At 42.3% G+C, this 103,156-nt stretch overlaps 9 protein-coding genes across 12 annotated transcripts; 4 read left to right on the forward strand and 5 right to left on the reverse strand.

Annotated features, from left to right (window-relative positions):
- Positions 1–258: 258 nt before the first annotated feature.
- vps9d1 (VPS9 domain containing 1) lies at positions 259–37,234 on the forward strand. The gene is made up of 17 exons (XM_085280882.1): positions 259–422; positions 2,319–2,391; positions 4,198–4,395; positions 4,560–4,731; positions 4,943–5,054; positions 15,856–15,918; positions 17,155–17,207; positions 17,876–17,963; positions 18,337–18,419; positions 19,361–19,509; positions 19,725–20,093; positions 20,196–20,325; positions 22,390–22,595; positions 23,712–23,796; positions 27,415–27,519; positions 29,480–29,596; positions 35,439–37,234. The coding sequence occupies exons 1-16, from the start codon at positions 330–332 to the stop codon at positions 29,589–29,591; spliced, it is 2,091 nt and encodes a 696-aa protein (XP_085137008.1). The 5' UTR covers positions 259–329; the 3' UTR covers positions 29,592–29,596; positions 35,439–37,234.
- LOC146571617 (uncharacterized) lies at positions 8,599–13,513 on the reverse strand. The gene is made up of 2 exons (XM_085281322.1): positions 12,591–13,513; positions 8,599–8,739 (listed from the first exon to the last, which is right to left on the reverse strand). Exons 1-2 carry the CDS (start codon positions 13,511–13,513, stop codon positions 8,709–8,711), a joined length of 954 nt encoding a protein of 317 aa, XP_085137448.1. The 3' UTR covers positions 8,599–8,708.
- A 6,074-nt stretch (positions 37,235–43,308) lies between the features above and the next one.
- Positions 43,309–50,339, reverse strand: LOC146571618 (peroxisomal trans-2-enoyl-CoA reductase). The gene is made up of 6 exons (XM_085280883.1): positions 50,145–50,339; positions 48,885–48,992; positions 46,792–46,931; positions 46,566–46,662; positions 45,849–45,973; positions 43,309–44,969 (listed from the first exon to the last, which is right to left on the reverse strand). The coding sequence occupies exons 1-6, from the start codon at positions 50,227–50,229 to the stop codon at positions 44,793–44,795; spliced, it is 732 nt and encodes a 243-aa protein (XP_085137009.1). The 5' UTR covers positions 50,230–50,339; the 3' UTR covers positions 43,309–44,792.
- A 1,038-nt stretch (positions 50,340–51,377) lies between these two features.
- spata2l (spermatogenesis associated 2-like) lies at positions 51,378–56,437 on the forward strand. Of its 4 annotated transcripts, none has more exons than XM_085280886.1 (4): positions 51,378–51,608; positions 52,772–53,121; positions 53,204–53,497; positions 53,803–56,437. In XM_085280886.1, exons 2-4 carry the CDS (start codon positions 52,774–52,776, stop codon positions 54,697–54,699), a joined length of 1,539 nt encoding a protein of 512 aa, XP_085137012.1. In that variant the 5' UTR covers positions 51,378–51,608; positions 52,772–52,773; the 3' UTR covers positions 54,700–56,437. The 4 variants fall into 4 exon arrangements, with proteins under 4 accessions (XP_085137012.1, XP_085137014.1, XP_085137013.1 ...); XM_085280888.1 differs by lacking the exon at positions 51,378–51,608 and adding an exon at positions 51,629–52,082; XM_085280887.1 differs by lacking the exon at positions 51,378–51,608 and adding an exon at positions 51,629–52,077.
- Positions 56,438–56,647: 210 nt separating this feature from the next.
- pdf (peptide deformylase, mitochondrial) lies at positions 56,648–58,710 on the reverse strand. The gene is made up of 3 exons (XM_085280890.1): positions 58,606–58,710; positions 57,215–57,825; positions 56,648–57,114 (listed from the first exon to the last, which is right to left on the reverse strand). The coding sequence occupies exons 2-3, from the start codon at positions 57,816–57,818 to the stop codon at positions 56,957–56,959; spliced, it is 762 nt and encodes a 253-aa protein (XP_085137016.1). The 5' UTR covers positions 57,819–57,825; positions 58,606–58,710; the 3' UTR covers positions 56,648–56,956.
- LOC146571621 (uncharacterized) lies at positions 57,962–65,428 on the forward strand. The gene is made up of 8 exons (XM_085280885.1): positions 57,962–58,194; positions 60,005–60,126; positions 60,343–60,566; positions 60,670–60,771; positions 61,990–62,091; positions 62,824–62,937; positions 63,162–63,270; positions 63,538–65,428. Exons 2-8 carry the CDS (start codon positions 60,021–60,023, stop codon positions 65,052–65,054), a joined length of 2,274 nt encoding a protein of 757 aa, XP_085137011.1. The 5' UTR covers positions 57,962–58,194; positions 60,005–60,020; the 3' UTR covers positions 65,055–65,428.
- Positions 65,429–74,685: 9,257 nt separating this feature from the next.
- On the forward strand, positions 74,686–84,709 carry tat (tyrosine aminotransferase). The gene is made up of 12 exons (XM_085280895.1): positions 74,686–74,844; positions 76,442–76,746; positions 76,849–76,953; positions 77,089–77,156; positions 77,338–77,496; positions 77,936–78,074; positions 78,165–78,217; positions 81,954–82,106; positions 82,245–82,373; positions 82,575–82,658; positions 83,773–83,871; positions 83,962–84,709. Exons 1-12 carry the CDS (start codon positions 74,840–74,842, stop codon positions 84,100–84,102), a joined length of 1,440 nt encoding a protein of 479 aa, XP_085137021.1. The 5' UTR covers positions 74,686–74,839; the 3' UTR covers positions 84,103–84,709.
- Positions 84,710–86,786: 2,077 nt separating this feature from the next.
- On the reverse strand, positions 86,787–87,285 carry LOC146571623 (phosphatidylinositol N-acetylglucosaminyltransferase subunit Y-like). Its single transcript, XM_085280892.1, has one exon. The coding sequence runs from the start codon at positions 87,276–87,278 to the stop codon at positions 87,066–87,068; it is 213 nt and encodes a 70-aa protein (XP_085137018.1). The 5' UTR covers positions 87,279–87,285; the 3' UTR covers positions 86,787–87,065.
- A 176-nt stretch (positions 87,286–87,461) lies between these two features.
- On the reverse strand, positions 87,462–90,527 carry pyurf (PIGY upstream open reading frame). The gene is made up of 2 exons (XM_085280891.1): positions 90,210–90,527; positions 87,462–87,597 (listed from the first exon to the last, which is right to left on the reverse strand). Exons 1-2 carry the CDS (start codon positions 90,410–90,412, stop codon positions 87,462–87,464), a joined length of 339 nt encoding a protein of 112 aa, XP_085137017.1. The 5' UTR covers positions 90,413–90,527.
- Positions 90,528–103,156: the final 12,629 nt, after the last annotated feature.

Below are 103,156 nucleotides of genomic sequence, written 5' to 3' on the forward strand. Positions count from 1 at the left end.
TAGTGAAGGTGAACATGCAGAGGGCTGGTGTGACAGAGGAGGATGCTGGGGTGAGATGAAAGCAGATGATGCACTGTGGCGACCCCTAAAGGGAGCCGGAAGAAGAAGAAAACTGCGTCCTTCTGCAGACTGTTTGTCTGATGCAGAAGGACACATTCGTCCATAGCCTTGAACACCAGGAACTATGTCCTGGTCTCACTAGATAACACTAACACTGAACTGTGCCTAAACAGTCTGAAGCGGTAGAGGGCGCTGTGTGGCCTACCCAGTAAAAACGAGGAAGAAGAGGCGGAACCAACGTAAAACGAAGAAGGGGCACTAGGGTAACCATGGCTAAAGTTGACAGCGGAGCGAAACCACTACAAAATGCCATGAAAATGGCCAAAGTGGCAATACAGCTGGACGGAGGGAACAGACACAAGGTCAGTGAGCCCCGGGGGCCGACAGCACGGACACAGCAGCGGGAAGCGGACAGGAAGCGGCGGGTGGGGATGTAAACAGAGGGAGGGGGCGGAGGCTGTCAGTGGTTAGCCACATAACGTTAACCTGCTCGTTAATCTATACATGCAAAACTACCTTTAATTAATAATGATATTTATTCACTGCCATCCCGAGACTCACCTCAGTGTTTTGTCCTATGAAAGCGCCTTTTTGCTGCATTGTCATCAAGTTTATTGTACACGCATAACACCAGTGTTTACGATGCGTTATAATAAAGAATATTTGCGTCTAAAAACAGAGACAAACCTGGCATTTTCACTCATGTTATTCAAAACACGTCGAGCTAAAATATGCAGAGGAAACAAACACTCTTCTGTGGATTGTGGTTTCTTTTTCGTTTTCCCATCACACTGTGACCACCTGCGTGTGGCCCCCTGACCCGTCGAGTAGACCCTGAAGCTGGTCTGCACTCTGGTGTCTGCACCAAGATGTTTACAACAGATCTTTTAAGTCCTGTAAGCTCTTCGGTGGGACCTCCGTGGATCAGCCTTGTTTGTTCACATTCCACAGATGCTCCCATCTCAAGTCAACACTTTAAACTCGTGGTTTTGCTCCAAATCATTGCTGAACAGTTTCTGCTTTGTGACAGGGCGCATTGTCCTGCTGAAAGAAGCTCCAGCCATCAGAGAGTCTGTAGGGCAGGGGAGTCCAACTCCAGGCCTCAAGGGCCGGTGTCCTGCAGGTTTTAGATCTCACCCTGGGTCAACACACCTGAATCAAATGATTAGTTCATTACCAGGCCTCTGGAAAACCTCAAGACATGTTGAGGAGGTCATTTAGCCATTTGAATCAGCTGTGTTGGATCAAGGACACATCTAAAACCTGCAGGACACCGCCCTCGAGGCCTGGCATTCCCCATCCCTGGTCTACATGATCTGCAACTGTGCTCATGTAGGCAGTACCTGTCAAAGTAACATCCATGTGGATGGCAGGATCCAAGGTTTCCCAGCAGAACAGGCCAGCTGTCACTCACGCATGCATCAGTGAGCCTTGGCCACCCATCACCCTGTCGCTGTTCCTTCCTTGGACCACTTTGATAGATACTGTCCCCCCGATCCCTGCAGACCAGGAACACCCCACAACAGCTTATTTGTTTTTAAATTTAAAAAATCAGAGAGCTGCTCTGGGTCACAATTTGGCCCTTCGCTCAAATCTTCACATTTGCCCATTTTTCCTGCTTCTAACGTCACCTTTAAGGACGAAATGTTCACTTGCTCTGTAATATATCCCACCCACTAACACGTTCTTTGATGAAGAGATAATTATTCACTTCACCTGTCGGTGTTTATAAAGTTGTGATTGATCAGCGTATATATTTTCCTCTATGGTGATGTTCTCAAACTCGGGTCCTTTACAGGAAGCCTGCGAGTTTGAGGGCTCTGCGCAGTATCTAATATGTTCCTTGGAGTCTGTTTGTGTGCATGTGATATATTTTTCTATTGGCAGAACAAAATAAACGCTGTTGTTTATAAGTTTTGATTGGTTGGGTTGAGGTGACCCCTGACCATAGCTGGCAGTGACCTAATCTGTAGGCACTGTCACCTGTCTGTCTCTGTCCTGGTGAATTTAGACCCAGGGCATCCTTTGTACTGGTTAAAGTGCAACTATGTTTCCTCTAAAAACAGATTATCCTCAGCACCACATGTAACCAGTCCAAAGCTGAACTGCTTTCCTGAGTTACAAAACTCTTTCTTTATCAAAGTTGGAGGGACTAAAAACTGCAACTAATGTGTTAATGCGATGCATGCCAGTGTGTGAGGTTATCAGCAGCCTGTGTACTTATAACAACTGATGGCCTGTTTGTGGTCTCTCTGCAGGAAGCTTACTGTGAATACCTCCGGACCATCCACTACATATCACATGCACTTTTGGAGGAAGCTGTTTCACAGAGTAAGAGCTGAAGGAAATGTGTGACTGATGATGAAGGAGCATAATGGTATAAGGTCTCTGCTCAGTTTACCTGTTAGTGTGCGAACAGTCCAGTGCTTGTTAAAGCAGACACTGAACACGGAACATGAACCAGTTTACAAGCAGAACTACCCTCCTGACCGTTTCCTCTGTTCCTTTAATACCTTACGAGAAGCAACCTCTGACAATACAGACGTACCGAAAGTTCCTGGAGCAGTGCTTCCTCGAGTGAGTCAGGCCCACAACTTCAGAGCAGGAAAAAGCATTGCTCACTTCCTGATCCAAAAATCAGTGCTGTTTGTTATTATCAAAGAATTCCCGCAGTCCCGCACTTCAGAACTCTTTAAAATGTTTGTATAGCAGTGGACTCATAAGGTGCACAACATGTGAAAGTGGCAGCTCATTCAGAGTATGAAATGTAACTGCATTAATGTTTCTTAAAGGTACTACATCTTTGATGCTCAAAAATGGAACAAAAATGTTTCAGCATTTGTTATTCATGGATACATCCGAGCAGTTTCATCGCTGTGCGATAGTCCAGATTTAATAGGGGACTATAGGGCTACAGCCCAAAAATGTACAACATGAAAATGGCCAATAATTGAATCTTTTATATGGAGTCTGTTGGTAAATCATATCCTGTGGCCGCCACAGTTACCAAAGCTCTACTCGGTTTAACATCTGTGGGTTTAAAGCTGATTGTTTTTATGAGGCAGATAGGCTCATCTGTTCATCATCTCAGGCTACGTCCACATGAAAACGGCGTTTTCGATCACTGAAAACGGAGATTTTTAAAAACTCCTGCCAGGGTAGAGATTCTCAAAAAACTCTGTTTTTGTGTTTACATGTGGACGCAGAAAACGGAGATTTACTCACGCAAGCTCAAAGGTGTGCACCTTGTTTGACGTGACGCTGTGCGCCATGTTATTGTTTACATGAGATGAATTTCTACAATGAGACAAAAAACTGTTGCTGTTACTCTGTGTGCAGTTTTTACACGCTTACACATGCAGTTACTGTCCATCCATTCAGAAAGGCAGAGGCGTCGTCAGTTTTGAATAAATTAACAAAAAATGTAATTAAAATTTATGCATGCTGTATGCATTTAGTTCATTCCCAAGTTGTGAGTCTACACCAGCCGAAATCCTGTTTCTGGTTATTAACATTTGAAATGATGAAGGTACTTGAAAAGTAACACAAAATTAGCTGCCTTTCCAGAAAAACACAAAGCTTTTGTCCTGAAGGTTTGCATAAAACCCTGTTTACTCTTTCCCTCCCAGGCTTCTAGACTGGCCAACATTTCTGCACGGCTAGGATTTGGCACGTTCTTGACAACGTTTGACTGCGTTTTTGGCGTTTACATGTGGACGGAGATATTTTTCCAAACTGCACGTGTGGACGGGATTTTTAAAAAGAAAGAAAATGGAAAATCTCCGTTTTCAAAAACACCCGTGTACGTGCGGATGTAGCCTCAGTGTACCAGCAATCATGGCACCATGACCTGTTTGTGTGGCTGCTTTGATCAATCAAAAAGCAGTGTTATCTGCAAGCCATAAGGGTACCACCTGAATGTGAGCGTGTTGGACTCGATGGATTTGTGACCCGGACCAATCAAGGGTTGCTACTCAGTAATCCTCTTGTTCCAACACTGTTAATCATTCCGATCAAGGCTTGAACTAATCAACCATTTGTGAAATTCAATCAGCTTTCTCATGCCATGTGATGACCTGTGTATAGTAGAGAGATTAATCCCATCTCATGGCGTGATATGTGTCTTTCTGGCCTCAGTGGAAAAGGAGATGGTGTCAGTGGAAGTGGCTCGGATGTTGACCCTAGCTGAGCAGTGTCTGGAGCGAGCCAAGTCATTTGTAGGGAAGAGCACCGAGCCCCCCGACCTGTCAGCTTCTGCTTTCTCTTCGGGTTCACCTGGCCTACCAGAGCCCCATCAGACTGCGGTCGTCCCTGCCTCTCACACTGCAGACACTGGTGAGTACATTCTCCTCCAATCAGAAGCATCTCTTCTGTAAACACACTGGTCAGTCACTGCTAAGTTGGAGCCAGGAGTCACAAGTGAGATGTCACCTGCTGCACAGTGTTACGTCATCTCATTGTGTCTTTAGCCTGAGCTCTTGGTCTCTGTTTGACTGCAGTCACAGTACCTGTGGGTGGTGCTCCTGTGGCCACAGACCATAAATCCTCGAGTCCCAGAGTGAGCGGTCGCAGCAGGCTGTTGTCAGACGAAGCCGAGGAGCCCTCACCTTTCCTGCCTCCCGAAGTCTTCCACAAACTACAAGCAGAAGCGTCGCAGGACACGGGCAAAAAGTAAAGACTGGTTTTCATCAAGGAGAGGAAATATTGCTCCAGTGATAGAAGCTGGACAAACAAAGAAGAACAGACTTAGTAGTTGCTCTGGATTCCTGTAAAAGCACAGTGTTTTCAAGTGAAACAGCAAACGTGTTGCAGTCGATTTGTTATCTAAATTGACGCGCGCCGTGAGTCATGTATTGTTTGTTTATGCGTTTGTGCGCTGCAGGGAGCTGACACCCATCGAAGAAGCCTCACGTTTGAACCAGAAGCTGAAAGCTAATTACGAAGCTCGCCTGGCGAGACTCACACCTGGTCAAGCCTACCAGAAGACATCTTTGGTAAGTTTGGGAAATGAACTCGTCTCAGTCTGTTGTCACATACGCTACTTTGTTGTCCTTGTTTGAGCACAAGTTTATTTAAAAATGTAAAGACGTGACAACTTCTGTTAAAACGATTTCCAAAAATGTTACATTTTTTTATTTTAGTGATATATAAAAATTTGTTTAACAGTATTTTTTGTTTGCACCTTTATTTTGCATGTGGAATATAACAGGTAGATGATTTTTCTTAGCCAGAGGACAAACTTCCTGAGGAAGAGTCGGTCCAAACATCCCACTGGTTTTTAGAGTTTCACCTGAAAGAAGGGATTCAATTATTGATATTATTCCTTCCAGTTTTGCAGCATGTGTATACATATTTGGTCCGATTTGGCTGGATATTCAATCACACTTAATCTTTTTTCCCCCTCTAAAGCCACGAGGCTGCCGTGATGTCATCTGACAGAGTTATCATAGACATAACTTAATGATAATGGTCGCGCTCTGATTGCTACTTTCTGTCTCCCGTACTCGCTGAAGTTTGTTGTTCCCTGTCACTAAATGACCACAGCACACTCAATTTGCATGTGTGTGGCACAAATGAAACAAAGGGGGGCTTTTTTTGGAAAAGGGTCTAAAAATTGGTAGGTAAAGTTTATTGAAAACACTTCAATAAACTGTTTTAGATGGATTAGCTCTTGGTAAGTGCATTGCTCACACTTGTCTATAGTGTGCATCAATGAGAGAAGAGCCAAAGTTTCCATAATGAACCAGAAGAAGGCAGGCCTGAGGAGGCAGTACAGGGCTCAGTGTAAATCTCAGAAATTCACCTTCATGTTGATGCTACTTCAATATATTCCCGCTTACTAAACTCCTCCACCTTAATGTAACGCCCTCATCAGCAATGGGCTCTTCAGCAGGGTGCTGCACCCTAACAGAGATGTGAGGAGCATGCCAAAGAACAGGTCAGAGCTGATGGCAAGCAGCATTAGAGTGGTGCTTTTTAAGTATTTAACATTAACATATGAGCATGCTGTGAATGTACATTCAAAGGTAATTTAAAGATAAGAACACACATATTCACATTTTACGTTTGTGTTTGATTTGATTTTGTTACCTGTAAATGAGGCAAAGAAAGAATTTATCAAAATAAAAGTTTAATGTTGCACAAAAATAGTGTTTATTTCGGTTATGCGAACTAAACGCAGCTAGCCGAGTCAAGTTTCATCGCAATGCCAGACTCACTCACCATCTCATTGTTTTCCCAGCATTACTCTTCACATTCATAATGCTCCATTACATCATGTATTTCATCAGCTCCAAACAAAAGCTCAGGCAGCAGCCAAAATGTAAATCCTTAAATGACGTGTATTAGTGAGTGTGGGAACGGTTGTGGGAAAACAGTGTTTATGTGATTGCTCTTTCTTTTTTGTCTCTGCTCAGCCTAAACAGAAATTTGACACACTTTTTCCCTGACTGTGGTCGCTCACCCTGTCAGTAAAATGTTTTTCTGCCTTTGCATTTGTAAATTAAACTTTCTTTGACTGCCTGGTAGACATTAGTCTCATGCACTTTGAATCTTCTTTAAAAGGACCTGTTATTCTCATTTGTTTTGTCTAAAACTTAGATTTAGCTAATTTCTTTTTAAGGCTTTCTTCTGATTGGCTGCCCCTTGCAGACAGAAGTTTTCACCAGCTGGTGGGTGAATGTACAGGTGGATGTATTACTACCAATAGTTTTTACATTTTGGTGACCATTGAAATTAAAGTTAATGCTTCAAATAAGTTGGTAAATAGAAATATGAATTACATAGGGGTGTAGATACTTAATCAAAGCCTCTCTGTGCTGCACCACCTGGTTTGTGGATACTGACATCTACAAGTGGTTTATATTAATCTAAGATCTAGGGACATTTATCATACAAATGCAAATAATGCAATTCTACTACAGAGATGTGGTAAACATTGATTAAGTGCTTGTAGTGGCAATTCCTTTACTTTTGTATGATCAAACGTCCCACAACTTAAAGTCCACAAGCCACTGCTGCACTGAGGTAATATTTCGTACGCAGGCAAAAGAAGTCCATTGTCCAAACCTTTTAGTTGAGGGTTTTGGTTTATTTATCCATTTGGCAAGCAATAACAAGATCCTTCCTACTGCTTCTCCTGCTCTGGTAAAAAACCATAGGCCCACCCCAATGCATGCTGGTCCTATACCAGTCTCTTTATTTATAGAAACAAAATGGCCCTACAGCTCTTACTGACTAATTTAACAAAATAACAACAAACAAAACAAATCATTTAAAACAAAATATTAACCGACAAATAAACCCCAAAATATAAGTAAACTAACAACAAACTTTAACTAATTTCAAAAATAAGAACAAAAACAAAAATAAAGAACAAATAGCTCCAACACTCCGGCCCCTAATTGTGCATACAATCACAATTACTTTAAAGTCCCAAAAGGAGGAGCTATTCCCTTAAACAAATCCTTAATTTTCATTGAGGATTTTCTTCACGATGAGGCTTCCAGTAGCAAAATAAGTTTTGTCACTGGCCTTTCCAAAACACTGGTCCTTGTTTGTAGTCTCACAGAACGCACCAAGCCTTTTGCATCCTGGTTTACATTTAAGACTTTCGCCATCATCCATGATCCTCTTGGAGCTGTAGCGTCTGTTTCCACCTTTTCCTGACATGCAAATCACTTGGATGAAACAGTCCTGGTGGAAAAACTGGTTTATTTTTCAGCAACAAGAAGTGATTGGGTGTCAGTGCTTCAAGATCATTTGAGTCATCTGAAACTTTAGTAATGGGTCTGTCGTTCATTATAGCTTCAACCTCACAGAAGACTGTGTGGAGCCCTTCATCATCCAGAACTTGCTCCTTAAGAACTGAGGCTAAAATATTCTTTACTGAACGAATGAGACGCTCCCACACACCACCCTGGTGAGAAGCTGCTGGGATGTTGAAGTTCCATTTCATGCCATCCTGAACAAAAGCCTTTTGAATTTTGGCATGGTCCAGCTCAGTCAAACTTTCTTTCAACTCTCGATTCGCCCCAACAAAATTTGTAGCATTATCAGATCTGATGGTCGAAACTGGGCCTCGTCTACAGATGAACCTCCTCACAGCATTTATACAAGAGTCTGTATCAAGTGTACATGCAATCTCCAGATGTACTGCACGACTGGTGAAACAAGTAAAAAGAACTCCATACCTTTTAAGGAGACTTCGTCCTCTTTTAACACTTATAGGTCCAAAATAGTCCACTCCAACATTTGTGAATGGGGCTATGTCTGGCAGGACTCTCTCTTCAGGCAGATCCGCCATCTTTTGTTCAACAAACTTTCCTCTGTTGCGTCTACACGTGACACAACGAGAGATGATTTTCCTGGCAGCAGAATTTGCATTTAGTATCCAGTAATTTTGTCTTAGTTTTGACAGCATGTGTGCTCTTCCTGCATGTCCCAACCTTTGATGGATATGGCGTAAAATCAGTGTTGACACATGCATATCTTTTGTCAAAATTACAGGATGCTTTAATTCCATAGGCATGGCTGCTTTATTCAATCGGCCACCCACTCTGAGGATTCCTGCATCCAACACTGGATCAAGTTTATAGAGACAATTTCCCTTAGAGACTCCTTTGAGGCCATTGCGGATTAAAGCCATTTCAGTCGTAAATTTCTGTTGTTGTGCATATTGAAGAATAGCTTGTTCTGCCTTTGCCAAGTCTTCTGGAGTGAGATTTCCTTTCTTCAAAGTGGTCTTAAATCTTTCCATTCTTATCTCCACTTCTTTCTGACCTTCCGGATCATTCTTATTCAAACCTGCAGCAAGCAACTCTTTCCTCTTCTGTGCCAACAACACCAAGACCTCTTTCATCTTTAAAAGCCAGGCTACAGAGATTTTAAGTTTTGCCCAAGACGAGAAGTAGAGGATAAAATAGCTGGTAGGATTTTGTAATTCTCTCACAATGGCATTCATTGTCAGGTCCCTTTTGACCTCTGGGTCATCTGCAGAAATTACACTGTACTCCACATCCAGTTTAGGCCATTCCTTTTCTGACTCATAGAGAAATTCTGGCCCTTTTATCCATCTCCTACATTTGAGGAGATCCCCAGCTCTCATACCTCTGGATGCGTCATCTGCAGGATTCTCCTTAGAAGAAACGTATCTCCACTGATTCACATCTGTTGCTTCCCGAATAACAGCAATTCTGTTTGCAACAAAAGTATTGAATCTTCTGGTTTCATTGGAGATGTATTTCAGTACTGTTGTGCTATCAGTCCAAAAAACTGATTTTTCCAACCTGACTTGCAGCTCCTTTTGCAGAAGCCTGTCCCCCCGAACTGCAAGAACTGCAGCCGTCAATTCCAACCTGGGAATTGTAGTTTGCTTCAGAGGAGCAACTCTAGCCTTTCCCAGGATAAAAGCAACATGCGTGACGTTATTCTTTTCCAACTTTAAATATGACACTGTTCCATACCCATCTTGACTTGCATCAGAAAAATGATGAAGTTGTGCCCTATCTGGTCTTCCAAAGCAATTTGGTTTAATGCAACGTTCCACTTTAAACTTTGAAATCAGCTGGAGATCCTCCAGCCAATCACGCCACCGCTGGGAAAGAGAGTGGGGAATAACTTCATCCCACTTCAAATTTTGTCGGCAAAGCTCTTGTAGCAACAATTTAGCTGGCATACTGAAGGGAGACAAGATTCCCAAAGGATCATACAGTGAGCTGACCACAGACAAAATTCCCCTTCTGGTTGTTGGACGGTCCTGCAGGGAGGTTCTGAACTGGAACTTGTCTGTTGCTATGCACCACTGTAAACCCAGTGCTCTCTCAACTGGAAGTTGATCTGTGTCCAAATCCAGATCCTTAATTTCCTTTGCTCTTCTTTCCTCTGGGATTGACATGAGCACTGTGCGACTGTTGCTGATCCATTTTGAAAGCTTAAATCCTCCTTTAGCGCAGATATCTGTCAGCCTCTTCACCATGTGCACTGCCTCCTCTTCTGAAGCAACAGATTTCAAACAATCATCCACATAAAAGTTTCTTTTGACTGTATCAACCACTTCAGCTGGAAACTGTTGTGCATTATCATCTGCAGTTCTCTGTAGAGCATAATTTGCACAACTTGGCGAAGATACAGCTCCAAACAAATGCACTTTCATCCTGCATTCCTGTGCAGATCTTGAAGTGTCACCATGTTGCCACCACAGGAAACGGAGAAAGTTGACATGTTTTTCTGAGACGTGAACTTGGTGAAACATGGAATCAATGTCCGCCATTAATGCAACAGGCTCTTGTCTAAATCTGATCAGAACCCCAACCAGCGAGTTTGTGAGATCAGGTCCCTGTAGAAGCTGACTGTTCAATGATGCTCCTTTATAAGTTGTTCCACAGTCAAATACAACTCTTAATTTGCCCTTTGTGGGATGATACACTCCATGATGAGGGATGTACCACACCTTTCCATCATCTTTGTGCAACTCATCTACAGGCACAAACTCGGCATATCCTCGTTCAAGCATGTTGTTTACACATTTAGTGTATTCATCCTTATAATGAGTATCCTTTTCAAATCTCCGTCTGAGACTCTGGAGACGCTGCTCCGCGACACAGAGGTTATTTGGCAAACTGGAACCTTCTCTCCTGAAAGGCAAATCAATGTGATAATGATTTCCAATAAGCTTTATTGAACTACTAACAATATCCATGAAACACAGATCCTCTCTAGACATTTCAGTCTGCTCCGCTGATGATCTTTCATTAAAATCATGATTGTACTGTTTAATCAACATGTCTTCAAGACGCTCAACAGAAATCCTATTGGCTGTTACAGCAGTGCAGTTGGTTTTATTTCCACTGTTACTTCCAGTGCGCAGGGGACCATTTATGACCCAGCCAACTTTTGTTTTTACAGCATAAGGTCCACCCCCCCACACTGTTTATCACCTTCCATGGCTCCAAAACATTGGAAGCATCAGTGCCTATCAGTAGCTCCACATCTGCATTAACGTTGTACAGTTTAACAGGTTTAAGATGAGGCCACTGATCGATGTCGCTTTGCTGGGGAATATTAACTGTAGAAACTGGCATAGTCTTTTGAGTCAAAACATCTGGCAATGGCATGAAATCATTTGCTTCCAAACCAGACACTTCCAAACCAGACAGAACTTGTGTACTAACAATCTTATCTTGACTCATTGTTCTCAAAAAGATATTGGTCTTTTTACCTTTTACATTCAGCCTTTTTGCCAAAGTTTCTGTACAGAATGTACCTGAACTTCCAGGATCCAAAAACGCATAGGTTTGCACAATTTTATTACTCTTTTGGCTCTTAACTTGAACTTGAACTGGAACTATAGAAAAAAATTGCATCAACTTCATGACCAGCCCCAATATACCCACATGTCTGAGTGGTTGCAGTTGAAAAGTTGACATTAGAGTTTGTCCTCTGTTGAGTTTGTTCCGAAGACGCACCTGGATCCTTTCGCTCTATATGAAGAACCCCTGGGTGCCTTTGGTGACACACGTCGCAATCCAAACGACTCCTACAGTCTTTGCTTGTGTGACCAACTTTTAAACAACCAAAACAAATTCCCCTTTCCTTGATAAAAGTCAACTTATCCTGATGCGTTTTAGCTTTAAACTGCTTACAATTCTCTAGTAAATGGTTGCTGTGTGAACAAAACAAACAACTATGCAGAACGGCGGAAGTTGTTCTGCTTCCAGTTGATTGAGTTTTGATTCCTGGCACTGTACTGACATTAGTGGCAAAACTACTTCCCTTTTTTCTTTGCTTGGTAGAACTTGAAGCTTTAAAGCTGCTTCCAGATTGTGAGTCTTGTAGGTTGCCAAACACTGGATCTGATGCTACTTTTACCTGTTTTATTATAAAGGTAACCAGATCAGTGAATACTGCTCTGTAACCATTTTGTTCCTGCAGTTCATAGGCAACAACTCTCCATTTTTCCCTCAATTTGTATGGAAGTTTCATAACAACCATTCTCATATTTGAGGGCAAATCCAATTCCTTCATATAAACAACTTGCTGCATTAGATTCGAACATCCTTGAAGAAAAAGAGAGAATGACTGTAGACCTTTCACATCCTCACTTTTAATAGGTACCCAACTCACAATCCTCTCCATATATGCAGAGGCAATTTTATTTTCGTTCCCAAAATGTTCTTCAAGAAGATCTTTGGCTGTGGAATAGCCCTGCTCAGGTGGTAAGTGCTGACAACTATGCACCAAATCCCTAGGCTGCCCCCTAGTGAACTGCTCTAAAAAAATGCAAACAGTCGCTCCAGTTATCAGTTTTAGCTTCCACTCCATTTTCAAAGGCATTCATAAATGATCTGTACTGTAAAGGGTCGCCATCAAACACAGGGATGTTTCTGGCGGGGAGGACAGAAGATAAGTTTTGTTTTACAAGCAAAGTAGTGATGTCATTTTGTTTTTGCATAATATTTACAATCTCCTTCGTGCAATTCCCAGTCAAAGTAGGAGACTGAGGCTGTGTTTGCTGCGTCACTTGAGCTGAATCATCAACCTGATGTTGGGTTTGACTTTGTCTAGGTACGATTACTTGTGATTCAGATGCAGAATTTATACCAGAGTAATCTCTTGATGTTGGAACAAATGTATCGGCACAAGGATTTAAACTAGGCGCTTCTTGTACGTGCCCCCTTTCAAAATAAGAGTTCATTCCATCAGAATGCTCAGAGCTACAAACTGAATTTATTTTTAAGACACAAAGCTTTGCATTAGTGGCTGCCAGCTCTGTTTCCAAGGATAATGTCTCCTTTTCTTTTCTCAGTTTCTCCTTTTCTTTTCTCAGTTTTTCCTCTTGCGCTTCGATAGAATGTTTTTTCTTTAATGCAGCGAGTCGCTCCATGAGCGCTGCCTTGTCAGCCGCAGCTTTAATGCGTGCGGAAGATGTTGATGAAATTCGACTTTGCTGTGACAAGGTTTTTGAAGGTGGTTTTACACTTGAGATATTAGAGACACTGTCTTCAGGTTTTATTTCATCCAAACTTTCAACAGCTTTATCATTGCGAACAGTATTGTTTTGTTCAGTATACGGCTCGCCCGCCTCCTGCAACCAAACCTTTACTTTGTCCATAAAAACAGAGAATGCTGTCACCTTCGACTGAAAATGTGCAACTTGCCTTTTCACTTCATCTTCTGGCAGTGGCAAACTTAAAAAGGATTCTTGCAAAGCGTTTGCATCTTGATAGCATTTAATAAACTTCCCAAATTCAGAAGACACTTCCTTAACGTTTTCATGTGAGGTCATTAAAGCGGAAATTTTCCCCATGTACTTAGATGCTTGCTTACACATTGAACTGCGCTTTTCTTGGCATGTCTTTATATACAAATCCAAACCTTTTGGCGTAAATTTAACGCTTCTTTTCTCTGCTTGCATCTCAGTGTCATCCTCTCGTTTACTCTTAATATCCGACATTTTTATTGTCCTCTTGGATTATTTCAAACTTTATAAAGATGCACAGCACACTGAGAGTCTATAGCCTAAAGTACAAACATGACATCCATTTACCTGCCTTTTGCAGCGGACAAACATTTCCACAGAGGGCGTTGGCATGTTTCAATTAGCGATCCAATTATGCACCAATTTAGTACGTCAAAACTCAGTTCATCAGTCTTTGTAGTGAAATAATGTCTTTAAACTCCAATAGCTTCACCGTTTTCCTTTACGGCTTAAACAATATTATCACTCACCAGCTTTGACGAACGAGTGACATGTTGATCCAGGCTTCAACATCAAATCCGTCTGGATTACTCACCAGACGATCCAATAACTTTTATTCGAGTTCGACGGTGATCCTTGAAATCCTTATATCCATTAATGAAGGATTATTCCTTTGTCCACGGGAAGGTTTTTTACTTTGTGTAGTGGCAATTCCTTTACTTTTGTATGATCAAACGTCCCACAACTTAAAGTCCACAAGCCACTGCTGCACTGAGGTAATATTTCGTACGCAGGCAAAAGAAGTCCATTGTCCAAACCTTTTAGTTGAGAGTTTTGGTTTTGGTTTATTTATCCATTTGGCAAGCAATAACAAGATCCTTCCTACTGCTTCTCCTGCTCTGGTAAAAAACCATAGGCCCACCCCAATGCATGCTGGTCCTATACCAGTCTCTTTATTTATAGAAACAAAATGGCCCTACAGCTCTTACTGACTAATTTAACAAAATAACAACAAACAAAACAAATCATTTAAAACAAAATATTAACCGACAAATAAACCCCAAAATATAAGTAAACTAACAACAAACTTTAACTAATTTCAAAAATAAGAACAAAAACAAAAATAAAGAACAAATAGCTCCAACAGTGCTATTGATTTAGAATAAAATATCCTCAGTTTCTTCTGTTATTCGCCTAATAGTTGTATTTAATATGTATTTAATGTCACAAACTTTGACCTCAGTTTAAGTACTGAATCATTTTCTGCGATGGTAATCAAAAATAATGGAAACTCTGGTGGATTAAAGCGCGCTACCTGTGCTTTTATTTTGTATTCTGGTCTTCCGGTTCGCGGTTCCGCTGCTGTTAATGGTGAGTGTGACGGGCGGAGGGAGCAGGCTACCTGAGAGCGTTTTATTTTAGCCGGGTAACGTGTGAGCTACAAAGCAGAACTTTCTCTCGTCGTTTTTTATAATTTTAGTGGGAAACTCGCTACATTAAAAATATATAATAAATAATGGTAAGCAAAATGCCGCCAAGTTTAGCTTACATCTGGTTAGCTCGCTATTTTCTTAATTGGCTCGGTTGTAGGCTAACACTTCTTTTTCTGTAGAGATCTTTTTTATTTTGAGCTGTAGGTTTTTAAAGTAACGTTAACTTGTCAGTTAGGTGCGGAATATGTTTCGACAGTCTGCGGAGCCTCGTGTTTTCTGGAGGAAACTGAAGGCGTTTGTAAAGGTAAAGTCATAATGGCTAATTTTGTTAGCCAATTAACGCCACTGACGCGTCCCCCCCACAAGCTTTTAATGACACTACCGTGGCAAATAATTAGGGCATTGTGTTTTAAAATACACAGTATAATAATTAAGTCAATATAAATAAACTGAAAATGCTCTGTGGTTTATGGAAAAAGGTGAAGTATTTTCAAGGTTTGCACTTTAAATTGCACATCAGGGATTCCCAGTATATTTAACGTTTATTTACAGAATGGTATTAAAACTACGTGGGGCGTCTTAAATAGTTTTTAATGTAACTGCTATTACAAAACATGTAAACCAGGAGATATCCTCTTAATACAGAACCACAACATGATATAGTTGTAAAGTAAAGTAAGAGTTTTGTGGCTGCACACTTGGAGTGGAGGGAACTAGTTTGTGTTGGTATCACCAACAAATACTTTACTTTCATGTTGTGTGGAACTTGGATGATGCATCCTGTAGTTTTTTAAGTGGTGGTTGGCAGTGTCATTGACATTTCTGGTGTGGATTTTGTCCCCTGTTGGCCCATATGTGCCTCCACATTTCTGAGTCGATGCAGGAAAAACCTTTATTTTTCTAGTACTTAGAAATCTGAGTTTAAGGTATGTGTGAGTCGCGGTTGTTTTATTTACAGAAAGATTCATCAATGGTTGCTATCTTTTTTTTTTTTTTTCTCAAATAGAGGAAAGGCCGCATTAAGGCCCAGGGGAATATTTTGAACTTCGATTTATGTTAAGCTTTTTTAGTAGAGTCCAAGATTAGATCTCATTTTATTGAACAGATGCATACAGTGAAGTAAAGTAATAAGTAAATAGCCTTCTCTCCATTTTCCCCATTCAGACACTCTCTCTCCAGCGGCAGATGATGGAGAATCTCATCATAGCCAAAGCCAGGCAGGATGCTGTATCCTTTGAATATGGTAAACAGTTGGATTTACTGCATGGGGCTTTAAGGTTTGTAGCAATCCAAATGCAAAAAAACAAAGATGTGTATTAATTTTGAGCAACAATCCCCGCCTTGATGCTTGCATTATGTTCAAATGCCAATGAAGTAGGTGGTGCATTGCTGGGAATTGGGCCAGGAGAAGAGAGAATGGTTAAAGCGGAAAAGGACATTAAACTTCGGATTTCTGATTTAGGAATGTTGATTTTTGCTTCTTTTTTTTTTACGTTCATCCTTTAGCTGAATAAGCTTTGCTTTTGTTGTTTGATGTATCCTAAATTTTATGCTCTCTGAGTTAAGCGGTCCTTTTTGGATCGCCTTGTTTAAATTGCAGAGTTAGTTGTGGAAACAACACACTAAGAAAGAAATCACTCTTTGCAGAATCACCCACTCCACTGGCATAAACAGTACTTTTAGATTCCAGCCACGGTGTGGCTTCAGTGCTGTGGATAGTTTGGATCCACACTAACACTGCAAAACACCAAAATCACACAATAGCAAACTAACTTGCTGAGCCAAACTCTGTGTTGTGTAAGGTGATTTGAGTGTTTTTTGTCAGTGGAGGCTGGTGGAGTGTAGTGGCTTCACTTTCCCAGTGAAGTTCACTTTCCTCAGTCAGTGATGCTGACCCACAATCGTTGTTGTTATTATTGTTAGATATTAAATATGCTTTGACAAAGTTTATTGAAAGTTCTGAGTAACCAGCTGCTTTTAAATGACTTGTAAAGTTGACCTGTTGCTACAGCAGAAAATGCAAAGATGTGCATTTTACATTCAGACTAAAAACCAACAGATTTTTGATCCATATTACTCAAATGAGACTTCCCAGTGTGTTGGAAATCTCTCTGGTTAAACGGTCGTACAAATGTAAAACGTGGTGACACTGATAATGCAGCTCACCTGTGTTTCATCAGCTGATCTGTAGGTCGTACAGCTTTTTGTAAAGCTCTTTTACATTTGCTTGAAAAATGACTGAAGCTTTTAATCAGTTACTGATTGCTGATTAAGTTTATACTTGTAATACTAAAAAGTTGTTACAAGCTTCTTATCAAAGAAAAATCCATTGGTTTGGACATTAGTGGCAACATGTGAGTAGTATAACTCTCTAAAGCTTTAATGAACTTTATAAGATTTCCCAGGATATACTCACGTCTTATCCACGCAATGGTTTGGAGATTTCCTTAATGTTGACATTAGCTACAGCGGAAGATGGAGGACAGAAGACTGAGGCTGCAGGAAGAGGCCAACAGGTACAGTGAGCTTTTCATTAACACAGTGAATTAAACTAAAGCATCTTTGTTTTGGTCACCTTAAATGTAAATGTATAAGAGCTGTGCACTCCTCTTTGTGCTCATGCCTGATGCAAGCTGGGACAGGAAGTTATATTTCTAGGGAGGTGTTATATGATGACCGATAGGTTTGCACTGTGAATTTCATACAGAAGTATAAAGTCCCTGCAATAAATCACAGATGTCAGGAAAACTGGACACACTTTTGAAAATTATTTTTTAAAAGTTCTGTAAATAACTTATTTTTTTTAATGCACAGATTGAACTCTGTAGCTATAAATAGGTTTCCATAATATTTCTCATTTCTTTTCTTCACACCTGCATGTAATTAATTCCTTCTTCTATTTGCACATTTGGTTAACCAGACATGACAGTGATCCTGTATTAAGTATAACGTCTGTGCTGTTATTTATAGCATTTATTGACCAAATTACAGTGTTTATAAACTGTGTAAATAACCTACTGCATAATAAACCAGAGATTGCAGGTTTCTTGCTGGGGTTTTGCAGTCAGGACAAAAACATAGTGGCTGTTGGAACCTCAACAAGGGGATCTGCTTCCAAAATTAGCGATCACTGGCAGGCATACAATTTCAGTAACCTCTCCTGTGTGTGCGTTCGTCATTCCAGGAGATTTGCAGCGTCTGGGGCAATGACTCCAGAGGAGCGAGAGCAGCGTATTCTCTACACCAATGTTCTGGAATATGAACAGGACCATGTAAGTTTAAATGCTATTAAAAAGTGTTGGCAGGTGTAAATGAAGATTAGAAGACTTTGCATAGCAGCAAATAATTCAAGTACAGTAAACAAGATGGCAAACTCTGGACCTACATATTTATTTCCTCTTCAAATCTCCAGTTTCCAGCAAAGTATCTTAGTTTGTTCCAAATCACACAGAGTTGCATGTTGTTGTTTTTCTACTGATGCAGTGTCGATGCACAGCAAGTTACAGGCAGCCCACGTTTCAGCAGTCCCCTCTGTTTTCTTTCACAAGTTCTCAAGTATTGAGTTTTATGTTGGTTAATTAATGACTAATCACTTAATAGACCTTTATATATGTGTTTATGACGTTTTTGTTTTGGCCTCTTTAGGATTGGCCCAAACAGTGGAAAGCCAAAATGAAGAAGACTCCTGATGTCTCGTTAGTGTCAAATCTGGTCTCCTACCTGCTCAGGTAACTGACAACAAGGTGGAAAACGGTTTATTTTTCTTGTGTGGAGAAATACCTGTGCTATTTATTTGTGCTTTTTTTTTTTTTTTTTTAACACAACAAGACACAGTCAAAGCATTCAAATGTTGTGACTGCTCAGGATTGTCCTTTCTGGGTTTTATTCAAGTATTGGGGTGTTTAAGTGGTGTTTTGTCAATCAGAAGGGTAGTTTGGCTTGAGTGTCTGGAGAATTGCAAAGAGACGAAACCAGGCAGTAAGCCGAAACTAAAGTAACGAATAGGGAAATATGCATAAAGGCAAAAAACTGTCTGCCACGACTTCAACAACACCAGAGAAATTGAGCTGAATTCGAGGATTGATTTGGCTTTCTCTTTGTCCTTTGGTTTGACATGTAGTTAATAAAAGTTTCACTTATTATTATCAAATTTACAGTAAAGTTAAACACAATAATAAATCATATACAGCACAGATTTTATAGAATATGCATAAACGGTTGTGTATTTGCTTCAGATGGTTTAACTGTGCTACAGAATTAGGCAGTCCTAATCCTGCATGTACTTGTTTCACTGAGAGTAGTTTGGACTTCTGGTAGAGGAGCTCATATGCGTGTACACACACAGCACCGCGCGATGACAAAGCAAACACGTTTGTCAGAGTTTAGAACGAATGCAGTCTGAAGAGAGCTGCATGCCTTTAATGAAGAAACACTCAGCTCTAATCCATTTTAAGACAAGTGAAACACAATGTAGTGCAGAGTATTTACAGATGAATGATAATGAACCTTCTAAAAGATGTTCAGTCATTTAATGATCTTTAATGATTTCTGGAGCACAGTTTGTTATTAATCTGTGGACTTGGAAAGTTTTTAAATTGTGTTATCCCACAGCCGTTTCTGATTTTGCATCGTCAGTGGATTCTGTTATCGCTCTTAACTGTGTCCTCAGCCGGTCCGACCACCCAGTTGTGAAGCTGCTGAGGAAACATCAGTACCGAGTTTACAACCGGCTGTACCCCATCGTTAGTAAAGGTCTCCCTAAGAGTCCCGCCATGCCACTGAGACCACGTCACAGCATTCACAACCCACTTCATCCAGGTAAGGGGTTGGTTTGGAAGACAGTGGGTTCATATTTATGTTCTCTTGGCTTCTTTTTTGTGCAAACTAGTTTAAATTTTTGTTAATGAGGATTTGAGACAGAACACTGGATTCAGCTCTACTCTGTATGGGCAGCATTTAGAGGTTCTGGACTCGTGATGCTGTTAATTGGAGTGAACCAAGTTACGTTAATGTTAATGTTCTGAATCACACAGAGACTCCGAAGAGACCAGTCAGGACAGCATGTAGTACCCAAAGTGTAAAGAGCTTCAGCACAGACTCCTTGATTTCTCCCTCGCGCTCCCACAACCTCATCCCTAAATATGAGGAGGAAGAGGCGGAGGAGCCCAGCGAGCAGGGGACAATGGACCGGGAGAACTCATTTGAAGATCTGGAGCAGTTTGTGACTCAGATGGATTGGGTTCAACCCCCCAGCAGCACAGACGACACTGCCTCGGATTCAGATTCGGTCTGCGATTTTTCTGTGCCGCTGGAGCAGGATGAGAGCCACGTCCAGGAGCTGGAGAAGAGAGCGCTTAAAGAACACCTGAAAGCTGTCGTCAAGGACGTTCATATTGCAATCGGTGAGCACAGCTTGTTGTTTTGGAACAGCAAACTCTTCTCTTGTCACGACATTTGCATTCATTGATGGGAGTTAAATGATACGGCTGTGTTCTGTCTTTCAGATCAGCTTCTGTCTTTGTGTTTGCTGTCCTTTGAGTGCCTAAACACTGCCAGCTTTAAGGACCTGTGTCTCGCCAGCATTGAGGAAGCCTTCTTCACACCTCTGTGGAGCGCCCTAGTGGCTCTTTTCAGGTAGTGCACCTGTAATCCTCAGTTCTGTGCCAGAGGCACAAAGGTGCCGAAACACCAATAATCAAAGAGCTGTTTAGATGATAGAGATCTTATAATCGACTATGGCCAAATGTAACCAAATTCTTGAGAAATATAGTGCATAGAAACTGCTTTCCTATTAAATATTAAATTATACGTACTATTAAGTAACTGCCTTACTGCTTCTAATAGATTATTCATCCAGATTTGAACACCCAAATTTAAGCTTGGCTTCCTGCAGGTCGTTAAAAGTCTGAGTTCCCATAAAACAGATATTTTTAAGGTTGTGAAGAAAAAATAAGATAAAACAAGTTAACATGTTTCTAACATTGTTGTCCCTTTATCACCCATATTTATTAAATTTAAGTTTTAGTGTGGGACGAAACACTAGGAGGCATTAATTAGTGTTGGTGACATCTTTAAATCCCCAACAAAATTCAAAGAGTCATTTATTGTCACGTAAAAGAAATGTGACAAATACTGTATAGTAATGACTTCACTGTTGAGCAGTCATGCAAACTGCTACTTAGTGCAAATAATAATACACAATTTTAGCTTTTTACAGCCTTAATTAAACTCGCTAACTTACTGTTAGCAAAATGTTCTTCTGTCACAGAGTGTAGGGTGTGAGACGGTGCTCTTAGGAAAACACAGGTGCAGTGCACGTGCCGGTTCAGATCTAGAGGTAATTTGTGAAAACGTTTACCTGAATTTAAAAGGTTGCTGCAGAGTAGAGAAATGGATCAAAACAGGCTGCATGCAGAGAGAAATGAGTCTTAGACGTATGTTATGCTGTCTGCTTAAACTGGATGGAAAAGGCTGCTACAAATGTAGCTTTCAGACTGTGTAAAAACACTTAAAAAGTTCATTTAACCAGTGGGTCAAGGTCCCTGACCAGCATGGGGCAGTGCTGCTCTTGTTTTTGCTCAGCTTCCCTCATCTGCTGTTCTCTGGTTGGGTTCTCAACTTGTTTGTGTTGCAGATTTCGCTGTAGTTGACTGTGATGGTACTTCTAACATTATTGTGGTTTATATTTGATTCCCAGTTGTGTGCTGTGCCATTAATTTTCCGCATTTCCTATACTCAACCTTTAGTTTAGCTGGATTCAAACAAATTCAGTGGTAGTTGGTGTCGTGGCACTGAAGTGAGCTGGGTGATTTAGATAATTAAGATAAATATAAAAAATATGTTTAAAATAAAATTTAAAGCTCTTGCAAGAAGCCAGAAAATTAGAGTTTAAAGATTTTATGTTGGAAACAGCTTGAAAGAAATTTGAGATCCGATCTTCAGCAGTATCCCTGTGTTTGTCGGTCAGACCCGCCCTGCGCTGATGCATGATTTCAAAACACGAACGCTCAGCTGGAGACTTCAGAAAGGTGACATCACCTGCATCACCATGGCTGTGTTCATCCTTTATATACAGTCCACTGTTACCACATGGAAGCTGTATCGTTTCTTGAATGACGGAGGAGAATTTTAAGTTTTATTGATACTAATAATTATGCATCAACTTGCCATACTTTTTACTTTATTGCAGAAATAAGAAGTGGAATAGCAAGAATTCTGCTCTGCAGTGTCTCGTGGTGATGTGCCCTAATTTTAGCTAGAAGCTAAAGTGGAACTATTTTTGTTGAGTTTTATGTTAAGCAGGTATGAGGGTGTCAGACAATGATCCTGTGGAAGAGCGATGTGTTGTGCTCATGTTCTAAATATTAACAACCACGTCAAGAAATAAGAAAAGCTTCTTGATTCTGGGGTTTTTATTCCACTTTAGGGTATGTTTTTAATCAATTAGACAGCAGGAGCTCAGTCTGTGACAGTTATCCAGCTTAGTTTCCAGGAAAGCTTTAAAAAATTATTCCTCATTCTGCCATCGACTAGGAATAACCTGGAGTTTAAATATCCAAAATGTACCCCCTACACAACCACTACCAAGTTTTCATGTGACGCTTCCTAGACTTGTATCATTCTTTGCTCCGTTTCCATCATTTAGTTATTTGTCCGTTTGTTGGATTTCGCTCTGGAGCCATATGTCTTTGATTTCAGGAAGGTGTATGTAGAAAGGGAGGAGGCCTACGAGACCAGTGTGAAGCTGTACAGCGATGTTTCACCTAGAGATATCGGCATTCCCTTGAAACTGTTTCCCCAAAATACCGGTTCCCCACAAGGTTCCTACCCCTACGGGTCTGCTATCCAGGAGCTCAAACTTCTCATTCATGACCGATGTCCACAGAGGAAACTGGAATGCATTGGTGAGTCAGATTGTGTTGTTTTTATTCTCGTTTACACAAAGGCAGAGTTTTGGGATGGAAAGCTGCTCTTAAGAGAGGATTAATTCCAATTGAAAGAAGAAATACACCCTTTTCTGGCAGAAAACCATGGTCTGAGGCTTGGTACTGCTCTGCCTCTAACCTCCTCACGCTAATTTTTATTTTAGTATTTGCAGGTTTTGAAAGGTACAAAAAACATTTAATTTTGCTTCGTTAGAAGGGTTTCATGTTTGTTCGAAACTCTTTGGTGACTGGTGACGTGTCCTTTTGAATTTTAAATTCAGTCTGTTTTTAATCATAAGACCTCACATTTATAGAAAACTAAGTGTTATTATTCATCAGCATTAAACTTTACTAAAAGCTCTCTGCATCTGTAAAGTGTGAGGGCAGCCAGCCGTTAGGTGCACGTCCTCAGAGTGAAGAAGGCATAAGTCAATTCTTCTTGTGAGCTTTAAAGATAAACAGTTCTTGGCCAGATGGTCTCTGATGTCACTCTAAACCAGCATTTATGTATTTGCACTAAACCCAGAAAAAAACATTTTGTTCAGTAAATGATTGAAATAATAATTTTGTACCTTAAACTTTGCTTTGAGTCCATTTTTGTCAGTCTCAGACCTTTGACAGTCGGTCTGTTCTCACAGCAGCTGAAATCTAATGACTGTGTGGGCTGACTCATTATAAACAGAATATCAGCCTACTGCCTGCTCCTGTCACACAGTCTGCTTTAGGTCATTGTCCTGCTGTAGGGGGAAATAGCCTGCGAGGTCTATGGCCGTTCCCTCCACTGCAGCGCCCGAGGCGTTCACACCTGCTCCATGTAACATGTCAGATATTTCCGAGCACGTTCTTTCTCATCAGAACACCTCAAACTCCAAATAAGATTCATCTGTCTGTAACACTTTGTCCCAACGCATCTGTTTAATGTCCCAATGCGCCCTTTGTTTTTTTCTTTCCTCTCAACTTTGCATCCAAACCTGTTTCTCTGGCTGCTATCTCTAATTACTGGGTCAATACTTCGATATCTTATATTATATTTGAAGCATTCAGTCTGTATTGCAGTGCTCCATGAGTTTTATCGTTTCTTGTGTTTTGTTCCAGTGAGGACGTTACGCCTGATCTGTGCCTGTGCCGAGGATTACAGGTGTCTTCATGAAGGGGACGCGACTCCCAAAACAGCGGCCATGTGAGTAAATGATCAGCTCCAGTAAGTATCTGGGCCTTTACTGTGGTACTGCACTGACCAATCTTTCTTTTTCACTAACACACAAAAATGACAAATGTAACTGAGAAACAATGCAACAGTTATACAACACAGTGGTGTATTGTTCTTTTAGTTGAATTGCTATAAAGTACACCTCATTAAACTTAAATGAAAGCCCTTTCCTCATTGCATATTCCTCCTAATAGGAAGGGAAAGACTCTTCCGAGATCCGCTCATAAGTACCCAAACATCATTTAAGGGGTCCCTGCCTTGGTAGCTGCCCTGTCAGCTCTCATCACTGCTCATTTAGGTCTGGCACAGCAGGCGCTGTCTTGGGTCTGTTACCCTCCTGTAGAGCGCCTCTTCCTGACCAGGCCCAAAAGTGGGTCGTCCTGGCTGAGCCTGGAACACACCATGGTCCAGTGAGGAGGTTTGGGGAATAAATGAAAAGGGATGGAGTTTTGTGGACTGAACAGTGATACCCAGAGACAAATGCTCAGTAGGTTGTAGCATGCATAGGGTTCAGCAAATTAAACGCGTTCTTTGTTGACAGAGTTGGACCAAAACTTTGTAAAATAAATGGCAGCCGAGCTCTGCATATTTCTCATCGTGGCTTCGTATTATCGCTGAACTGTATCCGCTAGAGAACGTGTTAAAATCAGCATGAGTTTGGGCTTCATCTGTAATTTGGGCTGACAGTATTTTGGCATTATTATTTATGCAAACAGAGACTGAGACTTCTAGTGACCGCAAGTAAACAATGGGTGGGGATCATAGTCCTAGAATAAGAGCATTTATGAGGCTGTTAAAAGGACCACACTTAAGTTAAGGTTAGACGTTTTATAATAGGACTCGTAACAGTCGACTCAAAACCTAGGGGGGATATGTCAGCAGCTTTTAAATGGGTTTTATGTGTGATTAATGCTTGTAAAAATCCTGTTTGCTCCAAGAGTCAAGGGGGAAAACATCTTCCTCCTCCAGAAAGCTCTTGGATACGTTTTCTTCTTTGTACACTCCAGTTGTTGTTGTTGTTGAGCGGCTGAGGCAGTGTCTCCTGCTCCATATCTGTCTCTTTGCATCGGAGCGCTTGTGACGTGATGAGACACGGCAGTGGAAGAGTTGATTGGGCGCAGCACTTCTCAAAGCTTTTGATCCAGAAAAGTTGTGACGTTGAGGGATTTTGATGTGTACCCTCACGACGCTAAAAGAAACAACTGGGCAACAAATGTCTCTCCAAGAAATGCAAACCTAATCACGCTGCACTTGTTATGTGGAAACATGAATCACGCTGTGTCCTGCCACAGCAGACATTTCAATCGGTGACTATTTTAGATTTCACAGAGCTTTGTTACCATCTTGTAGTAAAGATGAAATCTCCAGGTTGGACTGGACTTTGGCCCCAGACTGCCAGCGCTGGCATGTTTTTCTTTGCTGATTGCAGCTCAGTGCAGGGCCATATGTGACTGCTTTTCTTAGTCCCTTTTAAATACAGGTTGCCTTTGTGGATGCCACTGTGACTCACAGAGTGGGTGTTTTTAATCCAAGGCCTGACTCAGATTGGAAAGTCGTTTTTTAAAAATCTAATCAAGATGTTTCACAGAGAGAGTGTGTGTGTATGTGTTAATATTTATGTTTATATTGCATATTTATCTCTCCTTGTGTATATCGAGTACACCAGTGCAACAACACTGAAGCGCACTATTTATTGTTCGCTGCGTGTTTCCGTATGGATTGATCTGCTGCAGCGTTTCGGTGCCTGACTGGTCCCCCAGCTTTGTCTTCCAAAGATGCATCTGGTCAGGATTTGTGTGCTTTGGCTTTAGCTGGTGTTTCGTTGTTCAGTATATAGAAAATTTGTTTAAGAAAAATACAGCGACAAAATGTAATTTAAACTTCACATCACGGCGCTTCCTGCTTTACCTTAAAAATTAAGATTTTTATATCATAGCCATTTTGTCCTATTTCACCCAGACTCGCACTGGGATTAGGGTTGGGACTGTTTCCCATTTCCAGTGTGATAAAGGCGAAGGTGTGCTATACCAACAGAGTCTCGCTCACATATAATAAAGGATCTAGCCTAACAGTTTAAGTGCTAGTACCTCGCAACATTTTCCAGGCTCTTCTCTACTTTTGGTCCACAGTTACCTGAAGTGATTCAGTCTGATTTTACTGTGTATTTGTAAAATTGCTCACCTGCCTCTCTGATTTTTCACCATACCCACCCCTTGCACACAGTGGAATCTCTCACCAGTAAATCTTGGACAAACCAGTGTCTCTGCAAGTGAGGAGGCCCGTTAAGCCCTACTTTAAAATCAAAGCAGACAAACATCCTCATTCTGTTCTTCTTGCTTTAGTTTTGAGATGCTGATGATGGACTAATGTAGCTGCTACCCACACATGGATTAATTTCAAATGGTGCCGTGTGCGCATATTGGCTCACGTCTCCTTCACTTATATTACCAGACACGACCTGAAATGTTAGTGTGGCAGATATATTTAAAAAATGATTCTGGCTGTGATTCAGGATGATCGTTAACAGGCTGTTGGAGATCCCTCCGAATGTTGTTGGTCTTTTCATTGATCATTGACCCAACAACACTAGTTCAATTAAATATTCCCTCAGAATTTAGACGGGTTTCCTTTGGGGTATTTTTTGCTTTCACTGTAAAATAAATTCTTTGTATAACCAAATTAGAATTATTTTTCCTGGCCTTTACCCTTACTCTTTAGAATCTAGTTTTAGTTGGTGGTTTGTTGTTTTGTTTTTTGTACTAGTTGTCGTCTTTTTATTCTGTGAAAAGCCATCTAGTCCTTTTTTTTCCCTTCCTCTTCTATTGTGATCCTCTGTATTCCCTCTACATCCATTTAATCGGGAAATTTTCTGTCTTTCTGCTTCTGCCGTTTGCATTTTTAAACTTTTTGTCCACTAAAGAGCCCTGCAAAGCCATAATGTGGCCTAATCTTCCCTGAGAGATCAGTACTTGTGCATGTGGCTGGACTGCATTGTATCCTTGGAATGCAGAGACACCAGTTTTCGTGTGAGCGATCGATGTGTATGTTTACAGTAGTGAACTCTGAAGATTAGAGTTCAGGGCTTGCGATTGTGTGAGTATGTGAGGTCCGGCTCCCAGCGGTTACATGAGCTCGTCCACACCTTCCAGAACCCGCAGGAGGAGAGTATCCAGTTGCATGTGCACCGGGTCAGTGGAGGGCCAGCAACCTGCCTTCTCACGCAAACTAGCAAACGAGCAGTTAGCCCTGCGTGTGAGTCCTGATAAACAAATGGTCACTGTCTGCACACAGGGAAAATGCTATCAAGCTGTCATCATCTCCCAGGCTGCAATTTGTCCTCCCAACAGATCTCAGAAAGGGAGCAAAGAGGGAAGGAGGGGGGAGGAAAAAAAGCTTTATCATTTCCATCCCCGAACAGGCATCCCGTTAAGAGCTACGTTTGATTTAGTTTCCTTTCAGTCCCCTGGAGAGTGCATGCAGTCATACTCTGTGAATGTCACTCTTTTTTTCCCTTCATCTTTATTTATTTGCTTTTGTTTTTCCCTCTTACTTGAACTTACCGCCTCCTTCCTTCCTTTCCTCTGACAGCGGTGCAGACGACCTGTTACCCATCCTGTCCTACGTGGCTCTGCGGTGTCAGTGTCCTCAGCTGGTGTCTGAATGCGCTGCTTTGGAGGAGTTCATTCATGAAGGGTGAGTCATCCGCATGGAAAGTGATGATGTCCCTGGGAGCAGATAAACTTACAGTTTGGTGCATAAATACATAAAATAACAGTAAAACGTGAGTATTTTGTTAACATGCTGCCGCTCAGTAAAATCTTATTTATTCCCAAGTTTAAAATTAAGAAACTTTTTGTCTGAAAGGCTGTAATGAGACCTTCCTCAGCTCTCTTAGTTGCCTCTTGTAGTGATTCTATATGAAGGACAAAACTAAAGCTTTGCTTTGCGTCGCGCTTCCATCCAACAGTGAGCAACAATGGCTAAAGGTAGATCAGAGTCAGCCAATCAGTGACGACAACCAGCACACCACCGCAAAAGGACAAGAAAACACTGTGGCTTCAGGTGGTGCCAGTGACAGCGTTAGTGAGCAAACAAACAGGGGCTGATAGTTGGCTGTAGCGTTTCAGGCCCTCGGGTGAAGACTGCAGTCGGCATCGGCTGTATATTCTTTATGTGGAGGGAGAGTCTGGATTTTGGAATCAAATCTAAACCAAATTTCTTTCTTCTAGCTAATGATACTGAAGACTAGCTAGCCTGCTAGTTCATTCAGACTCATCTGAGAAGTTGCTGATGGTTATTTTAAACTGGGCAGCTAACGTTGGCCCTGTTTGTGCAGAGTAGCTAAATTAGAGCTAGCTGGCTAAAAATATCCTTACTTGAGAACATTATTGTTATCGAAGTCACAAAAATTTCATCAAATAAAACGGAATTCAGAATTATGTTGATTAGAATCTGACTGCTCGATGTCTGCTGGAGACACAAACGTGACAATAAATAGCAAACACACTGACCATGAGAAATGATGCTGACACTGGGTCTTCTGTGCAGATCTAAATAAACACAAAGCAACAGCAGTGCTTCCAGTTTTCATCTTTGTCAGGGTTAAAAATCCAAATCAAATGTTTTTCAGGCTGAAGTTTTGTTCTTTTCTGATGATGATCGGTGCAGAGCACGCTCATGTCACCAGAAGCAGCTAAGTGCTGTTCTGCTTGAGCCATACGTCTTTGGCAGAGTAGCATGTGAGTTTACACACCACACCCAAAAGGTCTCGTCATATCTCCAAAAAGAGTGGATTGTAAAAGCCGGTTGGTTAGACTGGCATTGGCTGAGGAATGTCAGGATATTTGGGATTTGGTTTTCTTCTCTATAAAAGTGCAAATAAAGTCCTTGAGTTTAGATCATTCATGTTAGAGGAGAGACTCCCGTTCTCACAGAAATGCGTTGAAGTAAAAGCTGCATGAAAAGTATAGAAAGATGGGTTTTTAAAAGAATAACTGACCTCGAATCACAACGTACACTTAACTCAAATCAGAGCAGTAAAAAGAAGTTTGACTTTAAACTCAGCCACAAATGTCTCTGATATTTTCATCTGAGGTAAAAAAAAGCTGACTGTAAATTCCTTAATTAAGGAGTTAACTTAGTTTTTAGTCTGCAGTGTGAAGGATTAAACGCTGTGTTCACTGATAACATGAAAGTGCAACTGTTTGTGCGCCGCTACCCTGATCAGTTTGTCTATGATTGTGACTTGGATAAAGATCGGAGCGCATTTTATGAGTAATTGATGCAGAAATCCCGCTAACTGTAGTGGCTTCACAAAATGTTTCTTCTCCTTTTTTCCTTCAAATGCACGTTTTGTTCAGAATTTCCAGATAACAGCTGAGCGATAAGCATCTTATCGCTTTCCTCTTTCTGTCCCCTCTCGTGTCTCGATCCTCTTAGCCCCGGACTCAGAGTTGAGTCCTGGCCTCGTCTGCATCTCGTCTGCTGTCTCTAAAAACCTCCTTGGTTATGACTTGATCTTTTCATATAGCATCCATGACTTTCTTTTGCTCAGCCTGCTCACCGTGTAATGTGTTCATAACTCCAAAAGTGGAGAAAAATTGTTAGTGTAAAACTATAAAACCTTTTACTATCATCCACTTCTCTGTTTCAGCTATTTGATAGGAGAGGAGGGATACTGCCTCACCTCCATGCAGAGTGCTTTGGCCTATGTTGAGTCTCTGCAGCCCGGCGTAGCTCAGCTTCCTGCGGGAAAGCTTATATGAAACAGGTAAGGGGATATCCATACATAACATGGATGCTTTGAAGATGAGCTTTTCTGTAAAGGTTATTGTGACATTCGTGTTATTGCACAGTGACTTAAACATCCTGCAGAGAATAAGCTTTTCATTACCATCTACCTGAGGGATGCATCAGTGAGATTAATGGGTCAGTGAGGTAACCTGTGAACGCAACCTGGTCAGCTGCAAGTAAAACATCAGAGCCTGACGTGCCTCTGACAGTCAGACGTGTTTGGGCTCGTCTCATTGTTGTGTGCATTAGGGAACATAAACACATAGTGTTGGTATAGCAACTTATTAAAATCATGTAAAAATTTATCTTGGTGTTATCACATATGTACTGTTGAGCCATGCCTGACTGATGCGGCCAAATGAAGCCCAGCTGTAAAGTTACAGCAGTGCAAAGTGTCACTGGAATTTGCCTCCATTCAGATGGTGACGCTAAAACAGTTCGCTGACACTGAATCTGACACTTCTGCTGTGGCAGCTACAAGAATACAGATTAAAACACACAGTCTGGTGCAGAGTCGGCGCCGAACATACTGAGTAACCTTTAATGTTGAACTGCGTGCAGTTTATTTGCAGCTGTCACTGTAAAATAAATATATTTGCCCCCTTTTATGTGAGTGCACGCAGAGCCTGAACCAGAACACCTGGGTTAACAAAAAGTTAATAACCACGTTATACCTGTGACCTCTGACCGGTGTTTAGAGTTTGAAAAACAACTGGTTTCTCTGATTAGTTTAATCACAAAGTTGAACTCAAATGCAACCTTGGATAGCTAGCCAAGTTACAACTAACTGCCTCCAGCTTGCATAGCTCGTACTGCAGGAAGTTGTCAGCCTGGCAAATTTACAAGGCTGATCAAACTTGTGAGTTTGGATGAATTAGCTCAAGTCATCCAGTCGTGACAGAAGTTTTCTGCTTTAGATAGCTAGCACTTCATCTGCATTAGAAGCCATGCAAACACTGAAAGAAGAAAAGTGGATTTATGGAGTGCCATGTCTGTGTCTATTATGGCTCATCCTCAGCGTCGTGGCTTTACCAGGGAGTCAGCCTTTACTGCTAGCCCCTCTGCAGCCCTCTGTGAGAAGTCCTTTCTGCCTCACTTAGCCTTCACGTCCCAAAACTGAGTAAAACCTGAGTCTGTAGCAGGAGGCCCTGCAACCACTCGGATGAACAAATTGACTCCAGTCTGTTTATTTTTTGTTTTTCTTCAACCAAATCTCCTTTGTGCCGTTTGTCTCCTGCTTACCGTGTGCTCTCAGGGACTGCGTGTCAGCCACCAGCAGAAGTCTGGTTTGTAAACAGTTTTTAAAAAATTATACACAAACATTAGAGAAGTCTGCTCTGACAGAATTCAGTGCTGTTGGTCATGGAAAAATGAGAACGCCGCCAATTTCACAGCAAAATGCTGCAGCACGACCCGTCTGAGTTGACTGACACTGGAAGTGCCGCACACGTGCAGATCCTGAAATATATGATGCAGTTTCATCTGAACGAGCAGACCGATGGATACTTCTTGTTGTGTTTTGATCTGCTGTTAAACGAGCGAACACATTTCCAGTTTTGGCATCGTTCTGAAAAGCTCATCTGGAGGAAGGTTTGAAGTGTGGATGCAGTTGTGAAAAGAGGTCGTTGAGATGGAGCGATAGCCGGAGGCAAGGCAAGTTTATTTGTACAGCACAATTCAACAACAAGGTGATTCAAAGTGCTTTACAGAGACATTAGAAACAAGAACAAATAAAAAGCATGATTTAAAATTGATTAAAACAAGCAAATAAACTAACTAATTAACTAACAAACAAACAAACAAACAAAACAGTAGATAAAATCAAAACAGATAAAATCAGAACAGTAGATAAAATCAGTAGTTAAATGTAAGTTTTGAAATTTAAGCTTAAAGTGTGGATTTGGTGCTTTATTCAAATGCAGCTGAGAACAGGTGAGTCTTCAACCTGGGTTTAAATAAACTGAGTGTTTCAGCTGATCTGAGGCTTTCTGGGAGTTTGTTCCAGATATAAGGAGCATAAAAGCTGAATGCAGCTTCTCCGTGTCTGGTTCTGACTCTGGGAACTGATAAAAGACCGGATCCAGATGACCTGAGGGATCTGGATGGTTCATACTGGGTCAGGAGGTCACTGATGTATTTTGGTCCTAAACCATTCAGAGCTTTATAGACCAGCATCAGAACTTTAAAGTCTATCCTCTGACGGACAGGCAGCCAGTGTAAGGACCTCAGAGCTGGACTGATGTGGTCCACTTTTTTGGTCTTAGTGAGGACTCGAGCAGCAGAGTTCTGAATGAGCTGTAGTTGTCTGACTGATTTTTTTAGGTAGACCTGTAAAGATGCTGTTACAGTAATCAAGCCTACTAAAGATGAATGCATGGACTAGTTTTTCCAGGTCCTGTTGAGACATCAGATCTTTTATCCTTGATATATTCTTGAGGTGATAGTAAGCTGACTTTGTTATTGTCTTAATGTGTTTTTCTAAGTTTAGGTCTGCATCCATCACTACACCCAAATTTCTCGCCTGGTTTGTGGTTTTTAGATGTATAGATTGAAGTTCTCTGGTGACCTGTAATCGTTTTTCTTTGGCGCCAAAGACTATTACCTCAGTTTTGTTTTTGTTTAGCTGGAGAAAATTGTGGCACAACCAGTCATTGATTTCCTCAATGCATTTACCAAGAGCCTGTACAGGGCCTCGGTCTCCTGGTGACATTGTGATATATATTTGTGTGTCATCTGCATAGCTGTGATAGTTTATTTTGTTGTTGTTTATAATCTGTGCCAGTGGGAGCATGTAGATGTTAAACAGAAGGGGTCCCAAGATGGAACCTTGGGGAACTCCACATGTGATACTTGTCTGCTCAGATGTGAAGTTACCTATTGATACAAAGTATTTCCTGTTTTCTAAGTATGTTTTGAACCAGTTTAGTACAGTTCCTGAAAGACCTGTCCAGTTCTCCAGTCGTTTGAGTAATATGTTGTGGTCAACTGTATCAAATGCTGCACTGAGATCCAGTAAAACTAGGACTGACATTTTTCCACTGTCTGTATTCAGACATATGTCATTAAACACTTTGGTCAGAGCGGTTTCAGTGCTGTGGTTCTGTCTAAAACCTGACTGGAAGGCATCGTAGCAATTATTCTGTTTTAAGAAGTAACTGAGCTGTTGAGAAACTGCTTTTTCAATGATCTTACTTAAAAACGGGAGATTTGAGATCGGCCTGTAGTTGTTCATTTGTGTCTTGTCAAGATTGTCCTTTTTCAGTATAGGTTTGATTACAGCAGTTTTTAGTGATTCTGGAAACACACCTGATAATAAAGAAAAGTTGACGATCTGTAACAGGTCTGACTCTAAAGTCTTTGAGACCTTTTTGAAAAAACTTGTTGGCAGGACATCTAAACAGCAGGAGGAGGAGTTCAGTTGACCTAAGATGTCCTCCAGGTCTTTGCTGTTAATAGGTTGAAACTGTTTCATGGTGTTTAAACAGTTTTTTGGTGGACACAGTACATATCCTGGATCTGCTGTTGATGTACCAATTGCTTGTCTAATTTTTTGGATTTTTTCAGTGAAGAATTTGGCAAAGTCATTGCAGGCCATGGTCGAATGAAGTTCAGCTGCCACTGACACAGGAGTGAAGTAGACTGAGACTGATGCATTACACCGAGGGATGAGAGTGTCACTGAATGGCCTGTCTGGCACCCAAGGTGCTGCTCTGCAGGATGGGGCGTGATGACACTGCACGTTACAAAATGTGACATTTCTCAACTGGCGTCTCCCAAAACTCCCAGTGACACAATGATTCCACTACAGCCAAGTATTGAACTCTGCAGACTGCTGCGCTGCACAGAGCTGTCAGCAACCGCAATCAGCTCTGTGCCGGAGAAGCAGATTTAGGTTGAATGTCTGGTTATATATGCTGTGTAGATGCTTTTCCGTGGCTTTGGCTTTAAAGATGATCAAAGTTCAGATTGGTATTTGAATGCTTCTTTTTAATAATGTACCATAGAAATCCCAGACCGCCTCTGAAGTAAGAAACGGTCATCAAACACGAGTCGACATGCGTTATGTCTGACTGTCAGCAGTTATTCTTACTGCGCATTTAATCCTAGTCACTGAAAGTTACCAACACTGACAGTGGAGCAGAGACACGACCACGAAGCAGACTTACAAGTCATCAATCTGCAGCAAAATGCTGAAAAGGTCAAATGCCCGTCTCTCTCTGTACTCAGATATGACCTTCAAAACATCAAGTGCAGGTCAGAGGAAACTGGAGGACTTATCGTTAATGTGCAGCGAGTTTAGGCGACTGTTGCAAGAAGCCTAACAAATTACAATGTTGGCTTACCAAAAAGCAGCTGTTTGACACATTACTGTAGCTGGGCATGCCACGATGTGTTAGTGGGTACCAGTACATTCATGGTTGTCAATACCTAATAGTTTGATTATGACAGTTTTAAAAAATTGTTAAATACTTGTTTAATTTGCTCACACGGCAACGGCAGACGGTTGATTTAAAATGGTAACGTCATGTTTTTGACCCGGACTGAAATGTTAGCGTGGCTGCAGAGTAGCTTACTCATGTTACTGCAACATTACAAACATTTTATCCTGTGCAGCAAAGTGAATTTCACACGGCAGCCGTCTCAAAAATCTGTAACGTGCATTTCAAAATAACAATGCAGAGTTCCTTCATCCCCGAGTCTTACTGCTCCTCCTATCGACCAATCACTGCAGAGCTTCAAGTCGCAATCTTCCTGCATTTGCAGGCATCACCCAAGAGCAGCTGTACCACCTGTGATTGTTTCCACCAAGCTGGTAAAACCATCAGCAACACAAATTGGCTCAAAGAAACTTCCATAACAAATAAGCTTTGATATATTTGTGAGTACTGTGCACGTAGTTCTACCCGCAGCTAATATGCAGACCTTGTCCTTGGTTAGGCTGAATAACCAATCAGTACCAATATGAGATCAAACAGTTGGAAACGGCAGCAAAATGTCTGAAGACGCAAGCATCAAATGAACAGTGTGTTCCAGATCTGTGGACTTCAACAGACGACCGAACCAACGCTTTTTACATCGTGATGACTTGCAGTCTGCATTGACAGCTCCCCTTGTGGTTACAGCTTTACGCCTGAATTATCTGACTGAATTTAAACGTCAACTTAAAATAAAAGACTGCTTGTAGTTACTTGCAGTACTTTTTCCCTTCAACCATAAAAGGCCGATGGGGTATTGTAGTCGCTCCTTTTCTGGATTATCGAGGATGCGTAACGACGTGATGGCTCTACTTGTTGCCGCTGTCTGCTCTGAGGCGCTCAGAGTAATGAAGAGTCCTTTTGGCCTTTCCTCACCTGGTTGTTTCCAGTCACTGTGTTTGGAGCAGTCGGCCCCTGATGAAAGCAACAAAACAAGTTTCGTTTATTAGCTCATCAGTGTGAAAGATGAATCTGTGTTCATCAGAAGACGTCTGCTGGTCCTCTAGTGACCCGTTTCATGTTAGGCACACACTTAACTACTAGTTTGTTTCCTTGTGTTTTTTAATGTGTATATTTAAGCTTTGTAGCTTTGTGTTTTGTATTTTAATCTAACCCTACCCTGAAAGTACTCACCGCTGACCTGGTTGGTGTTCAGAGGGTGTATTATGAATTTTGGTAATACCCACCACCACCCAAACCCCCTGCAAGATGGGATACTTGTTTCCTTGATCCTCTTCAATAAGATCCGGGAGGATACAGAAATGGCCTCATGCAGCTCATGCAGTGTAGATATTATATTATAAATGTATTGCCAGTAAAATCTTTCCCCATTGTGTGTTGTAGGCTGCTGCACATCCTTCCGTTCACCCCGTGACCCCTGCTGCAGTACATAAAGGCTCCAGCTGAACCTGCAGCTCCCTGAAACTGCATATGCATATTTTCTTGCACACATACAGACGTACGTTACATTTAACCAACCAGAGGGACTAAACTGGTGCCGGTGAGCCTTTTTGACCCCATCAGCGCCTGCTTTGGGACCTGTTGTGTTTTCAGACTGGTTGAAGTTGGACTTATCCAAGGATTGCTGTGTTTGCTGTCCAGACTTCTTCTGACATGCCTTTCTCTGCAGAAAGGATTGAACTACTACTTCTCTCCATCTCAAATGTTTTTGACCTTTTTGTGTCCGCGACCTGAGCGCGGCACGATGACCGCTTCCCTGCAGGGACTGACAGGCTCCTCCAACTATGTCTGAGGCAAATGCTGTAACAGAAGGCAAATATTCATGTGTTAACATGTTACTGAGAATAATTAGCGTGGGCTTCATTTACTCTCTCCAGCTGATGAAAGAAAACAGCGTTGCTAATGCTGATTTCCACCTTTATTGGCACCAGTTGGACTAATTGTTGCTCTATTTCAAGTATGTAGTTATTAAAATGCATTTTAATAAGAGCAGTTGCTGTTTGTAGCTCACATTCCAGTTATGCATGAATGACTTTAACTTCAGATTTCCTAAACTCATCGACTTACAAGTCCCCAGCACAGCTGCACGTTGGTGTTTCAGCTTCCTCTGCTTCCAGAGGGGAGGGGCTGAGCATTTATCCACAGGAGGCTTGGAGTGAAGTGATGTTTACGTACAGTAAGACGAATAAAACTGTCGCATCGGCATCAAAGAAAAGCAGTGTGAATGGGGCTTTAATGAGGAAAAGGGATAATGTGTCAAAACTTAATCATCTGATTCAGGAAACGATTAAAATGTGAAGGAGTTTGATTTGAAAAGCACTACTGAAGTTTACAGTGTGGGGTGTGCGTGCTTGGACTAGATTTGGAAAGTCATCTGTTCTAGGGAAACTCTTTTTAAAGAAATGACGCACATTTATAATTTTTGAATGCTTGTGTGTGTTTTTGAGGCATTCAGAGGTGAGGTTGTGTTGGATGTTCAGACGGACTCGGTGATTGGTGGAGATGTAGTGGAGGAGGAGCTCTGCAGTGTTTAGGTTGGGTTTTACTAACTGCAGGCACTCGGGTTGCTTTTCTCCTCATGTGGATGTTTTCCTGCACACTCACATTATCCAGGTTATTTCATAGCTTTTTTTTGTATCTTAGAGTTTTAAACCTTATTTTGACTCCTTCCTCCCCTCACATCTACACATATTAGATACTTGTCTTTTCTCTGGAAGCTGAGTCTTCAGTGCTGGGATGAGAATCAGTTGGGTCCACTTTCTTTTCTTCTTTAGATTAATTTCCTGCATATTTGGTGGAAACCAGTAGCTCTTTAAATCCCAGAAATCCTCAGTGCAGGTCAAATAACGTGAGCTACACTTCAGCTGTTTGAATCATTTACACTTCAGTTTACTGGATGTATCTTTTTTCCCTTTTTTGTATCCTCCCAAAACAGTGACATTTTTGGGGAGAATTTACTACTGCCTACAATTTCTGACAATTACATAAAGACTTGCCTCTGTAACGTTTACACAGTTAATAAAAATGTCAGAATGTGTTTTGTAAAGACGACTAAGGCGTCGATTTAATGTAAATGATTTATTGTCCACTGAGTCACGGTTTTATTGAACTGCTGTACTGTGAAACTTTAAAAATGATGAATGTGTTGGACAAATTAGACAATAAAGAGAAGAAATGTTGATTTGTTTTGTTTCCTTTTCTTTTTTGTTCCTGTAGAGGGAAAAATACATTTCAAATGAAATGGTCAAAATGCGTTTGACTTTGAGTCATGATACCCCGAGCCTAGCAACGATGTCAGACTTTTATCTTAAGTGTGCCAGACGAGTGAAACTTCCCTTTCTGTCCGTGTAAAGATGTTTGACTGTGTATGAATACAACATGTTGAAATTGTTGAAGTAAAACTTCAAAAGATCTGAAATGTATAAAATTTCAGGAGAAGCTGTAAAACTTGCAGTTCCTCTGATGACCACTGGAAGCAAGTTGGTTTCACATGTTCAAGTATCCAAGTTTACAACATTAATAAGTACATTTGCAGTCTGATAGAAAAGAACCTCTCTGGAGTTCACGCGTTTGTACGAACCCCCCTCTCCCTGACCTTAATCCAATAAAACACCTCTGGGACGTTATCAGTCAGGTTGCACCTCAGCTCAGTGATCCCCCAGGATACCATCAGTCTCCTAACTAGGAGCCACGCCCTGGCATGCATGCAAGCATGGCAGAGCTATTTTGAGTTGCTGCAATTGCGTGTTGGCAAAACGGACTAGCCTACCTACCGCATCCTTTTTTTTTCTCTTTTTTTTTTTAACTTTGAATTCTGGGCCCTCTGTAGGTTGATAATTTTCATTTCCATCAAGTGATGTGCCATCTGCTCATCCCTAACACATCGAGTCCATATCAGTAAAGATGGCCAGCATGATTTATTTTTTCATCTCCTAAAATGTTCCTTTAACTTCTTTAAGCAGTGTGCATGAGCTCAGATGATTATCACAGCAGGTTCAAAGTGTAGCTGAAAGATCAGTGTGTTTTCATACATCTGGTCTATTGATTATCGTGCAGGAGAGTTTCCTGCTTTTGCAATTTAAAAAAGAAGCCATATGGAGGTTGGTAACCTCTAATTAGTGATCCGTTAATCAGTGATACATCCTGGAAGATGTCTGGTCTTTATTAACAGAGGGAAACAAAAGTCACTGATGTGTTTTTCCTAGTTTGGTTTTTAAGTCGCTCGGTTGTTCGGGTGTCTGTGTGAGGATGAACCCTGGATCGAGCAGGAGGATGTGATGGGCACATGGCTGAATAACAGCAGAAGCCTGTAAACTCGAGGAAAACATGCCACTCCGAATCAGAGGCCGCTGCAGCACCCAGCATGCCCTCCATCCTCGCTCCGTGTCTTTTGTCCCTTTTCCAATTCATTTACAGAGTTGACCCAGGACAAGTGGCTCATCACTGACGCTGCTGCGTGAACCTGAGCGCATGCACTCGCTTTAAGTTTTCTCTCTTGCCGGTGTTCTGCTGTTTTCGCTCTCACTCAAGGTGTGGAGAACATTAAGATCAGAGCAGCGTTTATAAGAACAGCAGTGTTACACACGTCGTGTCTGAAAAAGTTTGAACCTTTTGGGGATTTTGTTCCCATGAAGAGCAAACAAACACGACTGTCAGCATAAATGTAGCTGAAGCTAAAAGGGAGACGTTAGTGCTTTTCCTTTTTCTGCACCCTTCCCTGGTTAACTAACATTGTTGGTGGTGGAATAACTAAAGCATGTGTGAGAGAAAACAAAGTGAAATTATTTATTAGACCATTTTAAAGTGTCCAGATTAAAGAAGGTAAATGATAAACCAGGGTCGAATGTCAGGGAGGCTTTCAGAAAGGACCAAGAAAAGAGAGGACTGCCTGTGCATGTCGAGGGCTGGATGTTACGGGACTACTCTCTTCTTCTTTTAGCTGCTCACCTTCCTCCTTCTCACCCTATCCCAGCTTCCTCGTCCATCTCGCTCTGCACGGCCTCCTTCACCGCATCCATAAATCTTCTCTGAGGTCTTCCTCTTTTTCTCCTCCTCCCTGGCAGCTCCATCTTCAACCACTATCCCTCCTCTGCACATCTCAGCTTCGCCTCTCTAACTTTGTCTCCAAACTGCTCGGCCTGAGCCGTCCCTCTGATATTCTCATTTCTAATCTGCTCACTTCCGCTATAAAGAATAAAAAAATCAGAACATGAATCGTAACTTTTACTCTGCAACTCAACAAGACAACAAGGGCAGCGAGCTCCTCGATGAAACAATTTGATAAAACAAGTTGAGTCAACCCCGTAAAGAGTGCCAAAGGCATCAGCAAATAAATGTTTTAAGAAGAGTTTTAAACTCAGAAAGAGAAGAGGCCTAATGTGCACGGGCAGATCGTTCCACAACTTTGGAGCAGCTACAGCAAAAGCACGGTCACCTCTAAATTTATACTTAGTAATGTGCTCAGACTTGACGTGCTGCAGCATTTTGCACAACCTGCAGACGCCTAATGGACGCATCTCTAACCCCACAATACAGTACGTTACAATAATCCAGCCTAGATGTAACAAAGGCATGGATTACTGTCTCAAAAAGCCGCTTTGATAAGATGGGCTTTATTTTGCTCATTGCCTCAAATGAAAAAAGCGAAATTTTACAACAGCTCTGGCCTGGCTTTCAAGTTTATATACGTTCAGATTTCACCATAAAAATCCCAAACTTGAACAGGAGCCACAAAACAAGAATCCCAAAACATAACCAGGTCCAGGGACCGATGCACCTCGAGTCAAAGTGCGATGGTCCCAAAGCAAAAGATTTTCTCGTGTGAATGTTTTACTGAGTAAAAACCCGCCGTGATCATTGTCTGTGGTCCTGATACAGATCTGGGTCTAAGTGACTCCACCAAACACGGCTGCTGTCACGAGATGTTCTCTCAGTCTGTTGTCACGCTGTAAACCGCTTTAACAATCCACATTTTGAACCAATGAGTTCATAATGGAGACGGTTAATATGAAGCGCTGCAGCGTCTGCGTCCTGCTGCTGTGGAGCACGCTCCGGTGGAGACAGCACGACTCTGCTCCCCTCATCTCAAAGCTGGCCGCCGATACGACACGAGCTTCTGCAGTGAGTAAACCGATATTAATCACTTCCAAAGTATCGAGCATGCTGACAGCTGTTGTTGCACAGACACTGTGTTTATGGGCTGGTGACTTCTCTGACCCTGTTTTCCACAGTGCCTCCTCAGGCAGGGAGAGATGATATGTCAGGAGGGAAAAACCTGCCTCTCCAGCTAAACTATCAGCCTACGGTGTCGCCCCATGAGTCAACATGCGGTGTGTCGGTTTGTCAAAAATGGAAAGTTGCAGCGCTGCTTCAGTGAGGTCTCGCCGCTCTCACGAAAGGCAGAGCAGCGCGCTGCCAAGATCGAGGCTTGTTTTTAACTTCTGATATAAAATTTTAATTCCTCTCGTCTCAGCTGCTCCAGTGTTTAATCAGAAGCAGATGGGAAGTTTGACACACGCCACCAAACTGCTTTTCTGGAACCGTTTATCCTGCTCAGCTCAGCACTATTGAAATAAATCTATTTATCCGGCATTTATCATTCAAACATTTTTATCCTCAAAAATGCAAATGACTGTGTGGACTGGTGCTTTTCTGCTCTAGCTGAGCACTCAGAGGGCTTTTACTAAAGCAAGCTCACCCATTCCCGTCCCTGCCTGAAGTGCTTCTACACCACACACTCTCGGGGATTCATGGGTGCCGGTGTTTACAACAGGAACCGGGGATTGAACCACCGCCCTTTCACTTAGTACCTGCTCTACTTCCTGCACCACAGCCAAAAAATAAAAATCCCTGCAAATACTGTAGCGTGTTGTGGTTTATAGCACATCCTCTGACAGTGAAAGGGTTGGATGGGCTGTGATTTCATGTGCCCTACAGAAGGAAGACTGTTTCCGACTTGACTCGAGGATAAGAATGTTGGTGGTGGGTGGATGATGAGTTGTGGACCATGAACTCTGTCCCACAGCTGAAGCTTGGAGCAAACTGAAGAAAAGAATCAAAGTGCTGCAGTCAGAGTCCAGACCTGACCTGACTGAGATGCTGTGCATTGTCCCCAAACTCAAGTGAACTTAAGCAAGAGGTCTCATCATGAACCACATGATTGCCACTAAAAGTGGTTCAGCTCCACCGCTGAAATATCTCCTTCGTTAAATTTCCTCATTTCATCTAATCTTTACCCCCACATTTCCATTCTGCCCGCTCCTCAGTCCAGAAGACTGTGACCCCCTCGTCCCCCTAAAACAAAAGCCGGTTTTCTTCTTCTATTAGATTGACGTGAATCACCGGCAGAGCAAACGTGGCCGTTTGCGTTGGCGTATTTGACCGTTTTTGTCCTTTTCAGAAGGGAGAGAAAAGCAGGGAGCTCGAAGAGGAGATGGGGCCCAATGAGTTTCCCTTTGCTTAATTATAATTTGGCCTAATTGGGCCGTCAGCCGACAAGTTCATGACAAAAACTGTGGCGCACTGGCTCCCCGCCCCCTCCAGAGGCTACTACTACCCTACTCTCACTTTCCTCTCTCTGCTTCCTGGTCCAGTTCCAGTTATCCTTGGCAAAAATCTGTTTGCATGAGAAGTTTACATTCTCGAGCCAGCATGTCTGCGTGACGACATACAAGACAACAATGCCATCTCGCAATCCGCTGTTTATTTAAGGGACACACTGTCTGGAATAATGGCTGGCAGATAAAGGGGCCACAGGGGGTCGAGCCGGTGCTTGTGAACGGGACAGAGAGTCACGCTAGGCCTGATGTAAATATGTCCTGGCCGCCCCACCCTAGCATCAACTCAAATGCTTTGAAGTATTTGCATACTTCAGTTTGCTCACTTACAAAAGACATGAACAGTCTCTAAATGTTATGGTAGTTTCATTTTAATGGACGGAGGCAGAATCTCGACCCAAAATGCTGAAAAGCACATTACATAAAGGTTTTCATGCTTTCAGATCATGCCACGGTTCTGGCTCCCACAGAGTGTGTTCGTGTGGAAATCAGTTACAGATTCTCCTGATCTCAACTTGTTAGATGTAGAAAGCACACCTTTGCACAGAATCTTCCATTCCCACCTTCCCACCACCGTGGAACCTCCATCCCTCAGCCAGGACACTGAAGATGGTCATGGATGGGTGTTCTGGCATGAAGCACATTAGGGTCATGGAGTGGACTAACCAGTCTCCAGACATCTATCCTTTCACACATCTGTGGAAGAAGCTGAAAAGTTGAGTCGCCAAGCAGCAGCCAAGAAACCTGAAGGATTTAGAGTTTCTGTAAAGCACCAAACTCCCTCCTGAGATGTGAACCGACCTGCCCCCACTACAAGAAACAAACACTGCGCTTTCCAACAATGGTTTTTCCAACAAGTACTAAGACAGGTTTTCTTTATCGAACTGAGTGACATGAACAAAACTTTTGGTTGATATTCTGTGTCTGTAAATTAAAATGAAAAAATATTCTTTTCTGCTCATTTTTTTTGTCTCTGGCAGTTTTGTTAATGGTGTTGACAATTAGATGAGAGTTAAGAGTAAGAGGGGAGAATAAGAAAGACACTGGACACAGGAAGTTACTTTTGTTTTTTAAGTTTTGCACTGACAAATCTAAATGAGAGGTTTTTGGACACAAACATTTGTGATTTCGAGCCAGTTAAAACGAATAAACCAGATGGGTGTGATGCCATCTCACCGATCATGGTGGACAAATGTGAAAAATGCTGCCTTAAAGGTCTAAACTCATCATCGTTGATGAGTCCAACCCCAGGCTTAAAACTGGTTTGTTTTACTTTACTGATTTTACCCAAGTCAGGGTTCAAAGAAAATACCAATTGTAACCAACAGAAAGTGTCAGAAACTATTCATGATATTCCCCAAGAAGTCTGTTCAGGTCTTCTATCTTCCGTCTACGATGATTTGGTTCATGGGAGGCTTTAACCTGTCCCAGCTGATGCTGGACAGGAGGTGGGTACACCCTGAGCTCCATATAATGACTAACAGTGAGTAAGAGGCAACCACAGGTCACACCTACAGCAGTTTACAATAACTAAAACTTGCTGTACATGTCTTTGGACTATGGGGTGAACCGGAGAGTTTGGATAAGCAGAACATCCTACAAGCCACAATGCTAACCAGTGCTGAGGGAAGTTTTCTAGGGAACGCCACGCCTCTGAGCAGTGATACACCTGAAAACAAAGTACACAGGGTCAGCAGTATTGTCTATATCTTGTTTATTTGTGTTTGTAAAACGTTATTTTTGCGCTACAAAGAGGCTGAAATTGCTCAAGCTGCTGAATCTGTAACCAGGCAAATGTTGCAATTTTCATCCAGTTTAGCTGCTATACTTGGATGGATCATCTGACTGTATCTGAGCTTTCCAAAACCAACAGTCTGACATGTTGTATGAACTCGCTCATTTGAAGCACGCTGCAAACAAAGCGTCTCCTCGATGATCTAAAAGCTTCTGAAATGATTTACAGAGGTGGCAAAAAGATGTGATGTAACTTTCTCTCACTCCTTTAAAACAAATGCAGAAACTTCACAGAGTGAAGTGCGATTACACCAGCGGGAAACACTGAAGCTCTCAGAGAAGCGAGAGGGAGAAAGTGGATGCAGCGATGGTAAACTTTTAACGCCACCACTGGGATCATGTAGCAACACGTTCTCTTTAGTCGTGGATGATAAATTTCAAGCATACAGAACTCCTAAAGCCTATGGAAGCCCGTTTCCGCCACTAAAAAAAAAAAAAAAAAAAAAAGGATCCATAACTCAAAATTTCGAGTTATTTTCTCGAAATTTCGACATATTAACTCGAAATTTCGATTTATTAACTCAAAATTTTGAGAAAAGCAACTCGAAATTTCGAGTTAGCGCTGCCAATCAGTAATCTACGTGAATGACGTCATTTCCTTGTTATGGATACTAGCTTTTTTGTTTTTATTTAGTGGCGGAAACGGGCTTCCATAAAAGTCTGTCAAGATACATCCACAGCTGAAGCTTTTTAACTGTACCGGGAGGTGTTGCCATGGAAACACAGTTACATTTAGTGCTTCTTTGAGGCCCGGCGACCTCGTTGAAGACAAAGAAGATTTTTGTCTTGCGCTATTTGCATGTTTGCGTCGATTTCCTGAGAGCTATGTTTGGACATTGGGGCGTTGTTGGTAGTAACAGCCACCTGCATGCTGCTGTAGAGCTAGCTTATTAAAACATTATTCTGTTAAACTCGTAGTGGTCAAAACTTCCACTCAGTACAGTCTCTGTCTGTAGATATATTTACATTTTGGACCAGTTGTTGCGATCTTGGCTAACTTGGCTACAGTCGTTATCAATGTGAAGTCATTCTTTACCTGCTCTGTCTGATTATTTGGCCTTAAGACGTCTACTTATACCAAAAATATTTAGCAGAAGGAGCTGTGTGTCACGTCTTCTGTTGATGGCAGAACAGACTATGTAACAACACACAGAAACAGATAATAGGGAGAAGGCGTTGGTTTTCTTACATATCCTATAAAAAGCACATGCTGAGAGAAAACTTGCTAACGATGTGAGAACAGGCAGGAAAATATGCAACGACTAGCAAGGTTTCAGAGTTGTATGACAGGAAATCAAAGGAGACTATTTCTGGAAAGTGCAGGAGAAGAAGCAGTGCGATCCTGTCCAGGTGAGGCTGGAGGAAGGTGGGGTCTTTTTTTTGGAGTCTAAAGGTTCCTCTCCAGAAGGACGCTCTTTAAGTCTGCAGGGCAGTTGATGGTGAAAACGTTGTGGGCAGTGTTTCGTCTTTCGATCAGGGCGGCAACAGCCTCGCCCAGGTCCAGATGATTGAGGAAGCCGGGCGCCATGTGATCAGGAGTGGCTACACCTGTGTTAATCTTCACCTGTCAGAAGAGAAGAGGAGAGGGGCTGAATGCAATAGAGGGATGACTGTAGGATGTAGAGCAGGTCGTCTACTTATGTCGGGGTTTGTGCTTCGAGCTTTGGCTCCTCCTGTCCTCATAAAACAGGTTTCAACCTCTGAGTTAAAGCTGTGGGGAGATTAGTCAGCGTCCTGTGAGGAAGCTGGTAGTAAGATCAAGTTTTAGCTGTGAAATGGCTCATCCAATCATCTCACAACTCACAAGTCCCTGTCCACTTCTCAACAGTTTCCAAAGGCGATTTCTGAGATGTACGAAAACATCTGATGCATCAGGTTCAGAGACATCGTGGAGGTAGAGACGAGCAGTTCATCTAGTTTGATCTGATCTTATACAGGAGATCAGGTAAAGTTTTGATTAATAAGGGCTGATTTCATCAAAGTTGTTTTTCTATCAGCCAAGTTCACGAAGCTTTTTGCATATTCCTGACTAAATATGCATGTTTGCACAAAGGCAGAAATATGCACATGCACTATTTAGATAAAATGCCTGATTAACTTCTGTCATGCAAGATTACAGAATAAGGTTATGTAATGTGGATGTGTTGAAATGTGAGCTGGTTCTCACAAAGGCATCGAGGAAGAACTGAATCTGCATGGGTGGTAAAGTGGTGTCAGTATTACAGATTTCCCCCGAGTGAGCAAATGCCAAAGAAATTCAGGGCTGTGCATGTGAACACTAGAAAGCAGAGAGAATTACATACGTAGATGATTGTGGAGGCAGGCATGTGAATTGAGCTGTGAGCTGACTTCTTTTGGTCAGGTCTAAAGGGTCATGAGTCATGTTAGCCGACTCTGTGCAGTTTATCTGAGGCCCTGCTGTGCAATCCCATTAATATCTCACCTGGTTGAGTTTGCAGGGCACCTCGGGGTACTCCTCACGGAGGACATGGCAGAAAGCCAGGGTGCTGGCAGCGCCCACTGTGAGGAAGCCTGTACCAGGCATCAGCAGCTTCTCTCCTGCTCCTCCTGTGGCAAAGCAGCAAAACACTACATAAACACACCAGGAATGCAAGGCGAGCAGCTATCGCAGGTGACCCTGCACGAGAGGCAGGGCACACCCACGGACGCAGTCTGTCAGAGTCGGAGAACATGCAGTGAGTAAAATAACATGGCAGCTGTTTTGCTGACCCCAAGTGGACAGAGAGAATAAAGAGAGAAAACCAAACAGCTCAGCCAGACTAAAAACTTCTCTCATCCTTTTGGTAAATTTGAATCTGAATCTATCGTTCCAAAGATGGTAATACCATCCAGCTACCACTAACCACAAACAGTCTCCATGCTACCCAATCACTTCTGAGCAAAGTCACAGAGAGAGAGAAGAAGCATCGGTGAAGCAGAGCTCAGCAACGTCGCCCTGAGGTCTGGCAGATGCTACCTCAGTACTACTAGAGAGAGGCAGAACAAAGGCAAAGTAGCAGTGCGCCACACACACACCGCCTCATCCCACTGAGCAAACACACGTCTTCACTACAGGACATAGGCGACATCAGCAATACGACTGCGTTTCTCTGTAATGTGGACGTCGTGGCGACGGAGGGTGCTGTCTGCGATGCCTCACCTGTGATGAACGTATAGGTACAGTTGGAGTCGTCCCTCACCAGGGGGTAGAAGGCCTTCCATGACACAAATGTGCTGAAAAGCAACGTCTCAATTACCTGCAGATTTCACAGGAAAGAAAACATCACAGCACCCCAATGACTCCTGCAAGTGTTTACATGCTGCATGAGTTTAAAGTGAGGGAGAAGAAATTAAATAAGTATATTGGAAAGTGTGTGTGTACTGACCCAGTGTAGATCTTTCAGGGACTGGGTGTGTGGGGGTCCTCCCTGCCACCAGCTGAAGCCCAGAGAGGAAACTATGTCGGTGACTTTCCCCACCTCCTTCAGCAGGGCCTGCTTCGCCTGCTCGGCTTCCTCCTCTGAGCCTGAACACAGAGACGCTGGACTTCAGGAGAGGACAGGCAAACTTGTTTTCTCTAATGAATCACTGAGATCGGCATCGATATAGAACTTCAGCCCTACTGGGGAATAACAAAACATCGCAGTAGAAGATAAACACCTTCCTCACCTGCTGCTGTGATGTCATCTCAACTATCACTGAAGTTTTCTTAATAATGTTTGGTGTGTTTATGGGGTGTAAGCCCTTTCCATACTGGAAAAAATACAGGATTTTTTTTTGCACCTCCACCTAATAAATCAGCAGCTGAAAACAATAATTTGACTAAATCTGAAAATAACAAATCACCATTAACGTTCCTTTTTGCACAGGACGCACACTTGATAGGTTACGGCAGAGGTGGACGTCGCTGATGTTCGTTACCCCAAGGTGCAGTCTTTTGCTAAACCCAAACAAGCAGTTATCAGGTCAGTAAATCATTTCTGAGACAGTCGCTAAGATGCAGACAAATGATGACCGAAGAAATGGGAACTTTATCACATTGTACGGTGGAGGATTTGTACTTGAATACAAGCCCACAGACTTCTGAGACAGGAGGTCGGTTGGGTTTAATCCCCCCCTCTCACTACCACTGTGCAATTACAGCAGTTTGAAATGTTCTAGTTAGAGTTTGGTGTCATGTCTCTAAGCTGATTATTCAGTACAAATACGAGGGGACGAACCAGCAGGCGGTGATGCAGGGCAGCACTGACATGTCAGAGGCTCAGATGGAAAATTCTGCAGCTTAAATTGGCCGCCAAACAGAGAGGGTGTGTTTGGTGTTGGACGTGAGGAGAGGCAGGCGTGTTGGTGTGCCTGAGGTTGCCTGCCTGAACTAGCTCACAGGCTTTGCACCATTACTGCTCTATGAGCAGTTGGAGACTGTGTGAGTGAACGAGTGCAGACTCTTTTACATTTACTTGCAAGCTGGACGACCCGAGTCTGAAATAAGAATTTACAACATCAGCTCCACTTGGCACAAATTTGAAGGGTCACACTGGAGTCATAGGAAATACCTGACCTGAGAGTGTGTGATGATAACAAGAACTCATTACCAGAGAGTGCACATGAACAACTATGGTGAATGTTCCTGAATCTTTGCTTTTTTACCTGTAAAGTTCAGACTTCTAAATGATGAATTCGGTTCATGCAGCTTCGCTTTAACCTGCATGAACCAAACTCTAACTTGCGGAGTGTGAACTTGCACAAGACGCTGTCTGCCCTCCACTACTGAGCAAACAGTGGAACGTGCCAATTTGGCAATCTGGGCTTTAGTCCAAGCTGAACATGCAGACTGGAAAAGCCAGGATTGAACCACCCACCTTCTGATGAGTAGATGATCAGCTCTAACTCTCACCTATGGCCCCACAGAAAGTTAGTAATGAGGAGTGCCAGGAGGAGTGCCTGGAGTTCATTCAGGTGATGTGGCTGAAACATAAGTACTGCCTCTACACCCTTATTCCTGAGCTCACTGTTAAAAAATGGCGCAAAGAGGTTTTTGAGTATTTTCTAAAGATAGCTCATACACACAAACAACCTGATACTAAGAATGATGGTAAAATGAGATTTTCTCATCAGAGTTGGTGACCATCTTGGAAATAAAAACAACCAAAACAGAAAATCAGTCCTTCATTTTCAGATCTCTAACCGGCTTTCTGATAAAAGAGTAAATGAGCCAGTTATGGTGCTTGTATCCACCTGAGAACGGTTTCCCTGCAACATTAAGTTCACTGCTGCACTACATGTGAGGGTTTCTACAGATTTAGTGCAGCTCTGGTGCAGTATGTTGCCACTCCCATACTTTGCAGGCTCTCTTTTGCACAGTTTGGATTTGTATTTAAAGTGTTTGCCGGGGGGGAATCAGTAATTATGCGATAAGGGCTGTGGACAAGCGCAAACAATCCTCAGAGCAGAGACGGGCAGGATAAGTAACCTGACTTACCCACATTTCCCACTATAGTGGTGAGGTTATCCTTTGTGTTGGGAGAGACAAACGATCGGAGTTTCTCCAGGCGGCTGCTGTCCCTGGAGATCACTGCAACTTTAAAACCTTGACACACAAACACACAGAGACCTTTAATACAGAGACAGTAGGATGGAGTGAACCTGTGTTGTTGTGCTGCTTCTGTCAAGGTCATCAGAAAGTGAAATCTGACCGGGATGTCGACAGTAACTTACTGCTCAGTTCAAACAAAGAAGCTGTGAGCATGCAACCAATAAACTCTCATCTCAGCTTCTTCCTTCCTGGAGGCACAGAACGGTAAATGCCCACAACAGATTTCAGCTTTAAGAACACAACAGAATCCAAACAGGGATGAAGCTGAACTGAAATTATGCTCTTTTAACTCTCGCCATAAACTGTAATTTAGTTTAAGATGATGATGATAGGAGTTCAGATCAATTTCGATATGATTTTATGAGACTGTGCTGATAAAACCACCCACACAGCAATCCCAGATATGACAAAGCCAAACTGTACAATGACACACACAATGACACACACACACAACTGCCTGAGAATGTTTATTCTGTCTTTACTGTTCCAAAGATTTCCTGATGGGACATGCTTTTATTGACAATGAAGCATTATTATGAGAACTCCATTGTGTCATTTTGGTAACTCCCCCTAAGTCTTGATTAAAGGAAGATTAAAGGAGCCTGTACAGTAGGCTGAACAGCCTGTTGTTTTTGACACGTCTATGATTATTAATCCAACATTTTATTATCAACTATAGATCATTTGTGTTGCAGTTTAGTTTTATGAGAGTGGAAGGGGATTTTTGGTCGATCAGTTGTCACATTGCGCGCTCAAATTTATTTTTACCCTCATAAAAATGTGATAAGCGGACCTGTCGGTGTAGAGCGTGGCATAGAAAGCCCAATACAGTGTTTTACGCACGCGGGCGGATGACTTATGGCGAGTCATTATTTAATTGTCTAACAATTCAGACACAATAAAACAATAATAAGTATAAAGTATAAATAAGTAATAACTGTATTTATTAAAAGTGGCCATACCGCACAAAAATCCCCATAAAGTGTTTACAGTGCGGTTTATAATGATGGAGTTCCTCACGCGTAAAAGCCCAGGGGAAAGACACCTGCGCGTAAAAACGCATAGATGTCCCAAAGATTTGTCCTCCTCTATTTCACTCAGTTTATTTTCCCTGCCAAATGTCCTTCGAGCTACAGAGAAGCTTACCTTTATCCAGCAGTCCTTTAACGATCCCGGAGCCCACTTTTCCCGCTCCTCCGAGAGCTAACACAACCCTGTCCGAGTTCGACATGCCGACTGTAGCTGCACAGACCTGCTGGAGGATGGAGGGTGGAGGATGACTCTGTCGATGCGAAGTGAAGCTGCTGGCTTGTGCAGAGCATCCTGGCCGGACCGGGATGCTTTAAAGGATCACGGGTCCGCCCTTGTCTACGGGGTCATTGAAGCCACGCCCATACTCTGTCTCCGTGTGTATGTGTATCCCGGCACGGCTAAATTTGAAAGGACCGGTGGAGAGATTTAAATGTGGGAAGTGGGAACATGTACTGAGCGTGAGGGCACCTTTCAGGGGTGAGGATAAATTCAGATCTGTGACCATTAATTCAGGCAGTCAGTTTATTGGCTCGATGACCAGTTTAAGTTACTACTGAGTTCAACATAATATTGCACACAATGATCTAGAAAGGTGGTAAAGCAGCATATGCTCCATGATGGGCCTGGCTGTTCATTTATAAGTACACCGCTTTATGAGTGTGCAGTCAGGTCTGCCCCGTGTGTGATGTCAGATTGTGGCAAACTAAGATGGGAGCAGCAAAAACATTCATCTCAAGGCTTCACTAAAAGGTTTCTGTAAACCAGAGATTATGGTTACATCCATCTGTTATATACAGTCTATGTTAATCTGAACTCTGCATCAAATGGGCTCAAAACAAACAAAACCCCGAAAGTGTTACAAGATTTTGACAGAGAATTTACAGCCTTGATTGGGACATTCTGTGACCTCTTGTCACTTTGGGTAATGAACTTGTGGTATATTATCAGGAATTATATTTCGTTAGTGCAATACATTTATACTTTTCTCACAAATCTATTGCTCAGAACTAGATATAAACAGAAACACATTAAATCCGCCCTAAAAACAACCACAGAACAAATACTTTTACAGTTTATTTGTATAATGTATGGATATGTTCCCATCGCACCAGAAAAACTCTGCTAAAGAGTTTAAACTAGCTGCTCACCTGTGATCATGTCAGTAAACGTCCTCACAAAGACAGGAAGACGTGTGTTTGTGTGTCTGCGTGTGCCGTGTCAGTGGTTCATGCAGAGGTGAGGCTGCCGCAGCAGATGAAATGCTGCCATCTAGTGGCTGAAACTACACGCAAGAAAACTGTTGATTTAATCGATTTATTCGGTAGCACACTTTGCAGCTTCTTCCTGTTTCCACCTTTTCTGTATTTCAGCCCGTTTTTACATCACTTTTCTTTTAATTTAAAGCAATTGTTCCATTGTTTCCACCCACCTAACGGCACATCCAGGAACAACTGCCAAACACACCCTGTATAAACTGGAAATCCCGTGCCACGTGACAATGTTTACGTTACCCAGATAATCGAGCAGATTGCCGTGTGGCCGGACTCGCCAAAACAGCTGATTACGTGCCAGGAACAGGTGAGTCTGTGTGTCAGACACGTTTTATATCGAACAAAGCCAGACTCGCCCACCTGTAGCCCGCTGCGTTACGTTAGCTTCGCATACCTACGAACATACCTTCATATTCTCTCAGTCCGAGTTTTCCTACAAATTATACCGGTTTTCTATTGCCTCGCGCTTTGGCTTAAAAACACACATTTTAAAACTTAAATCGTTACGTTTACAAGTTTATCGGGAGCGTACGTGTAATTCGGCGTGTTTTCAAAACGACATAGATGTCTTCTTAATATGAAAAATGTACATCTTCCTTGGGGAGGTTCAGCCGCTTCCTCGCACTTCCTGGGTATTTTCCCCACACAGACTGAGCCTGACATCACACTGGAAGGTTGATAAAAGTTGATTTCGCTGTCGTCGACGGATTATATATCGGCCGAACTGAAGAACAGCTCGGTACCAAGCTTCCCTGCGCCACTTCACCGCAAACTGGGTAAAGTAAGGAAAACAAGCCGGTTTACAATGTGCGGGCGGGGGGTGCGTTCACTGTCCGACCCGTAAGTTCTCTTGGGTAACTAACGTAGTAGACGCGGCTAAGCTAATGCTAAGTGGGGCTGTTAAAAAAAAAAAGGTTCTCGTTTTTCTCGTTGATGAGCTTGAAGTTCCCAGATGTTCCCTGAAAACACGTTAAAGTTTGGTAGATGTAAAAAAAACAAAGTGAGTCAACTTATTTTCACTTATGGCAAAGTTTCACTTTCGTTATTAACATGTGCTCAAAGCGAGTCGCAGCTGATACAGAGTGTGCTATTTAATGAGGCTAAAGGTCGAAATGTTTTATATTTCCAGTGGCCACAGTTACGTCAGCATGTGCTGCAGACATAGCAGGAGCCTGGAAAACACGTGTGTGTGTGTGTGTGTGTGTGTGTGTGTGTGTGTGTGTGTGTGAGTGACTTTAGTCACACTGTAACTCTTTATTGAATAGTTACTAACAGAACAGAGAAATATAGTCAATCCCATTGGAGTGAAATGAGGTGGAATTCAATTCATAGGACACTCCCTCAGTGACATCCGTTGCCAGTGGGCACTGTTAGGTTGATACACAGCAATAAGAAAAAAAAAAGGTGTGACTCAGTTATTAGGATCATCTTGGTTTATTTTTGTCTCTCTCTCTTATAAATGGATGAAAGAGATGAGCTTCTCCCGGAAGAGAGACGTAGATCTCACGGGCGCCTACGATCGCAGTTTGGAGCGCCAAATCGTGGAACAGGGCTCGAGCCTGCCGTGCAGAGATGAGGAGCTGTGGAGAAAGGTGGAGGGACTTATGAAGGAGGGAAATGCTCAGGAGATCCACTGCCTGGGTGTGGATCCACTGAGGGTGATGGAGGAGTCGCTCAAGGCAGTCACAGCAGCAGGATGGAGCAGACAAGTTGGAACCAGAGGAGGCCTGCAAGGCCTGGCCAAAGCCTTTGAGGTGCTGGAGCAAGCAGCCTTGAACCTGTACCTGGGTCCCTGGAGGAAGGAGTACACTGTAATCCAGGTGGGCCAGAAGGAGAAAAAAGTTCATGTGTTCAGTTAAAATAATCAAATGTGATTTTAAAGTTTCACATTTTGTGTCCCAGATGTACTCCGGCACGTTCACGCACTACATCACCCCGGTGCTGTCGACGGCTCAGATCGAGAACCTGTTCAACCTGTTGGGCTACGAGCTCAGCGCGTCATCATCTGAGCAGCTCCATCTCCAGACGCACAGAGTGAACTCCACCTCTTCGGATACCCTCCTTCGTTTGTCTTGCGCCTTCTTCCTGGCCCGCTGCGAGTGCCACTTTCTTACAACAGCGCTGGGGAAGCACTGCGGTGACACCCAGTGGGAGCTGAGCGCAGTGATGGAGAGGCAGCGAGGAAACGGCCTGCAGGTATGTGACGCTGATGCTGAGATCTTTTGTTTTGTTTTCTTTCAGCCTTGGTGCAGCCAATCGCTTCATTGTCTGCCTCAAGCAAGCTGTTTTTAACTTCCACCCTTTAAAATCATAGAAAACGTTCCTCACTAACCCACTAATCTTGCTTTGTCGTACTATGTTTGGTCCAGGAGGGTGTACTGTGAGGCAAAATGTTTAGCAAAGAAAAGTGTCAATTGTATGATTTCTTTCTTCCTGCTAATAAATGCAACAGTAGGATATGAAATGCCTTAATTGACTTTATTACTTATATCTCCCTACAGGTTGCTGTGGAGAACACCAAGAAGATGCTGGAGGTTGGCGAGGCCCTAATGGAGCAGCCCGATGGAGACGTGGATCTGTACACCGATCCGGTTAATGAAGGGGACCCGCAGATGGTTGTCAACAAGGAAGAGAGTCCCTGCTCATTCATCTGGACGACAGCGGACAACGTATCACCCACCACTGTCAAAACACACAGCAACGGAACAACAGCATCATTCCCACCGCGAGAGCCGCTCACCGGCAGAAACTCCGCGGACAGCAAGAGGCCAAGCTGGCGTTCCCCTGGTGCTACGAGGCTGGGTGAAACAAACTCTGAGCCTCAAAGTCTGCAGGTAGATCCAATCGAGGCTCTGAAGAGCGAGGATGGCGACCACAACCTCTGCAGGTGCGTCCAGAACTCAGATTCTTGTTCTTACTGCTCTGAATGCAAAACCCTGCACGATGAGACCTGTGCAGTCCTTAAGATTTGCAGAAAGAATCTCCACAACGTGAAACAAGTGAAGAAAATGCAGAGTGGAGGCCTCAGATCACCCACTCTCACTGGCAGCAGTGCAGCAGTGAGCTCCTTACCTCTGAGTGAAGACCCCGCATCAATAATTGCACTCCCTCCTGCCATCGCCTACCACGAATGCTGCGATCTCAACAATCCAGACCCTCAGATCCTGTGCCACGAGTGCAGAGTCTTCCACTTGAAATCCTGCAACATGGCGAAATCCTGCTGGTCACTCCATCGCAGCACACTGCTGGGAAAGTGCTCCTCCTGTAAAAAGTGGTGCTCCAGAAAGCCTCTGGTCCTGTGCAGATACTGTGGAAACGAATATTGTAGTGGCTGTTGGTTCAGAAATCCGCTTGCATGCAGCTGCGGCCAAACATTTGACCAGTCAACATCTGTGTGATAAAGGTCTGAAAAGCTTTGCACTTACGAGATGCATTTAGCAAAAGTTACAGTGACTTAAATCTGCGTACTGGAACTGAAAACGCTGCCTTGAAGTTCTGCCATTGTGCCATTTATTTGATATTTGCATGTAACAGCCTCTGTGTGGTGTGGTTTTGCGCTCGCAGGTCGCTTTGCGGTAACTCATGACGCAAAAGCAAGTGTTTTATGTTTGTGTCCTGCAGCAGACTGCAGTAAAAGGGTCAATGTGCCATTAAAGTGTATGTGTGGTAAACGTGTGTAACATGGGATGAATTGGCGTGATCACCGTGGTGTGGTGGGTATGATTTAATATAAAATCAGTCACAGCATTTAAAATGTAATTGCTTCATAACTAACACTAAGAACCTTCATTTTTCTGTATTAGAGAAGTTTTCAAATATTACTTTTTGGCAGGTTATGTGGCTTTCCTCTTTTTTTTTTTCTTTTCTTTTCTTTTGTTGTAATTTTGCTGTGAAAGGTAAAAACAGCTGAAACTAACGTTTGTTGTAACTATGAAATTATTTTCTCGAGTAATCATTTGGCCGAGTGCTGAAATCTGCTTGTTTTTGCCTTTAAGGTGACTTCACTGTTGTCTAAAGCACATTTTCTGAAATGTCAGTGGCAGCTGGAAGCTTTGTTTTCCTAGCTTTTCCACTGTCGCCTTAATGCAACATCTCAGGAACACTTTAAGGGAGTCTTTCCACGTTTAGGACAAACATTTGTTTACACCAAATGATTTGTCAAACTGCATTGTACTCTGCTAATGCTGCAATGTAGCCTGACATGCACCCTTCCCAGAAATGTAGCTGCACGGCACGGCAGCGCCGACCTCGGCGGCGGTCATGCGTCTGTGTGATATTCATACACGGTGCAAAAATAAAAGGATAACACTTCTTTCTGTAAAAACCTTTTGTAACCACCCGGTCAGCCTTCTACCAGAAACTTTTCCTGCAGTAATTCACTGAGCGTTATGTTTACTTCTGTTTGAAATGAATTTGTGTTGCTATCTTTAAAGACGTCTTGTAACTAATCAGAGTCTGTTTTTTTTTTTATAACCATTCCTGCTGTTGTACTGTGACAGATGCTGCGTTAGCACATAGTTACTAATGTTAGAATATCTCATGATGACTGAGGGCAGATTGGACTTTGCATCATCTCGTGGTTCAAAGTGATATTATATCTATTTGTTATTGGGGTTTTTTGGAACCAAAAATGTTCATATTTGGACAAAGATCACAGTAGCCAGAGCTTGGTGCTGCTTCGTCCTTTTTCAGGTGCTCAAGCACTCCCAAATGTCTTCACAGCACACTTAAACTATAGTTTAATAATGATACACATAATGATCCTTGTGAGTGTCCCCTACTCCAGCGGTCCCCGGGCCTCGGACCGGTACCGGTCCGTGAGTCGTTTGGTACCGGGCCGCGACAGTTGAGGCTCAGGTGTGAAATGTATAGTTTTCAGGGTTTTTATCGGTTTTCAGCGTTATTTTGTCATCGTTAGCTCTGTTTTCCTGGGTCTTTTCACGTGTGTTATGAATTTTTTTTTCGGTACCGGTACTAGTTTTATTTCTTGTATTTATCCGCAACACCTTAAAGGCCGGTCCGTGAAAATATTGTCGGGCATAAACCGGTCCGTGGCGCAAAAAAGGTTGGAGAGCGCTGCCCTACTCCAAACAGGGATGTTGTCAGAAAATAAAAATATAACAGTAAAATGCTAAACTGTTGAAAGTTGGTGATTTTTGCACATTTTAATTCAAATTCAGTTCATTTTAAACTGAAATTCAGGTTATGTGTTCATCATTACCACGGTGGTTTAGAAGTTTGTGACACAGAAAACTCTTTAAGCTTGACGAAGCTGGCTAAATCATTCATCTTGCTTCGTACCACAGCCCTCAGGTATCCTGTAGACAAAAAACCAGCTTTCATAACTTCTATAATTAACATTTTAATGACACAAATAATTGCTTATGTGTTGAAAAGCAGTTTCCACGCTTTATAAGGTAGCAATATTTTAGCCCACATCAGTGTTTTGGTGTTCCAGCTGTTGGAGCCTTTTAACTGAGTCCTGCCCAATCGTATCCTTTCTTCACTATGATGGAAGGCAACAACATTTAAAGATCCATTCTGCATCCTTTCAGCATTTATTGTCAAAGTACAGATCTGTGGTCCACAGAAACCAGAAGACACGTTCACATGTGCATCGCCAGTTAGCCAGTCTGCCCTGAGCAGGTGTTCACTCTATTCGTTGTGTGCCTGCCAGTTGATATTAATGAAGGTCTTTGTGTCCATGCGGTCGACGTAGAGGACGCCGTCCAGGTGGTCCATCTCGTGCTGGACGATCCGGGCCGACCAGCCACTAGCCTGCCACGTTACAGCTTCGCCATTTTCATTGAGACCTGCAGGGTGAGAAGACAGAAGCCCGAGACAAAGGCACACCTTACAAATGTGGACACTCTTAAATGAGACGTGTCACTGTTGAGCTTTAAGCATGCGTACCAGACACTTCCACAGACAGGTAGCGGGGAACCGTGGCAGAGAAGCCCGAGATGCTCTCACAGGCCTCCTGAAACAGCACCGTCCGACCATCCAGCACCCTCAGCTGTGGGTTCACAAAGATCCTTAGGGGCTGGACGGAGAGACCGCGGACCTCCCTCGTGGCAGGCGCGCTCTCTTCAAACATTTTTTGGGGATATTCCAGAGCCAGGATCCGGAGTGGCACGCCAATTTGAGGCGCACTCAGTCCCACGCACTCAAGCTTCCTCATTACTGCCACCATAGTTTTAATGACACGCTGGATCTCAGGTCCTGTTACAGCTGAAGGGTCCACAGCAGCTGCATGTGAACGCAGCACCGGGTCTCCTACCTGACACACATGGCTGTACGGAGGACTGGGGGGGGATATGATCTTGCGTTTGACGTACTGCAGGTAGGAGCGCACTTTGACGTTGCTGGATAAGGAGCGTCTACAGGGTGAGGTGTGTGGAAGACGGGTGGAAGCTGCTGCCATCAGGCTCAGGGCTCCGGAGCGATGGCCTTTAGATGCATACAGTCTGAGCCCGGTCCAGGAGAGCTGGAGCAGAGACACTGAGGACGTGTTCATGGTGGGACTGAGACAAAGAGACAAAAGGAGGCCATTTAGGTCGGTCAGAGAAAGCAAAGACATCTTTTGACACTTTGTTGACTTCCATCAGTAAGAAGGTTTAAAATACTGCTCATTCTTCTTTTAAGAGGTCACCACAGATCATCACATCTGCCACCGCATCTCTAGCATCCCCATGCCTGTTTTTGCTAGTGCCACCATCTTCAAACCATACAGCAAAACTCAATTTCCCAAGTCGCACCTGTGTTTCCGAACCAAAACAAAGATGGCGGACACCGGCTAACACGAGAGGGCCGCAACTTGGAATTTTTAAAAAATATTTTTAAGTGTTTAGTGGACACCCTTTTTATTTTAATGACTACAACTAACACGTCCGGTAAGTCTTATGGCTTTCTTTAATTTTCAAGCATCGCCGTTTGATGCAGAGAGCTCGATGGTTAGCTCTGTCATTGAAATATAAGCTTATACCCAAGAGCTACAAACTGCTGCTAGCATTACCAGCCACCCTTGAACTTGTTTATATCGCCGCGTGATTTCTTACATCACGCTCTTTAATATTACCCTCAGCACACATCAATTAGAGAAACACCTGTTTAGCGTTAAGTCAGACACCACCTAGCGGTTTGTCCAGGTGCAACGAAACATGCGCGCCAGTTCAAGAGCGACCGTGAGCTGTTGAAGCTAGGTCGTTAGCATGTTGATGTAACAATGAATAAAAATAAAAAGTCAGATAACTGTCAGCACTGACTGAGCGCAACAAAAACGAAGCCTTGCAGCTTCCCGTTACCTCGTAGAACCGTCTGAGCTCCGCTGTGGATTAGACAAGACCGCATAGTTTGGAGGGTGAAGTCAGGGCAGAGACATTCACGGCTCCGGTAAAGTTCTTCCTGGTCAACCACGCTTTCACAATAAAAGTCCATGTGCTTACCTATGTAATAGAGCAGCCCTTTTTTGTCATTGTGCATGTACAACGAAATATGGGCCAATTATGGCCAATAGAAAAGGCACACATGGGAGAACAAAGTGCTCAAAAGTAGTGCAAAGGACTTGATCTAAGTATACAGTGCATGTGTGAGTGAGTTACTCAGACCGTGGCTCGGATCAGATGATTGCATCACGTAAACATGTTTTGTAATAAAAACAAACAAATAGAATCAATAGACACATTTATTGGCTGCATAGATATTAATTATCATAGGAAATTAAATCTTGATGACTGATTTTGAGCAATTTTTATACAGTTAACTAGTTAGTTCAAATTTAATAACGTATAAACTTATTGAAGAAAGATGGGAACACCATAATATTCATCAGTTTATATCTCTATATATCCATATACTGCTTTAACATTTATTTCTCCTTTTTATTTCATATTGTACTGTGTTCAACTTTACAGCAGATTCATCTCAAACTGGTAAATGTCTGTTAGGCCTTTAAAGCCTGAACCATTAAATAGTTGACAAATAATAATGATACTTTTTATTTTAGAATCGAGTTGAATTGAATCTCCTCACAATTTAAAAAACTTGTAGTTGAGTTTTAACCCTTTAAAGCCAAGCATATCGTATTTGATACATGTGTTTTTGTGAGTTTTTGAGACTTCTACATCATCAGCGTGACTTTTTTTACCCTCAAAAAAATGATATAAATTGCATGACACATTTTTAATTCCTAAATTGCAAACATACGGCTAATGTAGCAAATGTGACACAAATTAAAACTCATATATGCAGATTAAAATGTGATATATTTTTAGATATATTAGTCTAAAGGTTCAACAAACACTCCATTATCAAAAAACGAAAGATTTCTGGCTGTTATTTTATGGTTCAGGTTTTAAAAGGTTACCTGGTATCATGTTTGCTGAATCTTTGTGCAATCTATTAGTTTTTCGAGGAGGGAAAAAATAACACCGATGACGAAGTCTGAAAAACTCAAACATGAAGCAAATTTGACACACTTGGTGTTACAGAGAGAGACGGGGTTTCTTGCTTCCTAAGCTTTTATTTTGAAATGCTAAATAAAGGCATGCAAAGGAAGTTATTTGCAACATTTAAAAAAAAAAAAAGCCGGGGATGTTCAGATGCGTGACATCCTCAACTTGCCGGTACATGTCCAGCTGTGGTGGTTCGGGGGTTTAAGGAGGTGCAGCGGGCTGATGCTCTCCTCCGTCTCCCTCCACACAGCCCGCGGAGCTGAGCCATGGACGGAGGGGAGCTGCGGGCTGGACGCATGCAGAGCTTCTCTAAGCTGCCTGTGTGGATCATAGAGCATGTCTGGACTCACAAGATGATGGATATACAACAAGGTTGGTTCTGGGGATTTTAATAAAAAGTTTTAACACAACAAAAACTTTATTGAACTCCTTTGTCTGAGTGTTTTTTATACTGATGTAAAAGAAACATATACATGAAACTTGCAAAGCTAATCTCAAACAGCAGAGATAAAGAAAGTCTTAGAAACAAAAGTATTCATGCCTTTGCGTTTGCTTGTGACATGCTGGCTTCATTTTGTGTGCTCACAGTTTTGGACCTGTCCAGCTGGCCAGATGTGGACTCCCAACCTCTGAGTCTGGAAGACTCGTGGAGGCTGCGCGTCGTCTCTGCTCAGGTCTATTCCATCATAAAGAGCAGGGACCTGGAGCACTTTGAGAGGGTGATAGGGTTTCTGGAAACCACGTACCGACTTCTACCCAGACTGATTCCTGCCATCAAACACATGAAGATCATGTTTGGCCTCAAGACCATGGTAGGGAAATAAGTAGTGGTCCAGTAAGCATGTACAGGAATGTCAAATGGGGTTGTTTCTTCGTGAACGTTCACCTGCTGGTGGTTCCTGTGTCTCCTTCCAGGTCATTATGTGGATGCTCAAAGAGGGCCGGGGAATGGTTGACACCGTGTCAAAAATTGGCCAGTTCTTCCCGAGCAAACTCCCCGAGTACCAAGACCAGTGTGTAAGTGACCTGCCCTGCACCGGAACTAACTGGAAGCCACTGTTGAACTGGTGGAGACCAAAACTGAGTTAAAAGTACCTGCCTTATATTATGCATAACTCACCGAACAGCTCCGAACCACTGGGGCACAAAGCCTCCAGGGGTGTCCTGTTGGGTCTGAGTGGGTTACAGGATCGGACTTGTCCTGGCACGTCCAGTCGGAGGCTTTGTTATGTTCATGAGCTTGTGTGTGCTGCTGCTGTCTTGTCCTGCTGAGGGAGGCTGCTACCTTTGAGCAGTGTTGTTGTCCGTTGGAGTGTGTTTTGTCCGCCGCGGTGTTTGGTTGGGTGGTAAAACATGTCGAGACCGAGGTTTCCCAGCAGAACTCAGCACTGGAACACAGTGATGGCTGTTGTTCACCTCACCTGTCAATGATTTTATTATTGTGGCTGATTGAGCTCTCATAAATGTCTCATACATGTTGCATCGATTGTTTCCTTTAAATGAACCCCTTAGACATCAGGAAGAAAGATAGATGGATGGATACTTTTTGATCCCACATAGAAAATGATTGTGTTACAGCAGGATTAAGAATATAAATGATACATTTTTATAATAAATATTCAAGAAAGGTAAAGGAAAAGTTCAGACACCAGACAGGAAGCATCAAGCTCTGGATGTCTTCCATAGTTTGTGGGGGGGTTTTCCTGCCTCCCTCCACTCACCCCCCAACCGGTTGCTCAGATGGCCGCCCCTCCCTCAGTCTGTGAGGCTGGCTCTGCTGGAGTTTTCCTTCCCACTGTCGCCAAGTGCTCATACTGGGTTGTTTGACTGATGGAGCTTTCTCTGTATGTTGTCCTGACAACATAAAGTGTTGTGAGGCGACTGCTGTTGCGATTTGGCGCTATATAAATAAAACTGAATCGAACTATTTGTTAGTTTTTGCCTCCTCACAGATGGCACACTGGTGGTGTGCTGTCATAGACTGTATATAATAGATGTACTTCATCGCTGTGACCTCACCCGTTCTTTCTCCTTCAGTCCTCTTTCTGAAGCCTCGAGCGAGGCACTTTTATTCTGTGAATAAAGTAAATCGTTCATAACATTTTGTGTTGTTGCATATTGAAAAATGTGATAGCATACCTGGAATTGGCTTTTGGGAACAGTTACAGTTGCCTGCATGAAAAACTTTACTTATATCAACAGGTGATTCTATGTGTTCTGGTGTTTTTTGCACAGAGCCAACGAGAAATGTTCCTCATGAGGAAGAACCACCTGGACTTTAGGACTCTGGCGCAAACACTTGCTATGGACAAAGACAAACTTGAACATTACATTAAGGTAAATCTCCTGTAAGTGATTATGAGACAGATCCAGAATATTCTATATACATTTCAGTCCCAATATATTCATGCCCAACGTGATTCATGCACATTCAGCACATTTCTAAATCATACAGTTTGGGATTTGTTGGATAAAGGCATTGCAGTTTCCCCAAAGTTATGCTTTGAGACACAGTGCTGTTCACAATAATCAGTCGGGTTTGATCAAACCTCGAATGTTTGGAATTATCATAAAGGCAACCCTGCATGTATTTGTACAACTAGATTTCTTAGTAGAGAAAAACTCATCCCAGCTGGGCCAAAAATGAAGCGGTCCTAACTGTGGCCAGCAGGGTGCGCTGCAGAGCTACGATGTACAAAATCTTTCCGTGAGCTGCAGAGTCGTAGGGCTGCCAACCTGAAAAAGTGATCAAGCGTGGAGGAACAGTAATGTGCTAGAACTTTGGACATTGGCTGCTCGTTCTCAGTCCTCGCACCACTTCCAGAGGAATGTTTTTTTTTTACACTTAGCTTGAATCATTCAAGCAGTTTGACAGACATAAAATCATATTTTTGCACCAACAAAGTGATTCCCAAACACGTCTTTCATGATTGCATGCTCAGTCATCCAGGTAAAGAAATCCCAAAAAGTTCATTCTGCCCATCTGGACGTAGAAACGGAGTGTGGCTCAAGACTTTTGCACTTATTATGCTGAATTTCATGGGATGATGCCTTTTGTCTGTCTTGCAGAATGACATGGACGAGCAGTATGGGGAACGGTATGCCCAGAAAGTCGAGGACAGGCTGCTGCATTATCTCCATGAGCTGGATGCTGTGTTACAAGGAGATACCTACATTGATAAGGTGTGTGTGTGTGTGTGTGTGTGTGTGTGCAGGGTTTAAAGATGCGTTTGTAAAAATGAGAGTTTGAATGTAGATAAACTGTCCCGTTGGCTCTACAGCGACCTCATGTGGTCAAAAACTCCACAAGTTTCCTTTAAGATTGTTGATGAGGGAAATGAAGACGAGCAGAAATGCCAGCAGTGAGAATGTCTCGCTGTGATAACTGAACATTTGTGCTTCACTAGATCCTGAAGAAACAGAGCCCTGTGACTGAAGAGGAGAAGCTACTTTTAGAGGTGATAAGCTCTGACTCCACCACCATAGCTGCGACCCTGAAGAAGCTGCTGCACTGCGGTAAGAAACAGCTCAACACGAAAAGTTCACCTCAAGTTTACATCATAAAAAGATAATAACTTTATATTTTATTTTATTTTAGGGTAGATTTCTTTAGCTTTGAGTCGTGGCTTTTACCATTTCTGCTGTTTCTTTTTATTTATGTAATTTTCTCCTTTTAAACTGTATATTTTTACTGTTAGGACACAAGCAGGATTAGATCTTTGTGTGAAATTATGAATATCCACTGTTATCAGTATCAAGCGTGTCGCTGTTTTCTTTCTTTAGATGCTGCTTCCTGTCGTCAGTCGTCGATATCTCGGTCGCCTCAACTCTTTAAGTCGGCTTTAAGCCAAACTAATCCAGATGTTCATCCAGAGGAGGCTCCTCGCGACGTGTCCGAAGACGGCTTCAGTTTTTCGGACAGGAGCTCAGACGTTAGAGGACATCAGCAACCAGAGGAGGAAGATGAGGTGAACAAGAGAGCGGAGGAAGAGGGCAGTCAGGGAAGCAGCACAAGTGTTCAGGAGGCGGCCCCCACCCCTCAGTTCTGCTCCAAACACCAGCGATGGGTGAAGAGCATCCTGCGGGGATGCTCGGAGGAGCTTCTCCTTCAGCCGAACGTTTCCTCATCTCCCCTGCTCTTCCCGTCGTCGTCTTCTACTTCTTCATCGCAGGACCTCACACCATCTGACCTCATCCCCTGTCCGTCCGATCAGCCACCTTCGCAGACCCCCAGCCCTCCTCGGGCAGCAGTCCAAGCATCCAGAACAGCAAAACCCAAATACAGGCGCAGCTCCGGGTCACTCGGATCCTCAGGCGACACCTCACAAGCACAAATTCTGCCTCAGGCCTCGTCTGCTCGGGGCTCTCCGCTGCCTGCTCTGCTGTCACCGGTGGTCCGACTGGTGAACATCGGCTCCTTCGGGACGAGCTGTAAACACCAGCAAGCATCACCAAAGCAGCTTCTTCTGGCAGCTTCTTCCAGTTCGGAGATGCTAAGTTCTCCACACCATCACACCTCAGGAAACGTAAAAGACAAAAACAGTTCATCTCGCTCTGCCTGGTGTCAAACCCCGACTGAACAGAGAAAGCTCAGACGGGTCTGCAGTACCAACAGACACAAGGAGGATTTGGAGGCATTTGCTCAAACCCCCCAGCAGCTTGTTCAGGACCCAAGTACCTCTCAGATGGGTGTTCCAGCCACAGCCAGTGACATCAGTGTCTCTGGACCTCCTCAGAAAGGTGCTCAGTCAGAGAGTTTGTTCTCCGCCTGTGCTGCCAATCAAATCACACCATCTTCCAAGTCATCTAAAAAAGTCGTCCCTCGGAGCTCTCTTTGCCATCGTCAGCCACAAAAGAACAGCAGACCTCGATCAGGAACCGCCCGGCGCTCCTCACGCTCCTCCTCTGCCGCAGGCAGGGACAAAACCAGCCGAGGCCTCAGAGCTCAGCTGAGGCTATCGCTGCCCAGTCAGGGTGTGCTGCTGCACTCCAAGCTGCTACAACCCTACGTGAGTCTTACCAGGCTGAGCTCTGAGCAGTGTCACCTATCGACCCGAAGGAAAGCCTCAGCCGGGCCGGAAGAGCCCGTGGAGCAAGGCAGCGACGGCGAGGAAGGGAGGAAGCAAGAGGAGGAAGACTCTTCCTTCGATGTGAACGCTCTTTACTCCACTGATTCCTCAAGCAGTGACGGAGAGGAGTCACCTGACCGTGACCCTGATTATAGACCTCACATCAAAAAGAAAAGACTTCTGTTAGAGTATGAAAATGCGAGAGTGCTCAGTCACGGTGACAGCAGTTGAACTAATTTCTCCTACTCGAGTACTCGAGTTTTTAGAGTATTTTTAGATGCCGCGTGAAGATACAGCCATCAGTGCTCTCTAATGATCTGTCTGTTCTTGTGAGCCAACACGGTTCCTCTACGCTAACTGAATGTAGATGTGCAAAACACAGAACATAGAATTGTTTTAAATAGATTTGTCTCCCTATTAAAATGTGAAGAAGGTAGCACTCAAACACGTTCAACTGAAAGGAAAGAAAAGCTTCTTGTAAACGTTTGTATGGTGCAGCTTTATTGTAGCAGGTGTGTATCGAGTGTTCGGGTTTATCATAACAGGTCTCTGATTATATAATTGAGAATAAACAACACAGAGGGGATCGTTGTGTTTTCGTAATGTGTTTTGTTTGGCTCCGTCGGCAGGTCCAACGTTTCAGGACTTTTACCCCACCTGGAAGTCCAGACCGAGGTAAATGTTTCTGATTATATAATTTCCATTTGCACAGCTAACTTTTGGCTTCCTGTTTTCACTTCACACGACATAAAAACAAGGACACGCTTTTTTTTTAACCCCCTATTAAATTTAAAGTTTTTCTCAAAACGTTCTCCAAGTGGGGAACCAGCTTCTTATAGAAAGCACACATCACTTCTATTTGCACCAGTGCAAACCTTTTCACTGAGCCACAGCACAGAGCACTGCTGTGTAACGATGTGCTCTAACTCTGATGGTCAAAGCTGTAAAATCAAGTTACACCTGAGGGTTATCTTCAGTTTACACACAGTATAAAAGCTCAGGAAGCTTTGAGCTGATGCACAGGAAGGGACTGTGAGGCTGCAGACTAAGAGAAGATAACGCAGACTGGAAGCTCGTCCGTTTGTTCAGATGAGGTGAAACTAGAGCTCTTTGGCCACAGAGACGCTGCTTATGTTTGGAGGAAGAACAGAGAAGCGTACAACCCAGTTGTATTCCCAGTTCTCATCTGGTTCCTAACACCTCTTTATTTTTATGTTGTATTTTTGTTTAAGCTATGACACCAGTCTGTCCAGGGCTAACACACACAGAAGGACAATCGCACTCACATTCACACACACAATTAACCTAACCCCACTAACGGCATGACTCTGGACTCTCTGGGTACTCCCACAGAGGAACATGTCACCTCCACACAGAAAGGTCCTGCGTGGGGTTCAAAACCAGGATTTTGTTGCTGCGAGGCAACAGTGCAAACCACTGCAGGATGATGACAGAGCGACTAAAACAGATGAATATTTGCTGGTTGGTGGTGTCGTGTGGCTTTAACAGTATTACTGCTGAGCTGTGCTGTAGTGCTTTTGGTTATATCGCCTGCCAGCACTGCTTCTAGTTGGTTTTCCTCTCCGTACTCCAAGGACCAATCACTGGTAGTCGTGTATACTTTTCCTCTGCAGGACATCTACAAGTCACGGGTCAGCACCGAGGTCAACCATTGTCCCACCCACTCTGTTTGCAGATGCGTATTTACACAGGTCTATTGGAGGGAACAGTAAATAAGCGCAGCGTCATGGTGGGGGTAAAATGAGGACGTTGTTAACTAGCTTAACTCATCCTGGCCTTGAATGATGGAGCCAGGATAAAAAGATAAGGTAAGGTAAGGTAAGGTAACTTTATTTATACCTAAAGGCAAGGTAAATTTGCTTTACAGAAAAATGACAGCATTTGACATCCCTTTAAAAACACACATACCTAGTAAATATATAAAACTCACTGTGACACATACTTTAATATTTCGAATCAAAAACAGTTCTTATTTAATTCAGTAACAGCAACGGGGACAAAGCTATTTTTATAACGCTTTGTCCTGCAAACAGAGCAAACAGCTAGTGCAGTGTTACCTGGAACTGCTACTTTCTTCTGTGGTTTTTGAGTCGTCTCCTTTTGCACATTTGTGCTCGTATATCTCAAAAACCATTAACGATGAAAGCCTGAAATGATCACGGACTTGCTTTATTTTGCATTTTTGTGAAATATAATTAAACGCCATTCAGAAATTGTCAGTAACTATCTTTTGCAATGTGATTTTTTTATTAGTTTGTGCTTGAATACAGGTCTTTGCAGGACAGGATACAAAGGAAGATGAGATGTACGTCACGTGATGAACTCGGACCCTGTGATGTGGTTTAACCACAGTTTGTGTGCAGCTAAACGCCGCCCCCAGAGGCTTTTTAACCTGTAAAATCAGAACCTGCAAAGCTAACAGGTTGCAGATGTCAGACGTGCTTCTTTCTTCCTTGTGTTTTCTGTATGGAGATGAAGGCCAACACAGAGTTTACTGACATCAGTGATGTGGAGAAGCACAGGAAGGGGATGAGTAGGCTCTACTTCCTAAGGAAGTTAAGATCCTTCAGTGTGTGCACCAAAATGATGAGAGCTGGTACCCTCCACCCTGTGGTGGAGAGGACGTGACAGTGTTGTTCCATGACGGATACTGGACATACTGGACATACTGGACAGGCAGCAGAGCTCCTTTTCAAACAGACCGGTTCAGTTTTGCTGCCTCAAACACAGAGACAGAAAACATTCACGCCTCATGCTGCCAATATAATCCAATATATCTGCCACAGAGATCAGCATGTGACCTGTTACCACCTACAACACAATCTAAATCACATCGAGGTGACAGTAACCGTTATTCGCCATTACAAACAAAGCGGAGTTATTACGATGATGATGATTTCAGCTACTGTCAGTGCGTCCTGTTTTATTTTCATTTTGCTGCGTGTGTCTGATGTAAGTCCCAGAGACGGTCATTTCTGAGCTTTCCCATAAGACCTTAAGTCCTTTCTTTCATTGTTGTTGTTGCTTCTTTAATCATCTTTTAACTTTCTGAGCTTTTGCTGATGTTAAAATAAAGCGACTCATATGAAGCACTCACATCAGTCTATTGGCTGATATCACCAGATGCTGGTGCATCCCTGCTGAAAATGAATTTAGTAATTCTTCTTTATTTAAATAAGGATTATGGTCTCGGCTATTCTTCTTGGCCTTCTGTTGATCGACAGCCACACGAAACTTTGCAAGGTGACACAAGAAGCCAAAATATCTGGTTAGTAACTCTTTCTCTTATTTGCTCAAACAATATTTTTTATGGTTATCTGTGAGTTAAAGGGATTAACAAGAAACAGGGTTTTATAAATGTTTACAAGTATAGATTTATCTGGCTCTTGTATTTCTAATAAGACACATTTCCTCACATAGATAGAAATTAAACAGGGAAAACAGTTTTTTTTCTGGCTGTTTGTGCCAATAAACACAGTTTTAGTTTTTTAGCATTTTGAGGCAGGACATTTGAAGAACTTGCCAACTTTGCAAACCTTTTTTTTACTAACACATCGAGTTCGTTCAGATTAGGAGGCAGGATTTTGCAGGATCTCCCCAAAAGCATGAAACAAAAACAAGAGAAACAGAAGTCACACAATAACATTGAAAAGGCATTCTTCAGTCTTCCTGCTGAGACTTTAAAGTATTCTATTATTTGTAAATTGTGTTTACCTCACAGTATAAAACACCTTGAGTAAACTGTTCTTGTCATTTGTTGCTATACAAATAAAACTGATTTGAATTGAACTGAAAATAAAAGGCAGCCACTGTAGCTTTCATTGGTTAGTGAAGTCCTGCTATGAAACCTCCTGCTGAGTGCTTCTGCCACTGTCATGTTAGCTTTCCTTCTCATTCAGATGCCACAGAAAAATCTTATTTACAAATTAACGTCATGGTCCCCTCAATAAAACTCGTTTGCTACAGCTGCTTCTGTCAGACGCCACTCAGATGCCCATAGCTCCATATGGAGGAGATCACCACCACAAAAACAATCCACCCTCTGTGAAAGGACAAAACCATCCACAGCACAGCAGCAGATTAAAGATGGGGCAGAGGCTGTTGCTTTTTTGTAAACAGGAGTCACTCCCTGCTGGTCAGTGGGCAGAACGCTGGCTTCACCTCTCAGACCTGAAAGCTAGAGGAGAGTCTCCTTTTCATTGACATTATTTTGAAATGACTGCATGATGCTTGACTGATGGGCCGTTGCATAAAGAGTAGTTTCCACCTCTTCACTGTCAGCCAGTCAGAGTGCTCACTGTAGCTGTCGAGCATTAAGTGTGTTTGGTTTGAAGTTCTGTTTGTTTGTCGGCTATTGATTGAGAACACAGTGACTGGCTGTCCGCACACGTGAATGCATAACATGTTTTTCTCAGTCAAACATCAGTCTTAGTATTTTATAGCCTCCATGAACCAGTAACTTTTTGTCTTGGTACGTGACGTAAAAGCGTAAATGATGTGCAGGAGCTGCAGAGACTGTAAATCGTTCTAAGGTGGTCCGGTTTGGAGGAGTTCACTGACCACTAGAGCTGGGCGATAGAACGATAACGATATGTATCGCGATATAACTTTTACTCGATAGAGAAATTAAGCTATCGCGATAGACCTTGCGCTCTTGTCCTCTTAAAATAAAAAAATTAAAAAAATTTTTTTTTAAAAAAGGTCAGCCAATCCAAACTAAGTAGCGCAGAGCCGAACCAATCACAGCCGCAGCGTCACGTCGCGTGACTTGTTCAGCACAAGTGCCAAGCCGCACGTGTGTTTGTTTGGGAAGCAGCCAGCACGTAATGGAGGAAATGAGTGTGGCGACTAGAAAAATCAACCGAGCGTGACCGAAGAGAAAACAGATGATGGTTCCAATGCCGGAGAGATTGTCGAACGGAAGAGCCATAGAAGCTCCGTAGTGTGAAGGTATTTCGGCTATTTCAAGTCTGACAAAAAACAGAGTAGCGTGCACTGTAAATTGTGCCGAAAGCAAGTCTGGAAATACAATAAACTGGTGCATGCGTCACACTGTGCGCCACGTTATTGTTTCGGTGAAATGAATTTCTACAATACTGTTAATTCTACTCTCTGCAGTGTTTAAATGCTTACATATACACACAGTTACTGTCCCTCCACACATACGACTCGGTTCTGCTTCTATGCCCCAGCTTTGTTTACTTTTTCCCACCGAGGCTTCTAGACTTCTGATTGGCCAACATTTCTGCACGGTTAGGAATCTAGCGCCACCTGCTGCTTTGGCATGTTCATAGCAGCGTTTTCCTTCATTTCTGCCTTTATGTGTGGACGGGATTATTTTTTAAAACGAAAACGGAAAATCTCCGTTTTCAAAAATACCCGTGTACGTGTGGACGTAGCCTCAGTCTCTGACTGGAAGCGCTAATTCGTCATTCGGCTTTTGTCAGACTAAAGTAACTGTTAAAACTCAAATTCAAATTTCAAATTCAAATTTTATTTGTCACGTACACAGTCATACACAGTACGATATGTAGTGAAATGCTTGGACAACTGCTCGTGACCTAAAGAGAACAAAAAAGGAAAAGGCTATGAATAAGATAGGAAATAAATATGAAAAATTAAAAAGGGTAAATTTAACTAGGAAGGAATAAAATATAAATTAAGGTTAAAAATGAAATAACTGTACAACACAAATTAGAATGAAGGGTAAATTTAACTGGGAAGAATAAGATAAAGATAAATATATAAATTAAAGTTGAAAATAAAATAACTGTACAACAAAATACACAAAATAGAACTATATAAGAATGTATGAAGAAATCTAAATATAAATAAATATATACACACTAACAGCAGCTGTACAAGTATTAACCGGAAATGAAGAATATAGTGACCAGTGTTGTGCAAAACCAAAGTCCAGAAAGTCCAGTGTGTGTGTAAGAACTGTATGTGTGGGTCAGTACTGTGTGGTGGTGTGATTGAGAGACCGTATCGCCTGCGGGAAGAAGCTCCTCCTCAGTCTCTCTGTGTTGGTCTTCAGGGAGCGGAATCGCTTTCCTGACCTCAGCAGAGAGAACAGTCTGTTGTTGGGATGGCTGAGGTCCTTCACGATCTTCCTGGCCTTGGTCCAGCACCGCCTGCTGTAGATTGAGTGCAGGTCAGGGAGCTCGGAGCGGATGGTGCGCTCAGCTGACCGCACAACTGACCGCACAAAACTGTTTGAAAAGCTCAGCTATACAACAAGGAGAGATTGAGAATTTCCTTTTAGTTCTCAGTTTATTTGATATTGACAAAAGTTAGTCAGTTTTGTCTGTTCTTCTGTAAAACAAACTAAGATTTATTTTTAGAATTAATATTTTGTTTCTAAGTGGAATTGACAGTTTAGTCTGTTTCGTTTGTTCTATTTTGAAACTTAAACGCTTTAGCGGCTGCCTTTTGTGTAGTTTGCAATATTTGCCTTTATTTATCTGAAAAAGTCTCATGTTCCTTAAGTACATCTACCCTGTTGAACTTATTATGGGAAATAAATATTTAAATAAAAACAAGCTGCTGATTATTTCACATTTTACTTGTGAGCAACGGCACATTTAAATCTTACAAATATAGTTATTTGGCTTATATCGTGATAGATATCGTTATCGCCTGAAATGAAAAAAACATATCGTGATATGAAAAAAACTCATATCGCCCAGCTCTACTGACCACTCAGTGAGCACACAGAGCCCAAATCATCACTCCTCCTCCACTGTGCTGACAGCTGCTCTGAGGCCTTTCCTCCGAACGTTCTGCTGTGTATCATAGACAAACATCTCCACTTTGGTCTCGTCTGTTCCAGAAGTTTTGTGCTTTGTTTTTTGCTGTTTACTTGAGTATTGCGTAGTCTGACCTTGGGGTGAATTCGTTGGGGAGTTCTTGCTATAGAATGATGGACTTGTTCTGAAATGACCTCTGAGATGGATGAGCAGCAGCACTTTCTGATGTCTTTCCTTCTTGGTTCTCCAGATCTCCAAACTGCCAGGACCTCATCACTTACCGATGATCAGATAATCTAGTGCATTTGATAGACAGCATCTGGCTGCTGCTCACACTCTTTACATCACTAAGGTTGGACTTGTACATTTTCATTCCTTTAAAAAGGACGAGAAAGGCTGAGCGTGTCATGGTCCTGGGTCATTTGACCCAGTGTTTTGCATCTTCCTGTGTTTTGTACTATGATTTATGTATCCAGGGCCTGGAACAAAGAGGGCACAACCATAAATTTAAGTCTTATAAAATCCAACCAGGTAGTTCCGGTGAGCGACAGTCAGTTTATTTACACTGAATAATGAACAGAGAGTCTGAAGAGTTTTCAAAAGTGTGACTCCTTCTGTGGTCCGTGGTGTGAAAGGTGGAAATCCAACACTCGATATTTACAGCAAAGCTCCGCTCCCACAACACACTCCTTACCAGCTTCCTGACAAGACAAGACGTGATGATCAGTTTAGTGTTCACGCCAGGCACGTGCAGAGGGGGTGGAGGGGGCTTGAGCACGTTGGGTGCCCCAAGTGCCCTTTTCTTGAGGCATTTTTTCTTCTATGTGTGTGCGTGTGGAGTCCTGCCTGTGCCCCTCAACAAAAACATTTAACTATTATTCACAATTTTGCTAAATAAAAGGCTTGCATCAGTCACATGATGTCCATTAACCAATGCTCGCCCTTGACGGCAGTGCGTGCTGGTTACGAGCCGGGAAGGAGGTCGTGAAGAGCTACAGGGCTTTTCCCTGCCACATAAATATGGAATATTATAATATTATAATTATGATATTCAAAAAACCGCACACACTGTATATATAATCTGTAAACAGATTATAGATTAGATTTATATTTTAAATATGACAAAATGCTGCAGCAGCAAAATGATTGTATCTCTTTAGTTTAAACATTTAGTCAGATTGCTGCCTGCACAGGGTGGACAGCCAAACAAACTGAATCATCATAAATACATTATTTTATCATTTTTACTTTGTTTATTTTTACTTTATTATCATAGCACTAGGAATAAATGGCCTGTATTTATATAGCGCTTTACTAGTCCCTAAGGACCCCAAAGCGCTTTACACATTCAGTCACACACACATTCACACACTGGTGATGGCAGCTACATTGTAGCCACAGCCACCCTGGGGCGCACTGACAGAGGCGAGGCTGCCGGACACTGGCGCCACCGGGCCCTCTGACCACCACCAGTAGGCAACGGGTGAAGTGTCTTGCCCAAGGACACAACGACCGAGACTGTTCAAGCCAGGGCTCGAACCGGCAACCTTCCGATTACAAGGCGAACTCCCAACTCTTGAGCCACGATCGCCCAATAAGGGAAGGATTATGGATCAGCACCATGATGCAAACTTGTGGCCATACAGTATATACAGTATTCTGGAGATCACTGCATGTGCGTGTGTGTGTGTGTTTTATGTGTATCGATTTTTTAAAATTATTACTCATGTTATATTATTGTCCAGACATGCCCCGTAAGGACACGAGGAGGAAACAGTGACAGAAGCAGCTGTGTGAGGCTAAAGCAGTGAATCCCTCAGCAGCTGGAGTACAGGACAGGTCACAATAACACACCCATCAGTTGTTGCATCGCAGAGGTATTCAGGTATAAAAACAATAATAAACACAATTTCTTGGTTCTATAACATTTCCTGTCATTACTTTATTATGGATTAGGTGCAAGAGTTGTTAAGTGGGGCGACCGTGGCTCAGGGGGTCAGGAAGCGCATCTGTCGCCGGTTCGATCCCCGGGCTCTCTGTCCTGGTCGTTGTGTCCTTGGGCAAGACACTTTACCCTCCTGCCTACTGGTGTTGGCCAGAGGGGCTGATGGCGCGATATGGCAGCCTGGCTTCTGTCAGTCTGCCCCAGGGCAGCTGTGGCTACAACTGTAGCTGCCTCCACCAGTGTGTGGATGAATAGTGGAATTTTAAAGCGCTTTGGGTGCCTAGAAAAGCGCTATATAAATCCAGTCCATCATTATTATTATTAAGTGTGGATAATTAAATAATAGCAGATTGTGCCTCGTTCTCAGGTGGACAGCAAGTGGAGAGTGAAAGACCAGAGAAGGAGATGGAAGGAGGAAGACTGTGATTCACAGGCAGAGCCTAGTTTGTTTTCTCACAATTTTCTTTCATATTTTTTCTGTTGTCTTATGGTTTTATGTGCATAAAGCAAAGAAGAAACCTTGTTTATAAGTTAGGAAGCAGTGGAAGGTGATGACATCTCTTTGATATTTCCTGGGAAAAGCTTTGATCTGGATGGTCTCTGATCAGTGCTGGAAACTAGACTCATTCATTTCCATGGAAGAAGGACTCTTCCATGGAAAGTGCGTCTAATGGCCAAGTACATGCACAAACACATACAAGGAATTTGGTTCCAGTAGATGTAAATCACAACAATATGTAAAGGACACAACACACACACACACACACACACACACACACACACACACACACACACACACACACACACACACACACACACACACAAAAGTGTATTTAGGTCATTAAAAGCATTAAAATGTTAGTAATGTTTTGGCCTGAGATGAAGATGACTTTCACTTCCTGCAGACCTTCATATGTCCCCGGCTGTGGGACTCATATTTGCCTTCACGATCAATAGATTTCTGCCCTGCTGTCAGACCCTCGCTTTGGCCCCAGCTGATTCTGGCGTGACGCACTGAGGCGGTCTCCCTGTGCGTGAGGCCAGCTCCTCTCTTTCACTGCTCCTACATGCTGATTGATGCTGTTAAGGTTTTGTGGTCGTATGGTTCTGGTTAGTGATGTTAGAGGGGTGTGATGGTACAACCCTCAACCTCCACCAATGGAATTATGGGCAGGGCTCAACACCCATTTTCAGGGATCTCGCTATAAAGCCGGGTTTGTACATCCTGGCTTCTGTTCTTTAATTTAACTGAGAGCGATTAAACTGCGCTGCTGCTTTTTGGAGACTTTGAATAAATCATGAGGTAAGTAAACAACATTATTTTTCTTTCTTTTTTTAAAAAATTATGTAATTTCATTAATTGGCAGATTTAAAATCATGTATGAATTGAGTGGCATCCTGATAAATTACAAGTTTTCAAAGACTTATATTACACATTACAGCACTCTTATTACGACTGGATAACTTTATGCTTTAAACCACTTAATACTAAACCTCAGCTTCTTTGTAGACCGATGAATCTATGAATGAATTATCAATGAAATATTAACCTGTGAATGCGGTCACTTTCATTTATTACAATCTTGAACAGAAAAGCTTTGAAAGTTAAAGTGTAATCCAGCAAAAGAGATCAAAATCTGAGCAGATCAATAATTCACGTTGATGAGGAAAATATATAAATTGTTTCTTGTTTTTTCTTTTTTTACGCACAAAACCTAAAGTTTACAATTTTTTTTTTTTTGTACCTCAGGAAAAAGATTTTTTTCACAATGTAGGCGAGACCATTAACAACTGTTACAGTATATATAGTATAGTACATATATATATATATATATATGAGTGTGTGTGTGTATATATATATATTCGTTTTTAAAAAAAAACAAACCCCATAGATAATACTGATGTATGAAGGTTGTCGGTGGAAGATTTTTAGTATTTCTAGTATTTTATTTTAGTATTTTCCAAACACAAAGTTCACACAGCTGGAAGTAAGCAGGAGTAATCAGGCCCAATAAACACCAAGAACCCCCCTCCCCCCCCTTTTTTTGGAGCCCTTTGTTCATATACCGGAGATGACGGAGCCAAATTAAAGAAATGAAAACAGAATTGAACAATTAAATAAACTAAATGTATTTAATAGAAAGGAACTAAATGCATCAACATCAGAAGGCGAACCCAAAGGCCCAGATTAATTCATTTATTCTATTTCATTGGACTCAACTTATGTCATTGTACTAAAAACACAAAGAGCAATTAAATGCATAAAAAATACAAATAAAGATTCTAATTAATCTAATTAATGTAAAATGTTCGTATTCATTTGAATTAATTTTTGTGGTGATTTAATTGTTTTTAAAATAAATTTTTAATTTGACATACTTTATGTATTAATTGGTAAATGTATGCATGTATGTATTTATATATTATTAGTTGTTGGTGACCGCACCATCACAAACACTCAGAGCTCTCTCTTTAGTAAATACCTAAACAAATAAATAAATAGAAATAAATAAACATTCTATAATGCAGAGGAATCACTGATGATGAAATCAGTCATAATAAAATAAACAAAGGAACTAATGAATTTATAGAATTAGGATTTTTCTGCGTTGGTATTTATATGCATTTGTATCAATTTACATATTTACAGAAACTGGGAAAAATAAATAAAAATACATACGTTTACATTAAATAAATATATTAATAAATATGTCTGTAATACAGTTACAGATATAAATATGATAAATATCAATACATATTTTTATATATTTAATATATAAATATTGTATATGAAATTGACACCTCTGCAATCCAGGAGAGTATAGATACAAAGTACGGCACATTACAAGACTGAGTCTGATTAAATGAATCATTTGTTAATCCTGTGCTGGACTCTTTAGTTCCAGGATGGAGACCAAGTCTTACATGGTTCAGATGAACGGGAATGGAGTTTGTGGCAAAACTACGGTAAATGGAAAAACCCTAAATGAAAATGGAGTGAACAGAAACGGGGTGCACGGGAATGGCGTCCACCATGTCAACATCAAAGGCGCCTTATACCCGATCAAATCTAAGAGCCGGAGGCAGAGGTGGGAGGTGAAGCCTTCGGAGATGGCTAACAACACGCTCAACCCCATCAGGGCCATCGTGGATGGGATGAAGCTCACCCCGAACCCGGAAAAACCCATGATCGCACTTTCGATCGGTGAGGAGATTCCTCGTAAAATTCCCTTTAGATTTGGGGGTTTGCATCATGCTTATTCTTTGTTTTTTCTAACTGCTGATTACCTTCACCTTTGCTCCTCAGGGGATCCCACCGTGTTTGGAAACCTGCCCACCGATGGTGCAGTGCTTCAGGCCATGAAGGATGCCATAGACTCCCAAAAATACAACGGCTATGCTCCCTCTGTCGGTGAGCCATCCCTAAAGTGAAATGATGTGAAAAGATAGATGCAAAGATGAATATGTTTTTCTAAGAGCCAGCAAAGCGCAGAAGAAACTGTTGAACATGTACAATCATGAATCCTTTCTCTGCGTCCACTGACAGGTTACCTGCAGAGTCGGCAGGCGGTGGCAAACTTCTACAGCTGCCCTGAGGCTCCACTGGAGGCAGAGGTGCTCACTCCTCACACACATTACCGTCTGCCCCTAAATCTGAAATGTGAACTACACTTTTACTAAAAACTCAGTAGCAAATGGCTTTGGCGTCAATCTGCTTGTTACAGTGGATTGTTTTGAGTTCCTGTGTGAAATGAACAGATTCTCCGAACTAAAGAAGACCCTGTCTCTCTTCCAGGATGTGATTCTGACCAGCGGATGCAGTCAGGCCATCGACCTGGCTATCAGTGTGTTGTGCAACCCAGGAGACAATATCCTGGTACCGTGCCCAGGCTTCTCCTTATATAAAACTCTGGCTGTTTCCATGGGCATCGAGGTCAAACTTTACAACCTGCTTGTAAGTGTGGGGACAGTTTCTCTGTTTTTAATGCTGGCCTAAGCACTAAACACTTTTTGGGCTGGAACAGTTATGATTATTACATTTTAGTGGCATCATCTTTTCAAGTACATCAATCATGGGTAAACTCAAATGGATCTGCCACACTCAGCTTATCTGTTATTTCTCCCAGAAAGATTTCACATATTTTAATGACCACATCTCAAAGGAGCAACAGAGCAGGAAACATGTGAATGAGGCTGGTGACGGTGAAGGCTGTGGAACACACAGCATTTATGTTTTCTGTTAACTGGATTCATTTATATCAAAGAATCAGATTTTATGAGCATGTAATTTGTAAAGTTACTAAAGTAAAAGTGGCATGAACATAATATACAAGTAAAGTAATGATAATAAACACTCATCGGTGCATAAACATGTATTATGATTATTTTCACAGCCGGAGAAGTCGTGGGAGGTTGACCTGCAGCACATGGAGAGCCTGATTGATGAGAGGACTTCCTGTCTAATCATCACCAACCCATCCAACCCGTGTGGCTCTGTTTTCAACAAGAAGCACCTGCAGGAGATCCTCAAAGGTTGGCTGCACTCAGAGTGGGGAAGAATTCCAGTTTTGTAAGCAAACAAACACAACATCTCTCAAACAATTCCATTCTTCTTTTGTCCAGTGGCCTCCAGACACTGTGTCCCCATCCTGGCTGATGAGATCTACAGTGATATGGTGAGTGTAGCAGCTGTCGACACAAGCTGCATCTCAGCACAGGTGGGCTTGGCTCGTGCAACACCAGCGAGGCACTTTCTTTTTGTTTTAAACCACAATGACAGTAGATGTTCTGTTCCAATTGGTGGCATTTGCCCTGGCTCTGCATGTGCTGATGTGCGTGCACAACCTCACATCAGCACATGGGGGGGATTAGTGCCTCTGTGCAGGCCAGTGGCCGGGAGGTCAGCAAGGACAAGCAGTGGATAGATAAAGATTTAAAGTGAGACCGCATCCATGTTAAAACATACAGTCCAGTACTAAATATAAAAGGTAAGTCCCACATGTTTCTATTTTATCATTTTGTCATGTTGGTTGTAAAAACTGTAAAAGCCACAAATTGTCACACAAATGTTTTTGGACATTTAAAGCAACTTTTGTCAAAAAGGAGCAAAAACATGTGATTTGAACATTTGAACAAGTATCGAGTGTACACTCACAAAATAGTACTAGCATTGTATAACCAGCACTGCTCCAAAAGGAGTTATGTTGACATTATCTAATAAGTGTATGGTTTGTTCACCTGTGTGGAATATTACATTTCATTCCAATTTACAGCAGTTTTCTCAGGGCACCTTAAATAGTGAGGTAAAGACCCGAGCAATCAGACGATCCTCTCTGAACATCTCTTGGTGATGGTGGGGAGAAAGACCTGCCTTTTAACAGGAACAGACTTCCAGTAGAACTATGCAGCAAAACTGTGGTCTGTTTTTCTAGGCCCAGTGACTTACAGGTTTTCTTTAAAGATTTCAGGTTTGATTAAATGGAATAAAGCTAGAACAGATTTTTGTCTAATAAACAGAATTAAATCATCAGCATATAGTGACAGCTCGGTCTATACTGGACCAGTCACACTGTTTTTCTGAACACGTGGGTGTAATCGTGGAGCTCTTTCAAAAGTTTGATTGCTCATCAGCTTTGCATTATCAGAAACTGTGAAATATTCCTGTTTCTCAAGATTCTTTCAGATATTTTTTTCAAAAGCAAAACTTTTCCAACATATTAAAACCAATCAATGTCTACTGTACATCGAAGGATAATAGGGTCTTAAATATTGTTATATTCAGAACTAAATATGTTATATAAACCTTCCAGTTACAAATCCTTCTCTGCTCATTATCAGCAGTATTGCATTTGCTCATAATAAGAATAATAATGTAACGTAACGTTTATGAGGACAAGCTTATTGTCCTCACATTTGCTAAAATATTTTCTCGCACTTGAAAGTAATAAAATTAGATCTCCGCTCATAAAATGTGAAAAGTTCTTATTCTGCAACTCTTCTTGAAACCGTCAGTGATGCAACACATTTTAACATGCATATCTTATAACAATGAATGTGTGTGTGAATGGGTGAATGACTGAATGTAGTGTAAAGCGCTTTGGGGTCCTTAGGGACTGAGTAAAGCGCTCTACAAATGCAGGCCATTTACCATCAGTCTGGGAAAATCTGTACTGGTCAAAGTTTAGTTGAAGGTCATGCAAATATGTCCACAGATAAGCAGACACACTCTCTGGCAGCCATCATATTGTTTGTCAGCTCGCAACAAATGGAGATGAGGCAACAGTGCAGTAATTTTCCACTGAGAATTCAAATTGATCAGCAAGAACACCTTTATTTCCTTTTTATAGGCTATAAGTGCATCATATGCATTTATACTAACTATTATTTTAAAAATGATATGTACATATAGAGTGTTCTACCTCTGACATAAATGGTTCCCGAAATATTTGAACTTACACTCGTTTCTTTCTTTCTTTGTTGCCTCACCTTTATCCTCCAGGCATGTCTCTGCTAAATAAAACTCACGTAGCAGTAGACAGTAACGATGATGCTTTAGCATCTTTTAGTTCGTGGGGGTTCGTTTTGAGGAGTTTCCGATCATCTTTGTCTCAGCTGAAGTTGACAGTTTGGGTCTTGTTCGGATTTATTCCCTCCAGTCCTTTGTTACATCTGAGCTGTTTTGACTTTTGCACTTTACAATGTGTTGGTCTGTCTAATGAGTGCAAACTAAAACAATCGATCGATCAGTCGTTTAAGAGGCATTTAGTACATGCATGCTGCACACTGCATCGTCTGTGATATTGCCATCTTCACACGTTTTCATCTCAGCTCTGGAGTTGAGATGAAGATGTGTGCTTTTGTGGAAAAACACTGGGAGGCCTTGTGTCGCAGTGGACTTGCTGACTCGCCTGCTTGATGATATTAAAGCTGAACAAAAAACAACTTTTGAAAGCTTGTTTTTGTGGGAGCTGTTGTGAGTGTAATAGTTTAAAGTCGGGGTTACTGGGTGCTTCCACAAACCACCTCGCCACCATTGGACCGTTCCATAATGAGCATGTGCAGACCAGAATGACTTTGCACTTTTTTGGCTGCATGTGCTTGCAATTACTGCAGCTGTCTGGTTTTGTTACAGCAGAACCTGGGGAGGAATGGGGGCTGTGTGGTGGGTGGAGACGTGGCCTCAGGGTGCACTGGTGAGGCCTGTTTTTCAGTGAGCGGCGACTGTGAGCTGCAACACCTAGGACGTTTCAGGCAGTGGGTCAGTGCCCCTGCTCCTCACCTCTGTAAGCCCTTCAGTGATAAATTGTGGTTTTATGGGGCACGTCTGCACAGTCAACATGCTCTCTGTGGAGATGTTTGACCTGCCTATGAGTCACAGTTATAAGCCATGCACACAGCTGCACATGCATTCACTCTATTGTCTCCATCAAGCTTTTCATTGCATCTATGTTGATCAATGCTTTACATTTGTCCTCCTCTTGATCTGAGAGGCGTTTAAGACATTTGTGCCAGAAAACGAGTTATGCAATCACGTTAGTGCTGCTGTTATGTCATTCACTTCAGTCTGGCCAATAGGATGCGGGGTAGTGTCTTTTCTCCATGTCACGCAGCTGTAATAAGAACCAGCTTTCTGTAGGTGAAACGTTTCTCTTTGTGGTTACCTCAGCATCGGCCTCCCTCTTTAACTCTCTTCCTTTTGTTTCTCTCTGGTATTTTTGTGAGACTTTCAGGAAGAATATTATGCAAGATTATGCAAAAAGTTGATGTAATTGTTGTTTGTGTCTTTTAACACTTTCCTCGCTGCTGCGTTTTACTCTGTAAACAGCTGCTGTCATGCTGTTAGTGAACATGAGGATGAAAGTAGTTCTGACTATACATCGCTGTGTAAATGACAGAAGTTTGTTTCCTCTTCTTTTTAAGGAGGGCATCAGACACAAGTTGAAATGAAGAAAGCATAACTACAGAAATGCTTAATTAATAAATAAGACATCAGCTGATCTCTTTGAGCAAGTGCTCTCTTTGAGCTGCTTCAGTCAGCAATAGTTGCTGTGCATCTGCAACTTGCTTTGCAACCCACCTCCAGCCCTGGGTCTTCCCGTCCTTCCTCTGATCTGCCTGAGAAAGTTTGGTCTCTCTTTAACACCGAGCCTTCGTGTTAATAACATAATTTCAAAATGACCAAGAATTCCTATGATTTTTTTCCGCTTATCTCCAAGCCCTCTCGTTTTTTTCACTGTGGTGTCAGTCTGTGGGAAACCCAAACTGATCCAAACAACAACAGCATGATGATTTTCTCCTTTTAAGTCATATGAATTAAAACGGCTGCACGTCAGTTTGCCTCAATGAAACATCTGTAAACGTCAAATATCTGCATATGTAATATAAAGTTTTTATTCTTGTTTTTGCCCTCAGGTTTTCCCAGGATGCAGTTCTCCTTCAATGGCATCCCTCAGCAGTGATGTTCCCATCCTGTCCTGTGGCGGTTTGGCTAAACGCTGGCTGGTGCCTGGCTGGAGGATGGGATGGATCCTCATCCATGACAGGGATGATATATTTGGAACTGAGGTACTTTTTATTTATTTATTTTACAGTTCCTGATGGGGGAAGCGTTGACTGATTGTTCCAATACTCAAACCCAAACACACAATGATATACAATAATTTGCACATTACATTTACCCGACTGACACGTTTCTTCGTTCAGATTCGACAGGGTCTGGTAAAACTCAGCCAGCGTATTCTGGGAGCCTGCAGCATCGTTCAGGGGGCGCTGGAGCAAATCCTCGACAGCACTCCTCAAAGCTTCTACAACAACACCATCGGCTTCCTTAAGGTAATGGAGAGAAGTTGTTTTAATATATTCCACCTTTATAATGAACTTTGAGTAGCAGTAGCTGACCCTGGTTCCTTTTTTGTTCCTTCAGTCCAGATTCTTGTTGTTATGTCTTAATTCTGTCTGAAATCACATAGTAATGCACATTAATATGCATCACATGACACTGTGTGAACGGTTTATCATCCTTTGCTTCCTCAGTCTAACTCAGAGATTTGCTTCAGCGAGCTGTCCTCCGTCCCCGGCCTGAACCCTGTCATGCCTTCAGGAGCCATGTACATCATGGTGAGTGTTGAACGTGTGGTTTGCATTCAAATTTCTGTGCCATGATCATTTTCTCAGTCACATTTAGTTTACTTAGCATCATCATTTTTGCAGTGAACTGTGCTCTGTGCCCAGGTTATCACATTTTATGGGAAATTTCCACAGTGTCTGGATTTTGCAAATGACTCACACTTAACCATTTAAATGACTTTAAAAATCAGATTTGTTAGTTTAAAACAGAAACTTTACAGAAGCTTTTAGACCTTTAATTCACACATTGAATGAGGTCTTTGAGCAGCAGTTACAGCTTAGGTAATCTCTACAATATTTATATTTATTTGCATTCATCATTCATCTCCCTGTACCTGCTGCACCCCACAGCACGATGATACCACCGCCGTGCTTCTCTGTGGGGCTAGTGTCAGCAGGTAATGAGTGTTATGGGGTTTATAATGAGTTTAGGCGTGTCCATGTGCAGATGTGAGATGTAGATACATGGACAAAGTGCTTCTACTATGGCAACAAATAGTTACATTATGGCCTTTTGGACAGATTGTCATAGTTTACATTTCTCTTTGCCCATAACATAAAAGTCTGACTGATGGGGTGCTGGTGAGATGGTGGTGCTACCAGCAGGTTCTCCAGGACTTCTGAAACTCTATCAGAGCGACTGTTTGGGCTCCTGGTCACCTTTGTGATCAAGGACCTACCTGCCTGGCTACTCTGTTTGGCCAGACTGACGGATGTAGGAAGAATCCTCATGGTTTTAAATTTCTCCCAAAGTTTGGCCGCTAAGCACCCGGGGACACTGTTGGCAGATTTCTGCTTCACCATAGTTTTATCAAAGAGATCTACTGAGAGTTTTGGTGACGTGAAATAAAAATTATGGGATTTGATATCCCATGTGAGAAATTCTCAAGTCTCTCCAGTCAGATGATTAAGGATGATTCAGGCAAATGGAATACAGCTGAGAACACGTCGGAACCACTAAAAGGGTCTGAATACCTTTGAAAATGAAAGATTTCATTGACTGGTGGGAAACTACAAATGAAGTGTGCACACAGTAAAGGAGTCTGAATGATGTCAGCATTCAGAGTTCAGAGGTTAGACCAACCATGGTGTTTACATTTTCCAGATTGGGATCGACATGGATCACTTCCCAGATTTTAAGAACGATGTGGACTTCACCGAACGGCTGGTGACTGAGCAGTCTGTCTTCTGTCTGCCTGCTTCGGTAAGACGCCATCACCTTTCCTCTCACTGCTGATTCGTCGGTCCTCACACCGACATATTTCTAAACTCCATCCTTCCTGACGTTTCACAGGCGTTTGAGTATCCCAACTTCTTCCGCATTGTGGTGACAGTCCCGGAGGAGATGATGCTGGAGGCTTGTGCTCGGATCAGGGAGTTTTGCCAGAGCCACTATCGCCCCCCCAGCCGTGACAGCAATGACCTGGACCAGTAATGCAGGGGCTGTACCAGTCTTACAGCTGTCCCACCACAACATTACCCTGAAATCTTTTTTTCAAAAGCTGCCATGGCAACAAAAAGCATGCAACAGCATATCTAATGGTGTAATTTTTATGTAAACTCTTAAGAAATGAACAAATGTGATATTTATATTTTATACTGACAGCTTGTATTAACCTGTACTTGTATATTTATATCAATTGTATTTCACTTACACACCTCTTTGATATAATCTGCAGCTAGCTTCTTTGTTAGCTTATGCTTGCTTTTTTTCCTGAGCTACAAGTAGAGGAAGTGAATGTGTTTGTTTATTTTTATAAGCCTTGTATACTGATAATCACCTCCTTACATGAGATCTATCTATCTATCTATCTATCTATCTATCTATCTATCTATCTATCTATCTATCTATCTATCTATCTATCTATCTATCTATCTATGTAGATAGATGAAGTATAAATATTGTGCATTATTTTCAGACACAGCATTTTGTGCCATTGTTAACAGTTAATATAATAAACTGTACTGACATAACAAGTAAAGGATAAATATTCAATGTTAAAGAAAAATCGCAGAATAAAATATAAACAGAAACAAAATAATCCTCCTCTGATGATTTGAATCAAAAATTTCACATTTGGATTCATGCAACTGCAAAGCCAAATACAGTTGATCAGCATCAGTCGCTACATGACAGAAACACAAGGTTCATGTGGTTTATCCATAACTTATGAGGCTTATTGAACAAAAACATGTTAAAATGAGGTTTTAATAGTTTCAGTGATCTTCGTTTCTTATCAATTCTTATAAATATTTTGGAGAACTTGTGTTTACAACACAGTGGAACAAATATTAGGACTCATAACGTGATCATTTTTTCTTTTCCAGAAGCCGAGTTTTGTCTCTGGATTAAAATATTTTTAAAAATATTTGATGCAAAACAAATGATTACAACAAACAACACACTTCTATATTTAGGGAATAAAAAAGAAAGGATTGACTAGCACTGCTCCAGTAAAATATAAAACTTACATTCATGCAGTTATGAAGCTTAACTTTAGTCCTGGCTTAACTGATTTGCTCAGAAAGAAAACACGAGTTTACCTGTGCAGCGTATTTTATCTCATGTTTGAGCTAGCTGGGACCTAAAGACTGCCTTTAATCTCCTTATGCACACCGAATGTCCTCCTTCATCACTGAAGCTGATCTCAAACCAGCATTCAGACTATCAACAACACTCACATGCTGCTCCATCTGCCTGCCCACAGTGATGGAGCCATGACACGGCTGGTAATAACTTTTGGCTGGTCTGTGGAGCCTCCTACTGGGCGATGGGAAGGTTTGTTTTCTTGCCACACTGTGCAGGATAACCAAAAGCACCATGGAGGAAATGATGACCATCCTCCACAGATTCATTAATGAATGAGGTCAGGGCAGGCGTTGCAAGCCTTGCTGGCCACTGTGCTGCTGGTACAACTGCAGGATGCCATATCCATATTTCACCTGGGAAACTAATAAGTCATAAGAGCAATATCTATCCTGAAGGGTAACTTTAAAGGCACCAAACGTAGCATTGACAGCTCCTCATGCAGCCACGTGGATCTCACGTTCGTGCAGTTTGCATGATTAATCCAGTTTATGGATAGATGTGCACATACGTGCCACATAAAGCCTGAGGTCTTTCTCTGGAATATCACAGGCATCAAATTTCTGTTTTGTTTTGATATATACGTAGTAGAGCCAGTGGAAATTTGCTCATGACTGATGATACAAGTGCTCTGTGTGCTGCTGTCTGCAAAACTGACAAATCAAACAAGCAGTGACTCTTTTCAACTTTCTCCAACTTAAAATGACCGTCAGCAGCTCAGTGCTGGGCGTCTCTGCTCATACCAAAAGAGCACTAAGTCACGCTAATTCAATAAAATAACCAACCTGTCTCTTTCTGTTTCACAGAAGGATGAGCAGCTGTGAGGAAAGAAAATCGAGAAGAAACAGCATGACTGTGAGAACACAGAAGAAAAGAAACAACTTTAAAATCAAAGTTTGAAACTCAAAAGCAGGAATCTTCAGGTTTCTACACTCCGACCTGCCTCCATCGTAACTCTTGATTCAGATAAAAGTCCTTAGACGTCACAGTTTGTGCATTCCCAAAACTTTTCCAGCAGACACTGCATCATTTCTGCAACACCAGTTCAGTTTTCGTGGCTTCAGGTGAAGAGCAGCGTGTGTCAAATTTGCATTGCTCCTGAACCTCGAGCTCAACCCGAGACTTTGAGCAGAAAGTCAGCAGCTCTAATGCTGTCAGATCGCGTTTCCCTCTATGATGCACGCTGAAGGCTCCTGCTGAACGTTCCCAACATTCATCACAAGAGGAATCACGCTTTCATGAGTTCAACATGAACTGTGGTAGAAAAACACATCTGAGGACGGTGTTGTGCAGCGTGACTTAAAAGTTTTGGGTGCTCTGTCATGTTTGAGCTGTCAGGCAAGTTTGTCTGAGTTCCACTTTTAAATGTCAGCTTGTGAATTTTCTGAATGCAATAAAACTGAGACACACTGCAGATCACAGCACAGTCGATTCTGCACAAATGTAGTCTGTTATATATTCAAATGCATTCATTTAAAACGAGTAGATGTTCCCGTTTTGTGAAGTCAGGACTCAAGTATGGAAACAGTGGATTTGCATAAAGATTTTTATTATTTGCTCAGAAAATATACAGCCTTCTACTTTATGTGCAAATGATATCCAGGGGTTTGTTTAACAGCTGTATTGACTAACATACTGTGTCTCATACTCTAAATGAGACACAAAAATATTTTCAGCTTTAAAAAGCATCCATGCACCATCCGTCTTTACCTTCCTCCAAAGGGCTTAAAGAAATGAAAGCCACTTCAGCCACAGATGTTTTACAACTGTGTGAGGCTGGCAGCTCAACACATCTGTGTTGAGCTGCCAGCCTAGTTGTGCCTGAAAAGCTTGATCCCCATCCAGCTCCAGAGGTGGAAGAAGACGTAGACGGGGATGGTGACGGGCAGCAGCAGGCTGTAGAAGCACACACTGCTGCTGCTGGTGCAGCCCTGAGGGAAGTTCTCATCCACCGCCGCAGAGTAGAACAAACCAAAGAGGGACACTATGGGGACCAGTCCCACCATCACAGACAGGGACAACATGTTTGCAGATGGGCTTGGAGGTAACGCGCTGCCGGATGATGATGTGTTACGTGCGCTTTGGTTAGAATGCCAAAATACAACTGAAAGAATCCAACACCTCAATTTTATTTAGTCAAACAGTTTTTTTAAAGCCAGCGTCCAGTTTGTTTTTGCTCAGGTCAACTCAAAGTGAAGGCTTTTCTGTTACTGTGCAGGTGTGTCTGAAGCATCTTTCCGAATGAGTCTGGCCTCCTGAGGGATCATGTTGGGAATGCCGTCGATGACGGGATAGGCAATGCCGAGCTCCTCGTTGATCAGCTCGTTGGTCTTAGGCTCGTATCTGTGGAGGAATAACATAGCAGAATAAGTCTTTCATAGCACTGAAGTGCTGACATTTCCTACAAACTGTGAATGCAGCAGCAGTAGCAGCTGTAGTTCATCTGAACTTGATAAAACCATGACACACACATGCAATGCTTGTTTTATGTTATCATATTTATGTAAGCATTTGCCCACAATGGGTGTGTGTAAAAAACACCAGCACAGATGTGCTCGTGTGCAGTCCTCAGGAACTCAACAACAGGAAGCTCGATGATCATTAATTTAAAAGTTTTAGGAGATAAACCTAAAAATCTAAATCTGATCTCAGAGAACTTTTCAGAAAAAAGATTCAGTGGAGGATACGGACAGTACTTAAATAATACAATTTACTGACATGTATTACAAAGTATAAAGTTTGAGAAGTATATACACATAAGGTCCTGAAGTCTGTAATGGTCTTTGTGGTGTTTAAGAGCAGGTTATCATCAGTCTATGGGGTCAAATTGTGAACCTCCTTCCTGCTGTTTGTATCATCACTGTTGGCAGATTCCAACTGCATCATCTCATCTGCAAACTTAACAACCAAAACTCGTGGTTAACAGCAATCTGAGGGCGATTAGTGAGGAAATCTAATATCCAGGTTCATCTGAACTCCAGTCTGTTTGGTGATGGTGTTAAATGTTGAGCCGTAGTTCACAAAGAGCTTCCTGGCGTAGGTGTTGTGTTTGTCTATGTGAGTGAGGGGTTGTGTTGAGAGCCACACAGATGTTCAGCTAAATCAGATTCAGGCATAATTTCCATTTGTTTTCACAGATGTAAAGTATCTGCGAAGGCAAATGACAGACCCTAACTAGAAAGTGCATTTTCTGAAGAAACTGCAGTGTGAATGCTTGAATCTGAATGTATGCACTGAAATGAATTAATTGCTGAATTTTGAGTTAAAACTTTTTTAATGAGATAAAAAAAAAAAACAAAATTTAACCTGAAAACAAAGGTGCTGAACTGCTAAAAGCTGAAGGTTACACAGAAGAAGAAGTTGGAAAAAAGCTGAAAATGTTTTAATTTTAAATTAGAAAAACCTAAGAAATGAGAAAAGAACATTTAGAGTCAGAAAACATCTGAATGAATATTAAAAGGTCATATTCTTTGAATCACTGAATGACTCAAATGTGATCCCTCCACTTTGATCCACACAGTTTAAAAAGTTTAAATGCCTGAGCTTTGAAAGATACGGTGTTGGAAAGAGAACAATAATGGCGACAATTTGAGGGTAAAATGATGGCTGTAACACTGTGGACACAGCAGCAGTTGAAAGAGAAGTGCTTAAGATGAATCTTGGTACAGTGGCAGGCAGAGCTCGTTAAGCAGGCAGGTGTGAGCCTGGTTGCTATAGTGACCGCACCCAATGGCTCCATACACACGTACACAGACATGCGCCTCACTTTTGCTGCTTAAAATGAACAGAAAAGTCAGGCCGAAACAAATCGTTCCCAAATGAAAAGTAAAAGTCGTATTGACAAAATTCTTTCACCGTGAGCGACAGCAATGTCTAGTCTACCTAATTCTCAGTTTTCATGCCTGTGGAGCTTATTATATGGACGTGGTGACAGTGGAAAGACACCATGCTCTTCTGATTTTCAAACGAACCTTCTGAGCCATTTTAACATTAGAGTCTATGGAAGAGTTGGAGGGAGGAGGCTGTGCATTGGTGACATTTATGAAAGAACCATAACACCTAGGACAATAGTAAACACATTGGATGAAAGAGGACAGCGATGGCTACGTTTTGAGGGTAAAATCATACCTGTAGAGCAAACGCTGCAGACACAGCAGCAGTTTTAAAAAAGATTTTAAGATTAATTTTTTTGCTCCTCTCACTCTAGCAGTTGAGCTGCCTCACTCTAGCCCCAACATTCCGTCCCATACACACCCATTATAAACTCTGAAACGGGTGAAAAAACATCATGAAACTTAAACTGGAACTGAAGAAAAAGTATAATAGATATTGAAAAGATAAATACAAGTTGAATAGTTGAATGTCTTGTCTTCGTTTTAAAGTTTGAATGGTGGCTCTATGTCAATGTATGTGGAAGTAGATACAGTTTAAAGAGGAGGAAGTTGAATGAGAATTTGAAGGGTCTCCCCATTGAAATACATTATAAATTTTTGTTGAAAAAAGTTGAATAAAATTAAAAATATAAATGTTAAAAATGAGAAAAATAGAAGCAATGTTGTCCAAAAGAATAGGAATCTAACGGTGTTTGAATGGTTTTTCTAAGTTGAACGGTTTTGAAGGAGTAGGCTTTCAAAAAACGTACGGAATAGATAATAATAAAATAGAATAATAATAATAAAGATTCGAATAACAATACTGTGAATGCTTTTCAAGCATTCACACTAATAAGCCAGCCAATCAGCAAGTACATCGCAGTGTTGCGTCTTCAAACTGGACAAGAACTGAACAATTTAAAAGGCTCAAACTGTTTTACACATTAGAAAGTGCGTGTGAGGTGGTGCCGTTTGTCCTGCTAGAGAGCAACGCGGCTGAACAACAGGAACAGAAAAAAGCAGAATACAGTGAGAGTAAACCAGAGCGTGTAAATAACCTGAGCACAGGTCTGTGTGTGTTACCTGAGCGGTTTCTTGGACAGCGGACATACGAGGACCTCCAGCAGGGCGGTGTCGAAAGGCGGCTGCGCTTCGTCCTTCACGTCCGTAAAGCTCCTCACCGGCGCGGAGACGGCAGCTACCCTCCGTAATAACGGCGTGTTTCTCACATTACGCTCAACAAAGAAGGTTTCAGTCAGCAATCTGCTCAAAACATTCTTAAACATGACCACAAAGTGCCTACCGCGTCCAAGTCTCCTACAGGAAGCATAAGTACGCGTGTAACCGTGAAATCAGTCCGCTTCCTGTGACTCCCTGGCCCTTTCGGGTTTAAAATGTTCCGCTTTTTCACTTATTCAATAAAAATATCTACCACGCGCTTGCTCACATATGCAAACTAACATACTATATTTAACACGGTAGATACCACTGCTAGTCGTACATGTCATTTGGTGAACGTTTGTTCGCGCAGTTTCCACATTTGCCCGCATGGTGGCAGTGTTCCACTGTTAGTGCCCCAGTGTTAATTTCATTCAAACGTATTCTGTGTGTGGGCTTTGACCAGATGTGGAAATAAAATAATGACAAAACAAACAAAGAAACAATAAACATTAAATGAATGTGAAAAGCACTGATTTGGTCAGCTAGACTACACACCACATCACCATAAGGAGAGATCTCTATGCTGCCCACCATACTGTGGTAAATATCCTTAGAATAATAAAAGTCACGGCCACCCTAACAGTGGCTTTAAGTGAAGGAAACTAATGTAGATACACATTTTGTGAATTTTGCAACAGTTGCTGTTTGGAGTCTGATTTCTTTTAAGCCCCGTAGATGTCCCAGGAATGATTTCCCAGCAGGTTAGAGCCATACAATATTAAACATTGTGGTAGAGCTCAGTGCCAGCCAGGGCAGAATGCATTCCCTCCCATCCATATGTCTGAAGATATTGCTCTGAGACTTTGTTGGCAGGGCCCCAACCAACTTGTTTTAAAACTGCTTCTAGCTGTAATATATATATATATATATATATATATATATATATATATATATATATATATATATATATATATATATATATATGATTAGATGGGCCTGCTTGAGAGGCATCCATCATCTCTAACACAGACTGAGGCTGAAATGATACTGAAAAAGGTCGACACCTGTTCAAGCCAAAATGCAGCACATGACTGGCTGATTGTCATTATTGGTCTTTAACAGCAAAGTAAAGCAGACATGTTGAAAATAATACAGAAGAAAATATGCTCTGATGTTCAAAATGTCCCATTTATCAAAGAGATCACACTAAAGATGTCTGCTGACAGCAGAAAAATCACTGCCTAATGAATTCTGGGGAACATCTGGACATGACCGGCATGCCACCAACATCCTGCTCTAAATGAACATTTCTCTTGAAGTGCTGATGTGGGTTCACAGAGCTGTTTGGGAGGAGCATGAGGTTATTTATACCATGAATGAACAGACTCAGATTTTAAAAGTTTGTGTTTTGCTTTAATAGAAAATAATCTCATTAAAAATCACATTGACATTTTCAGTGTAATACATCCATCCATCTTCTGGGTGCTCGACACAGAGCAGGGGCGCTGCAGTCTGAGTTGGCCACACCTCCCTGTGCCTCTCAGCCACCTCCTCCAGCTCCTGTGGGGGACATAATCTCTCCCAAAGACATGTTCTCTTATGTGCATCCTGGGCCTGACCCAGAATCTTCTCTTGCTTGGAAATTTTGGAACCACCTCACCTAGTCAGATACCCGAACCATCGCAACTGGATCCTTTCCATGTGGATGATCCACATTACTGCCGACACTGCACAGATCTGTCTGTCAGTCTCCTGCTCCACTGTTCCCTCACTCTTTGATGTGACACAATCAGAACTCCTACTTTTTCCAACTGAGACGTGTGGACTCAGACACTTGATGAAAATCAGAGAAAAACAGTTGAGATCCTTTGACCACCCTCTGCCCTTTGGTTCTGGCTGTATTCCAACTTCATGGTGTCCTGGAGAGTCCGTGTACTGGTTAAATCTCAGAGTCTCAGTTTTTATTGTCTCATACATATTTCAAGGTATAGAAGCGTGTGCCCAACCAGTCTAGATATAGTCTTGTTTGGTAATATGAGGGATCTGATCCTCCCTGAAGGACTGTAGTGAGAGCTTGGCTCACATCGAGTGGCAGCTGGATTCTCCCACGGTGGGAGAATCATCTATTCTGTCATCAATTCAGTTCATAGGTTTTATGAATTTTTAAGGATAGAAATTGTAACAAGCAAACAAAGAAAACAAAAAATGGGCCAAGGTAATGTAGGAAGTAAAATAAATAAATAAAATAATGTTTTAAAGGTTCATTAACCTTTATGAGTGGGCCTCACTCATAACACATCATTCATATCTCTTAACCGATTTTCTGCGGTATTCGAAATATCTCGCTTTCACACTATATCCATTTTGAAATAACAGGTGTCAACACATCTTTGGCACAGTGGCTACAAAGCCACACTGGGGGGCTGGAGCTTATCCCAGCTGTCATCCAGCGAGAGGCGGAGTACATCCTGGACAGGCTGCCGATCTGCGACAGGACTAACACACAGAGTGAGACAACCACACGCTCTCACTAAGGCAAAGAGGCAAAGATACAACACCATTAGAAAAGACTATTGATTGTATGAGGCCAAGACTGTACAGGGTTTGGGTATAAATATAGAGGACGAGGAAACAATCTGATCTGAGGGGTCATGAGATGTTTTTTGGAAGAAGAGGAATTCCTCTGATCCTCCACAGATTATTTTTGATAATGATCACGTTTCTGTTTTTAATCTGGCATTTGTGTTTTCACCTGGAAATAACAGAGCACACACACACACACACACACACACACACACACACACACACACACACACACACGGCACGGTCAGCAACGCTGGTTTTAGCGAGTGCTTATTTGAGTTGCTGTTGCCTTCCTATCAGCTTGGAGCAGTCTCCCTATTCTCCTGTGACCTCTGGCACTGACAAAGTACTTTCACCCAGAGAACGGCAGTGCGCTGGATAGTTTCTCTTCTACAGACCACTCTGTAAACTCCAGATGTGGCTGTGCGGGAAAATCCCAGCAGATCAGCAGTTTCTGACGCGCTCAGGCCAACAGCCACGCCACATTCAAAATCACTCAAATCCCCTTTCTTCCCCTTTCTGATTGTTTGTTTGAACATCAGCAGGTCGTCTCGACCATGTCTACACGCCGGAATGCATAGAATAGCTGCCATGTGATTGGCTGATTAGATGCTTGCATTAATAAGCAGTTAAACAGGTGCAGGGTTTCTCAAACCTGAACATGACAGTGAGTCGACTGTACTCAGGTGGAGTCCAACAGAGTCCCTCTGGGATGTGGTGAAACAGGAAATGTGAATCAAAGAGCAGCAACTGTGTGATGCTATAATGCCGATATGGACGAAAACCTTTACAGCACGTTATTAAATTGATGCTATGAAGAATTAAGGCAAAGAGCCAGTCCAGTACGAGCAAGGTGTACCTCAGTGCTCGTCACAAGAAGACGAAGTCACTGGACTGTCTCTGACACCTGCACACTGACGTCTGAGGCATCATTCAGGAACAATGACACGATTTTACAGTAAAGTGATGAGTGGTGATAGTGGTCAGGCAGCGATGTTCTTGTACATGTTGATGTCTAATCTCAAACATAACCCGCTCCACAGTGTGCAGTGTAATCCATGCTGTTACAGAAGTGGACCTTCGCAGCACTGAAAACATGTTTAACGTGGAGTTACCTCGATAAGCCCCTAATCCTGCTTCATAGTACAGGTTCCTCACCTGGACTGTTTGCTTTATCGACTGCCTGCTAGCCTGGGTTAAAGATTTGGATTATGTACTTTTACTCTGCTCAACTTGTGCATTTAACTTCTTTCCTTTTGAATCTGTACAGATGCTGGAAAAAACCACCTAAAAATAGGAATAGTGTACTAGGAGTTTAAAGAAGGCATCTAAGAAGCCCCTTCTTTGCAAATGTTTTGCGTTAATATATTTTGTACTTACTGTTAGCTCACCAGTGCATTACCAGTGCACACACCATCTGTGCTTTGTTTCTCTTACAGTTTCCCAAGAGGCTTTGCATGCCTACTTCAAACAAATAACACTCAGTGACACACAGAGTGGAACTGCCAGAGAGTCAGATATAAGACAGAGAGAGATGAAAGTGTTGTTTGTCACATTTGAAAATTAAGTCTGAAACTTAAAGTAAGAAAGCCACAAGTTGTCAGGGCTAGTTGAGTTTTTGTTCGGTTTACTCCTGCCTGGACAGATTGGGCAACAGCTGATCGATCAGAAGAGGACGAACCATGCGGCGTCTAAATCAGCTGATGTTTTGATATTAACAGCGAGCGACAGTAAATCCATCTGCTGAGCAAGCCCTGAGCTTCTGGCATGAAGAGTCTCTATTAGGCCAGTAGCTGAGGTGATCTTTGCAGCTGCCTTTGCCAGAATCATGCTGCTGCACATGCTGGGTGGCTGCTGAATAAAACATGCCTGTGCTTTGACCTCACAGCTGGACCTCAGCGACACGGTGGGCAGTCCTGATTTTAGGCCCTCAATCAAAGCATCCTCTAAAGAAAACCTTGGAGTCTGATGTAAAAACGGCCTCGCGCTTCTCCGCTGACAGCACAGCGGCCTCACCAAAAGGCAGCGCAGACTTGGCAGTGAAGTTAACGGGTCCCTGCCAGAGCTGATACAACGCTAATAACTTCGAAGCTTTCTGGCCTGGGAAAAAGAGCTCTCGTAATCTCTCTACTCAACACTTCACCCTGAAGTGGCTAGCAGAATTAGACCTTCACTCCTGCATGCATAAGGTCACATTTCCCAGTTTGAAAGACTGGCTGCGACATATTTCACCAGAGGTGTGCGTTCTTTGTAAAGGAGATCCTCAGAGACAGTAAAGTCTCTGCAGTTCCCTGCGAGTGGGGGACAGAGCGGTGCTTGAAAGGCATCAAAGCGTGGGCCATTTCACAACTTGAACGATATCTTCTTCATCAAACCTGATCCTCCCAGCGATGGCTGACAGAACGTTCATCAATCCCACGCCTCCTCTGAACTCACCACAGCCACTCACCTGTGCACAAAAGTTCTCATTGATATCTTCTGTGGCTGCTTCAGACGGTCTGTCTTTTTACCGGGAGGAGGTTTAAGAGTGACGAACAGCGACAGACTCGGCAGAGCTTTCACAGCTCAGTGGTGATATATGATGCTTCTTTTATTTCTCACATTTTTTCCTCCTAAGTAGCTGTCATGGTGAGCGCACAGTTTTAAGAACGATACAGTGAATCCGTGAAGGCTGCACACCTTTAAACAGGCTTGCGTCACATAATGGAACACTTACGCTCATTACTCTAAGTAGTGCAGGGCTCTGCCGGGGACCCTGTTAGCCAGGTTCATTTTTTTCGTGTTTTGTACTTATGACTTTCATATGAGTATATGCACGCAGTCAGAAAGTTACTGTTTAAAAAGAGGAAGATGCACTCACTGAATGCTCACCGAGACAGCACAAGGGAGCGACTGAAGTGGTTTGTTTTAGTAAATCAAAAGTAAAGAACAAATAAAATCATAATTTATTTATTAAAAATATGTTTATTAAGATTTTTGATATAAAGAAAAACAAAAAACAAAACGGACAACACAACAGCACGTTATGAAACGGCTGTGTGGAGACGGAAGATGGCTGGACGGGCCCCTCGGACCCTCCAGCAGGAACAGACGGCTGAAGCGGTTCCTCGGACCCTCCAGCGAAGACAGGCTGCAAATCCTCTGGCTCATCACACAGGAGCGGTTCTCCAGAACCTCGAGCAGAAATGCCGTCCTGTGGCGAACGCAGCTGCGTAACAGCGAGCTCCGTCTGCTGCTGCTGCGTTGGTGTGGGGAGAGAGAGAGATAGCAAGCTCGGTGGCTCTGACGTGCTCCCTCCACGCGGCTATGGTGTGGCTCAGATAAGTGTCCATGGAGAACTGATGAAGCTGGGGGTTGGTTATAATCATTGCCTCCACCGCGCTCAGTCCCACAGCCATAGCCTGTAAGCTATCAGCCTGAGCGATGCGGTTCAGCAAATCAACGACCTCCTTCATCTCAGTCTTAAAGTCTGAGGTGGAACAGTCTGCCGGGTCCATGTTCTGGTCGCGATCTTCTGTTATGAAACGGCTGTGTGCAGGCAGGAAAAGGACCCAAAGTGCAGACTTTAAACAGCTTTAACTCAAAAGGGTAACAAAACTGAGACTACAAACTAAGCATACACAGACAGAACACACACAGCAAGATAAGGATAGATCACAACTCGGACACAGAGAAACACAGGGCTTAAATACACAGAGGAGCAATCAGGGAATGAGAGACAGGAGGGAAACAGCTGGGACAAATCAGGGCTGACGAGACAGAGGAAGATAAACCAGATGCATTAACATGAGACAGACTTTCAAAGTAAAACAGGAAACATAACACAGAGACTTGACACAGCAACTATGGAACAGAACAGAAACCAGAAGGCACAACTCTGACAAAGAAACCAAAAGACTAGAAATGATAAATAAAGGCAAAAACCAAAGTACGATAATAATGAAAACTCTAAACTCTGGGTCAACGACCCAGGCACCCTAACACAGCAAGGGCAAAAAATTACACTGCATAGATACCACGTCAACACTGGCAAGATACAAAAATAAAACACTAGGGTGGTAGACCGAATTATCGATCAAAGAGGATTTGTTTTAATTAGTGCTGTCAGCGCTAATCTGGTTAAAATGGCGTTAACGCCATAGCCGCATTAACGCGGCAAATCTCCATTTTAACCAGATTAGCGCTGACAGCACTAGTTTTATTCCATGATCTAAAAATGGCTGCCACACATTAAAAAACTTACTAAGTTTGTCCTCTAATGTATACCTAATTCTCTCCATATGCAGTAGAGCAGTCAGTTCTGTCAGCCACATTTTGAATTGAGGTACAATGTCAGACTTCCAGAGAGTCAAGATAATTTTCTTAGCAATCATCATTCCAAACAGAATTGTAGTTTGTGCAGCAGAGCTGAGGTGTAACAGGGAAGAGGAGGATCCACACAATGCAGTTACTGGCTCTGGCTCTAATGTGCAGTTGTACATGTCAGAAAAAACATTTAAAGATATCCAACCAATAGTTATGCAATTTGGGACAAGTCCAGAATAAATGGGTAAGAGAGCCTTCTCCAAGTTTACAACGATCGCATATTAGACTAATGGAAGGAAAAATCCTGTGCAGTTTAGTTTTAAATAATGAAGTCTGTGAAGCACTTTGAATTGAATTAACTGATGCCTTAGATTTATAGAATAAGAATGGATCCTCTCCCACACCTCATCTCCAATTAGCAAACCAAGCTCTTCCTCCAATGCTGTCTTCAAAAAGTCCAATTTAAAAGTCAAATACTCTGAAAAAGCGTTCGCAAAACCAGAGACCAGGTTTTTAGAAGCCGGGGAGCTCAGAAGGAGCTTAAAAATTGGCTCCTCCTCCGGAAGAAATAGAAAGTTGATGATACTCTGACGAACATAGTTTCTAATCTGTAACTCAGGGGTGTCAAACTCAAATACACAGTGGGCCAAAATTCGAAACTGGAACAAAGTCGTGGGCTAACATTAATATTTATTGAAAAAAAAATCTTCCTCCAGATTTAAGAATGAATCTTTTGTTATGGACTCAAACAAGTTTTTCTGAAAAACTGAATATGGAACAAGCAAAGCCTAATACTAAACGATATATATATATTAGCTGTATAATACCAGTAGGCCAGCTCTGATAGTAATTTGGCATGGCTTCGTGGGCCAAATGTAATTAGGCTGCGGGCCAAATTTTGCCCGCGGGCCAGAGTTTGACACCTATGCTGTAAATAATGGAAAAAATGTGACGCAGGGAGAGAGAACTTGTTCTGCAACTGGGTAAATGATGCAAATTGCCTGTCAATATATAAGACTTTAAGAGTAAATATACCTTTCTGTGCCTCAAAAGAGGCATCTAAACATGAGGGTGGAAATGCATGATTACGATATATTGGAGTATGGATCGAAGTGTCTGGTAGTGCACAACCTTTTTTGATCTGACTAAAGATTTTAACACTGTTTGAAACAGAAATTATTGACCTTGGTTCACGGATTAGAAGATGAAAAAAGAAGAGCAGGAAGGGAGCCATTCTCAACCCCTTCAGTGCCAGTAAGCAAGAGTTCTAGCATTCGCAGCCCAATAATAAGACTGAAACCGTGGCAGACCAAGTCCCCCCTTAAGTTTGGATTTACATAGATGAACTTTTGATATCCTGTGAGTTTTAAAGCCCCAAACAAATGGTTATACTACTGAGTCGATCAATTTGAAAAATTGCTTATTCAAAAAGATAGGCAAGTTTAAAAATAGGTATAAGAATTTAGGGAGAGAAACCATTTTGATTACATTAATGCGACCTACCATGGAAATAGGCAGGTCGCATTAATGTCCTTTTTCAGTTTTTCAACTTGTGCAGAATAATTCAACTTAAAGATCAATTAGAGGATCCTTAGGCAAGGCAGCACCCAAGTATTTCAATCTGTCTGTAACTTTAAAAGGCAAAGTTTTCAAAAACTCAACTTCCAGATTTGCTGTCAAAGCCACGAACTCACTCTTCTGCCAGTTAATTGTATAACCCGAGATTTCCCTAAACGACCTTACCAGATCCAATAGTACAGGAACAGATCGCTCAGGATTTGACAAGATAAAACAAGAAATGTAGTGCTTGATTTTCCCCAATCGGACAGGGTCAATGGAGGGCTCATTCCTACTGGCTACTGCAAGAGGTTCAATAGCAATTGCAAAGAGCAAAGGGCTCAAAGGGCAGCCTCGTCGTGTCCCGCGGTGTAAAGAAAAAGGCGCTGATCTATCTTGGTTAGTAAGAATGGAAGAAGTGGGATGTCTATATATCATATCAACCCATGATATAAACTGTTTGCCTAAACCGAACGTCTGCAGCATATAGGCCCACTCGACCTTTTCAGCATCTAAGCTCAGCACTGTGATCTTGGAAGCCGCCCAATGCCCGTTATACATAATGTTAGAATTGATCATTTATGAGAACCACAGACTGTATATAAAGAATGGACACAATACAGATCTGAAGAGTGAAGCCAAAGCTGAAGGTCCTGAAAGTCTGCAGTTCTTTAATGGCCAAAGGGCAGTTTGGAAAAAGACAGAAAAAATCCTTTACCTCCTCCATTAGAGACGGGACGCCTGACACCGACGCCTGTTTCACACCGCCAAATGTTGACTTTAAGTAATTTGATTACATGTAATTTTGTTCCATAACTACAATATAAAATGTTAAATTTAATGCTCAAAAGAAATTACTTGATTGATTTAATACAATTCACTATTAATTATTAAAATAAACATTTGATCTTGTGTATTTCAATTGCATTTTACTCAAAATTATGTCTTTATGCTTACTGAGGGTGAAAATAATTTTTTTGAGTGTAATGAAGCAGACTCGTTGACAACACTGTGCCGAGGCTTGTATCGCAGTGATCATGTGACTCGCTCTTTCATTTGTTATAACCAGAGGTGAAATGCTCCATCCTTCAGTTATTCATCTTTTCATCGGCCCAGCTTTGGCTCATATTGGAGCAGCCCTCATGTCAAAATGTGTGTAATCAATAAATGTTGCTAGGCAACCTGGCCTGTGACAGTAGCTGTTTAATTTACATCAAAATGACGTCCTTAGCATCCTTTGACATCCTGTTCTTTTAAAGCCCAAAATTCAGCATTATAAGCCCAGTTTAGCAAATGTCTGATGATGAAGTTTTATTTTAATTTTAACACATTTTTAACCTTTTTAGCCCACCATAGGCCCAAGTCCCGCAGACCTTATCTTTTTACATGCTGTAGTACCATTTTTGGGAGCATTTCGAGTTGCTATACATCAATATACCATTATATCCCAGACTTTAATATATGTATGCATTAAGTAAGTACGTAAATTGCAAAAAAGTGGAATAAACTACAAAAAAAAGGAAAAAATATATATTTTTACACATATTTCTAGTTACAGACATTTCGAGGTAGATCCGTCAAAACTGTAAATGCAAAAAAGTTGCACAAAATAGTTTCCAACTACAGGAAAATTATTTTGAGTGTCTTTATAATTTGACAGTTTACAAAAAAATCCAGCATGTACATCAAAATAAGCTCTAAGCCACCCAGAAACTATACAGCTGATCGGATCGGCAAAGTGTGTTTTGGATTATAATGTTTTTGTGGCTGTCAGCGCTTTTTACACGAGTTTTGCAAAAAGCCATTTGTGGAAAGAAACCGCGACCTGGGAAGTTGAATGCATAAGATGTAAGTACAACTCCTCCGGTTTCATTTGCAAAAAAATTATTGCGCTAGCTTATGTGGTTGCAGTTACACCAGGATTTAAAAATAGTTACGCAAATTGGAGTGTGCCCACTCCGATGGGCTTAAAAGTTTTTTTTTTAACTGCCAGGGTCAAAATGACCGCTCGACACTTCTAGCGGTTAATACTTATAAGTTAATACTTATTACAACTGGCCACTAGATGTCACTAGAACGGTTTGTCTTTGAAGCTTTAGATAAATTTTTTTCTGATACCAGGAGACAGTCTCAAAGGCTTCACAAAGCGTCATGCGCCCATCTCTACACTGATGAATCCACGGACCCACTCGCTACTTTAAACATCCAGATGCTCACTTTATGACAGCGTCCATTAGAGTCAAAAAGAGGACAAACCACCCAACAGGCTTGCAGTGGCTTTTTTTCTCCATACCTCACTTGTGCACTTTTAAAATGTCAAGTGACAGCAAAAACACATCACATCCATCTTTTGCACACAGTCTATGGTAAGAACCAGCTTGAGTTTTAAACCACAGGCGTAATCATAAAAAAAATCTCTAAACGATTTTGACTGACCCACATTTTTTCACAGGACTGTTTAAAAGTTAAGACTTGGCTTTGGGGTTAAACTTTGATTTGGTTAGGTTGAGTTTAATGTAAATGTTTGGCACTTAATCATAATGACGAAACCTAGGAGGGTAAAAGGCTTGAAAATGTCAATGAATGACCTCAAAAATGTGTCAACCGTGTTTGTGTTTTAATGCATGCAGCAGTGGACCTGAGACACTCCTGACATGTGATGCTGTGCTTGTTCATGTTCACAGCACCACACGCTGACATAGATGCAGAGAACGTGGACAGACAGACAGAGATTCCTACAGTTATTAGAAACGAACCATAGTCTCAATTTCTTGTAATGCTAAATAATCCCGTTTCTGCCATATTAGCAAAGTAAAAGACTTTATTTGAAATTTTATTATCTCATTCTATTTGTAGGAATCCATTGCTTGGGTCCATTTCACACCGGCCTTGAAACTCAACTAGCTGAAGTTATGTGTGCCTAACTGCAATAATGACTGCACTTTAACAAAGTGTTAAAGTTAACAACTGCCATACACGGAGAATGAGAGGAAAAGTATAACGTATTCCTGAGCTCCCCCCATCTGGCCCGCAGGAGCTTATTCCACAAAATGAGAATCTTTTTGTGGAACCGAATGGCACATGAGAATTCAATGTCATTCCACTGTGGGTTTGAATTCTGATCGTTTCCTTTGCTGAGCCCAGGTTTTATCCAGTTAGAAACAGAAGATTAGGCCCTTTCCCTGCCAGGAGAGCTTTCATTTCCATGCTGAAATATCGCTGATGTAGCGTTGGCTCCTTAATCTGATAATCAGATCCCCTAGAACTTCCTCTTTTTTGTGCCCTTCTTGTCTCCCGTGGACCTTTAATCCTCCTCTCTGTTGCCCTTTTCTCCTCATTCTGCACCCCTTATCATTTCCAAGCATTTACTCCCCCCCCTCTATTTCCCTGCTTCCCTTTTCTTCCTGTACTTCTTCTCTCTTCCATTCAACACATTCGGCTGCCAACAAAGATAAAAAGCTAAGCTCTTTCTAATGCACCTGATTGATGGACAGGCACAGATCCAATGAAGCGTTGCCCTTCAATTAAGCCTCTGTGGTCACCTGGCAACAGTGTTAACGAAGTGTACCCTTCAATTAAGTCTCACCGGTTACTCAGCAGAAGCCTGAGCCAATGAGGCGTGAGCAAAGGTTGCTGCTAAGTCGTTAACGCTCCCTTCAAGGCCCCCGAGTGCAGCACTGGCTTTAATCACTCAGTCGCCATTTAGCGCTGTTGCACAGATGTGTGTGCGCGTGCGTGTGTGTGTGTTTATTATCACGCGTGCTCACGGCTCATTGGAGGTGCTCGTAACATCAAAGGCATTGATGTTACGAGAGGCTTGTTTATGAGGTGTTCATGGTAACTCCCCCAAACAATACAGGTGCAGGGCTTCGGCTTTTATTACAAGTCATCCTTGGAAATGCTTTATTGCTTCTGGAGGCTGAGCCTTTCTGGGGATCTCTGTTGTGCTTGAAGAAAGGGCCGTGTTAAAGGATGGATTCCTCTGTAGTGGAGATGCATCTGCTTCATAATGATATCTATTAAAAGAGGGGGAGGCAGTGCAGGAAAAGTGGATTAAAAAGAGGAGAGGATGGGGTCTGAGTGAGGAGGAGTGAGAGGAAGAGGGAGGCAGAGCGGCGAGGATAATGACAGGAGGCGAGAACGAGTGGGACAGAGAGAAAGAGTGAGTCCAGGCAGCTCATCGGTGGCCTCACAAGAGAGTGGGCTGCCGCCTGGAAGTGATAATTAGTGCAAGGCTGCACAGGGCCACTCTTCTGCCCCCAGTTTAGCTGCACTACAGAGGATAAACTGCACCAGTGAGGCTTTATTATCTTTGTCTTTGGTCTGGGTTGTTTTCCCCAGAGCATCATAACTTTGGAAATGATGAGAGCTTTCAGACCGTCATCAGGAGCTCAACCCTTCACTGAGATGGAGAAATATTTTTC

This window comes from Mchenga conophoros, linkage group LG7, assembly GCF_057382185.1.
Source record: "Mchenga conophoros isolate Kocher_MC1m ecotype Shallow Benthic linkage group LG7, M_conophoros_male_GT1.1, whole genome shotgun sequence".
In the NCBI taxonomy this organism is placed as follows: Eukaryota; Metazoa; Chordata; class Actinopteri; order Cichliformes; family Cichlidae; genus Mchenga; species Mchenga conophoros.

Coding starts and splice junctions, on each gene's coding strand:
- LOC146571621 (XM_085280885.1), top strand. CDS start 60,021: ATGGACGGAGGGGAGCTGCGGGCTGGACGCATGCAGAGCTTCTCTAAG. Junction 60,567..60,669: donor TGTTTGGCCTCAAGACCATG/GTAGGGAAATAA, acceptor GTCTCCTTCCAG/GTCATTATGTGGATGCTCAA. Junction 62,938..63,161: donor GAGATACCTACATTGATAAG/GTGTGTGTGTGT, acceptor GTGCTTCACTAG/ATCCTGAAGAAACAGAGCCC.
- pdf (XM_085280890.1), bottom strand. CDS start 57,818: ATGAACACGTCCTCAGTGTCTCTGCTCCAGCTCTCCTGGACCGGGCTC. Junction 57,115..57,214: donor CCTGTCTGTGGAAGTGTCTG/GTACGCATGCTT, acceptor CTCACCCTGCAG/GTCTCAATGAAAATGGCGAA.
- spata2l (XM_085280886.1), top strand. CDS start 52,774: ATGAGCTTCTCCCGGAAGAGAGACGTAGATCTCACGGGCGCCTACGAT. Junction 53,122..53,203: donor AGGAGTACACTGTAATCCAG/GTGGGCCAGAAG, acceptor TTTGTGTCCCAG/ATGTACTCCGGCACGTTCAC. Junction 53,498..53,802: donor AGCGAGGAAACGGCCTGCAG/GTATGTGACGCT, acceptor ATCTCCCTACAG/GTTGCTGTGGAGAACACCAA.
- tat (XM_085280895.1), top strand. Junction 78,075..78,164: donor CCTGCAGGAGATCCTCAAAG/GTTGGCTGCACT, acceptor TCTTTTGTCCAG/TGGCCTCCAGACACTGTGTC. Junction 78,218..81,953: donor ATGAGATCTACAGTGATATG/GTGAGTGTAGCA, acceptor TTTTGCCCTCAG/GTTTTCCCAGGATGCAGTTC.
- pyurf (XM_085280891.1), bottom strand. CDS start 90,412: ATGTTTAAGAATGTTTTGAGCAGATTGCTGACTGAAACCTTCTTTGTT. Junction 87,598..90,209: donor CTGTCCAAGAAACCGCTCAG/GTAACACACACA, acceptor ATTCCTCCACAG/ATACGAGCCTAAGACCAACG.
- vps9d1 (XM_085280882.1), top strand. CDS start 330: ATGGCTAAAGTTGACAGCGGAGCGAAACCACTACAAAATGCCATGAAA. Junction 4,732..4,942: donor TCGCAGGACACGGGCAAAAA/GTAAAGACTGGT, acceptor TGTGCGCTGCAG/GGAGCTGACACCCATCGAAG. Junction 20,094..20,195: donor GGACGTTCATATTGCAATCG/GTGAGCACAGCT, acceptor TCTGTCTTTCAG/ATCAGCTTCTGTCTTTGTGT.
- LOC146571623 (XM_085280892.1), bottom strand. CDS start 87,278: ATGTTGTCCCTGTCTGTGATGGTGGGACTGGTCCCCATAGTGTCCCTC.
- LOC146571618 (XM_085280883.1), bottom strand. CDS start 50,229: ATGTCGAACTCGGACAGGGTTGTGTTAGCTCTCGGAGGAGCGGGAAAA. Junction 48,993..50,144: donor TAAAGGACTGCTGGATAAAG/GTAAGCTTCTCT, acceptor TTGTGTGTCAAG/GTTTTAAAGTTGCAGTGATC. Junction 45,974..46,565: donor TACCTATACGTTCATCACAG/GTGAGGCATCGC, acceptor GCTTTGCCACAG/GAGGAGCAGGAGAGAAGCTG.
- LOC146571617 (XM_085281322.1), bottom strand. CDS start 13,513: ATGTCGGATATTAAGAGTAAACGAGAGGATGACACTGAGATGCAAGCA. Junction 8,740..12,590: donor ACCCAACATCAGGTTGATGA/TTCAGCTCAAGT, acceptor AAGCTATTCTTC/AATATGCACAACAACAGAAA.